The sequence below is a fragment of the Myxocyprinus asiaticus genome, chromosome 11, assembly GCF_019703515.2.
Source record: "Myxocyprinus asiaticus isolate MX2 ecotype Aquarium Trade chromosome 11, UBuf_Myxa_2, whole genome shotgun sequence".
NCBI classification, from domain to species: domain Eukaryota; kingdom Metazoa; phylum Chordata; class Actinopteri; order Cypriniformes; family Catostomidae; genus Myxocyprinus; species Myxocyprinus asiaticus.
The window spans coordinates 33,754,343-33,898,521 of record NC_059354.1 but is presented as its reverse complement, the minus strand read 5'-3'; the positions used below and the strand labels follow the sequence as shown (position 1 = coordinate 33,898,521).

Genomic DNA, 144,179 nt, shown 5'->3' with positions numbered 1-144,179 from the left:
ATAGACATTTTCATGTATGTGCATGTTTGACTAAATTTGATAACTAGAAAGTTTCTAAATACCTTTTGTCTTCATTTCAGTCAATAGCCTACATTATTTTATAATTTAAAACCATACAAACATTTATTAAATATTTTGCTAGTAAGGTGTGCTTGTGCTATATTTCTTTTGTGGATTATAGCATGGTACAGACCCTACTATATCTTGTGATGTTTTAAGGTTTTTGTAAACAAATTTGTAATTGACCCACAATAAAATGCTTTTAAAAACAGATTATTTTTAGTATAAGCCTGAGAAACCCACCACACTACTCTCTTTATGTATGTGTGTGTGTGTGTGTGTGTGTGTGTGTGTGTGTGTGTGTGTTTCGCACAGTGTGAGTGATGCTGTCATGCCCTCTTCCTTCTCCCCTGTGCACTCTGCCACTGATCAGAGACAGGGAAGGGCAAACATGTGTGTATGTGTGAAAAGAGAGACACGAGTGTTTGTGTCATTTATTGACAAGGTCTGGACTTGAGCCACCTTACGAAACATACACACCTTCTCATTTGGGGCACACTGACATCCATTCCAAGGCTCAACACACGCACACACACACATACCCCCTCTGGAAATGTACTGACAGCAGAACTCAGCCAGACGGCGGACAGACGTTGTGCTGACCAGCACAAACCTAAAGACACATCGGCACAAGGGCAGTGGAGGCAAGGAAAGAAAGATGAGGGGAAAGAGGGAGAGAGGGTGGAGAGAGAAGGGTCAGATCCTCTCCTCCCCAGCTTGCTGGAATGGCAAAACCAGCAGGCAAGATCAAAGCGCAATGCTCTGCAGAATTTTTAAATGCTCCAAAATGTGGTCTGTAAATGACTAATCACTAATCAAATTGTGCTTTACCGACATTTCTAAAACTGCATGTAAATACCATTCATCAGTGTTCTGCTACATTGTAAAACAAATCCTGTTAAATTTACAATAAAAAAATAAATAAAAGTTGCGGTTGTGGTTTCCACAAATTCACTATCAAAAATGTGGTGACAATGTTTTAGGCATTACAGGATGACACAGTGAATGTAACTATTTAAATATAAATATGATCAAATGTGACATCTCATGCAGGGACTTTTTTATTTACAAAAATAATTCTAAGAACATTTTATTGTAAAAGTACATGAATTGTCCAGTTAAAAATCAATATAAATGTTCATAATAAATGAAAAGAGCATTCTTAATTTTTTACAGTATTTTTATAGTAAAATTACATTTATTGTCTTATTAAATCTAAACTTTTTCACCATCTTTGCTATGGTAACTTAATAGACATGATTTTACAGTAGCATTTTTTCCATTCTTTTTCCATTACAATTACTAACTTTTTTACTGTTTAGTGTTGTAATTCGGAGGTCATTTTGATTTTGTTTTCACATTTTGAAATTAATGAATAATAATGATTACTACACTACATTTCGAGATTAAGATTTCAGTATGAGTAATGTTATAAATTGGCACGCAAACAAAAAAATGTTTTTTTTGGCAGTTAGTGACTGTTGTGAATTTTTTATAAACTGTACTTAAATTGCCCATTACTCATTTAAGATGAGAAATCTGTGATAATCTGTGATAATATAATAATGCACTTCAGGTTGTCCCAGCTCAGTGGAGTTCAATTCCAGATGCTTTTATTATATTATAAATTTCTCAGAAGCTGATTACAAAGTCATTTCATTCAGTCTGTGTACTAATGTCCTTATGCTTACAGAGGGCAGTAAGAAAAGTGGGCGGTGTATAAAAAGAACTCTGTTAGAAGGGCACGGTCACATACACACACACATAAACACGCACACATACACAGGTCACTACTGGTCTCGACTGGTCAGGTCCGCAGGTGCTGCTTGGCTTGACTGGAGCCTCGTTTGCATATATTTGCATACTGTCAGACAGCGTCAGAGAGTTGGAGTTAACCCAAAACCAGAAAGAGAGAGAGAGAGAGAGAGAGAGAGAGAGAGAGAGAGAGAGAGAGAGAGAGAGAGAGAGAGAGAGAAAGAGAAATGCTGCCAGTTCGAAATCAAAATGAATAGGAAAAACAGGGGAATGAAGAGAAGAAGAGAACATATCCTGTTTTCACTCCCTCCTTTTCTCCTCTCTTTTGTCTCTCAGGTGTATACCTCTTTAAAATATTTAATTGGGTTACTTAAGTTATTAACAACTAATGGTGATGGACAGCGTTTGAAGCATATTGCCCATGTGTTTTCAAGTAAGCATTAGCATCTAGTTAAATTAATTAACACACACACACACACATATATATATATATATATATATATATGTATGTGTGTGTATATATATATATATATATATATATATATATATAGATAGATAAAGATATAGATATATAGATATATACACTTTTGTTCATTCATTTAAAAACTGCTCTGGCATTTTATTTATTTTATTTTTTTTTTACAACTAAAAAAAGAAAATAAATGATAAAAAAGAAAAAAGAAAAAAAAAAAGCCTACAAACTCTTCTTTAACATTTGTGCAAGGGGTTGAGGGCAATATAAGTCTAAATAAAGCATATGCACTTGGAAAATCCACTGGAAATAATGAAACATCTGGACACCTTTGGCATACTATTTTAAACATACTATGATTTGGGATGCACTGATTCCAGTCTTACAAACTATGTAGCATGGACAGTATGCAAATTGTGATGCAGTCTTTGTTTACATGGACGAAACTACACCAGAATAAAATCAGTATTTTATGCATAACCAGTTCATTCGAATAGAAATGTAGTCCAAAACTACTTAAGGGAACCCAGTGGAATGATTGCCAGCTAGGATTTAACTGTAAGTGTATATCTGTAAATGCATCTCCCACTTAGGGATGAATCAAATTATTGTCTGTGGTAATAGACAGAATGCCAAAAATGCTGTCTGTAGACATTAACCTGGAATATTCCTTTAATGTCAGACATGCAGAGCATGTGGAAGAGAAAGAAATTATAGGTTGGTGTGTGACAGAGAGTTAAGACAAGACAACTTTCCAAGCAGATCTATTTAATCTTCCCTCCATTAATCAAAATAAACTAATTTAACATATCCTTGCCTTAAATTAATCTCTCCTCTCTCTCTCTCTCTCTCTCTCTCTCGCTCTCTCTCTCTCTCTCTCTCTCTCTCTCTCTCTCTCTCTCTATCTCTCTCTCTCTCTCTCACACCTCTCTCTCTCTCTGTTTGTCCTCTCCTGCTGAGGGACACTGATGCTTGTTTACTGCCCTGGTGTCTCTGGACAGGGAGGCTTGTAGCACAGCATGGGTCTCACACAGGTGTGAAACACACGCAAAACACTAAATATTACAAAGTGAGGGAAGATTTGTCTCTGTGCAATGAGGGGTTTGATTTGACGAAGATACTTGGAAATCACAGTGAAATGTTCTTTTAAAAATCAAACTGCATAACAGAGTAAAGATGATGAATGAGAGACTGTATGGTTACTGAAGTTTGCTTTTAAGGTGCTTTCAGTATTTTTTGTCTATATTGTGCAGGCCGATATGATGTAGATGCAGCATCACGCAAAAGCTTTCAGTTACTAATGTCATTAATACCATATTTTTATTCAGCTATTATAAATTATTTATTCTGTGAGCGAAAATGTCCAATAAAAGGGTGTTAATGAGATACAGTAAGTGACATTTGGCAGGTCATATGATCTTAATACTGTATGCTGGCCCCCATGAACTGACCCACTCCAAGTGGAATACATTTTTAGGCTAGACTGACTTAAATGGAGTCTTCATCTCATGTGAGTGTGTCACAGTTTATTGGTATTGGTGAGATCTCTTCTGAAAGTCTAGAGGAGACAAATGTGAGATTACCAACATAGTCTCATGACAACTCATAATAATTCGTATGAGATGGCAAAATTGTAAGATTACGTACAACTTGGCTCATACGAAAAGGTACGACTTTTATTCCTATAGAAACCAACTTATTAATAAAATAATTTCAACTCTATTCAATACAGACATCAAATTTTAGCTTGCCTCCTATCCAACACTTAATTGTAAAAAAGGAAATGTCTGTCAATAAATTTGGTTACTCATTCCATATTTATATATTCAAAACAAATGACTGATGTATGTCAATAACCAATTAAAACCATGGTTAGGTTAAGAAAGTTTAAGAAAAGGGTTAGTCTGTATGGCTGGGTTTAGGTTTGGGTTAGGGGTTAAACTAGAATAAACTTTTAATAACATTGTTCATTGGTTTGCTTATTGTTGAGTAAATGGAGGTTTTTGTTCAAGCCAATTCGCATGATTTCTTACGATTTTGCCATCTCGCACTATTATTGTAACTTGTCATAAGACCGAGTTGGAGACTACTGGTATCTTTTTTTCAGGAGAAAAATCTAAGAAGAATGTTTCTTCAGCTGAACGACTGACTTGAAGATTTTAAAACAGTACTCATTGAATGGACTGTACTTCTATCCCTTAAATTCTCATTTTCAGTCGTGAAAAAAATAAATATGGGCCTACCATGACTAAGGTCCACTGGTCTTTCAGAACCAGTATTTGTAATTCACATTGAAATGCCAGCAACAAATCGAAATGAAACTTTGAAAAGAGAACTTGAGTGTTGATGGCTGGAGAGATAGATGAATGGATAGGAAAGTGTTAAAGAATGACAATCGCTCTCTTTCTTTTGATACAAAGACTGGTCTGTCCCACAGCAGCCACGAGTAGCCTGACCATCTGTCAACAAACCCCCACAGTACAAACACTGTGTTTATAGCACGGACTGACTCACATGCACACACACGCCGGCACACGCACACCTGACTGGCCCAAAGCATTACATCTCAGATTGTATTCCTGCCAAGTGTTTATCACAATGGAACTCATCTCTTGCCTGTGCAATGATATCATAGAGAACCTGCTGCGCTCTTCTCTCCTTCTAACTTTTCTCTCTCGCTCTAGCTCTCCCTGTATCTCCCTCTGTCACAAACCCTCTTTCTCAATGTGTGCATCTTAAGCTGACACAATAAGATCTGGTCCCCATACAGCAGGCATGACAGTAGAGTATTGAAATGCTATTGGAGAAGAAAGACGCTACTGTGTGACAGAGGACAGAGAAGAGACAGCATGAGAGAGAAGAAGAGAGAGTGTGTTTGTCAGTCCTTACAGCTTATGGAGCCATCTTTCACTAAGATGCTCATTATTAGTGTTTGTGTGTGTGTCTTTTCCAGCAGGTTCTCTCTCACACACACACAGCTGTGAACAGGGTGAAAAAGGGACAGAAACCCCCAGGCTGCACCAATCATCACCTAGGCAACAAGATACCACCTGCATCTTTCTTTTCTTTCTTTCTTTCTTTCTTTCTTTCTTTCTTTCTTTCTTTCTTTCTCATACACTTTATCTCCACCACAAAAGTTTCTGTTAATAAGTTTAATACTTGCATAAGGGGAAGAGATTTGAAAGATTTCACTTTTTTTTTTCTTTTTTTTTTCTTATTTTTCTGAGTCTTCATGGCATATCATTCAGATGCAGTGTAGAAACTAAAATTATTTTAAACAATATTTTCCTCATTTTTGAATAATTATTATACATTAATGACCTCATGTTAATTAATTATTAATATACATATTTATACTTTTATTTATACACCGCAGGAGCATTTACAATGAACTAGTGGAGGCAAAAAGTAGATTACAAAAACTTTTATATTAGAAATGGTGAGCAGTTACATTTCTCTTACACTGTACATATACTGTAAATAAATATTTTTTAACTTAAAATCAGTTTAATAAAAATTTAATGAACATGTTTACTGTATGTCAACTACCCCTAACAATGTTTCTTGTTCATAATGTATTAGTTTTTCACTTGGAAATAGTGATGGTACATGCATCATAGGAGGCCACAGAATGGCAAATGGGGCAATATTTTGAAAAATTCAGATAATCAGTCAGGGTTGCCACCATGCATGCAAGCAGTAGCAACAATAACAAGGTGAGACAATGAATGCATTGGGGTTAATTTCCCCAGTGACTCTCTTTCACCTCACAAACACGCACACACACACACAGCGTGAGACAAGAGGAGGATGACCTGCAGGAATAAATGTTGTCAGGTCTGTTTTGTTCTTTAACTCTAATTCCAGCTGTTTATCTGCACTAATGAACAACTATGAGTCAGCGCAAGAGGGCTAATTGTGTGTGTGTGAGTGTGTGTATGAATTTGTGGGGAACATGGGTTAATTTAGTAGAAGAACATTGGAGACATAGTGACTCTGACATTTATGGGCAATTAAGGATATAGCAAGGAGGATGATAAAAATATCATTTTGGTCATTGTGAGTGAGATGCTATTCTTTGCACCACAATTGTACAGAGCTGTTATCTGAGTTACTGTGGACTTTGTTAGTTCGAACCAGTCTGGCCATTCTCTGTTGACCTCTCTCATCAACAAGGCATTTTCATCCGCAGAACTACCGCTCACTGGATGTTTTGTTTTTGAGATCAGCAGTTACAGAAATACTCAAACCAGCCCATCTGGCAAATTATATATGTGTATATATATATATATATATATATATATATATATATATATATACAGGTGCATCTCATTAAATTAGAATGTCATGGAAAAGTTCATTTATTTCAGTAATTCAACTCAAATTGTGAAACTCGTGTATTAAATAAATTCAATGCACACAGACTGAAGTAGTTTAAGTCTTTGGTTCTTTTAATTGTGATGATTTTGGCTCACATTTAACAAAAACCCACCAATTCACTATCTCAAAAAATTAGAATATGGTGACATGCCAATCAGCTCATCAACACAAAACACCTGCAAAGGTTTCCTGAGCCTTCAAAATGGTCTCTCAGTTTGGTTCACTAGGCTACACAATCATGGGGAAGACTGCTGATCTGACAGTTGTCCAGAAGACAATCATTGACACCCTTCACAAGGAGGGTAAGCCACAAACATTCATTGCCAAAGAAGCTGGCTGTTCACAGAGTGCTGTATCCAAGCATGTTAACAGAAAGTTGAGTGGAAGGAAAAAGTGTGGAAGAAAAAGATGCACAACCAACCGAGAGAACCGCAGCCTTATGATCATCAAGCAAAATCGATTCAAGAATTTGGGTGAACTTCACAAGAAATGGACTGAGGCTGGGGTCAAGGCATCAAGAGCCACCACACACAGACATGTCAAGGAATTTGGCTACAGTTGTCGTATTCCTCTTGTCAAGCCACTCCTGAACCACAGACAACGTCAGAGGCGTCTTACCTGGGCTAAGGAGAAGAAGAACTGGACTGTTGCCCAGTGTTCCAAAGTCCTCTTTTCAGATGAGAGCAAGTTTTGTATTTCATTTGGAAACCAAGGTCCTAGAGTCTGGAGGAAGGGTGGAGAAGCTCATAGCCCAAGTTGCTTGAAGTCCAGTGTTAAGTTTCCACAGTCTGTGATGATTTGGGGTGCAATGTCATCTGCTGGTGTTGGTCCATTGTGTTTTTTGAAAACCAAAGTCACTGCACCCGTTTACCAAGAAATTTTGGAGCACTTCAGGCTTCCTTCTGCTGACCAGCTTTTTAAAGATGCTGATTTCATTTTCCAGCAGGATTTGGCACCTGCCCACAGTGGCCAGCAAACTCACCAGACCTGAACCCCATAGAGAATCTATGGGGTATTGTCAAGAGGAAAATAAGAAACAAGAGACCAAAAAAATGCAGATGAGCTGAAGGCCACTGTCAAAGAAACCTGGGCTTCCATACCACCTCAGCAGTGCCACAAACTGATCACCTCCATGCCACGCCGAATTGAGGCAGTAATTAAAGCAAAAAGGAGCCCCTACCAAGTATTGAGTACATATAGAGTAAATGAACATACTTTCCAGAAGGCCAACAATTCACTAAAAATGTTTTTTTATTGGTCTTATGATGTATTCTAATTTTTTGAGATAGTGAATTGGTGGGTTTTTGTTAAATGTGAGCCAAAATCATCACAATTAAAAGAACCAAAGACTTAAACTACTTCAGTCTGTGTGCATTGAATTTATTTAATACACGAGTTTCACAATTTGAGTTGAATTACTGAAATAAATGAACTTTTCCACGACATTCTAATTTATTGAGATGCACCTGTATACTCAGCAAAAAAGAAATGTCCACTCAGTTTGAACTGCTTTTATTTTCAGCAAACTTAACATGTGTAAATATTTGCATGAACATAAAAATATTCAACAACTAAGACATAAACTGAAAAGTTTCACAGACATGTGACTAACAGAAATGGAATAATGTGTCCCTGAACAAAGGGGGGTCAAAATCAAAAGTAACAGTCAGTATCTTGTGTGGCCACCAGCTGCATTAAGTATTGCAGTGCATCTCATCTTCATGGACTGCACCAGATTTGCCAGTTCTTGCTGTGAGATGTTACCCCACTCTTCCACCAAGGCACTTGCAAGTTCCAGGACATTTATGGGGGGAATGGCCCTAGCCCTCACCCTCCGATCCAACAGGTCCCAGACGTGCTCAATGGGATTGAGATCCGGGCTCTTCGCTGGCCATGGCAGAACACTGACATTCCTGTTGTGCAGGACATCATGCATAGAACGAGCAGTATGGCTGGTGGCATTGTCATGCTGGAGGGTCATGTCAGGATGAGCCGGCAGGAAGGGTACCACATGAGGGAGGAGGATGTCTTCCCTGTAATGCACAGTGTTGAGATTGCCTGCAATGACAACAAGCTCAGTCCGATGATGCCACCCCAGACCATGAAGGGCCCTCCACCTCCAAATCGATCCCGCTCCAGAGTACAGGGCTCGGTGTAACACTCATTCCTTCGACGATAAACGCGAGTCCGACCATCACCCCTGGTGAGACAAAACTGCAACTCGTCAGTGAAGAGCTTTTTTGCCAGTCCTGTCTGGTCCAGCGAAGGTGGGTTTGTGCCCACAGGCGATGTTGTTGCCGGTGATGTCTGGTAAGGACCTGCCTTACAACAGGCCTACAAACCCTCAGTCCAGCCTCTCTCTGCCTATTGCAGACAGTCTGAGCACTGATGGAGGGATTGTGCGTTCCTGGTGTAACTCAGGCAGTTGTTGTTGCCATCCTGTACCTGTCCCGCAGGTGTGATATTCGGATGTACTGATCCTGTGCAAGTGTTGTTACACGTGGTCTGCCACTGCGAGGATGATCAGCTGTCCTTCCTGTCTCTCTGTAGCACTGTCTTAGGCATCTCACAGTACGGACATTGAAATTTATTGCCCTGGCCACATCTGCAGTCCTCATGCCTCCATGCAGCATGCCTAAAGCACGTTCACACAGATGAGCAGGGACTCTGGGCATCTTTCTTTTGGTGTTTTTCAGAGTCAGTAGAAAGGTCTCTTTAGTGTCCTAAATTTTTATAACTGTGACCTTAATTGCCTACCGTCTGTAAGCTGTTAGTGTCTTAACGACCGTTCCACAGGCGCATGTTCATTAATTGTTTATGGTTCATTGAACAAGCATGGGAAACATTGTTTAAACCCTTTATAATATAGATCTGTAAAGTTATTTGGATTTTTACAAAATTATCTTTAAAATACAGTGTCCTGAAAAAGGGACGTTTCTTGTTTTGCTTGTTTTCTTGTGTATATATATATATATATATATATATATATATATATATATTCATTGAATAGGGAATAGAAAAGTATAAGGTGCACTGTATATGTATGTTGCATGTGTAGTAGTTTGCATCCAAGGTAGGCCTACTCACTACAATGAGAGGATTATTGGTTGCCCCCTACAATCTAAACTGTAGACTGCACTAAGCCCAGAAACATACTATATGCCAGTACACAAGTGCATAAATACAAATGCTTGGCCAACGCGTTTCAAGTGGGCCTGTTGTACAAACATAACTTGTGTACTGTATGGAAACAAACTTATGCTATGTAACATACAAATGCTACTAAAGGGGCCAACAGAGATAACTTCAAATGACTGTACCATTAAACTAGAAGTCTTTTTGTTAGCAATAAACATGTTGACAGTTTGACTTACTTTAACTGACTTGCAAAATTTCGTTCAAACAGATGCTCCTCAATGACAGTACATAATTCTCCTGAAAGAGAAAAATGACTATTGAAAACAGTTTACGTAAATGCCCAAAAAAGCACCCCTTGTGGCAATACTGAAAATGAAACACATACTTGTTTTGCTTTATAAAATGCACAATAATGTATTTTAGAGTGCAACAACAAGCAAATTTGAGCTTGCGTAGCTAGAAGCCACTGCTTTCACATACTTGCGTAGAGTTAAACCATTAGGCCTAAAATTTGAAAATCAGATGAAACCTGCAAATGGTTAACCAGTCTAAACTCACACATACTCATACACACACACTGATTCATAGTGCCTGATGCTCAAACATTACACAATCCAACACGGCTGACAGTCATGCTCGTTTCCAGCGGCAACAGCTGCTGGGAGGCGATGATGTCGTGCCACACAATACGGCATGTGAGCGCTGACAAAGGCGGCACTGTGTTGGCCCAATGCCGTCACGGCCTGCTTCCTAGTTCGGCTGCCATCAACGTTTGCTTGTTTTTGTTGTTATTGTTGCTGCGGTTGTTTAGAGGCCTGTTTTGGAGACTGGGGAGAACCAAAGGGTCTTAACCCCCTGATCTCACAAATAGCCACAAAAGAGGGGTGCATTCAGCAGCCGAAAACACAACAATGCACTACACGAGGGGGGAAGTAGGTCATGGGAAGAGGCCCTGGATCTGGACGGAGAAGCATTGTGGGTCGTGGAGATCATTTAGTCTGTGGTGTTTTCTGAAGGTTATGGAATATCATGTATATTTGAGGCTTGGTGGCTGGTGAGTAAGGGTTCCCTAGATGTTCACATTGATTACTTCTTAAATCCAGTGGGCAGTCTTCTCTCTCTCTGCATCTCTTGAGATTTGATTGCATTCTCATTAGTGGACATTTTTAGTGTTCTTTGTTAATTGTGACCTGGTTCTCTCCACACCTGGCCCCACCTATCTCCCTCATCCACTCTTACCATCCAGTCTTCCCCAAAATTCTATAATGCACATCTTCTAGCATTTATTTATTTTTCTTCATCTAACAAAGTTCCTATCTTCTTACAATACCATATTTTCCCCTCTTTGTCTGTCTTTTACTTTCTGATGGTGGATATTTGACTTCGTGGTTTTGGACGCACCTTTCTATGGTTAATTGTGCTCATAAGGATTTGCTCCCTGTCACAACTGGAGAACAGACCGTACACAGACAGCATACAGCCTGCTACAATCGGCCCCTGGAGGCCCTCAAGACGGCCTGCCAGTCCCGAGGGCCACACACACAAACACAGGTGCACACACGCACACATAGGAACGTATCTTTGCCTCATTTAACCCTACACACTAACCTATCTAATAACTTTTAATAACATTCTAAAAACACAATTTTTTTACATTTTTCCCTTACTCTCTCTTGCTCTCTCAATGTGAACAGACATACACATACACAAGACAGAGCCACCAGGGGCAATGAAACACTGTGCATTGATATTGTAGCTAACAGGCAGTTTTGGGAATAGCTGGTCCCAGGATTAGAGGTTGGGGGTGGTAAGATAGTGTAACGAAGACTGACTGGGAATTCTCATAATATGTGGCACTGGGACATGGGGACCAATGTATTGTAACCTGACTGAGAAAACACTTCATTATGTGTCTATGTGCTAAGAGAAGAGGTTATTAATGTTCTAGACAACAACAGCTCTCTTAACTAGTGTACCTACTGCAATTGGAGACCAATGCCACAGTACATGGTGACAGACAACACTGTAAGACAACAAGAAAATGCAGAGTATTTTTTACTTTGCATGAAGCCAGGATACAATTAGCAAAAGTGAAGTTGTTTAGCTAATGAAGCAGAACTGTAATTACTTCTCATCTACCCACAAATCACACACAAACAATTCACTCACAATGACCAAAAAAGGTGAAATAAATCTACAAAAAGCAAAGGTTTTTGCACTATTCATAGGCTTGTTCAAATGTAAGTGAGCAACATAATCAGATCACAGGGAGCCCTTCCACAAGGCCTTTTACAAAATGTACAGTGGCCAAAACATGAATTTTGTTGCTACATTATCACGGCAATGTTCTCATTCAAAATGAACTAGCAGTGATGCATTTTGTATAGGATTTTTTTTTTGGGTGCACCAAACACACACATAAAGACTGTAATGCCCAGCACCCTTCAAGTTCACTGCCCTCCATAGTGTGTATAGCTAGTGATGCTCACTTGAAATTTAATTTTTAGCAATATATTATGGCACACTATGCTCCCTTCTCGCTATACTTTTCTTCATATCATTTAAATGCATGTATTAAAGCTGAAGTGTGAAACTTCTGTGCTCCAAATGGAATTGCAAAAATATATTTATTTATTTTTCTGACAGCTTTCCCGAAAACTTCCCCCTTCTGCCGTTAATCGAACAAAGAGATAGTTCTGCCCTAAATTAGAGCATTTCTTTTTTTCAAATAACTGACAGTGTTTACAGCGTTACACACTTCAACATAATGCAAAGTTAATCTTTGATCACTCTTGCTCACTACTGTACTCTCAGTGTGGTTATATTAGACCAGAGAGGTGCTAATCAAGTGTGTTTATATTGTGTGTCTGCATTCAGAAATAAAGCTGCATTCAGAAATAAAGCTTCTTTCTGAACCTCATGGCTAAGAGGGTACTTTGGCACATTTGGCACAGGATGGTACATTCAGTGTGCCGCTGAAATGCATATGTTCAAGTTGGGGCTGACTCTGTGTGTACGTATCAGAGAATGTGGTTATTTCAATAAGATATGTGTGCGTATGTGTGTGTTGTGTTTCAGGGCATTTGGTTTCCTCAGTAAGGGGTCTTGCGAGTCCTTCAGTTGGACAGCTGGAGGGCCAATCTGTCCTTTCGCTCGCCCAGCGATGGCAGGGCAGATAAGCGGCCACCACGGACACGACCGTTACCCCTCTGCCCCAACACACGCGCACACACCCACACCAGGAGCCCAGGAGCAGCCCGCAGCCGGGGGCTGACAGCTCGACACAGCCGGCCCAGCATGGGGTTTACGAAGGGAGGGGTGGAAAGACCTGAGGGAGGGGCTAGAGGTCTGGAGGTGGCCGTTATTGCAGCCAAAGCCAGGCTCACTGCCAAAATAGAACACGCTAGAGAGAGTGACAGAAAAAAACTAAAAAAGTGTGCAGATACAGCCGCCAAGTGTTAAAAAAACACTAAACAGCCATCTATTGCATCTGTCCCTTTCCTGTTGCATCTCTACTCACTCGTTTTGGAAAAGAAAATAGAGTATGAAAGAGTGAAAATGAGAGTTGCTGGAAGAATTAAAGGTTCATGAAACCTTTAGCACCGGATAGATCCTGTACTTCTGTTACCTAACATCATGAACTCTACAGTGACATCTGAAAACAGTTCATTTAGGTCTACAGAGATGTGAGATATGACTGGCTGTCATTTTTATTTTAAAAAAACATCTTACATGACAGCAGTGAATCTCATCTTATGATTTCTCAGGGTCAGAAATTAACCAGGGCTTGGTTCAAAAACTGAAAGTGAAAAAATGCCCCAGATATTAAAAAGATGAGGGCAATAAAATTCCTCTGTACCTTTGTTATATATGATCTGTGGTTCTGTTGAATGTGAAGCTAATATTAAACAGTATTTTGATGATCAAATAAATAAATAAAAATCTGGTCTGAAAACACTGAACATAAAGAAAACACTCACATCTAAACCAAAACTTCCATCAAATAAATATTGTGATGGTAGGCAGTAGAGAGCTGCATAATCCAACATAAATACCAGACAGTTATTTAAAATGTATCATTGCAGAGCATTTATTGATTTATGATAAGGTGTTCTTTATTTGTTGGTATTTGATATTAACTGTATAGGCATTGATTGATGGCTTTTATAGGTAACAGCCATAATTACTTAGATTGAGAATTTATTTCAGTTGGTTCAATTGGACTGTTTGACTTTTTAAATGGTTTGATATGCCCTCATAAATGTACACTGCCCCTGAAAATTCATTCCGGGGGGAATTGATTGCCCCTTACAAAAGAAATTAATTTATAACACTGCACTATCGACGTCCACAGACAGATCATTTAGAAGGAATGTTTGCCCTTAAAAAATATAAAGTTGGAGAAGAACACTAAGGTTTGTCCCCTTGTCTCTTATTTGTTGTTCTCAGTTTGTCTACAGTGAAAAACAATGTAAAAAAAAAAATTGTGGAATCCTCCTGAAAACATGGGGAAAAAATTAGAACTTTAGCTGATAATATTATTATAATTTAAATATGCAGACACATATTAAGGTTATGCCCATGGAACAACTAATTGGCTTGACGTCTTTACCTAAAGTCTTTTGCTCCACAGGCTGTAGAAACAGCCTTACCTTAAAACTTTAGCTGTGTGTCCTTGTCACACCTTTGTAACAGTTAACCGGACAAATATTTTAAAGTGATGATGAAAGCTAACATACACGTATGTGTGTGTGTGTGTGTGTGTGTGTGTGTGTGTGTGTGTGTGTGTGTGTGTGTGTGTGTGTGTGTGTGTGTGCTTAGATTCTGCCTTTCAGAATATTATAATATCTGTTCTGTCTCAAACAGTGACTGACATACATTGGTATGTTGCCAGACGTTTGTGTGTGTGTTGTATACGTATATGCATAGCTTCTTTTGGAGGACATGAACATTATATTGAAAATGAAGCTGGCACCATCTGGCTGTGGGACCCACTATGCCAGGGCATGGTGGCAGGATGTCCCGAAACGCCCTCCATATGCATACACACAAACTGGGTTAAATGGACAATACACAGCTGTCTGTCAGACTCTGGGCTTCTTAATTGGACAATCTCAAATATAACACGAACACAGAGAGTACAGCAGAGTAGAGTAGAGTAGAGTAGAGTAGAGTAGATGAGAGGAGAGGTGAGGATATCTTCCTTTGTGGACTACTGGAAAATCAATTCATAAAGCAAATGTTTTTACTTAAAATTATAAAAACGCAATAAGTGTTATTTTATGGGGTAAGGTTTGGGTTTGAGTTAGGGTAATTATACCTATAGGCCTACCGTAGTAATTCTAATTAGCATCATATAATAACAACAGAAGTCTATGGTATGTCCCCATTTAAGTAAATATGTGTGTGCATGCGTGTGCGTGAGGCCATAAAAGGCAAAAGTACCTGCTGTTCTGGTTCTGTGTGATATCAATTCTGTAAATGCAGCCTGAAGTTAATCCGTGTCCACTAAAGAAAATTAATTGTCACATATCAAGAAAAAGAAGAGATAAAACAGAAATTCACAAAACCATATTTGCCCATGATGCTAATGAAATTGCGTGATGTCAGAGCGCATTTCATAAGCACTCCTTCAGTTTCTACCTAATTGTGAAAACAAGTTTTGAATTTAGAACAAGTTGATTACCTAAACAAGTACATTAAACATTGATAGGAATAATGTGATGTTTCACATTGCCATATTCATGTATCATGGTACTCCAAGGGTCAAAACAATTCCACACATGGTAGCTACATATAGTACCGTTACTTTTATTTAGTGCTATATTAGTTATGACGTAAGTTTTAGAACAAACAAAAACCTTTTGCTTAACAGAAAACACCGACGCATGTTTCCACTCCCACTAAATATTTCAGAAAAACCCAGTCATCTGTATGAAATTTATAAACTGTTACTTTGGCGCCATCTATCGGTTAGTAAAAACCCGTTCCTCAGAGTCGATCGATGTTTCTGTGTTCGACACATATGTCTGACACTGTTTGTTTAGCTGCGATGGCGGCAGATGGACCATCATGCACATGTACTGATCATTATTAAATGGAAAAAAATAAATTCAGTATTAATTTGGACGATTCAGCATTCACCAAGGAAAGAAGTCCGGTGGGTATTGTTTAACTATAGCTCCTTCTTAATGTACGTGTATACGGTCTGAGCTGCTTACTCCAAAAATGTACATGAAATATCGCCACTGTGCCTCTACGTCAAGATACTTAACAGTATCCACCAGCTCTGTTCATGTGGCCATAGACTATTCTAACGCTTTATTATGTAATGTGGGGTTTCTGTCACCCGTCTTACAAGAAGTAATTCAAACTAATTGAAATCACAACAAGGTCTTGATGACACAGACTGAGATGCTCGAAAAAAAAAAAAAAAACAACGTTGCCCACCAGAAAAGCAACCACTATCAATAAGTGCAACATTATTGCGAAAATTAACACCTACAAACCGCTTTAAAAAAAAAAAAAAAAAAATTTATTACAAGCTATGTTCACAAACCATACCGTGCTGGCTGCCATTCATTCTGCAGGTTAATGGAAAATGGGAAAAATTGAGCCTTGTAAGATATGTGTTTCTTCCATCATCGATACGCTAGGTTTATTAGGATGTTCTCGTTTAAGACTTTTACTTAAAGGCGACGTTTCACGGAAAACATGATTTCATTTAACTTATTCTTTTGAAAGGGTTGTGCAGACATACCCTTTTACAGCGAAAAGCTGCCTCCCTCCTCACCCAGTCCATAAACTGACTAGCATCGTCGTACAGTATGATGTCGAAAGCATCATTTACACAATCATGTTTCTTCAACTACAGGCACTTTAATGTGCCAGGGGTTGATTTATATTAAAGCTAAATCTAATATAATTCAGTAATCACAAGGAATTAAAACTAGCTTTTTTTGTTTTGTTATATTGAGGTCAAATTAAATCTGTCTTGGAAAGTTTTTTTTTAACCATACCTTCATCATTTATATGTATTTGTTCGTTTTACTCATGGAATGCCTTTATGTATAGATTTAATTGTTTTTGTTTTTCTACCCTTGTCTCAGAGCAAGTATAGTGTATGAAAACCCATCATAAAAATATAAAGCATCATTACATTTTAAAAGCTATGATATCTAAACAAAGAGTAAAATCATAAACCATTTCAATATGTATTGTGTGAAAATGTTTAAATACATTTTCACACATATTTTTTACGACTAAAAATATTTCATTTCTAAATGTCCACAGGGTCAAGAGTGCCCACAGAAGTGATCAGCATTAACATATGACATATAACAACTTGGCTTCCCTGAAGTATGCTTCATGAACAAACATAAGAGGTTAGTTAATCAGAACCATTTACATATATAAACTCAGCAAAAAAAGAAATGTCCCTTTTTCAGGACACTGTATTTTAAAGATAAATTTGTAAAAATCAAAATAACTTTACAGGTCTTTATTGTAAAGGGTTTAAACAATGTTTTCCATGCTTGTTCAATGAACCATAAACAATTAGTGAACATGCACCTGTGGATGTGCTCTCTGAAAAACACCAAAAGAAAGATGTCCAGGGTCCCTGCTCATCTGCGTCAACGTGCCTTAGGCATGCTGCATGGAGGCATGAGGACTGCAGATGTGGCCAGGGCAATAAATTGCAATGTCCGTACTTTGAGATGCCTAAGACAGTGCTACAGGGAGACAGGAAGGACAGCTGATCGTCCTCACAATGGCAGACCATGTGTAACAACTAGAACCCGACCGATATGGGATTTTTGAGACCGATTCCGATTTTAGAGGGGGGAATTCACCGATTACCGATATGGTGGCCGATATAGTTCATTTTTGACCTGGAATGAAAACAGACCTTTTCTATGTGGATTGTTCACCAATTTTGCACTGATATGACAATGCAAAGGTACTCAGAAGGCTGCTTTCTTAAATATTTTTATCAAAGAATATTTGACATTATTATTATAATACATTGTCAACAAATTCTAGAAATGAACACTGAGAAAATAAAGAATAAATAAAAATACAATAAATTGCTTAAAAAACATCAGTACTGTATGTTCAGTATAAGTCAACTGCTGACCATTAAAATAAAGAATAAATAAAAATAAAATAAATAGCTAAATAAACATCAGTACTGTTTAGTATCAGTCAAATGCTGACCATTAAAATAAATAATAAATAAAAATAAAATAAATAGCTAAATAAACATTAGTACTGTTTAGTATCAGTCAAATGCTGACCATTAAAATAGAGTAAATTCAAATAAAATAAATAGCTAAATAAACATCAGTACTGTTTAGTATCAGTCAGTTTCTGACCATTTAAATAAAGAATAAATAAAAAAAAATAAATAGCTAAATAAACATCAGTACTGTTTAGTAACAGTCAAATGCTGACCATTAAATGAAAGAATAAATAAAAATACAATAAATAGCTAAATAAACATCAGTACTGTTTAGTATCAGTCAAATGCTGACTATTTTAATACCGCCTGTCAATTATTGGCAGTTTGTAAAACAAGAAGCATTTACACCTGCCGAGACAAGAGATAAACAGTGGCAGCGATGTTACACCGTATTCTGCTATACAAGTTCAGGGGAAACATTCAACGGTGGAAAACCAGACTTTTAAATATTACATTTTATAAATGCAACGACTTCAACGTGCCATGTGTTGATTTAAAAAATGTAATGCTAAAACCTTTTAACCTGCTTCTCTGTATCCACACAGGTGGCACCTTTGTTCAAGGCCAAAGATGGCCAGGTAGAGGCCTCATCTGCTCAGAGCGCTCCGCCAGCTCCGGGCCAACTACTGTCCTATGCCGAGTTCATCGTTCAGACCAAAAACAGGGGGCAACAGGGTACAGCCCATGGACCAGAAAAACAAACATCTGCTGCTCAAAGCAGGAATTATGCTGCAGTGCAAAGTAGTGGAAACACTGTTGGAATTGGGTCAGTTGGTAATTCCTCCTCAGTCTCGGGGAAACCTGAGAACGAGCAGCAGGAACCATCTGAGGTACCAACAATAGAGCAGTCAAAAGAGGATGGGCAGTGTTCGGAGAGTTGTGTCATTTCTCCTCATGTTATAGGATCAGGAAACAGTATTATAGTCAGTCCTCGACAGGTCTGTATAGTGTATGTTTATATTTATCATTAAAGGTGCACTCAGTAATATTTTCCTATTAATATTTATTTAGACATAAAGACATGATTAGTACTTTTGACAAACGTCTAATGCAAAAGAAATAAAGACTCTAGTCAGTCACCTAGAAAAAGCTATTTAAATTTTTTAGAGTTGAGATCACCAGATCAGCTTGCAGCCACATGCAGCATGCACACTGCAGACAGGGAGAGAGCCTGCAGCAGCCAGCTGTGCACCAGCACAAACCACTAACAATGTGCTAAAATCCAAGAATGTCCATTTTATTGATGTATGAAGTATGAGACTAAAGACACCTTTAAAGCAATCGATAATAATGTAACAAAAGATAAAATGCTCAGTTGTGATCTGGTAGCAGTTAACAAACTTCATGCATTCATACAGATGGGTCATGTAAAATAAGTGCAAGACCACCATAGAGACAGCTAAACATACTTGCATACATAGATACCTATACAATTTACTGTGTGCATCTTTAATATGATTGCCACTGTATAACATGTAAAAAATAAAAAGTATTTTACATTTCTGTGTTTGTGTAGGCGTTGCAATACATGTTTGGTAAATTGCGTTTTCATATCTCTGCAGAGAGGCAACCCCATCCTGAAGTTTGTGAGAAATGTTCCTTGGGAGTTTGGAGAAGTGGTACCAGACTATGTTTTGGGGCGGACAACATGTGCTCTCTTTCTCAGGTTGGTATGTGGGAATGCACCAAGGAGCTCTAAAATACCTGGAAAGAGCTATGCGTCAACATCCTGTTCATCTCTATGGCAGTGCTCAGGTAGCGCAGGGTTACCTGGAAGTACGTAAAATGTCCCATGGCTTTTTTTTTTTTTTTTTGTCAACGAACTTGCAATTACAGGATGACTGGATAGAGCAAATCTTCCACGATCCACCTCCTAGAGGCTGGAAATGTGCCTATAAAATGTGATGTGAAATTGTTGTCCACATCAGTCACAGACACATCAGTGTTGTCTGACATTCTCTTATTATCATTTTCTATGATGTGTATTATTTAATGAAATAAGAAGTGTTGAGTGTACCTCTGTGCACTTTTAACAGATTTAGTAAGTGTGTTTGCGTACGCGCGTGTCTGTGTGTTTTACATAGGAATGGAATTTTCTCATTTAAAGTGTGAAACCACATCATCATCAACCACCAGTCTTTGCTAAGAAAGTGAGTCAGAATTCAAAGCAGCAAACATATTGTGGCTGCCAATCATGATTGTTACAACAATCCAGTCTACACAATGTATTATAATAGAAGTAAGGTAGATTAATAAAGAAAAACATTTTCTAATCAAAATAATTCCCAAATTGACCACAGAGAGCTCGTCTATCTGAAAAAAAAAAAAAAATGAATTTACTTATATGGAAAGATGTTGCTTTGTTTTCAATATATGGTGCTTTGCAGAAGTAGTTGGACCCTTAGACAATAAAATGTACTTGTTTTTATTTACCCAAGCGATGGATGTCAAAATATTTTTTTTGAGAAATACTGTAATTAATAATTTAATTTTTAATGCCATATTTTTAAACATATTGTGTGGCCCCAGAATGTACTAGGAAGGAGTGCATATGATTCCAAATATATGTTAAAAATAAATATGTGGCATTTATTTTAAAGAAAGTTAGCGCAATCACACTTTTTTCAAAAATAAATTTTTGTTTTAAATGCAGTGTAAATAAATATACTGTTATTATGTCCAAAGTATGTGTTTTTTTTTTCACAACACATAAGCACATTAGATAAACCACCAGAACACAAATAAAGGTGTTAAAATGCAGATCAAAATTGGGGTAAAGTGCAAAAGTCTATGTGTGCCGATCGCTTTTGCTTGTTCATGAACTTTCCCCAATAAAACAACAGGGTTAAAGGCATTTACATGACCTTATACATTGTCAGGTTATTAAGCATAATCTGTTTGTGAATGTAAATGTGCTCAATGCGATGAACTCTGTGGTTACTCTAGTAGGGCACCTGTGTGAACTTGAGGGTAACTGACTTTGTAAAGTACATGGAATAAAATCACTTTGGGACCAGTTGGCTTAAATATTTGCAAAAGTGGCTAAGAAAAGTTAGTTCTGAGAAAAAGTATTGCATCATTTGTTGCAGATGCCACTTAGTTTGACATTTTATTATTTAATGCAATGAAATTCATAAAAAAGTGTCCAAATACTCTCTTTGGCTACTGTATGAAGAAAAAGCCCAGCTATGAGCTTTGTGCATAAGAAATCTCCTAACTAATGAACATGTTTTCTGTGTTGGTTTTGTACTTAAAATGATACTATTGGTTTAGGGTATGAATACTGAATCTGTAAATGATTTTTTAGTTTCTCTCTCTCTCTCTCTCTCGCTCTCGCTCTCTCCATGACCTCAGTGTGCGTTACCATAATCTGAACCCAAACTACATCCATGAGCGCCTGAAACAACTGGGACAAAGTTTTGCTCTCCGAGTGTTGCTTGTCCAAGTTGACGTGGTGAGTTTGTCTGTGTTCTTTGTACTATGAAGGGTGACTCTTAGATTTACATTTATGCATTTGGCATACTCTTTTATCCAAAGTGACTTAATGTTTTCAAGGTATACATTTTAATTAGTTTGTGTATTTCCTGGTAATCAAACTCATGATCTTGCTGTTGCTTTGTCTTACCAATCCCTTTAGATCTCTCTGTGTATTATTATTTAAAAAAACAAAAATTCTCCAGAATGTAATACCAAATTAAGATTGACAATCAGTCAATATTGATTTTATTTCCAGTATTTCAACTTTTAAAATTAACTTTATTTAGACTAGAGTCTGTTGTCTGATTTCCCTCTTCCTGGTTCATTAGAAAGACCCTCATCATGCACTGAAAGAGCTCGCTCGAATATGCATCATGGCTGACTGTACCCTTATACTGGCCTGGAGGTGAGGGGAGAGGTCAAGATAATCAAGTGTGAGGGGAATTCCTTTTTTGGGATGTGTAAATGTTAGGTGTTAAAGTCCATTGCCTGTTGGAAACAATGTTTAAACTGTTAAAGTGTACCATATACAGTTTTGTTTAGTGTTTTCATATTTGCATCACTCAGTCCACATTTTGGCTACTTTCACACTACAGCTGAATGTGGCCCTAATCTGAGTTTTCCCTGTTTTTGAACAACGACAAAAATGGATTTGATCAGAAAATCGGAAGTGGGCACTTTGTGTTTGCAGTGTGAACATACCCTTCAATACATCAGTAATACTGTATGTAGGACTTCTGGCATATACACTATATTGCCAAAAGTATTCGCTCACCTGCCTTTAGACGCATATGAATTTAAGTGACATCCCATTCTTAATCCATAGGGTTTAATATGACGTCGGCCCACCCTTTGCAGCTATAACAGCTTCAACTATTATGGGAAGGCTTTCCACAAGGTTTAGGAGTGTGTTTATGGGAATTTTTGACCATTCTTCCAGAAGCGCATTTGTGAGGTCAGACACTGATGTTGGATGAGAAGGCCTGGCTCGCAGTCTTCGCTCTAATTCATCCCAAAGGTGCTCTATCGGGTTGAGGTCAGGACTCTGTGCAGGCCAGTCAAGTTCTTCCACACCAAACTCGCTCATCCATGTCTTTATGGACCTTGCTTTGTGCACTGGTGCGCAGTCATGTTGGAACAGGAAGGGGCCATCCCCAAACTGTTCCCACAAAGTTGGGAGCATGGAATTGTCCAAAATCTCTTGGTATGCTGAAGCATTCAGAGTTCCTTTCACTGGAACTATGGGGCCAAGCCCAGCTCCTGAAAAACAACCCCACACCATAATCCCTCCTCCACCAAACTTCACAGTTGGCACAATGCAGTCAGACAAGTACCGTTCTCCTGGCAACCGCCAAACCCAGACTCGTCCATCAGATTGCCAGATGGAGAAGCGTGATTCATCACTCCAGAGAACGCGTCTCCACTGCTCTAGAGTCCAGTGGCGGCGTGCTTTACACCACTGCATCCGACGCTTTGCATTGCACTTGGTGATGTATGGCTTGGATGCAGCTGCTCGGCCATGGAAACCCATTCCATGAAGCTCTCTACGCACTGTTCTTGAGCTAATCTGAAGGCCACATGAACTTTGGAGGTCTGTAGCGATTGACTCTGCAGAAAGTTGGCGACCTCTGCGCACTATGCGCCTCAGCATCCGCTGACCCCGCTCTGTCATTTTACGTGGCCTGAGTTGCTGTCATTCCCAATCGCTTCCACTTTGTTATAATACCACTGACAGTTGACTGTGGAGTATTTAGTAGCGAGGAAATTTCACGACTGGACTTGTTGCACAGGTGGCATCCTATCACAGTACCACGCTGGAATTCACTGAGCTCCTGAGAGTAGCCCATTCTTTCACAAATGTTTGTAGAAGCAGTCTGCATGCCTAGGTGCTTCATTTTATACACCTGTGGCCATGGAAGTGATTGGAACACCTGAATTCAATTATTTGGATGGGTGAGCGAATACTTTTGGCAATATAGTGTATCTACTTTGTTCAGTTCTTACAGCTACATCTCTCACAACATTTTATTGCAACATTAGCCTTTACCATAGAAGACCATGAGATGACTCATAATCTTAGTCTGGTCCTTAGAAAGGCTTGTTTAGAATTCATTAAAAGAGTTAGTTCTTTACCATAATCTAGATCTGCCTTTAATATAATGTGTGCGTGTGTGTATGTGTGCATGTAAGCCCTGAAGAAGCTGGTCGTTACCTTGAGACATATAAATCCTATGAGAAGAAACCTGCAGACCTCCTGAAAGAACAAGTGGAGAAAAATTACCTGTCCCAGGTTAGAGGACAAATCTTTTATTAAAATTTTGGAATAACCATGTACGGTTCACTTTAGTGTACACCGTTTTGTCTTAAAACTATTCAATCCACTCCTGGGCAGTTTCCATAAAAAAAGGCTTCTTTTTTGTTTGACAGGTTACAGATTGTTTAACCACAGTAAAGTCAGTCAATAAGACAGATTGCATGACCCTCCTGTCTACTTTTTCTGTAAGGAACCCTCGTCTTTTTAATGTTGTGCATTTAAAAGTCTTTGTCCTTGTCTATAAAACTTTTCAAGTTCTTAAGTTGTTGACATTTTATCTCCTTAGTCTCTGGAGGGCATCATCAATGCTTCTAAGGAGGAGCTTGTTTTGTGCCCAGGACTCGGCCCACAGAAGGTGTGTATAGGCTTCCACATAATATCTTCAGCTATTGGCTTTATATGTAACATCTGAAATTAGGTGATTTTTAAGCTGAACAACATGTGCGTTTGACCCTTTTTTTTTTTTTTTTTTAACCTACCCAAGCATTTGTGTTAATTGCCTCTGCTGTTTTTGATGCACTTAGGCAAGAAGGCTTTATGATGCACTGCACCAGGCCTTCATAAAAACCAAGAAGAAGGAAAGCAGATAAAGACAGGTTGCATTTCAAGAAGTCATCAAGTGTTTTAGAACAGAGGGCCTAGTGTAAGATCCAGAGCTACAATAGCACATGGTCCTCTGGAAGCTTAACTTGAGCATTTGGTTTATAATGGTCTCTGCCTGTAAGTGGGGCATAAACAGACTTATACAATACGCAGTGATATAAATTGTGTATTGTGGTTTCTAGGGCTAAATGTTACCTCCTTTTTGTAATTTCAAATGTGTGTTCTGATCAAGATGGATGTAGCGAGATTATTATTATTTTTAATTAAATATAATGTCATAAACTTTCTGGGTGATTCTGTTTTAAACATGTCATATAAGGAAAATGGAAACTTGGACTCAGACAATACAAAGACATTAGACTTAGTACATGGGCACACTGACTGGGTATGAAGGTGAGTGTGAGTTTCAGGCTAATACAAACCCTGCAGGAAATTACATCACACCAGCCATTACTGCCGTCTAGTAACTACTTAATTGGCTGAGCAACTGGCATCAGGGGTCTCAGTCAGAATGTTTCAAAATACGGTGCAATGACAATGAAGAAAAACCAATCCAAGGGTGAAAATTCTGTTTTTATAGACATTTAGAAGCCTTTGGACTCTGTCACTGCAATACCAGCTTGGAATATAAACATATTATAAAAGAGGAAAGTATTGTGCTTGAATGATCACTGATCAATGATATTTTCCTCTATGATAACAACATTCCATTAAAAACATATAATGTGGTCTTTTGGAAAATTTGTAACGTTACTATTTGGACACTTAAGTCAACACTTTTAAACGTATGAATGTCATTGCATTAGATAAGATAATATGGCATTTATTTTAAAAGAAAGATGGTATTCTGGAGTTAAGTGCCATGGCTTATGGCTAGCTCCATATACAGTAGGTTTGAACCTACTTTCTAGTTACTAGCCCTATTCCATAACTACTACACCACCTTAACCCGATATGGTACAGAAAAGCTATGAACCTTCTTAAACATTACGAAAAGGTGAGATCCATTTATTAAGCAGTCAGTCATCTGCTGTTCTCCATAAATGTGGATGTCATACTGTTTACCTTATTCCAAAGTGAAGCATTTTTCATTGCATCTGAGAAGCCAAGTCAGTGTGTTCTTAATACATTTGAAAGTCAGGCTTTCCCCCTCACCTTTCCTGTGCATTAATTTTTTATTTATTTTTTATATGCAAAATGCATTCACATTTTACATTTCAGTAAACAAGGCAAAAGCTTTTGAAAGGGAATGTTTTAATTGGATGTCATTTAGTTATTAGGCTATATCACGGATATTTAGAGAGGTTTGGCAACTCATTACATATCCGGTCTTCTTTCTCAGCATCAGGCCTCCAGGCCTTTAAGGTCTTCAAACTGTATGCTTTTATCTGTTCCCAGGTCCCGCTTAAAATGTAAGGGTGACCATGTATTTTCGTTTGTGGCCCCACACCTTGGGAACAGTCTGCCGGCCCATAATCATAAAGTCTGCTGGCTCAAATCAAATCAAATCCCTTTATTGTCACTCAATCATATACACAAGTGCAACAGTGGGTGAAAGCCTTGGGTGCACTTCCAAGCAACATAGCAGTATGACAATTACAATAAACATATGATTTACACATATCACAGTTTACACATCTGTTACACAACACAATATACACCTAATAATATACAATATACAGTATACATAAAATAAGAAGACTGTATACCAAAAAATAAAAAATAATAATAATATACTATATACAGTATACACAAAATAAGAAGACTGTAAACAATGTATACCAACCAGTGGCGGTGCTGTTGCCATACCAGGCAGTGATGAAGCCAGTCAGGATGCTCTCTACAGTGCTGGTGTAGAACAGTGTGAGGAGGTGGTGGTTCATTCCAAACTTCCTCAGCCATCTCAGGAAGAAGAATCGCTGGTGAGCCTTCTTCACAATGGCCTCAGTGTGGACGGACCATGTGAGTACCTCAGTGATGTGGACACCGTGGAACTTGAAGTTGCTGACTCTCTCCACCAATGCTCCATTGATGGTGATGAGGCTGTGTTCTCTGTCTTTTCTCCTGAAGTCCACCACAAGCTCCTTGGTCTTACTGACATTGAGGGAGAGGTTGTGCTCCTGATACCAGCGTGTCAGAGTGTGCACCTCCTCTCTGTAGGCTGTTTCATCATTGTAAGTGATCAGACCTACCACCGTCATATCATCAGCAAACTTAATGATGGCATTGGAGCTGTGTGTTGCCACACAGTCATGTGTGTACAGGGAATACAGGAGTGGGCTGAGAACACAGCCCTGCGAGGCTACAATGTTGAGGGTCAGTGATGAGGAGATGTTGCTGCCCATTCTAACCACCTGGCATCTGCTTGACAGGAAGTCCAGGATCCAGCTGCACAGCGAGTTGTTTAAGTCCAGAGCCTGGAGTTTCTCATCAAGCTTGGAGGACACTATGGTGTTGAATGCTGAGCTGTAGTCTACAAACAGCATTCTCACATTAGTAAAGAATGGCATATACTATCAATAAAAACTTGAATAGGAGACTTAAACACATTACTGGTTCATAAATGCACCTTGACATATTTTTGATGTTTTAAGCAAACATCTGTGCATGCACAATGTTAACAGCTTGCTAAGAAAAGACTTGTCTTTGAAATTATTGTTAAATTTAAAGATCAACAATTACAATTGTAAATACCCGTATATCAAATTATTAATTTATATCTGAATTTAGATGTCTGGCAACCAACAAATCATAAAATTTAGTTGACATGGTTCATGTTATTAACAAAATAAACTCACCTCTCCTTAAATGATACTATAAAAAGGAAACTATTTTTACAATAGATTACCTTATACCAAAAAGAAACCAGGGTTCATGTCACCTTATGACAAACAGTAAACATCAGAAGGGAAATGAAAGGGTATTCCCAATGAATGATCATTGTGTTGAGCAAGACACCCCAGTTCCAACGATCCTGATATTCCCTAATTATGAATTAGCTTTGTATTATTGACATGAAATACCAGTAGCTGGTGTGTGGTGAGCGTATTGGCGCACTATGGCTGCCGTTGCATCATCCAAGTGGATGTTGCACACTGGTGGTGGTTGAGTTCCCCTATACTATGTAAAGTGCGTTGAGTGTCTAGAAAAGCGCATTATAAATGTAAGGAATTATTCATTTTTAAATATGAGAACACAAATACTGTATATCAGAGCATGATATATCTCATCAAGCCATATATGTCCTTTTTTCATAGTAAACTGAATGAATGTGTAAAAAAGAAAGAAGAAGAATGAGAGAAACAATGACAGCAATGGAGTAATAATCACTGATCTTTGCAAAGGAACATGACAGAATAAAAGTGTTAAGCCTGTTAGACATGATTATGCACTGACATCAGCACATTGTTTAAAGTGAGGATGTCCCTGCCTGCATGTGTATGAGTGTTTATACAGTATGTTGCTTTTTAAAAAGACTGTTTGAAGTCTCAAGATTTGTAGTTCAGCTGTTAGTATACCTGTGTTTTGGTTACTCAAATACTCTAAGACCAAAATTCCCTCATTATTATGCAGTTTTATTTCCACCCGCAGTCGTAGTGATTTCTCTAGTCGGAACTACTTAACAGTTGTTCTGGGAGCACACAAAATCAGCAAACAGGAGGAGAGCCAGCAGAGAATCAAAGTGACTAAATACAATCAACACCCTATGTTTGAACGAAACAACGAGAAAGATTACAGCTATGATATCATGTTACTAAAAGTTTATCACCTTTACCTACTCTGACTTTGACTTATGCTCTTTGCAACTACACTGAGCCAAAACATTATGACCACTCACAGGTTAAGTGAATAACGTTGATTATCTCCTAACAAGGCACACATCAAGGTTTGGGTAGATTAGATTGTAAGCGAACAATCAGTTCTTGTAGTCAACGTGCTGAATGCAGGAGAAATGGGCAGGAGTAAAGACCTAAGCGACTTTGACAAGGGTCAAATTGTTATGGCCAGACGACTGGGTCAGAGCATCTCTTAAACGGCAAGGCTTGTGGGGTGGAAATATGTCGTGATACATGTTATATTAGAGATAAAAGAGAACTCACGTAAGATTAAATGCAAAGGAAAAAAATACAGCAATATATGAAGACAATCCATGTAAGATCAGAGAGCTTTTTAAAAGGAATGCAAGGCAAGGCAATTCGGTGCGTTCATTCCAGTTGTGAAGAGCCTGTTAGGAATCCATTGTTTCTGTACAAATGTTAATCGCGGCGAGAAATCACTTCGAAGGTTCGCGTTTGGTGTGAAAAGGCCTTTACTCCAGACTCTTCATGCAGATATTAATATCTAAAATACCAGGAGAAACCACAGCATATTCCACAGTTAATGTAGCCTACAAATTCATATTCAACTGGTAAGACAAAAATAATAATAAAATAATATTTGTTTAAATAATTATTGTATAATAATAATTATTATTATTATTTTTAGGCTATTATTATGAAAAGGCATTTACAAGGCATATTTTATTAATAGAAACTATAAATGTAAGAATAATACTTAAAAATGGGAGTTTAATTTAGTTTTGATGCACTTCCGTGTTAAGCCCGCCCACATCCGGTTCTATCCGAATACAGAGACAGATAATTTTGCCATATGAACAGATACAGATAGAAATACATCTAATGGCTTCACTGCACACCTCTAGTGTGTGTGTGTGTGTGTGTGTGTGTGTGTGTGTGTGTGCGTGCGTGCGTGCGTGCATGCGTGCTACCTTGTAATCGTGTATGGTTAACTTATATGTATACTGTTGTGTTATAAAACTATAAAATCCACTCCAGGGCAGTTTTCCTTTTTATTTGACAGGTTACAGATTGTTTAACCACAGTAAAGTCAGTCAGTGAGAATGCCATGACTCTCCTGTCTCTTCCATTATATTAAAGTTCTTTCCTATTTAAAGTTCCTAAGTTGTCTCTGGAGGGCATCATCAATGCTTCTAAGGAGGAGCTTGTTTTGTGCCCAGGACTCAGCCCACAGGTGTCTACAGTCTTCCACATCACATTCTGACGAAGTCATCAAGTGTCTTAGGGTGTGTTCACACTTGGCAGGTTTGGTTCGATTAAAACGAATTCTGGTGCGATTTCTCTGTTAGTGCGGTTCATTTGAACAAGTGTGAACGCTGTCACCCGAACCTTGGTGCGCACCAAACAAGCGGACCGAGACCGCCTGAATAGTGGGTCTCGGTCCGCTTCCAAACGAACTCTGGTGTGGTTAGATTGATATATGAATGCAACCTGGACCAAAGACATCTAAACGGACCAAAAACAGGAAGTAATTTGCCTAATACTGACCTCAAGCATACCTGGTTCTTCTCATCATAGGAGCTATGTTGCCCATTACAGTTCGGTACAGGCGTCGGAACCGCTGTCAGCTGTCCTTGCAGCATATCTTCGTTTGTGTGTGCAATGGAGGAATTCCTGGCGCTGTTTTGACTCCTTTACACATTTTATTAGCTCTTCGTTTGTTCTCAGCTGGTAAAAATACCACCATATATACATATATAAATATAATGGGCGCATTTCGCCCAGCAGCCTTCATTGTTTTGGATGATCGTTAAGTTACGTCAAAAAATATACGTCATAAAAGCTGTCCAATCAGGTTGTGACTTTTTCCTGATGCCTTTAGTTTTGTATCGTTAGGTTCCGTGTTAAAAATGCCAGTGTGAACGCTAAGCGAACCAGGACTAAATGTATCAATTTCTTTTTTGGTCTGGACCAAGAGGACCAAGAGAACCGAACTACAAGTGTGAACACACCCTTAAACACACAAAACCCCTAGAGTAAGGATTCAGGGCCACAATTGCAAAAAAAATTTTTTTAAATTGTAAAAAAAATTATTGTGGTTTCTAGGTTTGAATGTTTCCTACTTTTCTCATTTCAAGTGTGATCTGACCAAGCAGGATGTAACACATTTTATTATTATTATTAAAAACAATGCCAAATAATTTTCTTTGGGTATATGTTATGAAAAATACATTAAATTTGTACAATCTTCAGCAATAACTGTATTTAAAGTTGTTATTTGGGGGTGGGAGGTGAGATTCTGTTATAACTTTCACAATGAGACCAAGTTGGAAATATGGTTGGAAACTTGGCTGGTCTAAATCAATACAAAAACGTTACACATGGGTACACTGACTGTGACAAGACTGGGCACACTGACTGTGACTGACACAGTGTGAGTGTGACAAGAGTTTCAGGCCATCACAGACCCCACAGGAAAACTAACCGCTACTGTTACCTTTAGCAACTACTTGATTAGACGAGCTACTGGCATCAGGTGTATCAGACATGTTTTAAAATGCAGAGAGCTATGACAATGATGAATGCCAATCTAAGGTGAAAACACATAAAAACCTATCCGTGATGATGATATATTGTGCTTGGCAGTCAACTTCTGTTTTTCACAGACATATAGAACCTTTCAAACTCTGTCTCTTTAATACAAGCTTTAGCATTACAAACCCTTTAGGGACAGATGAGACACTTAAGGTACTAATATGCACCATTTAGGGTCAGATAAGTTTCAAATACATTTTGATTGACATATCAAAGGATATAGTGGGTATATGGTTCAGTGGGTGAGGATTTAACCTCAGCTGCACTATTATGCTACAATAGCCCGTAAAGTATTTGCACAGTTAAGCCACTCTTAAAAGTGTCTTACATTAGATCAGAAAATATGGCATTTATTTTAAAGGAAAGATAGCTTAAGCAAAACATTTTGCACAATTAATGTAGATGTCTCATATGCCATGAACGATGCCCCTGGAGCAACCTGGGGTTAACTGATTGGATCTCACCTTTTCAGTCAAGTACAATGGCTTATGGCCAGCTCCATGCGGAGCATCCTTTTAGTTAACAGCTCTATGCCATAACTACTACACCACACCAACCAAATATGTTTCTGAAGAGCCATGAACCTTCTTGTGCATTACGAAAAGGTGACATCCTATCAGTAAGCAGTCAGTCTTCTTATACATGTACTCCATCAGTGTGGATGTCATACTGTTCACGTAGTTCTAAAGTGAAGCATTTTCCATTTTACCTGAGAAGCTAAGTCATGCTGTTATAATGCACATGAAAGGTTCAGCTTTTTTTTTTCATATGCAAGGCGTGACAGAGGCAGGTCAGAAAGTATAAAGAGAGCCCAGACTGTTTGGTCTTATATTTTCCCAGCCTTGTCAGATGGCTGGTTTTAGAGGGGTTTTCAAATCCAGTGGAGCACCAGCTTGGACAGGCTGGAAGACCAGCTTTAACCAGTTAAGACCAGTCAAACATCTCAGGCTGGTTTTAGCTGTTTTTTTCAAGCAGGTTAGTTAGGAAGCCATCCCATTCTGGTGGCCAGCAGTGCTGTTCTTTTCAACAGAATAAATAGTATAACAAAGAGTCAATTTGATTTAGTCAAATACACTACAGTATAAAGTCGTTTAAGTGAGAGTGAGTATATACAGTACATACAGTACATACAGTACATACTGTGCATAAGTGCCAACATTTGCTAATTTGTATGGATTTCCAAAGCATATGCTAATGTTTTTTAGTCCTTGTCCTGTTTTTCAGCCTTGCAATGATGTATTGACATGGTGCTCTGCAGGTATCACTGCTTATTCAATGATAGCATTTAATGTATTCACAGTGAGACCTCCATCAACACAGAAGTTGTGCTGGGAGCTCACAATATCAGCCAGAGGGAGGAAAGCCAGCAGATAATCCAAGTAAAGTAGTACATTAAACATCCTAAGTATAACATTAACCACAAAACCTACTACTACGACATCATGTTACTAGAGGTATAGCCTCAATGGAACTTTTTAAATGTAGCTTTTTTGTAATAGTATGTTTAGTCTGTTTAATCACTCTAAAGCACCCTAATGGTATTTGCTGGTTAATATGGTTACAGCTGAAGACCAAAGCCAAGCTGAATGAGTTTGTGGATGTTACTGAACTTCCTAAGAAGAATGAAAAGATTCCAGCCTTTGTGAAATGCTCCATTACTGGCTGGGGCATGAAACAACCATGAGAAACTGCATCAAGTGTTCTGGAGGAGGTTATTCTCAAACTGCAATTCAGCTTTGAATGTAAAAACAAGTGGAAAGACTCTTTCAACTCGGAGAGAATGATCTGTACTGTCTTGGATGGGCAAAGGGTGTTTTGTCAGGTGCTGCAACGTCACTTTAGATAATGTTGCCTAACGCATGTTAAACGTCATCTGATATTTTAGATAGTGGAAGAATACATTTTAGGCAGTACAGTAACTCATTAATCTGTTTCTTTCTAGGGTGATTCTGGCAGTCCTCTTGTTTGTAACTCTAAACTTCTAGGAATGGCTGCATACACATATCCTAATGACTGTAAAAACAAGGAGTACCCTGCGCTTTACATGAAAATATCTACTTTCCTTCTGTGGATTAACAAAAACATTGAGTGACTGAGTCTGATATAAAATGCATGTATGCACCTAAATAATCTACCATTTAACTTTAGTTGTGTCTTTCAAATTGCAGGCTCTGAAGTGGTGAGTGTTATTGTATAGCCATGAAATGCTTGAAATGAACTGTTTCTCATTTTTGGTTACACTCTCTTGCCCCTGCCAGTTCTTTGAGCATTAGCTCAAAGCATTTTGACCATAAGCATTTTGAAGAATAATGTATTTTTAATTTTATTTGTTTGTTTGTATCAGTTCTCTTTCTAATAAATGTTACCTTTTAAACATTCAGTTATGAATGTTTATATGAATGCTATAAATGTTAGGACTGACAGCCTCTGTCACCATTCACTTGTATTGCATTTTTTTTTCTATACAACAAAAGAGAATGATGAATGGACTCCATCAGTCCCTAACATTCTGACTTACATATAATTTTCATTTTTGGGTGAACTATCCCTTGACGTTTTATGCTTGGCCCAGCCACATGTGCCCTTATGAACATGCAGTGTAAGGATTGAAATATATACAATTATTACATTATGCCTGAAAAGAGTCATGTGAACTGGTTTTGCATCATCATCATCAAAACTTTAGCCTTCTACAGTCAACATCCTCTCATTTACTGCCAAAGAATTACTGCGTACACTGATTCATTATGTGATCTTTTTTTTTGTAGGACACCAAAAGTGTAACCCAAGACTAAAAAAATAAAATAAAAAAAAGATATTTGGAACAGTGTTACTTTTACATAAGAAAGAATAATTACTATATATTGTGTAACATAGTTCAGGTTGATTTCTTTGATGAAAAACAAACTTTTGAGTATTTTGTAACTGTTTATTCTTGCAACTCCAGTTTGTTTGTCAGTCCACTGATGTCTGCTTGCTTATGGCTGCTTGTAAATGTGTGCACATTTGTGGTTTGAGGTAAGAAATAGGGGGAGGAGATACAGCTGTTGAAGGTAGAGAGTGGGTTTGAGTATAGTGACATGATATCCACAACTACGGTTTAAATTCAGTCCTTCTCAGTTGAGAGTTGCATCATGTGTCTTTACATTTTTCTTCTATTTTTTGGCATTTATACGGCTGGTAAGATATTATTTAAATCTTTCTTTCTGAATTTTTGAAAATAAAAGTGCATCATTTTCCATGGACCTATACATTTCTAAGAGCATGTGCTTAAACTGTAAACTATTAGTTTAGCTAGAAAATTTAGAAAGATTTTATTATTATTATTATTTTTGTAAAATTTCACGTTCACTCCACTAAATCCCTCATTAAATAGTCTGCTAATATTGTGACTGTGTTTCACAGTTGGGATGGAGAGTGGTATTACAGGAGGAAAAGAGGCTAAACCTCATTCCAGGCCATACATGGCATCTCTTCAGTATAATCGACATCACACATGTGGAGGGATGCTGATTAGACGTGATTATGTACTGACATCAGCGCACTGTTTAAAGTGAGTATGTTCCATTCATTTGTATAATTTGATTATATGTTGCTTTTTAAAAAGACTGTTTGTAGTCTCAAAACTACAACTAGTTTAGCCGTTTGTACATCTATATTTTACAGTTACTCAAATACTCTAAGACCAAAATTATCTCATTATTACAATTTTTAATTCCATCTGCAGTCGTAATGATTTCTCTGGTCGGAACCACTTAGAAGTTGTTCTGGGAGCACATAATATCAACAAACAGGAGGAGAGCCAACAGAGAATCCAAGTAGCGAAATACATTCGACACCCTATGTTTGAACAGAACAACAAGAACAAGAACTACAGCTATGATATCATGTTGCTTAAGGTATTTTTACCTTCAACGATTGTGACTCTAACTTGTACTCTTTGTATGCAACTATATACAGTATGCCATAAAAAAATTCAGTGACTTCTATTATTTGCAGCTGAAGACCAAAGCCAAGCTGAATAAATTTGTAAAAATTATGGATCTTCCTAAAAAAAATGGAAAAACACCAGCAAATGTGAAATGCTCCATTGCAGGCTGGGGCTTGAAAAACCCAAATGAAAAACAGGCAACAAGTCTACTGCGGGAAGTCACTCTCAAACTGCAGGAGAATTCAATATGTGAAGAAAAGTGGCAGTATCACTTTAACTCAGAGAGAATGATCTGTAGTGTTTCAGATGGGAAACACGCTTTTTGTCAGGTATTATATTAATTATACAATATTATACTATTACTTAATGTTTATTATCACTATTGTATTATACTAATATTATATATTGTATACTATATATATATATATATATATATACACACACACTACCGGTCAAAAGTTTTGAAACACTCATTCTTTATTATACATTATATATATATATATATATATATATATATATATATATATATATATATATCCACATTTTAGAATAATAGTAAAGTCAGCAAAACTATGGAATAACATAAATGGAACTATGGGAATTATGTATGTGACTAAACAAAATCCAAAATAAATCAAAACTGTGTTATATTTTAGCATCTTCAGGTATCACCCTGGGATGCTTTTTAAACAGTATTGAAGGAGTTCCCATCTATGTTAGGCACTTATTGGCTGCTTTTCTTTATTATTTGATCCAAGTCATCAAATTCTCAAAAAAAAAATTTTTTTTTTAATTACATTTTAGATTTATAATGAAATAAATGAATATGGTGGCACAATTATATTTTTGTCTACAAAATTAATTTCAAACATTTAAGCATACACCTTCAGATCAAAAGATTTTTAAGATCATGAGAGTGTTTCTAAACTTTTGACCAGTAGTGTGTGTGCATGTGTGTGTGTGTGTGTGTGTGTGTGTGTATACACACACATTATATAATATATATAATACCAATAATAACTGCACACCTTAGAACGTCCGTGAACCAATCAGAATCAAGCATTCAACAGACCCGTGGTATATACCACGGGTCTGTTGAATGATTCTGATTGGCTCACGGACGTTCTAAGGTGCGCAATTATTTTTCAAGGAAACGCACGGCTATAAAGTAGTTCCAGGTCTTGACCGCATAACGGTTCCATATCACTTCGCCAAATTATTTCAGTTACTTCAAAGAGCCCTACAGGCTACTATAACAAAATAACCATATAAACAAAGTCATTGGTTAAAGTAAATCGGTTAAGAACGTCAAACAATATCTGAAATATCCTACATATATTTCAATTTCGGTTAAAAAGAGCCCTCGCCCTCCCTCGTCTCCCCCGCAGTACACACTCTCGCACAAACACACACACACACACACTGAGACTCCAGTCAACTGACGAATAGAGCCGCACCTCCGCGACTTGGTCAATACAACAATTTATATTATCCGAAATAACTTTAAATGTTTCAATATATTTCGCCCTAATCAGCCTCACATAGCTGTAGTGGAAAGCACAGCGCTACCCCCTGCCCCCCGTTTCTAATTAGCAACGAAGGCTTGAGCTGTTTTAAAGCTAGATACTCTTGATCAGTACAACAGTTTCTATATTATCTGAGATATCTGTGGGAAAAAAACACTCTCTCTCTCTCTCTCTCTCTCTCTCTCTCTCTCTCTCTCTCTCTCTCTCTCTCTCACACACACACACACACACACACACACACACACACACACACACACTCGTGGACACACACACACTTAAGGCCCAAACATACTCTTGAGAGAAAAACGGAGTCGTCATGTGATGTCAGCGCACTCCTGCATCTCAGTGGGGATGAAAAAGTGTTAAGGTTTATAACGGGAATATGGCGATTTTGAAGCGATGTTACTTCTGACAAGAGTCGCAACAAAGAAGGTAACCTCAGAAGTGATCTCCCTCATTTTCTGAGTTTCTGTCTTTCGATCCCTCAAATACAAACTCTTCACACATGCACAAACTTGTTACTCCAGTAAGTCCAGTAAAGCAGCGTTCCACTCACAAGAGCGTTTTAGGGACGAAAACCAGACAATGTCTTGAAATAAAACCCTGCAAGATGTTTTAAGGTGTGGTAACCGTGGTATAAGAGGAATAATTGACTCCGGCCCGTTGAATTGTTGAAAAATATTGCACACCCGAGGTGCAATGGTCACAATGTTTCAACAATTCAACGGTCCGTCGTCAATTATTCCTTTATATATATATATATATCTTTGTCTCTCTTTTTCTCCCTTCTTATTCACTATAGGGTGATTCAGGAAGTCCTCTTTTCTGCAATAATAAACCACAAGCAATTGCTTCATATACCTATCAAGACTGTACATTTAAAGAGTATCCTGAAGTCTACGTAAAAATCTCCTTCTTCCTCCCCTGGATTAAAAAGAAGATTGGTAAAAATTAAATATATGATTGAATTGATTTCTTATAAGTAATAAGTACATTTTAACCACTTAAAAATGTTTTAGAACTAAAAGATTCCATTGACATTTCATTTAAAATTATGTACACTCACATGAGACTCCAATTATGTCTCTCTCTTTACATAAGGATGTTTCCTCTCATAGTGGCCTGGCTGCCATGTTGAGATCACATGACTGAATTTTACTCACTTAATCTCAGTAACCCCGCTAAAGGACACTTTAAATTAATCTGTGAACAGGGTATTTCTGCAATAGCATCTTTACTCAAACAGCTTCTGCGTGATGATGAATTCACTTCGAAAGATGTTAGTAGCCAATATATAAGTCCAAGACCACTTTTGTATTGGTTGTTTAGTAAACATTAACAATGAATAAAAAAATTGTTTATGTGCACCTTTAAATATTTGCCTTTGGTGTCCATCCATTTGGATTTAAACATTCACTTTTTCTTGCTTTAAGTGTCAAATTAAGTGTCTCTGTATATGTGGTTAGCCAAAATTAGATTATTAATAAACTGGTATTAATGTGTTGCCCTAGAAAGACAGAAATATTTTGATTAAAATTAATTAATTGCAGTTGATTTAAAAAAAAAAAAAAAAATATATATATATATATATATATATATATATATATATATATATATATATATATATATATATATATTTTTGGCAGTTTATGTTGGTGGTTTAAAAGTGCTTTTAGATTTGCCAAACTGAACAAAATATACTGCTTTCACAGACGGTTTATTATTACTATTATTTTTCATGAATGTACAGTAATTGTTGCTTTGTAGGGATTTGTGCGTGTGTGAGTGTGACTCATTGGTGGTCCTCAAATCAGTCAGTTCCTGCAAAAACCAGTTGCCCAATATGTTTCCACACCTCTTTGCTCCAAGTGTAACTTTGTGAAAAGTCACCCTATGAAGCCCCTGTGTTTGCAACTTTGCATGCAAGTGTGTGGTGAGAGGTATGAAAACAGCTGAAGGCAGGATGTGTGTTTGAGCCAAAGTTTTGAATGTTTTGGTTCACTTCACTGTGGTATGGTGTTGTACCATGCTGCTATGTGGCTCTGTACTCTTCACTGCTTTCTTTCTGGTAGAGATGACAAGAATTCATTGGTGTTTGTACAAAGTAAAATTGGCAAAAGCATTGTATGGACTATGTGCTAATTGGGATGTCAAAATAACTTTTGTACGTGAAATAAAACAAGCATGAATAAAAAATATATCTCTGTGATCATTCTTATTGTGAGACTCAGCTTGTTTTGAGCGTTTTATCAGTTCTAAATCTCAAACATTAAGATCATAAAGAAATATTTGCAGTTTAGTTTTTGTGGCTGCTAGAATATACAGTATAAAGCATATAAGTGTACAGAGAAAAAGGAATGGAAACTCAAAAGCTCACCTTTATTTTTTGTTGATGTTTCAAGTAAATAGCTCTATGTACATGCATAACATGAGCAGCTTGCTAATATAGCAAAGACCTATCTTTTTAAATTATTTTTAAATTACAAAGATCAACAATAAAAAACTATAAATATATGAGTGAGTGTGTTCATCTCTACTTTCAAATGACTGGCAACCGACTAATCACAAAGATGAAGTATAAGTAGGCTCAGGTAATTATTAAAATAAACACATCTCTCTTTAAAGGTGCATTCAGTAATTTTGGGCTAATTTAAAAAGTTTTACACATTAACAAATGAGTTATGTTTTTGTGAAGAGTGATCTGAATGGTGAACACTCACATGAGATGAAGACTGTACTCATAATAGTTTTCTTAAAAAAAGTGTTTTATTATATATGGTGCGGGTCACCCCCCTCAATGTCTGTTGCCATGTTGAATTCGTATGACTCGCGGTGTTTCACTAAACGTTGAAGAAGAGAATCCTTGCGCTCACTGGCTACGTACATAGGCTTGGCTATGCTTAGAGCAGTGTTGTTTGGTGATGTGAAGAGTGAAAAGAACTCAATGGAACATACATATTTACCGTGCTTTAGCAGCGGAGACAATGGGAAATCCGGTAGCTGTACTGCCAAAGAAGCAAAAAAAAAGGTCTGAAGCAAGAAGATAGAAAGACCAGCAAAGGCAAAAAACTAGAGTAACATCGGTACGGTATACACAAGGTGGAAAGATTTGATGACGGAAAAAAACATGAGTAGTGATGCCGATGTTGCTTCTTTTTTTGTTGGACAGGTAAGGAATTATTAGTTGTTTAGACCACTCTCTAAAATAGTATCAGTGAAATTTACAGAAAACTCATACAAGTTTCCCTCAAACTTTTTAAAATGACGTGTGTAGTCAACATATGTTAGTAATGGATAGTTTTCAGCAGTTTACAAATGCAACCAGAAAGCAACATGTAATTTTCTTTTCTTTGTTATCACAGCTATAGTAAGGGTTGCCCATCTACCTCCAGCTCTATGAAATGGAATACGTCTTCATTCGTTTAGTGCAAAGTAGCTTGGCACAATGATTGTTGTGGATTTTGTGTAAACCATGACATTGGTTGCTTTGAAACATAAAAAGTTTGTCAAACACAGTATTCATGGACATGTTAAATTTAATTATCAAAAACAATTCTAATCTTTCCTTTACCATGACATTCTGTATCGCTAGATAATGAGGTTCATTTTACACTGAGCAGTTCTCTAATAAAGGAAATAACTATCTTTAGAAATAATATGAAACATAGACAGTCTCCAAAGATTACTGATATGAGGGACAATAATAATCTGTCCTTAACAGTAGAAGCATGTTCGCTTGATTTCTGATGTTTTTTTTTGTTTTTTTAGGCAAAGCAATTATATTATAGTAGTAATAAATAACTTTAGAAATTACCTCAAACTCTGACATTTTCCAGATGCAAATGATATTCCAGAGCTGATGGGGGCAGCAGAGACGATCATGCTGATTCACGTTGATAGATGGCAGTGCAGGATCTAACACAGCTGTCACATCAGTATTTAAAGTACACGAAGAAGAGCAATGTTAACGCTAGCTGGAGAACTACTGAATGCCCCTTTAAATGATACTATAAAAAGGGATAAATTTATTATCGTTTACTTTTTACCAAAAATATAGTAGGGTCCATGTGTGACCTCATTAGTACAAATGTTATACATCAGAAGGGAAGTGAAAGGGTATTCCCAATGAATGATCACTGTGCTAAGCAAGAAATTTTGGATTAGGTCCATATAATTAAAGTAAAATATGAGAACAAAAATGTATCAGAACATGAGATATCTCATCAAGCCACAAACATCATTCTGTCATGGTAAACTCATCATTTTGTCGTGGTGGACAGGACAAAACCCATCAACATACAAAGTGCATACATTCAGTCACTTTTGAAATTGAAGCGCCTCCTATCTGTGAAAATCTGCATCTAAGGAGAAGAGAGAGAGAGAGAAAAAAGAAAATAATAGGTTGAATTACATTCAAATTATAAATGAATTGCATTACAAATAAATAAATAAAAACATCTACAAGACATCTACTTTATTTTAATTACTATTTTAATTTTAATACATTTCGTTTAAGCATCTGTAAACTTATTTAGTTAAAAAGCACCTCTCCAAAAAAAAAAAAAAAACATTTTAATCCAAATCAGCAGATACAATTATAGAAATCGATATCATGTTTGTGCATTATCCAGGGAATTTGTAAGCACGATATATTATTAGCCTATGACTATTCAAAATTTTGCGTGGCCTAGGTTACTAATCTAGAAGATGAGAAAGATGTAGGCTACTATAACCCACCTTTTTTGTTTTCCTTATGTGAACGCAGAACTTTGTCATTTTTCGGGCCACAAGTCTTTTTATTTCCACAATGAATCTTTGCTTGTGATAGCTAATTATTCCTGTAAGCTACCTCCCCCACTCGCGTTCCTTCTCAACAACTGTAATTTTCTGTATAAGTGATCAGGATGTCTTCTTATAGGCCTATGAGACAAAATCCATCTTTCTTTTTATATGTTATGCTGGTGATGGAGTGGTATTGGAGCAAAAGAAATGCTGATGCCCTAACTTTCCATAAAAAAATAAATAAAAAATAAAAATTAAAACGCTCCTCCGGGCAAATCTCGCAGTTTCACTTCTATTCCGCAACGCTCATCTTCACTGATCGGGACGATTGGAACCACAGTTGGCTATGATGTGTATGGTACAGTCTGACATACTGTTGCACAGTGTGCCATGGCGATCTCAATACGTTCATATCGTACAATCTGACAAGTAACAATCTTAAAGCACTATAAAAATACTACAGTGTATAGCGGGCTTAACCCAGATATTCTCTACATTTGTGGACACATTCTTGCAAGAGGATTGGACTTGTTAAGTGCATAGAGAGATGCACACACTCACCTGCCTAGGGTCTCTTGTGAAGTATCTCTTCTCTATTACCTAAATAGACACACAACAATTGTTTTCTCTTATCTCATATACATACTCATACTCTGGACAGTACATGTTATAAATAAATAAATAAGCAACATCAAGAGGATCATTCAGCTGTGGGAATCCCATGGTCCAATGGAGGCAACATGAGGAGATGACTAATGTGGCATTGTTTGATCAGAACTATAAGTTCACCTCGACTCACCCATTAGATACGATGATCCCAGTAGGCGAGGAGTCTTTGCTCAGTGCCTCCAGTGACCAGCGGTAAAGATTCTGGGAGGATTTCTTATTGGTCAGATCATGAACTAAAACAATACCTGTTGGAAACAATAAGAAGAACAGAGACTTATCATTAAAGCAGAGTCATTACATACAGTATGTTAAACATGTTCCCATATAGCCTATGAGGTATTCCAGCATTTTTCTGGCCATCTTTGCACTTGTAAATACAACTTTATTTGATGAGTCCAAGGGCATAGATTTGGTTTGAACATTGAGTGGGTTGCAGTGTAAAGCATTCATATGTTTCTATTGATCATGGTATAAATATACCTCCCTGCCCCAGTTGAGTCAGCTCTGGAACTTTTTACACTGTTGGCACTGCCAACAGATCCTCCAACATCCTAGAGTTCAATGTAGAAAGTCTTCTCTTCTGGAGTGCCCTTCTGAAGTCATGCGCCTGGGCAAAGAATCAAGACAACAGACTACTACATTACAGATTTATATGAGGAAGCCATAACATAATCACTGTTATTTAATTGCCACTATACCCTGTCGTCCACTGAGCAGCCAACAGTCCATGATGGATTCCCCAAAACTTGATTCTGGCAAAGTAAATGTACAAGAGAGGACTTTCCTACTCCTGCAAAGTAAACAAACATCAAATAACAATTAGCAGAACAGGAAGTCTAGGGTTCACACAATATATTTTAATAAACATAAAAGTACAACATCATATGTGGATGAAACTCCTTTTAATAGCTATCCTCATGATTCATTTAATCATATATTGTAGAAATTCAAGCTAATATGGTAATCTAACACCTCTGGTTTGAGTCGAATATTATAAATCAAACTCACATTTTACATTTAAATCGCTTGATCTTTCAGGAAATGTAAGAAAAAATTAGACATCCTCACATGTTTAACATGCCTCTAAAGCCTAAGAAATGTGATATATAAAAATAAAAATTACCGCTAGACATGCAATATGTGTCTTTACTGCTTAAATGATTAACCCACATACAATTAATAATAATATTCTTACTTCAGTATGATCATATTCCATATCAAAACTTAATAACAGCTGTTTCGATTGAATAATATTATTTACTGCATTCAAAATAAAGGCAAACATCATTTTCGCTGTATTATATTATTTTTATTCACTTATCCTTTCAACAGTCCATGTTCTGCGGTGATGGAGACGGGATCTGTTCCTCTGTTATATGGTGGTCTTGATCAGATAAGATCATTGTTAGATCATATGTGACCTCATATCTGTCACAGCCACAGCACTTAAAAAAATTCTGCAATTTTCCTGATGCAGCGATCTGGTGGAAATTTAAATAAGCCCCACTCTCCAATAATCTGTGGGAAACTGGGTGTTCCAGCCCCACAAACATCACTTTTTGGGCAGTTTCAGCGCAATTTGAATGAAGCGCCGATAGACAGTAGTTATTTTCTAGTACCAAATTAGCAATTTAGCATGATTACTCAAGGATAAGGCGTTGGAATGATGGCTGCTGGAAATGGAGCCTGTCTAGATTTTTATTTATTTATTTATTTATTTTTTTTTTTTTTTTTTTTTCCACATAGTGATGGTGCTGGGTTTTTTTTTTTTTTTTTACATCAGAAATGTCTTGACTATACTTTGTGATCAGTTGAATGCCACGTTGGTGAATTAAAGTACCAATTTCCTTCCGAAACATCAAAATCTGTACATTATTCCAAACTTTTGGCCGCCAGTGTAAATTCATAAATACAAATTGAAATTATCTGTATATTACACAGTATGTAATAGTTCTTGTGTGATAGGTCGTCCGAGTTTTATTCTGCAGTTAAAAAAAAATATATATATATATATATACCATGAATTAATATCAGTGGTATAGTTAGTGCTTACGTTTAAGTTCAACAATATTAAAAGGTGCAAGTGACAGACAGCATATAAAAAATATAACATTGCGATAGGACTTTTATTTCACTTCCGTTTAAAAAAGAGGCGGGACTTGCGAGAGAGCATGAAGAGGTTTTTTGATAGACAACACACAGAAAGCCGGTGTTTTATTGGACTTCTGAAAGAAACAAGGACCCATGGCTGTTAGAGGAATGAAACTGTCAAGTGTGTGTTTTCTGCTTTTATATTTGATATCGACAGTACTGGCCGGGTATGTAGATATCGTGTTATTTTCAGGGTTTTATGTTAGTGCATTATAAACTCAGTTCTCTGGCTGGTACACATGTTTCACTGTGATTGGTCTACGCCACTGTCCATGCATCATGCTAAAGCTTTCCATAAACTACTGCAAATCGCACCTTTTAATCTCTTGTACTTTAACGAATTGAGTTTAAATCGGGAGAAATGCAAAGTGTAATGTATATTGTTCCCAAAAAATAGTCCTGTCTGCTGTTTTACAATCGCTTATAACTGAAGTGGCCAGGCTGATAACTTGTCATTGCTGCTTCATAAGTACTGTTCCGCATGATTATGTAAATGTGGGTTTATCATAAACAGCTAAAGATTTCATATGACAGTCCCATACAAATTTCTCCTGGATGATTTGCTCGTCATGATGATAAATGGTTATTAATTGTAGTTACTTTTACACATCCATACACTGAATTAATTTATCACTGCTCTGTATTTTCAGGAAGGATTTCTACAAAATTCTGGGGGTTAGTAGATCAGCATCAATTAAAGATATAAAGAAAGCCTACAGAAAGTTGGCATTGCAGCTTCATCCAGACAGAAATCAAGATGACCCAAATGCCCAAGACAAATTTGCAGACCTTGGAGCTGCTTACGAGGTATGATTTTAAATTATTTTAAAGTCTTTTCACATGGGCACTTTTTACTCATTTTTACATTTGATATGCTCTACAAATATATATTTACCGGATGTCATAAATATGAAAGTGGTGTGTCTAGGTGTACTGCATGTCTTAGTTATAATTTTGATGCGAAGTTTATGCGTAAATTTAATCCAATAAAAAAATAAATTGGGGACGGTTTGTTTTTTCGCTAAAGCTTCGTATTAAATATTTTCCCATATTTCTGTGCAATCTCAGTACAATGCCATCGGATGTGACAAGCATGAGCGTTGTTGTTAGAAACAAACTGATGGAGTGATTTGATTGGTTGAAAGAAATGTGTGGCCGCCTTTGATTGGTTGAAATATCTGCTTATTGTTATTCATGAGACATATGACGTGGAGCTCCAGCATCTCTTGCGGAGAGTGGTGTACTTATATGTGCACAATGGAATTGTTAAATAATTTAATGATTTCCTGTTTAAATCGTTGGGCAATAATCTTTATTTTGTGAAATAATAAATTAAATTTTATTATATGAAGCTCATATGTTTAAAGCTAAAGTATAATAGAATACATATATTCTAATATATATCTGAATAAAATGATTGTGGGTATATCAAATGATTATGATTTGATATCTGTGAGATGATTTCTCATCAAACCGATAAAAAAAAAATCAAGGAGGGCGGCTTTGCTTGTGGTATTAGCTATATGTATAAAGACTATATAGTTCAGGTACAGATATAAAGACTAATCTCTAATGGTACTTTTTGAATGTAGGTGCTCTCAGATGAGGAGAAAAGGAAACAATATGACACATATGGAGAGGAGGGTTTAAAGGAGGGCCATCATAGTTCACATGGTGATGTATTCTCCAGGTAAACAACCATGTCACTACAAGCCTCACAATATTTACAAAAATAATGCCCAATTAAGAGTTCATTGCTGACATATTTGTGGTCTAGATTTGCAAACCTCTGATTCCTAATTTGTTAATCTAGTTTCAGATGCATATCTAATCGAAACATAAACACTAATTTTGGCACTGCACAATTTAATCTACAGCATGTAACTGATTTTTCAAAGATGTTTATTGTCTTTTCCAGTTTCTTTGGGGATTTTGGATTTATGTTCGGTAGAAATACGCAGCCAGCTGGCCGGGATATTCCAAGGGGTAATGACATAGTACTGGACCTTGAAGTGACCCTAGAAGAGGTGTATTCTGGGAATTTTGTTGAGGTGAGCTTTTTTCGCTGTTGATCTAATTTCCTACCAGATGTAGTGCGCAGACTCTCGGTTTTTTAACCCTTAAATGCATGGGTATTTCACCAAACATTATTACATACGTGGGTCTCCAGAGACCTGGCACATTTATCTATCAATGGATCTACAAAATGCCCAGACAGTGTAAAATTTTCCAAAGCATTTTTAAGACAATTAGAAAATAATAGAATAGAACATATTATCATTTATTCTGATATATTTTGATGTTCTATTTTTGATATATCAAAGAGATGATGCAACAAATCAGAGCAAATCTAGAACAGAGTTCATTAATTTCACACTGAAATTTCATGAGACTCAACTGGCTTTCAAACACACATTGAGTTACACATAACACGTAAGCTACACATGTATTTTCTCAAGCACTTTTTGAGTCTAAATAGACACACAGCTTATATATTGTCAGTAGTTCACCCAAATGTTAATAGCTATATCATACTGTTCAAGTGTTACACTTGTTAAAGTTTACTGTACTGTCTTCATCAAATAGCAAGGTCAAATGTAAATCAAGTCAATCACTGAAACAACAGTGCCACCTTGAGAAAGAAATACTATGTATAATATGTATATGTACACGCATATGAGATACTGATAATTCACCATTTTCACACAGAAACGTGATAGTAAAATAATAAAGATTTTAAATAATTTAAAAAAATATGATTTATGGAAGCGCAAAAAAGCAACACTATTACATACCTATGGTACTTAAACGGATAGTTCACCCAAAAATGAAAATTCTCTCATTATTTACTCACCCTCATGCCACCCCAGATGACATTCTGTATGACTTTCTTTCTTCTGCTGAACACAAACAAAGATTTTTAAAAGAATACCTCAGTTTTGTAGGTCCATACGATGCAAGTGAATGGTGGCCAGAACTTTTAATCTCCAAAAATCACAAAGTCAGCATTAAAGTAATCCATAAGACTCCAGTGGTTTAAACAGTGTCTTCTGAAGCAATATGATAGGTGTGGATGAGAAACAGGTGAATAAATAAATCTCCACCTTTGACCAGTCCTGACCATTAGGTGGCGATATGCATGAAGAATGTGGAAGTGAAAGTGGAGATTTATAGTAAAAAAAAAAAAAAAAAGTAAAATATATCAATACTTAAATATCGATAAGTTTCTCACCCATACCTATCACATTGCTCCTGAAGACATGGATTTAACCACTGGATCTTATGGATTACTTTTATGCTGACTTTGTGATTTTTGAAAATTCAAAGTTTTGTTCAACATTCACTTGCATTGTATGGACCTACAGAGCTGAGATATTCTTCTAAAAATCTTAATTTTTGTTCTGCAGAAGAATGAAAGTCATACACATCTGGGATGGCATTAGGGTGAATAAATGATGGGTGAACTATCCCTTTAAGCAATTATAAAAAATATATATTTATTGCAGTTTTGGCTTCTTTTATATTATTCATGAAAGAAATGTTGAGGAATACTAAAGAGATGGGGGCACAACTGCAAAAAAATTGGATTAGATATAGGGGGTGGAATGAGGTCCCGGGTCACTAAAGACCCGAGGTATGTATTTAAGGGTTAATTGTGTTAGGGGATTTTAATAAACTTTTGCCTGGCGGTGTACGTAATCCATGCGAAAAAGGACACTCTCAAGAGTAATCTCTTTTTCTCAATCCTGTCCTCTTGTTTCCTCTCTTTCAACACGTAGGTGGTACGAAACAAACCTGTTGCAAAAGAAGCACCAGGAAAAAGGAAATGCAATTGCCGTCAGGAAATGAGAACCACACAACTAGGACCAGGTCGCTTCCAGATGACACAGGAAGTAGTGTGTGATGAATGCCCCAATGTCAAGTAAGTTTTACCCAAAAATCACTTCCACTTTGGCTCACCAAAAAGTATATGATTTCCTTTTTAAATGGTTTTATCTTTATTTTCAGGCTTGTAAATGAGGAGAGAACGCTAGAGGTGGAGATCGAGCAGGGTGTGAGAGATGAGATGGAATACCCTTTCATGGGGGAAGGTATGGGAAATAATTCTACTTGAATTTTAATGAATTGGCTTAATGGTGAAACATTGATATTTATAGATTGTGTATATTATGTTTCTGTTACATGTCTTTTTCTACAGGCGAACCTCATATTGATGGTGAGCCAGGAGATCTGCGTTTCCGCATCAAAGTCTTAAAGTAAGAGTAATATATTATTGCAACAATAACAATCAATGGATTGAACCTTTTCTTTTTCAATGTAGATATAATATATCTTTAGTCCATTTGTTATGATACACATCAAAGGTAGTGTATTTGTATTCTGGTAAAGTCTAGTCCTTTACTCAATCTAAAAGAGTGAGGTCATACACAGTTATAGCTTTGGGTTTCCAATTTATCACTTGTACATTTATGTTTGTCCAGGCATCCTGTGTTTGAGCGCAGAGGTGACGACCTTTACACAAATGTCACCATCTCTCTGGTAGAGGCTCTTGTTGGTTTTGAGATGGACATCACTCATCTAGATGGTCACAAGGCATGTCCAGTTTTCTAGCTTGTACTTTCATCTGATTGAATAATTAGTTTTTCTGTTAACACAGTTCATGGATATCTGTTGTACTTGTAATGTAATATTGTCCTATTGTCACATGATCTTTGCAAGCACAGGAACGTGTCTCTTGTTCTCTTGTAGGTGCACATTGTGAGGGATAAAATCACAAAGCCAGGAGCTCGTCTCTGGAAGAAGGGTGAGGGCCTGCCAAATTTTGACAACAACAATATCCGTGGGTCGCTCATAGTCACCTTTGATGTAGACTTCCCCAAAGAGCAGCTTGATGACCAGCAGAAAGACGGTAAGAGGTTTTTATATCTAATAAGTATAATCTCGAATGTGTTGTCTCTTTATCTTTTGCGTATCTGTGAGTAGATTTAATGAATTCAATGAATATTTTTTTTCTCAGGTATAAGGCAGCTTCTGAAACAGACACCATCTCAAAAGATTTATAACGGACTGCAGGGATACTGACAAACAGCCAACTAAATCAGGACTGATTGCCCTGTTCCTGTCTGCCCTTTACACACATACACACATTTAAATACACACTGACGAACAAGCAGTGGGGGTGTATTTATTTTTGTCAGATTCTTCTCAGGATGTGTTAACTTTAATGTTTTTTTTTTCAACCTTAGTTTCTGTTTTTAAAAGCATTGTTTTCTCATGGAATGTTGATGGAAAGTATTTTTATTTGAGTCAATGTGTTTTTGTTCAAATTATTATTATTTTTTCCATATATAGTTCCCAGTTTTATACCTTCACTAAGTAGTTCAAGACATTTTTCATCAGTTTGAGTGACTACACGCTTTTTGCTGTGGCCAGTCAACAATCATCCAATCATGGATCAGCATAATGTTTAGTGGCACTTGTTCTGCGTCAGTTAAGAGACATACTACAAAAACTGCAAATACAGAAGGAGGACTGAGATTTCAAACCAGAGGACAAATTAAATACCTGCCTCAGCACTGTCTTCATGGCCCTCTTTTAAGAAAGAAACAGTTATACTGTATGAATGTGTTTCAAACTGTCTCAACCTAGACCTTTCAGTCTTTTGTGTGCTTGTTTTAAAGAATGGATTTATCACTGTTGTTGCAGTTGTTGTTTTTGTAATGAACAGCTGCTATCCATATATTTTAGTCTGTGCTGCTTCAGTTATTGTCAACTTGGTTCAGTTATGCCTTCAGGTTACAGGTCTGTTTCCTCTGAGGCATTTACTTGGTTTTGAAGTTCAAACAGAAGGCCTCCTCAATTGTACAGTTCAGTTCTGATAATTATTATTATTATTATTATTTTTTGTGACGTACCTCACTTTCTTCTTTCCTTCACAACCCCTCTTGATGTTCAGCCCAATGGGTCTCGTCCCAGTTGCTCGCTTTTCTTTGCATTTTTGTGGACTGCACCAGACAAAAAAGAACAACTTCTTAGAATATCATCTTGTACCCAATTGAAGGAAAATAAGTTTGTAATTTTCAAATGAAAATTAAAAGTTTCTAATTATGGTTCAAAAAGACTTGATATGAAAATAGAATATTTGTATATTTTGGAAGATTTCATGTGGCTTTGGTCCACCTTAACATACTGGTCACACAATTTGATTATTGCTTCAAATCAAACCTTTTAAAACCTTGTTTTTGGCCTGATCCAAATGGATTATGCAAATTCAGCAAAAACAAATATCAAGACACTGATTCTTTGTATCCTCATTCCCTGTGTCATGTCACAATGACTATGTGTCGCAAAGACTAGACCCTTCAACCAGAGAAGGCATTTTGAGACAAAGTTGTGGATACAACTGAAAAATTCCACCAAAGTAAATATAAAAAAGATGGAAGGACCTCTTGTCCTGGAACAATTATATTTTCCTTACACCAAACTTGTTATAATAGTATCATTCAAAGTGCTAGTTCACCAATAAGATACGACTGTAGAGAAAAGGAAACATAATGTACAGTTGTGCTCAAAAGTTTGCATACCCTTGGAGAATTGGTAATATATGTACCATTTTTAAAGAAAACATGAGTGAGCAGGCAAAACACATTTCTTTTATTTCTTATGGGACTCATATTCAACTGTAGGTTATAATAGAATGGCACAATCATAAAACAAAACATGGTAACAAAGTAAAAATGAAATGACCCCTGTTCAAAAGTCTGCATACCCTTAGTTCTTAATACTGTGTATTGCCCCCTTTAGCATCGATGACGGCGTGCAGTCTTTTGTAATAGTTGTCTATGAGGCCCCAAATTCTTGCAGGTGGTATAGCTGCCCATTCGTCTTGGCAAAATGCCTCCAGGTCATGCAATGTCTTTGGTCGTCTTGCAAGAACCGCACGTTTGAGATCTCCCCAGAGTGGCTTGATGATATTAAGGTCTGGAGACTGTGATGGCCACTCCAGAACCTTCACCTTTTTCTGCTGTAACCACTGGAGGGTCAACTTGGCCTTGTGCTTAGGGTCATTGTCATGCTGGAAAGTCCAAGATTGTCCCATGCGCAGCTTTCGCACAGAAGAATGCAAATTGTCTGCCAGTATTTTCTGATAACCTGCTGCATTCATCTTGCCATCAATTTTCACAAGATTCCCCGTGCCTTTAGAGCTCACACACCCCCAAAACATCAGTGAGCCACCACTATGCTTCACAGTGGGGATGGTATTCTTTTCACTATAGGCCTTGTTGATCTCTCTCCAAACATTGCACTTATGGTTGTGACCATAAAGCTCTATTTTGGTCTCGTCACTCCAAAGGCGTGTCAAGGTGTTGTCGGGCATATTGTAACCGGGCTTTTTTGTGGCATTAGCGCAGTAAAGGCTTCTTTCTGGCAACTCGACCATGCGGCTCATTTTTGTTCAAGTATCGTCGTATTGTGCTCCTTGAAACAACCACACCGTCTTTTTCCAGAGCAGCCTGTATTTCTCCTGAGGTTACCTGTGGGTTATTCTTTGTATCCTGAACAATTCTTCTGGCAGTTGTGGCTGAAATCTTTCTTGGTCTACCTGACCGTGGCTTGGTATCAACAGATCCCTGAATTTTCCACTTTTAAATAAGTAATTGAACAGTACTGATTGGCATTTTCAAGGCTTATGGACTTTTCCATCTTTATAAAGTTTCATTACCTTGTTACGCAGGTCTTTTGACAGTTCTTTTCTGCTCCCCATGGCGCAGTATCTAGCCTGCACAGTGCATCCACGTGAGAGCTAACAAACTCCTTGACTATTTATACACAGACACTAATTGCAATTTAAAAAGCCACAGGTGTGGGAAATTTAAATTTAATTGCCATTTAAACCTGTGTGTGTCACCTTGTGTGTCTGTAACAAGGCCAAACATTCAAGGGTATGTAAACTTTTGATCAGGGCCATTTGGGTGATTTCTGTTATCATTATGTTTTAAAAAGGAGCCAGACAACTATGTGATGATAAATGGCTTCATATGATCACTATCCTTAAATAAAAGACAGTCATATTTTCAAAATCAATGCCAAAATTTCACAATTTCTGCCAGGGTATGCAAACTTTTGAGCACAACTGTAAATGGGGACTTTTAAATAATGGGATAAGATAATGGGAAAAAAATATTCAGAAAACTTTGAAGGATTACACTGAGGAGAAATTCCTTCAATGTGCAATACCAGTGAAATATTTGGGACACACTTGACTGAATTAATGTTTCACATGATCTTCAAAACCTTTTAATCTAAAGGCTTATGCTTTATGTAGACAAATATGAATTTATTTATAAAACTAATTAAAAAAATAGAAATTGAGGAGTAGGACTGGATAGTGCTAAAAATTAGAATACCATCCATATTTTTTTAAAAAGCATCCCTGGTGAATGCAATGCATTGCTTGAGAGAATGCAGTTAGTTAATGCTAAAATATAAGGTAGTTTTATATTAACATTTTATGGTCTTTACATAATCCCCCCTACTTTAATTTGTTATATCTCATATATTTTACAACTTTACTATTATTCTAAATCGTGTTAAATATTACAGAATGAGTGTAGTTTGTAAGCACCCTACCGATTTGTGAAAGATAGGCAGTAACTGATTTTTCCAGTAGAGGGCAGCAAATGATAGATGATCTCCGGGATTAGTCCTTGCATGAGGTGAGAATACTGCTCATAGTAGCTGTAGACAAAACACCACAAATTTAGGACCTTGTTCAGCTTGTTGTAAAATGACTAAAAGACACACCACAGAAAGTATGGATAATTTCGATTTCTTTAGATTTGTGGCAGTGAAATGTTTATATAGAGTATATACAGTATAATATTTAATTAAAGGTCTAACCTGCTCATATTTCATCACTTAAAAAAATTAAATTGTTCAGAATGTAAGAATGGTAGTGCTAAGCCAAATCAAGAGCAAGAATTATGACAAAACTCCATTTGTTTCCCATAACTCACATATATTTAGAGCAGAGTTATTAATGCCCACATTATAGGACACATTAATTACAGCTCATTACAGATCAAAGGGCTTTGCTGTCTTTAATCATGCAGTGGAATCCCACCCAGCTTCTATCAGCCCTTTTCATAAGACCTACTGTCTCCATCTGAGTGCTTGTGAATGCTTTGTGTGCATGTGACCTTTCGGGAAGGACAAATCTCCATATTGAAGACTCCATATGGAGAGTGATATATGTAGCCTACTATGTAGTCTGTATGTGTGTGTGTGTGTGTGTGTGTGTGTTTATGAGTGTGTCATAATCACTGTCATGTTTACTGATAATACAGTGTGTGTGGTATCAGCCTGCCCCTCTCGGATGTAGTCAGATTTGAGTATGCTTTCTGTAGCTTGTCTAACACAAGTTCACCCGCCACCGCAGTGGATGTGACCTCTAAGAGCACTGCAGGTGGATTTACTTATACTGTGTTGGAGGCCACAGAGCTGAGGTGGAGGAAGCATTGCTCTGCGTATTCGGACTAAAGGACGGGTGGTCGATCTTCTGAAGGAGGTCGTCTGTCAGGGTGTGGCCTGCTTTGCAAAAGAGCTATTAGAGGCATCTGTTTGTATGACTGTTTTACAGTGTGGTTATACGTGTTGTGAATTTTCCTCTCTGTGTATTTCTCTGTCAGCATGTGTATGAATTCTGTAAATATGCCTGTTAGGTGGAGCAACAAGGATGAAGAAAATCTGTTTGAATCATGTATAATCAAATCAAATGTGTGGAAGCTGTTACAAGCACTGTAATTAAAAGGATGAAACAAGGTCTCTCTTTAGGGGTCTTGTAAGCAGGATAAAATGTATGTGAGTAACTGAGAATAAATAAGGTGCAACAGGGCTAAAGGCACACGTTAAGGAAAAAGCATTTCTGCACACAGTGTATCAAGATTCAAGAAATACATTTCTTTTTATTGAATATTGAAGGAGCAACATAATTTGTGTGAAAAGAAATAAAACTAAAAAAAAATTAAAAAAAATAAAATTAAATTAAAAAAAAGTGGCTAGGGGGCCTTTTACCCCATACTTTTGAGAAAGTAAGTTGCTTTTTTTGAGTAACAAATTAAGATATTTCTTATTTAAAATAACCTATTAAGAAAAGAGTGCATAATTTCTTGTTAATTTCAATCATACTGGGCATTTCAGAACATCTAATATATTCTATAAACAAGTGAATCTTGTCAATGTGTTTTATTGCTGCAACAGGAGGGCTTTTTACCCCTGGACAGTTATTGAAATGTTTTTGATATAATTACACTGAACAAAATTGAAAATGACAAATTAATATTTTGTCTCTAAATAAATGTGATGGATATTCATTAGCTACATAAATTTGGTTATATCAAATGACCTAAAAATCCAACTTTAGACATTTCATGCAATGATCTCATGGAACAGGAACATTTAGCAATTCATAGTGACAAACAGGTGCTTAGGAAAGGCCTGTGGTAGTTTTTGATGCTATTTAGTGTTTTGGGAGAAAATAAAATCAAAGGAGCCTTTTACCTCAGGGAGTCTTTAGCCCCGTTGTACCCTATGTTTGTATGTGTGTGTCTTGGAGTATATGGGAGGTCTCTCTTAAACATCTTCCTAGCATCTGCACTGGAGAGTCATTCCCTCATCCCACAACTCCAAGCCACAGACCTCTCTATTTACCTTGCTACTTACCACTGCTTTATGTTTCCTTCAAATCATTCTCAATCAAGACTTGTCCCTCTTCTTCCTCTTCATTTTGCCTTCTAAATGGCCTACAAAATAGATTTTCAGCATTCCCATTGGCTGATGGCTCCCTTCTATATACTGTACATATGTTTTGAACTCCCACCATGATATTAAAACTGAAGGATGGGGATTTTCTGCTGATGGTCCACCCCATGTCCTCAGAGATTCTCAATTTGGGTTAACATAGGCTGTGTACACACTACAAAGTTTCGAGAGTGATAACCATATTTAAATGCGGGAGTGAATCCCCTAAATTTTCATTCTATGTGTATGAAATACAGAAGCAACCGTATTTAACTGTACTTATCTGACTTGATAAACTCATTGCTAAATAGTTTCCTCATAATAGCAATGTTCTCTGTATAATGGTACTGCAAGAATAATCTGCCACAGTTGGGATGTGTGCCACTGAGTGAGATGAGATTTCTGAAAACTCTTTTGTTTTTTTTTTCTTCACAACTCAGAAGAATCATGTCAGGTCATAAAATTTAATGGCATAATTAGAGAGGCTTCCTGGTGGTACTGAGGCAAAGCTGCCAAGCACTTCGATTTACCCAGATTTTGCAGTGTTAATGTTTTTAAGTAGTTTTAAATGGTTAATTTGGACTCGTTGAACCAGGACCCTTGCCCTGCCTACTAGGCAAAATGTTATCCCAAACTCCATTCACATACATTGGATCTTTTTTTTTTTTTTTCATGTTATGAAACTGAATGGGATTAACATTTTGCTAAAAAAAAAAAAAAACTCCTAAATGATGACAGAATTTCATTTTGGGGTGAAATATTCCTTAATAATGCACATTAGTTGTCTTAAAAAAAAAAATGTTTCAGGTAAAGATAAAATAGAAAATATTTTATTATTATTATTATTAATAATAATAATAATCATCATCATCATCATCATCATCATCATAAATAATCACAATAATAAATTAATTTATAAAAAGCAAAGTACATTAACTCCTCAGACATTATCAATTCTTCACTTACAAAAAAGTACCATGGTATTAGCATGTTTATGTTAATGGTATAATGGAATTGCATGTTTAGACATGTATCATGGTAATGTAATCGTAGCTTAAACTTCTAAATACCTTATGTTATTTTAAGTTACCCATATAAATACTGTGGTATATGAATATGATAATCATTCCATTGGTATATATCAAAGTACCACCATTATTACCAGTTGATACTGTACCGTCCACTGAACCACATGGTACTGTCACAGTACTTTTTTTTTTTTTTTGTAAGTGTTGAACTTTTAGAATAACATTCTCTGTGTTGTGTATTTTAGTTGCATGTGGTTATCAGTGCTACACCAACATATAGAAAGTAGTGGTGGATAAAAAAACTGGACATCCAAAATAACAACATAGGCTGCTTGATGGACAAATCCAGTTATTTTGTGGCTGGCAGACTGAAGCAAACAAAAGGCAGCTCTTGGATAGAATAATGCATGTCAGTTGTCCACAGTATACGGCTGCTTTGAAGGCGGCTGTGGACTGCCAGCACTGTCCCATGGCGCTAGGAGGTTCTGTAAGCCACGTTACTATATAAAAGACTGTCGATTCAAAGGCAAAAAAGCCTCAACTATTTAACAGCGAGTTGTGGGCTCTAATTATGGGAAACGTAGGCAGGAAAGTGGCTTGGGGTTTCTCAATCCAGCATCTAAACTGTCTGTTTGTAAGGACGAGCTGCTGATTATTGAAATATTTTCAGGGCTAAACATAGACGACTGTCATTATGGATGGTCTCCTCAGAATGTCTCATATATACTGTATCCCTACTTCACAGGCTAATGCGCAACTCTATCCGCTGTGGGGGCTGAAACTAAACTTCAGCATCCACATCCTGAGGAAGAGGTGGTAGAGCCATGTAAAGCCAGAGACACAAACAGCGATCAGACCACCGGTCTTGATTAAATGGGCTCTGCATGTATTTCATGCAAGGATAAGCAGAGCATTTGTTGCTTCCAGGCTCATATGGGCTACTGTACAGAAATCCAAAGGGTCACAATGGTACTAAAATATTATATACAATGGTATTAATATTTTGTAGGGCCCTTGGTTGTGCTTGCATGCAGTTGTTGGTGCATTTTTCTCCTGCTTTCAAATAAAAAAAACAAAACACATATCAGCTCAGCAGGAACAGAGATTTTAAAGCTGAAGATTAGAGCCAAAATGTATATGTATAGAAAATACAGTAAGTGTGTATTAGAGATGTTTGGGGACTAGAGTGCAAGGGGGGCATTGAAAGCAGTCTTTGTGTGAGTGTGGAGCCCATCCTATACCCTCCCCACAGTGGCGGTGCCCAGGCCCTGTGGTGGCAAATCACAGTTAATAACTGTGCAGTTGGCTGTCAGGACCACTTAGCCTGATGGTGGCCAGGCCGGACCTACGAACAGAGCTTCCTCTGGCCAAGTGTGTGTGCGAGTAAATATATGCTCATGCACACATCAGTATCATGGCCAGAAGAAAAGAAACTTACACACAAAGGTTTGGAGACTGGGTCTGCCGTAGTTCTGTCTGACTAAGTGGTTCTGCAAATGTGAAAATGTCTTTTTGAGTTTAGGGTTTGATGGGTCTTAGTAATTTAGTATTTGTTATTTTGGGTACACTGAACCAAACGCCCAAGGTAGGCAACATACTGTATGTGTTGTGATGTTAACTTTAAGTAAATATCTGCAGAAAACAAAATGCTTGCTAGATAAGTGAAGTTTATCAAGACTAGACAGACAGACAGACGGACAGACAGATAGACAGATAGATAGATGGATAGATAGATAGATAGATTACATTTATTGTTGCTTTTTTAAGCCAGCATACCTGTTCTGTTGTCCCTCTCTCTAATGAATTGATGAGAGGAGGAAAACTTGACTTGAATGTTTTCTATTTTGTACTCAAACAGCAAAGTTATATGCTGGGATTCAAAGTCCATCTCATCCTCAAGCGAATAGATTAGATAAAGCCACATGAATACACGGATATCTGGCCTTTAGCTGTTTGCTCTGCCCTATTCCTAATAGCATCTGATCCAGATAACAAGGTTCCTACTCTGTATTGAAAGAATGTATTGATGACAATATCTGTACAATTGCAGAGATTTGGGAAGACTTTTGCTTGCTTAATACAATAACACAGCAGCATATTGTTTATTGACAGGCTTAAATATTCATGACTTGCGAGTTACAGGAAGTGGAAATGCTCTGATATTGTGTGACCGAGGCAGTCAGATGATATGTTTTTGGAGCCCTCTTGTTGATGACAACTATAAGTTTAAGTGGAAAAATGAGCAAATATAACAAATTTCACAGGTTTGAGAAATGTTTATTTTTGTCTCATTGATTCAAAGCTCATTGAGCCCCTCTACACCAATTCACAGCCCTCTTTTTTAGATCTGCTTCAGAGGCTGTCAGTCAACATGCTCCAGGACTCCTGTATCAGACTCCCTTGGGTGTAGGCTGGAAAAAGTATCCTCCATTCAAGCCAACAAATTAGATCAGTTAGAGAGCCCCAAACACTGCGTCTAGTCCTCCAAGCCTGCAAACACAAGCCACCTTACAACCCTGATTCCACCAAGAGCTGCACAAAGCAGAGAGTGCTTTGGCCTTGTCCCTGATAGGACCCCTGAGCTCACCACCATCCCCTTCTCCTCACCCCACACACTCTTTCTGCAGACACAATGAGAGAAACCAGGTGCTACAGAGGCTGAAATAGTGTTGGCTGTTCTTCTACCTTCACCCTTGGAACAAGTACACCATTTCCCACTACTTGGATAATTTACACCATGGCCTTTCCACTTGTTTTTTCAATTTCGTGCTTTCCAATTTCATACTGTCAGGTTTAGATCGTACAATGCAAATCACAATGTAGAAACTGTACAAATCAGTTTATCAAGTAGACACTTTATGAGACTACATATTTTATGGAAGCTCCACAAGATTTTAGGGTGCTTAACAGTGCATGATATTTTGTCCATTGTGTAGCTAGCTTAAACACTGTCAGTATATTTAATATTTTTTTCCCAGACTGGCTCTGGTTTGTTTTCTGCAAGCCTTACATTACCCCCAAAATTTGTCACTTGAATTGTTGTATAAGTAATTTATGAAGTGTATGAGGCTTAAAAGTCTTAATAGTTCATATAGACAAATAAACTAATGAACAGTCATCATAAATAATTATGTCAAGTTTCAGCTATCTGAACAATACAGTTCAATTACTGATTATTTGGCAAGTGTCAGTTATTCGTACCATCAACTGATTGTCAACTATATTCTGTATTGTTATTTTGCTTCTGTTGAATTGAGCATGGACAAATAGATCACCAGATATGTGAGTTACCAACTGAGGAAAGGGAATTAACAGCCATATTCAGTGTCAGACTTGTAATTGTTTGCCATTGGCCCAGAAAACTAGAGCCAGGTTCATGATTATTGCTACTGGCCTATTTCATTCTTAGATGATATTAATATAATTTGCTGGCATATAACCACAGTTTTTACACTTCTGTACTGTACAGTAATGTATAGCTTTCATAAGAAACCACTGTATTCTTTTTTGGATGTTATGTCATACTTTTGTTTCAGAACGTGCATTCCAAGTTATTATTTAATACCATCACTCATTTGATTCATTTTCTTTCTTCCATATATCATCCTATAATGAAATCAAGCTGTATGCATAACCATTAATGTACATGCCTGCTTTTGAATCAGATTACCCCACCCTTCATCTGAGAGTCTTTATCCTCTAAATAGCTTGGAGGCTATTAAGTTAATTAATGGCACGTGGAGAATGAGGATCACCCAGAATCTCAGCCTCATACAGTGTTATACCATTGTCTCCCAGTGGCCCTGCAGCTTAATTTGCAAGTATTCTACTTTTTTTTCCCCCCCATGACAAATCAGCAGTTTTCCCCAGTCCAATTCCCTAAATACCTCTGTTCCCAAACCAGCCAGATCCAATGGTCATATACTGTATTACTTATTCAGATATTTCATTCATTTTAAATCCAGCTCTGGCTCCTCCTTCCCTCTTCTCACTGGTGGTATGTGGTCATTGTACAGTACAGTGTCTGCCCCATGTTGAACAAAGTCCAAAAGCTAAGTGTTACATCAAACAAGTGTTGGGAGAGAGAAGGTCATACAGTATATTGGGACAAGCCAATACACAGCACTGCTTTTAGTTAACATAGCCAGTGAGATGGAGTAACAGAGAAGAGGGGGGCTTACATCAGTGAGGGAGGGCGCTAAACTGATCTGGTTTGCGCTCTGATGAATATATCTGTATGTGATTATTTTGACAGCAGTTATAAACCCATAAGGCCTGGCCCCAGTTCCTGCTCTTGTTGATTTAAACCACTGAGCCCCATAAATAATGGCTGATTAAGTGGCCGCGCCAGCTCTCTTAGCCCAATTTACTGCTGCCTGGGTCTGAGCGCTGTGGCCCTCAATGTGTTCTGCATTAGTATTACTGAATAGGACTGGGAATGCAGGGGGACTGGTCCCATGAGCCAGGGGAAGCCCTCAATGAAAGAGGATTTAATAGATTAAAACTTCTTTTGTTACATATTCAAAAAGACCCTAATAGTGGCTTGATTCAGTGGAAACATGGCAGAGATATGCTTATGCTGTGAGCATAAATGTGAACAGGCAATAAACATGCCACACTAAGTAAACTCATTAATTACAGAAGTCTGATATTTATAGATGGTATATTCACTCTAACTGCTCTGTATTTATGTTAGCCACTTTTAACACTGTGCATCCACGGCCCAGCTAGCATTAGTGACATGGTAGCCATTGTTGTTGGAGGATACATTTACATAGGTTGCATAGGTTGACTTTGTATATGTATTTCTCCAAATGAGCTTTTATGGATATTTATGGTTACTTTTACTGACTGTTTAAAATTGAGCAGTTTGTATTCTGTGGAGAGAACGTTTGTAGCGTTGCGTGTCTTGAATGAAGTGGAAAAAGAGTGGAAAAAACTTGCGTTAACAGTGTCCAGACAGAAAGCCCTAATCATTAGCCAGTTAAACAAAGATTTACTGACACATCATTTCATATGAAAATATATGTTGAGATATGTACCCAATCCATAAAATATGAAGACTAATGTGGCATCCATTCATCTGTAAATTAAAATTTAGGTCTATTTTATTTTTTATTAAACTTTTAACTCTTAGTTTCATTCTAATGATTTTACACTGCAGAGTTTATGTACTACAGACTCCCTCTGAAGTGTGAGAGCTCCCTCCAGCTGTCGCTTATCCTGCTGAACAGAGCAACATGCTTGTTTGGCAAGCAGTCTTTCTGACAAGGGGAACGGTGGTAAGTGTTATTTGAAACGTTGAAACGCTTTAGTGGGATAACATTTCACCACTTTAGATTACCCACCCATGTCCCATCAACACATTTAAGAGGGTGACCTCCACCTTCCCCCTCAGCACAGTGAGTCGTATGAGATGACGGCCCTGTGTTAACCTGGCCAAGGGCAGCAAAGCAATAACAAACACATGATCACAGAACCAGTGTGACCCCTGACCTGAGAGCCCTTGCCCAACACCACACAGATTATTATCAAACAGAATGTCTTCAAAGCCCCAAACAAGGCAGTAGGGAAGAGATCAGAGACACACACACACACACACACACACACACACACACACACACACACACAGGGAAAAACAAGAAAAGATTATTCAATTTGAAAAACATGTATTTCTCTGCACAGTTTTATATACTTACAAGAAACATACAATTTTGAAGTGGTTGAGAACATTTGCACAGCCACTTAAACCACATGCTTACAGTGATTCAATCTCAATCACTGAAAAACTATTTAACAGAACTTTACACATAGGTTTCTTTCTTTTTTAGTAACTCTGCAAAATAAAGGATAAAATAAGGATAAATAAAAAAAACTGCACAACTGTGAGAAAATTTTCAAATTTGTGATACCTTGCATTAAAACATGTCTCTGGTGCATGCCACTGAATCTTAATTGTAAACAATCTGAATTATAGACTGCAGACACGTCACAGAGAAAGAAAAGGATCAGATTCAAATTCTGTGGTACTGCTGTGAGCTAAGTCTGACAGTATGCTCTGGTCCAGAGCTCTCAGACCTGATTGAGGTTTTAATAAGTACGAGTAATATGACCTGGCTCCAGTCCCCATTTCTCTCTCCCGCTCTTTGTATTTTCTCCCTCTGTCCTTTCACTCAGTGTTTTAGTGCATCAGACCAACAGAAATCTATTCCAGCTTTAGAAAATGTCACAAAGCCAAAGAATAGAACTAAGAAGGTGGATCAGTGATGTGCAATACTGAACACAGCTCACTGACAATGACTTCCCTTAAAGGAATGTTCCGGGTTCAATACAAGTTAAGCTCAGTTGACAGCATTTGTGGCATAATGTTGATTACCACAAAAATGTATTTTGACTCGTCCCTCCTTTTCTTTAAAAAAAAAGCAAAAATCTTGGTTCCAGTGAGGCACTTACAATGGAAGTGAAAGTGGGCCAATTTTTGAAGGTTAAAATTCTCACATTTTATAGCCACTAGACAAACAATATGTGTGTAAACATGATTTTAGTGTGATAAAATCACTTACCTTTCCTGTGTAAAGTTACAGACACTTTTACTACATCGTCACGAAGTTATGTCAATGACTGTAAAAAATGACAATTTAACAACTTTACATCTCAAATAATACACAAGTTTTAGCAGAAGAATTAATGAAAGGGCTTTTATAAAATTATAAGCTTCACATTTCTGTGTTTAAACCCTCAAAACATTGTCCACATTCACTTTCATTGTCCCCATTCACTTCCATTGTAAGTGCCTCAGTGTAACCTTGATTTTTGCTTTTTTAAAGAAAAGGAGGGATGCGTCAAAATTTAATTTTGTGGTAATCAACATTTTGCCACAAATGCTGTTGATTGAGCTTAACTTGTATTGAACCCGGAACATTCCTTTAACAAGCTCACACAGTACTTTTTGACAGAAATCTTGCCTCCTCTGAGTCTCTGCTCTTCTTTATTAAGAACAAACCTAGTCATTATTTGCTACTGAAAGCACATCATAAATCAAACTCTTTGACAGATGACAAGCCAATCAAATAATAATACCTGCAGTGGCTCAGTTCTTCATTGGTGAGTGGCAGTAAATGATTTATGTGTTGTATTTACACCCATTTGTAAAACCAAACTTGTGCATGCCATTTACTTTTGTTGATTGACAAGGCTGTTCTTGTGCCAAACTGCTGTCTTTTCAGTGAAGGCTGTGAAAGTCAGAAAAGCCAGATGGCCAGTCTCATCCACCCTTGCATTCTTCTGTAACAAGTGAGTAGAATCAGAAAGACCACTTAGTTTCGATATCTGTCTGTCCGAATGTTGTAAATAAAATTCTCAAAATACTTTTCCCATTGCATTACTCTCAACCCCAAATTTACAAGAACTCTCCCGGTGCCTTGGATTTTCCATACTGTGCCATGTTTAGCACTGATAGGTATAACTGGTGTCTGAAGTAATATATTGTTGTTTACTCAGGACTGTGTTTTAGATGTGTATCTGTGATTGCGTTTGTTCTTAATAAAGTCGGCCTCAGTCTTAGGAACTGGTTTATTGTCCTAGTCTTTAAGACAAAAGAAAGTGGACTTCGATCCCTATTAAGTTAGTGACGATGCAAAAGGCATCAGCATCAGTAGCTCTAAACAACTCCCTTACGTCCTTCACCTCACCCAAGTCCCTGTGACGGTCCTTTGATAAAAGCTCAGTTGTTCCCTGTCAGTCTGTTCTGGTGTGTATGTCTGTGTCAATGTAGACACATTGTCTAGACACCTACTGGGTTGCTTGTTTTGAACCCTGTGATGTTTTTTGGGGGGATGAGACCATGAGAGGAAAAATCAGCCTGTTTAAATGGCTGTCAGGTTGAATGTTGGAGTTAGAGACTACTGTCATGGAAGGAAAAGGATGGACCAGTGGATTGCTGCAACAAGATTGTAGAATTCAGGTTCGGTTTTATACTGCCCTGAGATATCAAGTGTGCTGATAACAATGCATATATATATATATATATATATATATATATATATATATATATATATATATATATATATATATATATATATACAGTTGTGCTCAAAAGTTTGTATACCCTGGCAGAAATTGTGAAATTTTGGCACTGATTTTGAAAATATGACTGATCATGCAAAAAAACTGCCTTTCATTTAAGGATAGTGATCATATGAAGCCAATTATTATCACATACTTGTTTGGCTCCTTTTTAAATCATAATGATAACAGAAATCACCCAAATGGCCCTGATCAAAAGTTTACATACCCTTGAATGTTTGGCCTTGTTACAGAAACACAAGGTGACACACACAAGTTTAAATGGCAATTAAAGATTAATTTCCCACACCTGTGGCTTTTAAAATTGCAATTAGTGTCTGTTTATAAATAGTCAATTAGTTGTTAGCTCTCACGTGGATGCACTGAGCAGGCTAGATACTGAGCCTTGGGGAGCAGAAAATAACTGTCAAAAGACCTGCGTAACAAGGTAATGGAACTTTATAAAGATGGAAAAGGATATAAAAAGATATCCAAAGCCTTGAAAATGCCAGTCAATACTGTTCAATCACTTATTAAGAAGTGGAAAATTCGGGAATCTCTTGATACCAAGCCAAGGTCAGGTAGACCAAGAAAGATTTCAGCCACAACTGCCAGAAGAATTGATCAGGATACAAAGAAAAACCCACAGGTAACCTCAGGAGAAATACAGGCTGTTCTGGAAAAAGACGGTGTGGTTGTTTCAAGGAGCACAATACGACGATACTTGAACAAAAATGAGCTGCATGGTCGAGTTGCCAGAAAGAAGCCTTTACTGTGCCAATGCAACAAAAAAGCCCGGTTACAATATGCCCGACAACACCTTGACATGTCTCACAGCTTCTGGCACACTGTAATTTGGAGTGACGAGACCAAAATAGAGCTTTATGGTCACAACCATAAGCGCTATGTTTGGAGAGGGGTCAACAAGGCCTATAGTGAAAAAAATACCATCCCCACTGTAAAGCATTGTGGTGGCTCACTGATGTTTTGGGGGTGTGTGAGCTCTAAAGGCATGGGGAATCTTGTGAAAATTGATGGCAAGATGAATGCAGCATGTTATCAGAAAATACTGGCAGACAATTTGCATTCTTCTGCACGAAAGCTGTGCATGGGACACTCTTGAACTTTCCAGCACGACAATGACACTAAGCACAAGGCCAAGTTGACCCTCCAGTGGTTACAGCAGAAAAAGGTGAAGGTTCTGGAGTGGCCATCACAGTCTCCTGACCTTAATATCATCGAGCCATTCTGGGGAGATCTCAAACGTGCAGTTCATGCAAGACGACCAAAGACTTTGCATGACCTGGAGGCATTTTGCCATGACGAATGGGCAGCTATACCACCTGCCAGAATTTGGGGCCTCGTAGACAGCTATTACAAAAGACTGCACACTGTCATTGATGCTAAAGGGGGCAATACACATTATTAAGAACTAAGGGTATGAAGACTTTTGATCAGGGGTCATTTCATTTTTTTCTTTGTTGCCATGTTTTGTTTTATGATTGTGCCATTCTGTTATAACCTACAGCTGAATATGAATCCCATAAGAAATAAAAGAAATGTGTTTTGCCTGCTCACTCATAACTCAGTTTATATCTCATAAAATGGTACATATATTACCAATTCTCCAAGGGTATGCAAACTTTTGAGCACAACAACTGTATTTAAACAGGCTGATTTTTCCTCTCATGGTCTCATCCCCCCAAAACACACACACACACACACACACACACATATATATATATATATATATATATATATATATATATATATATATATATATATATATATATATATATCAATACAAGCTACAGAAATCAAATTAGGAGGTGCTGGTGTTCAAAAACAGTACATGCATATTTATTATATTAAATATATCAGGATTGGTGGACAAAGTCCCCAACTAGACCCTGCTGTGATAAATACATTGTTGCATTGATTAAGCCTTTGTAATTTTCTAAATCAAAATTGATTATTTTGACATCAAAATTGCAATGACACTCATAAATATGACTGAAGCTTTAGTGCCTTTGTTACTAATAATTGATTTAGTAATAAATACTAACGTCCACTGGAGGGAGACTTGTATATTCTAAATATACTGTATTGCACAAGGGTTCGTTTGCCAAATAAAAAAGATACTCTGTTAACACTTTACAATAAGGTTCCATTTGTTAACATTAGCTAACAAATTTATTTGTTGCATATTTGTTACAAACATATTTGTTAACATTAGTCAATGTACTATGAACTAACATGAAATAACAATGATTTTTTTTTATTAACTAACATTAACAAAGATTAATAAATGCTGTAAAAAATGTATTGTTAATTGTTTGTTCATGATACCTAACGCATTAACTAATGTTAACAAATGGAACCTTGTTGTAAAGTGTTACTAATACTCTGACTGAAGTTGTTTTGACAGAATAAATTGACTGTCCATTGGACTAATCCTTAATTTTCAATTTAATTTAAAGAAATAGTTGAGTGCAACACACGTAGTTTACTCTGAAACCAATAACTGAAGGGCTAAATATTCGACCTATATTGCAGAATACATTTTTTTACATTCTTACATTTTGCAATTTTTAACAAGAGTTGCTAGATCTGAGAAAACCTCTAAATGTACACAAATTATAGATAATTCTCCTTGTGCTGTTCGTTCAGCACGGACCAGCGACAATGTTAGTTAACAACTGAGTTAATAAATTCATTAGCAAAAACCCGTGATCTGTGAGCTTTGTGGTGGGTCAAAACACATCTTGGCTAACTGACTGCCTGGTTTTCATGTTAAGTGGGCAGATCACATTCTTAAGGGCCCCTCCTCCGCTTTCAAACGCTGGATCAATTTATTTTTGCTCTGTTTATGTTATAATTTGTAAATCTAACCAGAAATGGACCATGAGGCACAAGGGGGAACTCATACACAGTCTAATGAAGTATTTACAGATCATTCCAACTGTCAAATACTTTTGAGCACAGACATAGTGCAGAGTGCTCACGCTTAACAACTCGCATTTGCTTTCCAAGCCCCTGCCTGAATGTCTTGGGTCAGGCGGATTTCATTTCAGGTAAAAACCAGTGAGAGGAGCTGAAGAGCTAGGGCCAGACAGACATCCAAATCTGCTGTATTCACCATGTAAATCCATAATTTTTGTTAGGCTATAACAGATCTCGCGGGCTCCAGAGAAGATTACAATTTTGCAAAACATGTTTTATTTCGATGCTTACAGCAGGGGCGTCATGCATCTTTTTTTTTTTTGAGGGGGGACTAAGGTCGCCCGCCCATCTTCTTTTTATACATGCATTAATCAGTTAATTTAATTACCAAAGGTATAAATGGGTTTTTTTTGGAATTTCAAATAATCCATTCAGAATCCATTCAATTGCCCTCTCAGTCTGAATGGGCAAGACACCTCAGCTTACAAATGTTGGCCTAAGTGTGATTTTTTTTCTCTCTCTTAAAATTCCTAAATGAATTTGAAGGACAAACAAATTGTACAGTGTCATTTTTGGAAGTTCTCTTGGCCAGGTATTTCTAACATGTTTTATTATTATTATTATTATTATTATTATTATTATTATTATTATTATTTATTCATTTTTATGGTGCGTGATAATCACCAGCGTTTCCACGTTAATTGCCATGTGTTTTTGTTTACAGTAAAGCTTTTTGATTTGGTTTTATGAACCTCTCATGACAATTTTCCAACAATAGCAGCAGCAGAAGGAAAAAAAACAAACAACAGCAACACCAACATAGGCCTAAACAAATAACGATAATACTACTAATAATACTTTTCTTGTTATTATTTGTAGCAGATATTGACGATTTTTTTTTACTCTTAGTAGATTATGACCTAAAATGCTCTAATGCAGACATCTCACAAAGTGCACCCATTAGAAAGGGAAAATAGCCTAAATGGGGAATTGTGACCACTGAGTAGAAGCATTTTGTGTACACGCACCGGACTCACTATTTGAGTTTCGTTTATAAGGCAAATGGATGCAACATTTATCGGGGCCTTGATTTCTGTTAGAACACTGCCTAATTGTCCAGTGTTATATACGGGGATATATTGAAATGATCATTAAACTATTCAATATTTGTATATTTGCTTATAGGCCAAATAACTAAAAGAAAAAAAGAAAAATAACGTTGCGATTCACAATCTTGAGCTCATCTTAATTTACGTCGTAGCCTACGTGATTTTATGATGGAGCAATGCCTGTTTCCCAAACCAGCATATTGATTGCTCTTTATAGGCTAGGTACACCTTAAAATGAATCGTTATGGGAGCTGTCAGGTCCAAAGGTGCTGATCTGAGGCTAAACTTTCACCAGTGCTGTCTTAAGGAATATGTCTCCCAAACACAAAAATAGTACGAAAATAGAGTGAACTCGCATGTTATTTGACCGAGGTGCTGGCATTAAATATTTGCTACCAATTATCGAAACAAAAATTGTGGTTTAGGTTAGACTAAAAATGTTAATGCTTCATAGCCTACAGCGAGATTAATGGCCAATGTAAGTGGCCAGAATAATAGCATGTAATATGATTACACGCGATGTGGATCATTGTGTGCTATACAGAACACGGTTACAATGATGGTACGGTTGCTTCCGCACCCGCACTGCACTTAACTCCTACAAATCTCCATACAGAGAAACCTTGTGTGTTGATAGATAATCTGGTTTGATGTCTTTGACTGTATATAGTCTGTAATAGACTGTAATAGTTAGGCCTACTTGTTACTGTCATTATGTAACATGCCCATGTGACTATGACACAGACAAGGATACTGAAGATTTGAACCTCATTGAGAAAGAAATTGACGGTGAATCTGAGACAGAGAGAGTGTGATCACACACTCACTTATATGTCCTTTGTTACATTTATATACTAATTACATTTATTTATTTATATAAAAAATAACTTGCAGAGTCACAACTTTTAGAATAGGCCTATATCATATACTGAGTTAGGCTGGGTTTCCCAAAGCATTAGCCTCATTTAAGTAGTCCTTAATATCTAAGTCTCTTTCCCAAAAGCATCGTTATCTAAGTAGTTCGTGAAAACGTTCGTAAATTAACGAGAGCTTTGAACCGCTCTTAAGTCCATTAAGTGCAACTTAAACATATCTTTCTGGCATCTGTCACAGATTATTAAAGACAATGGGACATTTCGTAAATTGTTTTAATATGTTTTGATCATTGGAAAGCCATTGCAAACTATTTCAGAGGATGTTTTTTTTTTTATTTATTTATTTATTTATTTTTTGGAAAAAAAATCAGTATGAAATCAAGCAGTCTGCGCATGCGACGTGATAGGTCTAAATTTACAAGACACGTAATACAGTATAACATTATATTAGCCTTCTTTGATAAGCATAATTGTAATGGCAATAGAAAGACGACATGTTCTTATTAAACAGATTATTTAAGACGACATATTTGAGTAATTTGACCACGCAGTTTAAAACTTAAATATGCCTTAATAAATAATTAAAATATGGTTAACAGAGGAGATTAGAGCGAGAGTGTGCAATGACAGATTCTCACTCACTCACTCTCTCTCTCTCTCTCTCTCACTCTCTCTCTCTCTCACTCCCTCCCTCTCTCTCTCTCTCTCTCTCTCTCTCTCTTCATCCTCCTCCTCTTCTTTCTTCCTCCAATGGCTGGTTCAAATCGGCTCGCCTTTAGTCTTTTTACAAGGCAGTAACAAATCGCATGATGCATAAATGCAGTAAGGCTACAAGTACACAGTACCTTGAACTCTAAGAAGATCTATTAATATTTAGACAGGTCTATGAGTAGTTCAATACTGACGCCCTTCATTTTAATCCTGTTCTGTGTGCAATTGTTCAGTTTCCAGCCTGAGGAGCAAAACTTTAGGTTACGTGAGTGCTCCTTATGATTCACATAGCGTTCACCTTACGTGCATTTATTGCGTCACTTTCATTAGTCTCTATGATTGAGCATCAATACATCTGAAACTCTGTCATACTAAAGCCATAATTATTTCTTTACTTAAATTCTGTAATAGTTAGGTAATAAATTTCGGCCCCTTGACAAGGTTACAAACAACTTCCATGTTTGTCAGTATTTCCACATTATTTTCATTTTGAGAGAAGACGAACACCTGGACATACTGGAGCCTAAGGAGCGATCTGCGTGCTGGTTTGGGAAACAGGCGTTACTTCATTGTAAAATAACGAGCGACGTTAGTTAAGATGATCGTTAAATCTTAAGTTGCATCGTTATTGGGAAACGCAGCCTTAGTTAGTTAAAGTAATTATTGTACCTTATACCTTATTGTCTGCAAAGTTCATGCTTATCACGTGGCATGAGTTTTAAAGACGATTTCCCCCCCAACACTTTTGTGAAAGCAAACAGACAAATCCATTTAAGTTGCACACATAATGTATTTACGGTCCAAGGCTCTCGTTTATTTATCAGCGTTTCACGCACTTCTGCTACTGACATTCTATTTAATGCGAGAAACCCATAATAATTCTATTGTAAAAGAAATAAGTGATGAATATTGTATTATTATGATTATGATTATTATTATTATTATTATTATACTGTTATTATTAATAGTATTAGGCTACTATTTGTTGTACGAAGTCATTAAATAATAGGGTACAACGGGGCTAAAACGAGGGAATGTTGTTTTTTTCTGGTCACAAAATGTATCACAAAATGTATGTATTTTTATTGAAAATTGATGGCGGAACATCATTTGTGTGAAAAGAAATAATGACGGAAAGTTGTGTTGATTAACATTCAGTTTAAAAAAAAAAATGTGGTGAGGTAAAAGGGGTGTAAAGGGGTCACTTGGGGTAAAAGGCCAATAGGGGGTTTAAAGTGATATCGTGTAGATTCCGGGGCAATAGTTATAGGGTACAATTTGTCAACTAATGCTAATTATTTTGAGACAGCAAGATGCTTTTTAAGTAGCAAATTAAGAAGATACTTACACAAAAATGTCAGAAAAACCATTTCCAGAACCATTTCCTGTTAATGTCCAACACATTTGGCATTTTATTGCATCTCAAGTATTCTATAAACAAACTAATCTCCATTATGATTAGATGAGTCAATGTGAACCCACTCTGAACATTTTTCAGAACAAATCTATGTGTTTAATAGGGGCCTTTAACACCTGCAACAATTGGACAGTTATTGAAATATATTTGATTTAGTGACCTTAAACAAAACTGAAAATGATAAATAAATATTTTGTCTCAAAATAAATGTGATAATTTCCAGGATATTAATTAGCTACTGTACATACATTTGCAACATTTAAAAAAATATAAAAATCGAATTACCCCAAAATCAACTTTTAAACATTACAGGCAAATATCTCATGGAAGAGGAAAATTTTGCAGTGCATAGTGACAATCAGGTGTTTAGGAAAGTGCTGTGGTAGTTTTTGATGCTATTTAGTGTTTTGCAAGAAAAGAAAAGAAATGGAGCCTTTTACCCAGCGGAATCTTTAGCCCCGTTGTACCCTTAAATAATAATACACTGATCAGCCACAACATTAAAACCACTGGTGAAGTGAATAACATCGATTATATCGTTATAATGGCACCTGTCAAGGGGTGGGATATATTAGGCAGCAAGTAAACAATCAGTTCTTGAATTTCATGCGTTGGAAGCAGGAAAAATGGGCAAGCGTAAGGATCTGAGCGACTTTGACAAGGGCCAAATAGTGATGGCTAGACGACTGGGTCAAAACATCTCCAAAACGGCAGGACTTGTAGAGTGTTTCCGGTATGCAGTGGTTAGTACCTACTAAAAGTGGTCCAAGGAAGGACAACCGGTGAACCGGCGACAGGGTCATGGGCGCCCAAGGCTCATTGATCCGCGTGGAGAGCGATGGCTATAGCCCGTCTGGTCCGATCCCACAGAAGAGCTACTGTAGCACAAAAAAAAAAAAAAAACCTAATGCTGGCCATGATAGAAAGGTGTCAGAACACACAGTGCTGCGTAGCCGCAGACCGGTCAGAGTGCCCATGCTGACCCATGTCCACCGCCGAAATGGGCACGTGAGCGTCAGAACTGGACCACGGAGCAATGGAAGAAGGTGGCCTGGTCTGATGAATCACGTTTTCTTTTAGATCATGTGGACAGCCGGGTGCGTGTGCATCGTTTACCTGGGGAAGACATGGCAGCAGGATGCACTATGGGAAGAGGGCAGGCCTGCGGAGGCAATGTGATGCTCTGGGCAATGTTCTTTGGGTCCTGGCATTCATGTGAATGTTACTTTGACACGTACCACCTACCTAAAGATTGTTGCACACCACGTACACCCCTTCATGGCAACGGTATTCCCTGATGGCAGTGGCCTCTTTCAGCAGGATAATGCGCCCTGCCACACTGCAAAAATTGTTCAGGAATGGTTTGAGGAACGTGACAAAGAGTGTAAGGTGTTGACTTGGCCTCCAAATTGCCCAGATTTCAATCCGATTGAGCATCTATGGGATGTGCTGGACCAACAAGTCCGATCCATGTAGGCCATTCATCGCAATTTACAGGACTTAAAAGATCTGCTGTTAACGTCTTGGTGCCAGATACCACAGGATACCTTCAGCGGTCTTGTTGAGTCCATGCCTCGACGGGTCAGAGCTGTTTTGGGGGCACCAGTGGGACCTATATGATATTAAGCAGGTGGTTTTAATGTTGTGGCTGATCGGTGTATATCACAAACTATTCTCTAATTCCACAATAAAGATCGGTTTTGTTCGGTTTGAACAAACTTTTTGACTTGTGGATGAAATTTCCGCAGGTAAGAAAGCTCCAGCAGAGCATTAAAACATAAAAGATGGAATAGATGGAATGGCTTTAATGTAAAGCATAGCCTTAGTTCATTGGTCTGCGAAACACAATAGGCGTAGGCCTATTTACTAAATACAGTGTTAATATGTATTTATGTAGTAGTGAAACACAAATAGAATGAGCAAAAATAATTGTAGCCTATTATTTGGGATAATTAATACGCTACTTGAAGTCAACAACCTAACTTGCTCCCAGGTGTCTAGTAAATGTTAGCCTAAAAACAACTGAAGAAAAAAGTTTAGAAGAATGACTCCCGATAATCATATCCAGTTTAATCGCTAACACGCCTCTCTCTCTCTCTCTCTCTCTCTCTCTCTCTCTCTCTCTCTCTCTCTCTCTCTCTCTCTCTCTCTCATCGTAGGACTAACCTTTCAGAATTCAGATGGTTCACTAGGGTTTTTATCTACATTATGCAGGTGGGCTATGTGCTTCATAAAATCTGTATGTGCGAATCCCCCACCCCTCCACTCTATATCTACCCTGAAAATACATTTAAAGAACAAACACAAAGGAAGTTCGATACAACTTTATTTATTAAATCGGGAATGTAAGGTATTGGGTGTAGGCAATGTTTGATTCCGGCCACTAGACGATGCCATTTCCACATTTACTGCACATACGCTAGTCACCATAATCAGTAGTCATCTCAAGGCACTATATATATTTTCAACACATAACACATAATAAAACGATGAACATGTTTGATTCAAACACAGCATGTCGATGTTACCTTTTTTTGTCAGTGAAAATCCTATATCCATAAACAGTAGCTATAAAACATTGAAAGCTGCTCCATTATCGTCTCTTAATTGTTCCAGGCATTTTTTTGCATATAAATGAATTTTCAGTGTCGGTCTGCATAAGATTAAAAAAAAAAAAAAAAAAAAAAAAAAAATTATTCTTTGCATTTCTGGGGCGTTACACGACATTCTGCAAACAACCCTGTCACTTGAATAGACTGCATATTGTTCCACAGAAAAGCAACTCAGTGTCTTTTAATACAGAACCGTAAACACAAACTATAGGCCCTATAGCCTATTCAGATTAGTGGTCGATTGATATGGATATATTAATGACTGATTCTTAAACTTTTACGTTTGGGCTTCCACGTCCCCCTTCTTGAATATTTACACTCTTGATCCAACCTGTTGAAAAGGTCCATTTAATAAACTTCAAACGTGTTCAGATTTACCGCACGCACAGCGCGTTCTAAACTGCCGCGCAATTATTGTCATGTTTTACCAATGCTTCCATGAAATAGCATCTTTTAAATTATTTACTTTATCAGCCTGAATTGTTTTCTTGTTTCTGAAAACTCTGGCATATTTATTTTAATTTAATTTAAACGGTTTGACTCTTTCTGCTTGACTGTTGATTTGACTCTAATTAGTCAGCAAATTTTAAATCACCAGTTATGCAAGAACTGGAAAGGAGAGCGCTTATGGGGACAGTCAGAATGCTCAAGAAAGGTTCCTAAAACCAGAGCTCAATCATTTAAATGTGCTCGAGTCACTAAGCATGCAAAACGTTCACATCAATTAGAGAAACATTCTCCTTGACAAATACTATAATGATCATTTATAATTGGTAAAAGAGTAAAAGTTAATTGTTTTTTCAGGGCAGCATTGCAATTGATTACATTTTTATATATTCATACTGTGCTGTAAATTTAATAAAGTCTCTATTGTTCGTACACCCCAAATAACAAGGTGTCAAATAACAAGGTGTAATAATCTAACCTTGGGCATATGTAATTTCACACAGTTTTCTAGAGTACTCGTTCATAATATATCTGCATGCATTCATGTGACATCTCATTTATTTAATTATTTAATTAATGCTAGTCTGTCTTATATTTTACTCATCTGAAAATCTACGATTGAATGGCACAGGCACTATGAAATATTCATTTTCTCACGGGCGACGTATTTACAGATTAAGTACCTTATTTTGCACACCAGCAGAAACAATTCGTTGAGAAAGACACTGCGCTTTATGGTTCATAAGTTCCTGTAACTTCATGAAAATCTATTGAATCGGCATGAAGGATAACCTGACCAAATAATTTGCGTTCATTTTAACCCAAATATGCTAGTTGATAATTTGGTCGCCTGCGTCTTTCTTTGCCCCCCAAAAAATGTCAAAGTATTTTAAAGAATAGAGAATACAATTATCTCGTTTCTCATATAGAAGTGAACGAGGCACTGACAAGCATAGTGTCATTATTATTATTATTATTATTATTATTATTATTATTATTATTAATAATAATAATAATTATTATTATTAATTATAGCCTACAATAATAGGTCTTTCTTTCTAAGATTTCTATACATATCATTTCTTAATTATTTGTTGGTTGTATAAGTAAAAAATAAATAAATAAATAAATAAAAAGCATGTTTGCTAAAGCAAGCAAAACTTAATTGACCGGAAGCAGTTCTGTCAGTGGCCACAAACGTCTATGCTACTTATTTATGCATAAATAAATGAATAATTGCGCTCACCTATTCAATATTGCACGAGTCCAACAGGTATTAGGAAGCAGCCTGTGTTATTTCATATCATCCCCCCCTACATTTGTCTATGGCTGTCTCACAGGAACACGTTTAAGAACATGCACGTTTACATTTCTGCATTTGGCAGACGCTTTTATCAAAAAGCGGTTTACAGTGCACATATTACAAGGACAGTCCTCCCAGAGCAGCCTGGAGTTAAGTGCCTTGCTCAAGGACACAATGGTTGCAGCTGTGGGGATCGAACCGGCAACCTTCTACTTACCAGTTCTGAACATATTTGCTATGGTTTCATCCAGACCAGGAGGTACCTGCATCGAGGTTGTGTATTAACCCAAGCGCTCTGAACCTTATTGTGCAAATAAAAAATTCACCCTCTCCCTTACTCTCTTACTCGCTCGCTCTTTTCTCTCAGATTTCGACATACAGGGTATTGACCAATTGCAATACCTGGTTCCTATTAGCAGCACAGTTCAGGTAATTTTACCTGTCACTGACACGCAACACTGCATCACATTTTCATAGTCATCGTGGTCATTATCTTATTTAACAATAGTAACGAATGAGGCCGGAGAATCAGCCAAAATTTCGCTCACACATCCTAGAGGGTCTCAAACCAGCTGAGCGGCCAACTGCACACACATTTGAGTTATTAATGATTTCCCGTTCAAGCACTCTTGGGTAAAGCGAAGATACTTTTGTTCAACGACCAAAGAGGTTTCAGAATTTCTGCATGCTTTTTAACCTTTAGATTATGCAACTTTATTTGGCGATAATGTAATTACATCTAGACAGTAAAGCTCAGGCTACTGTTGTGAACAAAAACGTGTAGGCTATACTGTAGTGTTAAGTGTAGACTGTGAAGGATCTGTTGGAACTGCGTTGGTACTGTTTTCGAGTCTGCTACTTTGCTTGTTCGGGTTGAGTGCGTAACTGAGAGCATCAATGGTGATTTGAAAGAGGTTAAAGCAACAATGAAGACAGCGAGACCCTGAAAAACTTAAGCTTCACGTGTCCACGCATTTGATCTTTTTAACCCCTGTGTTCCAGCATTGCCTGTTCCTCTTGGACACCACAGCTCAAATCATCAGCGACTCACAGTCCAGCAAACTTGCTTCAACTTGAGCAGCCTCAACATACATCTAAGCTTACATCTATGATTATTGTTGACACTTGGAGATGGTGTCATTTGTGCTTAGAGTCTCGTCTCAGTCAGGACCACCAAACACGAGTCTGTCACTTCCAATGTGTTTTTAGAAACAAGCCATTAGGTGATTCCGCTTAAAAAAACATATCTATCTACAGAGACAAATTACATTTTAAGTAAGTCTAGTTTGTGTTTACTTGAGAGTGTGTATTTCATTATTTCCTAACAAGATTTGTCCATTTTGCGTTTTAGAATTAACCCTCAAATCCACCCGTGTAGTTTCCCCCACAGGATATCCAAGCAGCCTCAGCTGAAGGTTTTTTGATCACTGTTTAACGTGGGTCGAGCAGTTCAGTGATCATTTCTGTACGGAACTTGCTTCTCAAGACAGACACTGACTTAACTGACTTAATGTATTTGATTTGTGAAAATGCACTAAATAAAATAACCATACTGGCATGCGTTTTTATCTCAAACAGCTTCTCAATACTAATGCAGTTTTTATATTGAACAAAATATAGCTTTTAAAATTTATTTCAGCACAGACAACACCTGTACAAAAAAAATAGCTGTTAAAAGAAGTCCAACTAAAAAGCTAAGATATTTAGGCCTAAGGGAATGGCGTTATTGATAACTTATGGAGTGAATTAATTACTTACCGTGGGCGCCCCTCCCTCCCTGTCACACTTTCTCTCCAGTCGGTTTGTTCTCCAGTCCTCTCCTCCCACTCCCATTCCGCTCACGGCTCCCCCTCTCCGTCAGTCCGCGCGCCGCGCAAGGGAGAGATTGAAAGTGACACTCACATTGTTGCTCTTGAGATTTAACACCGCCGTAGGTTGTGTCCGCATTGCACAAAGCCGATATTTGACGTGTGTTTTTGCTTCATTTCTCTTTTTGTGCATGCAACATAGATGGACATTTTCAGCTTCTAATGCGTTGTCTTTGCTCCCGCTGCAGAGGCTTTCAGTTCTGCCCGGTTTGTGCCACGGACACTCGTAACTCAAACTCGCGGTAAAGCGTGAGCAAGATTGCGTACTACCGGACAGATTGCCGTCGGTCGCTTCTCGGAACTTGTGTCGTTTGCTTTTGGGATCTCTGTGCTGTGATCAATCCCGTGAACTGTCCTCTCTCTCTCTCTCTCTCTCTCTCTCTCTCTCTCTCTCTCTCTCTCTCTCTCTCTCTCTCTCTCTCTCTCTCTCTCTCTCTCTCACCCCAGCACCCCTCTCACTCTTCATGCTGTCTGTTTCCTGCTACCTGTCAGCTCGGAGTCTCTCCGTTCCAGTGGCTCAGTCACAGCGCACAGTGCACGGAGCCCAAGAGTCCAACACCGAACCCACCGAAACCAGCCGTTTTCAGTCCTCCGCAAGGCAGCGGAAAGCCCAGCCCTGGATTCAATACTTTTAATCAATGGACAGAGCCCTCTCAACGGCCAACCGAGGTACCGACACGCCATAAGCAGTAAGTGCAACTGTAGAGAACTTTCGTCTTCTTTCATCCAGTGTTATACGCATTCATGTACACAGTTATTATTTTATTCCTACTGACATCTCAAAAAGATGAACTGCTCTGAATATCTATTAGTAAGTTATCTATAACCTATCTATAACAAATACTTTGCTAGGCTACCTTTAACATTTAGTCCCTTATCCGCTATACAACAAAACAATCATAGGCCCACTAAGCAATTTAGAAGCACATGCATGTTTCACATGGAATATGACTACTGATAAATCTTCTGAAAACTCATTCAGCACCTTCGCCAAGTTCCTTATTTAATAAGCAACTAATCTGGCTGAAAGTGATGCAATTTACCTGTAGTAGTTATTCAGTGATTGATGTTAAAGTGTGTAATCTAGAGTCTGTTATATGAGCACAACTGAGCATTTACATTTTCGATAATTACCAGAATAATAATTGCTATAATAATAATTGCTATAATAATAATAATAATACTAATAATAGTAATTAATCACTCTACCCTACATTACTGAAGATTGTATTTAAATGTATATGTAAATTAATTTTCAAACATGATACACTAATTATTGCGACATCTAACAATTGATCATGTTTTCTTTAGGTAATTTTGTATAAATATGTATATTCGGCTAAATATGTTACCATTTAATTCAGCAGATCATTTTTGCTAGACGAGTGTATCGTCCACGAGTAAGAGCTCTAAAGTCTTTAATATGTATGCTCTGTAATTTAAAAATAAAAGCATTTTTAAATATATTTTAAACATTTCAAAGTAATAGCGCAATTTTTTAAGGCGTTTTTAGGGAAATCCTGTTTTTCTTCCTGAGTTTAGGCCTCAAGTTTACCTTTACACGAGTTTGACTTTTGTCTGCGGTCTCATCGCCCTGATGTGTGTGTGTGTGTGTGTGTGTGTGTGTGTGTTTGGGCTTGTGTATAGCCTATGTTTCTGCATTTCTTACCTTTATTTACGTGTTAGTCTAATTTAACTGTTCAAAGTTTGAGGATTCTGAGGCTTGATATCGAAAATGTGATGTTATGTTCGCCTTCTTATATAATAATACAATGATATTATAAATATACATATGCTATTTAATCTGTTAAATGCCTTCAGAAGCCTGGAAAAATTACACCCTTGAGTTGTTTAATTGCAATACTTAGTATGCCTATATTATTATTATTATTATTATTATTATTATTATTATGTTGCTCTTTTTCATGTTTTAAGAATTAAGGATTTACAATAAAATAGTATTTACATATGCGACAATGCAGGTTCAGAGATAATATTGAACTTTTGATTCATGATTTGTACAAATCTATTGTTTTGTGTTTTAATTGTAAAACAACTACTAATTCAGTTCATTGGGGTAAAATATGAGGAAGTATGAGGAGAAACAGCCTTTTGCAAAAAAAAAAAAAAAAAAAAAAAAAGTAACTGAAGTAATAAAGAGAAACATTGCGGGCCATGTTTAAATCATTAGGTCTGTGATAACTGTATTCAAAGAGCGGAGAATATTGATATATTTCAATAAATTACATTATATTTATCTTATGTTTATTATAGAAATAGCCGATTTAGAAACTTTATCAAGACGGCAATTCTGGAGTAAAACCTAACACACAGAGAAACATGCAACGTAAAATAATTCAGAATAAAACATCGAGAATTAAATCTGGTTGTTTCGAGAGATTTCAGTTCTTATGTCAGACCTAATTTTAACCTTGGGACGAAAGAAATCAAATACGTCGGACTTTCAGAGATGTTTGCATGTAAATAGGTTGTCTGATTCATTTGGTCGCAGTGTTATCAAATTACTCGATAAAAGTAGTTTGCAGTTTATTCTTATAAGAAATGGCACACGCCTTTAACATGAATGAGATTTTCCCTTGCAGAGCACGTTCATTTCTCTTTTACATGAAATGTATGGATGTATGAAGTGAACCAAAATTTTGAAAAAGATTTAACTTGAAGCAAAATAAATAAATAAATAAATAAATAAATAAATAAAAAGACAATAAAAAGAAACTCGGAATTAAGTCATTAAATCACTATCCATCAGTTGTCAAAAACAATGCACATTAAGTGCAAATGGAACCTCAATATAAAAGACAGTTGTATTCTTATTGGACATTGAACTATGAAGTATATAACAAAATAAAATAAAAAGACAAACCGAGTGCACGTGATTTGTTATTATATTAGGCTACATGCGATATTCTCGCATTATTTTCCACTGTCAGTTCAAACTTCGATTTAGGCATAGGCTACACAACTTCAGTAAAATATCTGAAGAGTCACTCACAAAATCATGCCAATGCAAGAGAAAGTATATTTGCTATATAGCTGCCATCAGTGTTTCTTTTAAAAGTTACATTAATGTATGCAATATTCACTTGAACAAATTGGCCCCCACTGCCAGCACAGAATTTATTTATTTATTTTATTTTTTATTTTTTTTTAGTCAAGAGCAAAGGCAAAAACAAAAAGTTAATTAGTCTCTGTAACTTTGCAATAGATGTAATATTTTAAGGATTCGCCTTGTGGAGTAGCTTACATCAGAATGGATGAAATCCTGCATTAATTCGCGGTATGTTTTCTACAGCCCATACCTTCTACAGTAATAGACCATTAGTAAACCGTGACTTTAGAGAGCGTTTTGGTTCAGCTTCAGGACTTCTTTACCTTATTCTAGCTACATGTAAGCCTTAATACTTAATATTTACAGTAGTTGATTTATTATGTAGCCTAATTTTTAATACTTTAGGCCTACACAAGACACCTGTATTTAGACTTTTCTTATTATGACGTAAGAAAATAGTTAAGACAGGTTCAACAACTTTATTTTGGAGTGCCTCGAAATGTCAAGATAAAATGAGTGTTTTAAAAATGTAAATGTCTCGGTCCGGCTTTGACAGTGGCACTTAACGGTTAATTGACGGTTAATTATAGTTTTAGACGCAACCCTTCCTGCAACCCTTTCAACCATGACTACATTGACAATGTAGCATGGCATACCTTAATGCTTTTATAAAAACGATTATTGCATTACACAAAAATTAAGGACACACATTTTAATTTAAACATTAGCCTATTTCATTTTATTATTTTAAGCACAATTCTTCCACTAAAAGATATAGTCCCTAAATGTAAACTAAGATTTGGCCTAACAGTTGGCCACATGCGGATGCTGTAGTGCACAGGGGCTTGTTGAACTGGTGTCATAATGTAACTTTGCAGCACATAGCTGATCAAAGCCTAATAACTGTGTGCCAGTCGTCACTTTTCTGCCACACCACACTTAGTGACAACCGAATATAAAACACATTTTAAAACAAATCTCAGCTCCTTACTAACAAAAAGATTGCTGATTGAATTAGATTTTTTAAAGAGGTATTATGCCATAAAAATGAAGATCTTTGTTTTATTAAGATGTTATTAAAATGTTACATTAATATGGCTTCATATATATATATATATATATATATATATATATATATATATATATATAAAGATGTGTGGGACCATGGAATGTGGAGTTTGTTGTGCCTGCTTTTGTAAAATGGAACACACACATATGATACACACACACACACACACACACACATATTATATACATATTACACTACTGCATTATAGGTTCAGTGTGTGTGTGTGTGTTCATTGTTTATAGCCCTGCTTAGTGTTGTCTACCATGTGTGATTTTTGTCAATGTCAATGTGTGGTCCCTGGAAGTGTCAGAGCTGCATGCCTGCTCTGTGGTTTGTGTGTGAGTGTTTGTGTACACTTGTGTTTTTGTGCTTTTGTCTATTTATGAGACAGAGAGCAAGAGATTGAGGGAGAACATAATTGCTACTAAATCTTTATCTTTTAACTGTCTAAGATGTTTATTAGCCAACTAAGTGTCTCACCCTTTCTTTGTATCTAAATCTACACCTTTTCCACCACATTTCCTAAACATTTAAACACTCACTCACATATTGGCGACTGTATTTGTTTCATCAGTCTGTTCGGCAATGCAGTCTCTCTCTGTCCCACATTAATCAGTTAAATGATATCCAATTAACACTTATTCTTACTGCTTATGTATACCACAATTTGATGGTTTTATTGTGCCCTAACTACGTATTCAGACCAGATGTACTCCGCTAGACATATGTATGATAAATATGTCCAAGGAAGTCCAAGTATTGAGCTTTTCCTTATAATGTGTATTCCCTCTGTCCTGTAATCATCTGTCTTGGTTACAGTTTGATCTGCCATCAAATTCATGAGTGATAAGGTACTATCTATCTATCCTTCCTTTCCCAACGCACACACCTGTGCTGAAGAGAGACAATATGGGGGCCTTTAATATGTATCCCTCGACCATCTTCACCAGCTTTATCTGTACCCTCACTGAGCCGATGCTTTAATAACCCTGCAATAAATGAGTATCACAGCCCTATTCCCTGGTCAATAAGGTGAACGCCTTAGCACGTTGTCAACACAGAGATACCACCCTATTTCTGTATCACGACACAACTTTATCTCATCGCTCATTTGTGTTATGTGTCCATTAGTTGTTATTAACTGTACCTGGGTAAAGGGTTACATTTATTACCAGACTAGGAGACAAGCAAAAAATTGGGCAAGTCGAGTTTATTTTTTGTCCCTTCTCACTTTAATATTCACCCATTTTGTCTTGACAGCAGTTTTCTTTTTATGTCATTTGCTATTTTCTCGGTGTATTGGGTTTTTGCATCTTGATAGGCAGCATTTCTCTCTCTTTTTTTTACCAGCCTTCTGCCTTTTTTTCTCAGTGTCTCTTTATCGTTCTCCTTGGTGTATACTGACTGACAGTGTGAGCATAGTCAGATAGTCAGTAGTGTTTCGTTTACTGCCCTCAGTTTCCTGTGTGTGGTAGAACTGGCAGAGGCCACTCTCAGTGCCAAAGAAAAGAGTGAAATGTGGAGAAAAGAAGAAGGTTAGTGAGGGAAAGAGCAGAAAATGTATATTGCATGCTTAAGAGAGAGTCTCTGCAGTGTGGTCATTATAGTTTGGAAATTTGAGTCTCATGGGATCTGAGTTCTGTTCCACTCCCTCGTCTGGCTTCTCTCATCTACCACTAAACATAACAGTCATTAGTTATGTTTGTAATGTGTGGCTGCAAGAATTACAAATAAAAATGGAACCATGTATTTGGTAGTAAATATCTATAGGCACAACACTGAAATTGTAGGAATTGTGGAAGCTGTCAAGAGGGTGAATTAGTAAATTTGTTTTTTAATAACACAGAAAAAATGTAAGTGTATTTGTAAGTGCTTTGCTATATGAGATATTATAATGACTTAGTTCAACGCATCCCTTAGATTCCAAATATTTATCATTTTATTATAAGCAATTTCTTAATCTCACTATATGAATCAAAATCTTGCATTCACTTTCAGTTATCTTCACAATCTATGTAGATTATTCCTGATAATTTGCACTGATTAGACATTTATCTCTTTTGTACAATCTTTCTGTTGGAGGGATAGCACTTAAACATGACTATTAACACTGTTATGATTCATTCAATTCAACAACGTACCGTAACTCCCCTGATGAATACAAAGATGAAATTACAATGGCAGCATTCAAATATTAACCACTGCCTACCATTTATGCATTGTGGTATTTTTATGGTTTATACACTTTTTATGTGAACACAAACAATTATTTTTTTCCAGTCAGTTTTCTTCCAATGAAATAGACGACTACGTTCTCTTTTAAAAAGACATGAAGTAGTTACAACAGTTTTTTTAGAGCAACAAAATCCAGGTGAATTTAAAATCTTGTGGCGCTGAATTACATAGCTTTGCCCCGAAAGTGCAAAGCAGCATGTATAATCACACGCACAATACTAATTTCTCAACATTTAATGACATCAGTGTATTGCAGAAGTGTCTGAAACAGTGCATCACACCTAGTGCAATTCTTCATCAGGCTTGTATTAGGTGTCAAAAGAAGCAAGTTCACCAAAAGAAACTTTCACCTTTTTTTGCATAGACAGTGCCATCTTCATTTGTAACTAAGTGATGAGCAGACACACTGGAGCTGGTTTTATCTCCTCATCAAATATTTGGAGTTGGGGTGGAGGAGGATCAGATAGGAAGAAAGAGAGGGAGAGTTTGGCACAGAGATGGAAGAGGAGATTCAGACAAACTCTTGATTGGGATCGAAGGACTCATTAGAATTAGGCAGGTTTGGACCTGTGAAGCCCAGTGAAGGGAGGAACAAAGACACCCCACCGGTGCTAGATGAACTGAGTCAGATAAAAGACTTTAAGGGTTGATAATACAGCAAAGAAATGGAGGGGAGCTTGGAGGGTGAAGAGAGGCAAGCTAATGAAAAACTCTTATAATCACTGATGGCAGTTAGAAACTTCAAGCATAATGGTCATTGTGTCCTTTTGCGGTTACAGGCTTTAGATTTTTTCCCCCTCAGCTTCATGCAAGACACTTTTTGTGAAGAGATTTTATTTTGCCCCTGGGACTGTAAGTCTAATGGGCAAGCCCACATCGTAGACGAGCTGTTAATTAAAAACAGATCTGTTCGCCTCATAGAGTTGAAGTGGATCTCAGTGATCCTACACCCAGCAGTGGGTTTTATCTATTGTGCTTTAGGACTTTATCCTCTATTGTTTGTGAGGTGCAGTATTTTCAAACTTTGTGCCATTAAGCTTTCTAATAGGACATGAACATGGGCATGAGCACAACAGAAATGCAAGGTAATACTTTTTAACTGCTGCATGCACACTGGGGAAATGGCAGTTTTAACTGGAATACTATATTTAATGGGTGCTATTAATTTTAAACACGTTCTCACTCAGTGATGGGCAGTGTTGGGTAACATTACTTTTAAAAGTAACTCGTTAGAATATTGCGTTACTGTATAAAAAGTTACTTTTTATGGAAAGTAAAGTGTTACGTGACTTTTGTGTTACTTCACCACCACTCTTTCTTCTGCTGTACATTCAATACAAATACAAGAGATATGTAGAGACATTACAGGTCATGCTAGCTACTGTACAATACTCATGTCAAAACAACACACTAAACAAACAGATATTTAGAAAGTCTACAATCAGTAGGTCTTCACGTCATATATATATTTTTTCAAATTTTCTCCCCAATTTGGAGTGCCCAATTCCCAGTGCGCTCTGAGTCCTCGTGGTGGCGTAGTGACTTGCCTCAATCCGGGTGGAGGAGGATGTATCTCAGATGCCTCTGCGTCTGAGACCGTCAATCCACACATCTTATCATGTGGCTTTTTGAGCACGTTACCTTGGAGACATTGCGCTTGTGGAGGCTCACGCTATTCTCCACGACATCCACACACAACTCACCACGTGCCCACCGAGAGCGAGAACCACATTATAGTGACCACGAGGAGGTTAACCCAATGTGACTCTACCCACCCTAGCAACCAGCCAATTGGTTGGTTAGAAAGCCTGAATGGAGTCACTCAGCACGCCCTGGATTCGAACTTGCGACTCCAGGTGTGGTAGTCAAATAAATTACATCATATTTATAATAAAGACTCAATAACTGGAATATGCATGATTTGTTTTTCCATTGACATGGCAGCCAACTTTAATAATGAAGAATAACCACTGTCTTACCTAAAGCAGCAAAGTCCAACACTTGAACCTGCATCATATATGTCATCATATGTGGTGCCCATCGACAATGCCAGTCAACTTGAGATGTTTTTCAGAAGTCAGGATTATATTCAGTGGGGAATGCCAACCTAACATGTTCAAGGAATTAGTCTGATGAATAAATTAATATTTTTCACTTAAGTCATCTCAGTGCACACTTGTTTTGAGCTGATCCATGGTGCGTTCAGACGCCACTGGTTGATTGTATACAACTGCAAATGCGCATGTTGATACAACTTGAATGGAATAGTTTTTATTGCTACCAAAATGTCTTCAAACTTTATGTTTCATGAATCAAATTTCTTGTTTATTATAGAACAAAAATTCTGGATATTTTAAGAAATTAAGACATTTTGTCTGCGTACACAAACCATACGTTGCTCGCAACTGCTGATCCAGAGTCAGTTTTTCTCATCTCATTCTCCTAGTTAAGGGGAGCTGTATCACGGAGCAGTTCAGCTGCATATGTCAGTGAATTGAGCGAGAATTTCACCCTGTATATCATGCCATGGCTAGTGGAAGACTAGTCTTATAGAGAAGTAGTTACGGGCAGCTTTAAAACAAAGAAATTCGGATGCACAAACAGGCAGCGATCATTCCAAGTTGTATGTATCTGTATAATCATGTCGTGGCCACGGGAAGACTTCTCTGGCTTATGACTTTGCTATATTATACCACGAAAATGTGTGTTTACTTTTAAATGCAGCCTACTTGAATCAGCTGTGAGAATCAAAGTATCACTTACCCGAATGTTACATTTTTGACAAAATGTTGCCTTTTGAGAACACATTTCTCTTCACTTGCTGTGATTGTCATGACAATGGCAAAGTTTATGATGGCTGCTCATTTAAGCTTCAGTGCACAAAAAAAATCCACAGCTGCAGATGATGAGTACAACTCGATTCCACTGAAGCGTTCAGATTTACATTCCTTTACCAGCAATATTTTGCCATTTTTAAAACATAAATTCTCTGCCCTTCGCTGATAAGCATGGCTCATACTCTCTAGAACTACAATACCATCATGCACACACATTCTACAACTTCACTGAATATCTCTAGTAAACCTCCCACTCTCTAGAACTACAATGCCCATAATGCCCCTTCAAGAAGTTTGCACTCTTTTACTCCTGATTTATCACAATACGGGGAATGGAGAGGTGTACAAAAGCAACGCGTTACTTATTTTACAAAAATAACTCATATAATAGTGTCTAAAATAAAAAAGATTGCATTACTTTACTCGTTACACGAAAAAGTAATCTGATTACGTAAAGCACGTTACTTTTATCGCATTACCCCCAACACTGGTGATGGGCAGTAGCTTCGCTACAAACAGCGAAGCTATTAGCTTAACTACATTTCTGAGTAGCGAGGTGGTAGCTTTGCTAGTTTTTAAATCAAGTAGCTTTTCAGTAGCGAAGCTATATTTTTGACTAGGTAGCGGCATAGCATTGAGAAAAGCTACACCGCTTCATCATGCCTTGTACCCGGTGTTTACTATCCCCAGTTTTTAATCAAAACTAAAAGATGTCCGAACACAAATTAATCATTCATCTGAATCGGTTCTTTAAAATAAATTGGTCACACATGATAGGAAAGCAGTCTGAATCAGTTCACGATTCCATCTGAATGCCTCAGAAAGTGTGCACTGCTGAATAATTTTGCGCGCTCTCACTTACTAATAAGCTCATGGAGTAATTTATAATGCTGGTTGCAGTTGATCTACAATCAATGGAAACAAAACCTGCAAATTTGTCCTGTCGTTTGCCAGTGATGAAGAAGGTCTTTACAAAGTTCAGCCAGTTTGCAGCTTGTAAATGACTTCTGCAGGTAAATACATTTTCCAACCAAAAGAGTATCAAAACACGTATTAGCCTACACGAAAACACATAAAAAAGTACCATGGCATTACCATGTTTTTTGGACATGTACCATTACCTGGACGCACTATGTTAAAACAATGGTAGGCTATATGAATATGGTAATCATATAGCAAAGTACCATGGTATTTTTTAATTACCTTGAAGTGTCATATAAGTATATGAATATGGTAATCATATCAATTTACCATGGTAGTAATATGGTATTCTTTGAAGTACTTTGAAGCACCATGTGAATACAGAATGGTACATAAATATGGTAATTTTATATCAAAGTACCATGGTATTACCATCTGATACCATCAGAAATCACATTGTTATTGCCCAGATGTGTGCGCTCTCTCTCTCTCTCTCTCTCTCTCTCTCTCTCTCTCTCACTCTCTCTCTCACGTACACACACACACACACACACACACACACAAGACATTTGGCCTCTGATGATATAACCTGTAATTCTGTGTCTAGCTGCTGTATTTGTGTATTGTATAGATGAATATATAGATGAATAGTATACTGTATGTACGCAGAGTTTTTGTACAGGAATGTGTAAATGAAATTATGTTTAAATGGGTATGTGTAGAGGTAGTAGTCTAAATCTGAAAAATAAAATGTAAAAATAGTGATTTTTCATATTGAACACGTGCTTGTAGAGGCAGTAGTATAAATATGAAAAATAACATGTAAAAATAGTGACTTTAAATGTTGAACACATGGGTTTGTATAAGAAGCATGTCTAAATATTAATTTATGTTTTTTTTATTTTTTTTATGTGCACATACCAGTACGTATTGCACCATACTGTATATTGCACTAAACTGTAATATACTGTACCAAGGCTTTGATAAACATCATGTGAATATGTCTTTTAGGTGCTTTGTCTATGACAGTATGCTCAGTGCATCTGCAGCTGAAAAAAAATAAGAACTAGCTTAAATGTAGCAAGCTACTTTTGGCATGTAGCTTGTAGTGTAACTTGCTACTTTCTCTGAAGTGTAGCTTTTAGCTTAGCTTAACTAATTTTTCTGTTGAGTATTTTGTAGCTTAGCTTGCTATATTTTTTTTGAGTAGCTTGCCAACACTGTTCTCACTCCCAGCGTGTCAACCTACAGATGGCAAAATTTCCGACACAACCGGCAAGTGTGTTCTTTTCAACGAGAAACCTTTGACATCAACTGACTGACAGGAAGAGCATCAGAATTTTAGCATCGTTTAATTATAAGTTGGGGTTTAATTTTGTCATGGTGACATCTTTTGGGAGAATGATTTTAATTTAATTTCAAATCAGCAACATCAGTATTCACAGTGCTTAATATTTAATCTGTTGTTTATCTGTTTATTTAATCTGTCTGTACACATACTGCATTGCTGGAGTTACCTGTTTCATTCCGGGTGTATTCCGAGTCTTACAATCATTTTATGTGAAGAACAAACCTAAATGTAAGTTTTTAGTCACCGATCACAGTCACCTGGAGTCCACCGTAACACATCGTGCACAAGTTTCATTCTAACACACTAGGCTCGTTTGAGATGAGCAAGTTCTTCGCAGAACTGATCACCAGAGATCAGCGGTAGGTGCATGCTGGTTAGAAATCTGTATGACATGCTGTAATGTCATGATGACGTATGTCAAAAATACTCCTGCGAGAGCGAGGTGGCCGCAGTTGTAGAAGTCAGGAGGTGCAGTTGCTTTTTCGAGCTGTGCGAACTGCAAGCACGATGGGAAATGACTTGCTGCTAACCACACAGCTATTAAGGTAAAATAGTGCCTAAATGATTTGCATGCCCAGAGTAAGATTTGTAAAAGCGTAAATGAAGTTATAAGCGTGATATAAAAATTTGAATGCACAGAGTAAGATTTGTGAAAGCGTAAATCAAATTGCAAGCGTAAAAATAAATTGCATGCACACAGAACGTTTTTTACAGATGTAAATCTGTAGTTTGTAATTTGTAAATCTGTAAGTTCCAAATGTAAGAAAAAATATTAGCAATACTTTAATGCTTTACATAAGTGTAATTCATGTGTTGTGAATCTGTAATTGCATATTAACACAAAGTAAATTTGGTGTGTATTCTTCTGACTTCCTTTTTTTCACGCTTACACTTCTGGCACTGTTTTTGCACCTAAACATGGCCAAAAACATTTCGAACCTGCAATCAGCGATATGCAAGCAAAGAAAGGGTGTCATGAACACCAAAATGGATTGACCGCGTAGAATCAGTCTGTATGTGTAAAATAAACTACTGCAAATGTGTAAATGACTTGTGTTTGTGGCATAAATATTTTCCAGAAATAATCCGATATACCCTATTCCGTCTTTCCTTTTGTTGCGCTCACACTTTTGGCACAAATTTCTCACTGAAAATATGATCACGTGGCTCGCTGTGCATGACAACACAGAGACTCACAGCATGTGGAGGCTCATGCTAATCTCCACGATCCATGCAGAACTTACCACGCGCCCCATTGAGAGCGAGAACCCCTAATCGCGACCACGAGGAGGTTACCCCATGTGACTCTACCCTCCCTAGCAACCGGGCCAATTTGGCTAATTAGGAGGCCTAGCTGGAGTCACTCAGCACGCCCTGGATTCGAACTCACGACTCCAGGGGTTGTAGTCAGCATCAATACTCGCTGAGCTACCCAGGCCCCCTAAACTGAAATATTAATAATACATACACGATTTAATTATATTTAATATGAATTATCATTGGCAAGTCATTTTGGTGAATAGATGGAATTAGCTGGTATCACAGAAATCATGCTAGAAAACAAATTAATAAAGTAAGCCATATAAAACCAAACTCTGTAAACAAATATATAAATAGGTGACTTATATCATTTAGTTTTTTTAGAATGAGTTCAATGATACCAGCAAGTTCCATCCATCCATTCATCCATTTACCATGCCGATGATAATCGAAAGTAATTTAAATATAATTAAAATAATGAACAGCAACAAGAAGAAATATTTGAACACCAGATTGAGATTTATATCAATAAATGGTGTCAGCACAACTTTACACTCACAATAAAAGAACGTGTATGTATTACTATTTCAGTTTAATATTTAAGAGAGGAGAGATACCCAGAAGAATGATGTGGAGCCATATGAAGAAGAAGCTGTCTGTCACCTTATTAAACCAAACAGATCAGAATAAACTGGTCAAGGAAAACCTCATTTGATTGGTTACTAGAAGCAGGTAGACCCGCCTTCCTTCTCAAAATTGTAAGTGCGAAAAAAGGAAGTCAGAATACACACAAAATTTACTTTGTGTTAATACGCAATTACAGGTTCACAACACACAAATTAGACTTATGCAAAGATTTAAAGTATTGCTAATATTTTTTCTTACGCTTGCAACTTGATGTACACCTTTACAAAACATTCTGTGCGCATGTAATTTATTTTTACACTTGCAATTTGATTTACGCTTTCACAGATCTTACTCTGTGCATTCAAATTTTTCTGTCATGCTTGTAACTTCATTTATGCTTTCACAGATCTTACTCTGTGCATTCAAATTTTTCTATCACGCTTGTAACTTCATTTACGCTTTTACAAGTCAGACTCTGCGCATGCAAATCATTTAGGCACTATTTTACCTTCATACACAGCTTAATGCTCATTGGCTTAAACAACCGTGATGTTTCGTTCTCTTCTAAAATGTTTGATTTTCTTATATATATATATATATATATATATATATATATATATATATATATATATATATATATATATATATATATATATAATATCATATTTTTATATGTATAAATTATATGTGAATATTCCCGACACTCTGACAGTGCAATCTCCGAATGGAATAAGTGATTAGTATTGTATTTCTGAAATATCTAAAATATGTGTCTTTATTAAACTAAAACTGGATGGGAAGACACGTTTTATGGAGGGAGTTAAATAACAGATACAAAATAGAGTGTTTTGTTCATCATATTTATTTTCATTTAAAAGCAACAGAATTTAAATTGCATCTACTTTATTAACAACAAAGAGCATGAATGTGAATCCCGCGATATCTGCCTTTGAGCTCATTGGTGTCTAATCCACTACGAGAAGTGACGAATTGTCTGACTTGACAGCGCTTATTTCACTCCTCCCCTGACTGCAGCTGCCTGCTCTCGTCTACATTTAAGGCGAGGCGGTTGGCTTTTCAAACGAGCCTATTCAAAAATTGCCGCCTCAGGCGTTATGACACGGGCTTGATGTCAGAGACTCAATCGATTTTACCATTGGCTCTCGCGTGTCTTGAGACCGGTTGTGACAAGCTCATGTTCGGTTGTATTCATTTTTGAATGAGACGTGTCAGTAGAATCAGGATGACAGTTCCTTCACAAAGTGGAATATTTTCACCGATTAAACTGTACTTTATCTGCTTGTTATGTCTTTTCTATTGTAGAGTACTGGTTAGGTTTAAGCATAAATGTGTGGTTTGGTGCTTAAAAATATCTATAAATAGTGTAATGTATATCAAATTATGTATATCAAAGTGTCTCATGTTTTATATTGTTGATTATCGGTTAGGTTTAGAAATGGGGTTGGGTTAGGGGATCTAAAATATTATATATGATTGTATGATATAATGTCACACTAATATATTCATAAATATCATAAAACATTGAGGTTTAGCACATAAAGTAATATTCAAACTTTGATTACTGACAACAAAGTTTTCTCGTTGAAAACAACTGGGTTTCTCACCACGTCAATGAGAGGACCAGGGGGCACCTTTGGCGTCATCATGCAGATGCTGATGGCTTCTGCACAAGCGTCAAAATTGAGAATGAGACGGAATGAGAACGAGCTGTAATTTTGTATATACTGGATATGTGATGTGTGTTTTCACAAGCATGTATGTCTATTTGTTGTAGTGTGTTGTTCACACTTGAAGTCTATTAAATTGTCTTAAAGGCTCTGTAAATCTAAAAAGTGTGTGTGTGTGTGTGTGTGTGTGTGTGTGTGTACAGTTTGGATCATCAGTTTGTGTCCCCTAGGCAGCACTCTAACACATTTCCTTCCATCAAAATGCCCTTAAAGTGTTTTTCCTCCCATCCGCTTATTAAACTCTCAAGGATTCATATACTTGCTTTTTGGACCCGCGTTATTTTTTTAATCACACAGAGGCTAATGTTTTTAATTTATTGTTCATTTTGAAAATTTAGCCTCAGCTTGTAATCCTCTTTGGACTTTTTTGTTCTGTGATGGTGTTTTTGTCGTCAAGGCCTGAGAAAGGAGGTGTGATGTTTTCTGTGTAACCACAGGGAGGAGAATCTATGTTTTAGACCCATCACAGTCCCTCTTTGTTTAGTGATATGCAAATCAAAACGTTCCTTTTGGCCGGTGGGGAGCATGTTCACACTCTTTAACATTTGGCATGGACTGGATACTGCCTGGCACTGACTCTGATGGACATAACCAATATTAAAGGTTTGGCTGGAAAACAAAGACCTCTGGAAACTGTCCCCACGGAGCACCCTGGCTCTGATAAAAATGCACCGTCATCCATATGCATTTTACGTTATTATATTTGCATACAAATGCATACAGATAAAATTAGGATCACTTTCTTAGTGACTTAATAATTAAATAAAATTAATAAAAAATATTTAGCATTTTTGCCTTCATATAGTATTTGTTTTTGCAGAGAGGTCTGGCATTTTGGCTACCCATGCTGCACACTAACACATAACAGTACACACAATAGTATATACAATAAAATTATATTGCTTTTTTATAAAGCTAATTATAATTAACCCTAATCGAAAACTTTTAGCATTTTACATTTTTGCATCCTCGCCAAATGAGGACATCCCCAAATGCCCATAAGTTTTGTTATGTTTAGCTCAATTCTGGGGACAAATATGTCCCCATACTATAGCTAAGTAAATCTACACACACACTCACACCAGTTTACATTCCCCACAGACACTGGAGCAGAACAAGACACAGGGCCTCAGCTTCTCTGTTTGCTGATAGAGGTGATAAGATGCTAGCATCCTCTTAAACAATGACTTGTATTTTAGGACACAGCCTTGAGTTTGATGTCTGTTTGTTGTCTGCTAGACACAGCTGTTCAATTGTGTTTAAGCATCAAGCGATGTGGAATCCTCTGACTCAGGAGCGAAGAGTTCTATTCAAAAAACTCCTCAAGGAATGCCACTGGAATTTCTATTGAAGTCAGGAAGCAATCAGAAAAGGATCAAATCAGAACCCTCTAAGAATCAAATAAGATCCCACTGAATAAACAAAGGCCATGTCAACACTAATACCTCTTTTGTTTGAAAACACTACACTGGAATGACATTTCATCCACTGAAAACAGAGACATTTGAAAATGCTCTCCATGACTGTCTTTGGAAAATGATTATGTTAAGAATCTGAAAATGATTTAGTGTGGACATTTCAAACATTTTGAATTATTATTCTATTCTAATAAAGAAATTCCATTAACAATCCATTAGCATTCCTAATGGAAGGCATGTAGATCAGACTTGGATTATTTGAGTTTTGCACCTATATTTAGGGTTTTTGACAATTTAGCCTCACAGGGTGACAGATCTGGGTTAATATACAACTGGATAATTCTTTTTTTACATTTTTTATACTATGTTTTCATTTTATTTTACTGTGCTATTTGACTTGGAAACCAGTTCTGTTATTCACCATTTCTTTTCACATTTTTCCATCTCTCTCTTGAGTGACAGAAAGTTTCTTTCTGTCACTCTTTCCCTCCCTCTCTTGGTCATTCCACTTTCTTTTTATTTTTTTATTGTTGTATACACAGTTTGTGAGGTTCAACAGAAAAGCATGTATTTTGATTTTGACTGTTTTTGATTGCTTTCTCCCTCTCTGTGTCTCAGGTCCTTATCCTCTGGCTGGTGTTCCCCCTGTGGTGTGGAGGGAGATGGAGCGAGGTGGAGGAGAGAGCCCTCATTTGCGGGAGAGCCCAGAGCGACGTGGGAGCAGCAGTCCTGATATTGGCGGTCCGCCACAAAAGGTGGGCCGTCTGGAACTTAACGGCAGTCCCACCGGACACTGCAGTCGCCATAATGGGGCCCCTCAAAGACCTCTCGGAGGTAAGACACTCATAACCCCCTTCTGCCCCTTTATTTATAAATATATATATATATATATATATATATATATGTATAGATATATATATATATATATATATTTGTTTTTTTATTTATTTTATTTTTTTTAATTATTTTTATTATTATTATTATTATATTATTGTGCTTTTGAATTTTTTGTTAGTTATGGTGGAGAAAGACCGATATTATGGGGAGAGAGATAGGATCAAGACATGTTGCAAGCCAGGCTCAAACCTGCATCACTTGCATAGGCACCACTGCTCAATGTCTGGGGCACAGATGTTAACTACTACATCACAGCTCCAACAAATATAATAATTGTTTCAACTACTGATTTAAAGTCTTCAGCTGAAAAAGAAGCATTTTTGTTCAAAGCAATGGATTGATTTACAGGAATTAGCCACACGTTTAGCAAGATAAATCCAGAAGGACAAGCAATCCTCATGAGCCTTTATATTATCAGTAATTATTATAATTATTATTTTTTTTGTTATTATTATTAACCTCAAATCCCATTTCTGGCTGTACATGCACCCTGTTTCTCTACTCTGTCTGACTTTTTAAAAGAACCAACCATAGTGCAAAGCAGATCAGTTTATTTTCATACACCACTGTAGTTCAGACTACAGGAGTGTTGTGGGCATTATTAGCTTATTGTATTAAGTACAGTTATATAGATCTGGTTTATTCCCCTTGGTCAGTTAACAACTGCAACAGTAGCCTACCGTGTGTGTGGGTTTGTAATGTTGATTACAGTGACCCTAATTAACTGACACATGTACAGTGGTGTGGTCACAGCTGTGCCAACTGAATGGCTTTAAATATGTTTTTTAACATGGTGATTAACACATAACATTACAAAATATATATTTTATTTTATTCATTTATTCATTTTATTTTCACAATTTTTAATCACATTTTAGCTTATTTGCCATTCACTTTAATAGTCCTGTGTGACATTTTTTTAAAAGTACAAATATATCATATAGTCTCTCAATTAATATGAGATAATATTAATTGCATGTTAGATAATTAAACAAGAATAGGAAAACAAAGATGTTTAAATAGATTTAGATGAAGTATACACTGCAGGACACTGCTGACTTTGCTTAAAATTGCATATTAACTACCCACATACTGTTACACATGAACCATCATGGGGACCTGACTGTAAAGCCAATACACATTTTCCTCAAAAGAGACATACAGTACAGCCTGTATCCAGAAACACACAGCTTCAAAACAAGTATATACTCTGTCATCACTTACACTGTGCAATCCCTGAATTTATGCATTGGGCCAAAAAGTCATCAAGGTTAATGTAATTTACCTAGACAGCGAGCAATGTGTGTAGCCAATCATAAAGATACATATCAGAGAGAGATTAGATATGTTTAAGAGGCTAAGACCTTAACAACACATATTGTTTGTTTGTATTTGTGCATGTGTGCTTTTCAGTTGCTTGCTATACACCTCTGGAGCAGATGTGATTTGACACAATATCTGTCAACAAACAGTAAACAGAAGATTGATTTCTCAAACTTCACGGGAATGGCACTAAAGACGGAGATGAACTTTGGGCTGACGATTGGGACTTTTTAGACAGAAGAGAGTGGAGGCACTAGATAGAGAGACCAGATAAAGGTGACATGGTAGAAGAGGAAAGTGGTGGAAAAGGCTGCATACACATTGCTATTATCTTATGATGAAACTGTGCTTATACAGGGTACACGGATGAATCCATGGGAGCTAACCAGTGAGAGAGAGAGAGAGAGAGAGAGAGAGAGAGAGCAAGAGAAAAGGACTGTTGGGAGCTGCTGTGTGTTGACAGTTATATTTCCCTGTTGGGGGAAATTCACTTACTTGGATTGGCACTGGCCCCTGGCCTGTAATTCACTCCATAAGAGCATTCTGAATTGCAAGCCAGGGTGATTAATGGAAAGGAAATAGAAATATAGGAATTGACTGATTAAACCAAGGGGCTCTGGGAGCATTCAGTAAATGTGTATGTATTTGGAAGTGTGTGTGTGTGTAAATTAGGAGAGAGAGAGTATTGCTTTGCATTTATTAGCAAAACTGAGTTTTTGCTTAATGCTTTCAGTCTATGATATCTGCGGAGAGCATTAATTAATAGTCAGTGGATAGAAGGCTGTAAATTTCAAAGCACTTGAGGAAAATTGGAAAAAAATAAATCAAATGGGGACAGGTTAAGCCCGGATTAACCAGAGGAAACTTGGGTGGGATGTGTGTTTTTCAGGCATCATTAAGTGCTACATACTATTTCTCAACAAGCCGTGGATGACTATGCATCCCAACATCCCATTAAAAGATGGGACTCTGTACCCACCGATATACTTGCCAACATATTTTCTGAGTTAATCATAAACGTTTTCGACTAAAATGTTAACAAAGCCAACACTTCTAAAATAATGTGTTAAATTGCAGAGCTATGAGCCGTAATTCAAACACAGAAGGCACAAAGGTTTGCATATCCGTTGAAGTCTCATGAAACTAATTTTATTAAATGACACTGCCATTAGTGCATAGTTGGTTGACATGAGGAGATATCAACTCAGCTGCCCTGACAAAGTGTAGGGAGGTACCATAAAGTATGATAGCTTTAATGGAGTATAAAAGAGCTGGTTTGATGGTTGGTTTGATACAGAATCTGTACGGTTTTTCCACGATGACTATTTGCATGAGCCAGGAAAGCTAGGACAAACAATTGAACCTGGTCTTCTTATTCAAATGCAAATGATTAACCTATTAATCATTAATGGTTTCTAATGAAAAGAATGTTCTTGCAAACAGCACATGGTGCCTATTCAAATTAACGCTGTGCTTGATTTAGAAATGGAGTCATAAATAGAATTTGGATGGAAATGCTTAAAACATTGTAGGAAAATGAGGTTGAGCCAAATTTCCATTTGTAAAATATCAACTCAGTTACTGGGATGTGTTTTCAACAGATGACTGTGGTGTTACATACTGTAGTTCTGATTCTAAATTCTTATTCGATATGCCGAAGCCATTATAAAATGACTATAAACACATCTGTGAGCACAGATTTTATATTAAAGGTGCTGTAAGCCTTTTTTCATGGAAAAGTATGCAAAAAAATGTCCTACTCACTTTTGGCTTCTGTTTCTGTAATGATTTTAGTGCCATTTTCCTCTCCTATATTGCAGGACTGATGATTCCAGTCTTCTGTGTGGTGGAGCAGGTGGATGGAGGGATGATATCAGAACGAGAGAGCCGTGAGGAACATGCAGAGTTTGTGCTGGTCAGGAAGGACATCCTTTTCACTCAGCTGGTTGAGACGGCGCTTCTAGCCCTGGGCTACTCTCACAGTTCTGCAGCCCAAGCACATGGTGAGTTCATTACTGTTCCGTGATCATGTAAGACTTGTTATGGATGAATTTTGATGAATTTACACTTACAATTTTAGTTTAAAAACCTGCACTGATGAATAGAAGTCAATGGTTTCACTTCAGTTTTAGGCTAATTAAAAAAAATACAAAATAAAAAAACCTTTGGGTGGGCAGATGCCGAAGGTCTGAAATAAGGTTTGGTTAAATTACCTTGACAGCGTGCTGAAATTGTTTGTATCAGACAGTTTGTTTCAGGTAGTCATAGGGTATGTTCGGAGGGGCATACTACCTATTTTTGAAAGAAAGTGTTATGCAGTATGTGTACTGTTCACAGTTTGCAAGTTTCCTATACACATAAAACACCCAAGTGACCTAATACGTTAATTTGATCTTCCATTTCATTAAAAACAAACCAGAAGAAAAATGTTCGACCTGATTTAATATTTAATTGGACTACCAAAAGATTTATTTTTTTTCACAAAACTAGGTTAAAAATAGCCATATATATTTCTAATATTATAAATGGATGCCAGAATTAAACATGCAATATATTGAGCTAATGTGACAGCAATGTATCATCCTTCTGTTTGAAATGCTTTTTATTGCATAATGCATACTGTTTTACATTATATACAGTATATATATATATTTTTAATAGTAGTATACAGTACAATACTGCATAGTATGCAATAAGCAGTACACTAGTATACCATTCCATTACAGTTCAGACCTATTAGAGTGACAGTGAGGACTAGGAGGAGGTTTGGCTGTTGAGATGTTGACAGGAGGATATACTGTTTTGTGCTTGTGCGTCTGAGAATTCTGAGGATGAAGGGCATTTGATCAACATAACCAAATTAAAAACAGTCTTAAAATCCCATTAAAAAGGAACAAAGGAGATGGAGAGGCAACAAATCTGGTACATTCACGTCACAAAAAGAGGTGTGTGAACTGTTTTGTGTGTGTGTGTGTGTGTGTGTGTGTGTGTGTGTGAGAGTGTGTGTGTGGTATGTGGAAATGCAAGTGTACGTGTGCTTAAGGTCTTTGTACTCACATAATATGTGTCTACTTTACTGTGTGTGTGTTTGTGTATGTATGTAGAGAATGTTTATGTGGGCCAAAAGAAGGAATATAATGCTTTACTTTATTGCTGTACACATGCTTGTCATCTCCCAGAAGACTGTGAAGTTTACTGGTATTGTATGTAGAAAATGTAAAACAGCCAGTACTTCATGTGGATGCATGGTAACATAATACATCACATTTTACGTAATAGGTTCAGCATTTGGCATCTGTACATTTATTTTCATGTTGCTTTTTTTGTACGTTTTATTCACAGTTCTCACACTAAGTCTGTCTAGACCAAAGTTTGTTGTGTGATGAGATGATGTGCATTTTACTGATGTATTTTCAAAAGTTTTGCCAGCAGTTTGATAAGTTTGATACAGACAGAAAAGAGAGAGCGAAAACTGAAGGCTACATTTCAAACTTTAATTAAACTATCCTTCAGGCCAGGCTGATGAAATGTTTGCTACTTATTTGTTGTGCCGAGACATGTATGTGTCTGTTCATGTATGTGTGTGACTGCAACTTGTTTATTCATCTGAAAATAATTCTAAAATAAGCATCCTTTTATTTTTTTGATAAATAAATATTAGGGCTGTCAATTCATTAAAATTTGTAATCAAATTCATTACATGATATGCTGATTAATTAATCAAATTGCAATTAATTGAACATATAAATATTTGCTCAGAAAGGCCCTCAAATAACAGTAATTCAATTTACTGCATATTGATTAAATAATGATAAATAGTTATATTTAAATAACTGCAAATACAAAGTAATATATACACAGTATATATATATATATATATATATATATATATATATATATATATATATATATATATATATATATATATATATATTAGGGATGGGCACGAGTACGAGTACTCAGGTATTCGGACGTGGCAGCAATGATCAATCATGAAAACGTTGATCGATGGTGATCAAGTATGTGACTTTTTGAAATTCGAAATCCAGTGACAATTACCTGACAACTGAACACAAAGGTGTCAAAGCTTATTTTTAATTTTGAGATTGATTACATTGTGGTTTTGTGGGGTACATTGATTGTCAGAGATGTCTCATAGCAGCCAAACTGATATACGATGCTGAATTGCTATCGTTACGATAATCAAAACAAAGAGAGTGTAATTAACCGTGTTTTGAATACCTGTCTCTGCAAAACGTTTGCTAAACACATTTTATTATCATTTAATGTAAGAACTTTGACTCGTTAATGAATATTATTTAATAAAAGTGAATGTTTGTTAGTGACTGTAAACCTCCCTGCCCTGCATGACGTAACACACCTGCATCTCTTTGAAATGAATGAAGATATCCGCACGAGTTTCCAATTTAGATGTCCGATATACAGTGTCATTCCGTTGCACTTTCCCCAGTTGAAAGGTGGAAATTCAGACTCTCAGAGTTGAATGGAACGCTTCGTGAATCATTACAGCAACAATGTGGAGCATCGCGGCTTTCCTCACAAGAGCGAACATTTGTGGACACACACACACACACACACACACACGCGGCACTGGACTCAACGCGCTGATGCAGCGCGTATACAGCAGGCGAGTGTTTCAAACGGCTAGACAGAGCACAGTTAAATGGAACACAATGCAGCGTCTTCAGAACAGAACTTCAACTTAACATTATTAAAAACGCGAAGGTTTTGGTGTCTCCTGTTAAGCCAACCGTGATTTGAAAATAGACAGTTCAGACAGTCACTAAAAAAACTGGTGCGTATATATGTATATATATATATATATATATATATATATATATATATATATATATATATATATATATAGGGTTGGGGAGTAAGGGAATACATGTAACGGGAATATGTATTTAAAATACAAAATAATAAGTAACTGAATTCCACTTCAGTTACAGTTTGCATCATTGGTAATTAGAATACAGTTACATTCAAAAAGTATTTTGATTACTGAAGAGATTACTTTGCATTTTATTGTCATTTGTTTCATTTAATATTTAGTCCTTTCAGATGGAAAACATTTATACATATAAATGATGTGATCCAAAGTGCATTTGAACAGCAGTGAAACACTTTCTCATGATGTGTTACATTCATACGAGCAGACAGAGAAGTAAGTTTGAAGTAAGTGTGGAGCAGAAGAAATATAAATAAACCTTGTGTAAATTGTCAACTTTACGCTAAGCTAAAATGCTATTTCTAGCCATTTTACATGCACATGTTACCAGGCACGATCATATTTTCTTATCAAGAAAATTCACGTTGGATCATAATTTCCTTTTTCTAGTAAGACCTTTGATATTAGGGCAAAAATCATATTCTTGATGATAATGTTTGTATTGTTTTCCCGTAAAAATATCTAAAAATCCTTAAAACAAGATCAGTTTGATTGATCTTGTTTTAGAAACCACACTGCATAAGATATTTAGGTTTTTCAGAGAATGTATTTTTAATATGTGTATTTTGTCTTACTGTACTGGCAGAGTTTTTATAGTCAAAACAAGTGAAAAAAAAATCTACCAGTGCTGAAGAAGTAATCCAAAGTATATAATACAAGAATACGTTACTGACCTTGAGTAATCTAACAGAATACGTTGCAAGTTACATTTTACAGCATGTATTCTGTAATCTGTAGTGGAATACATTTCAAAAGTAACCTTCCCAACCCTGTATGTATATATAGAAATTGAGAAATTTTGGCATTGATTTTGAAAATAGGACTGATCATGCGAAAAAGATTTCAGCCACAACTGCCAGAAGAATTGTTCAGGATACAAGGAAAAACCCACAGGTAACCTCAGGAAAAATACAGGCTGCTCTGGAAAAAGACGGTGTGGTTGTTTCAAGGAGCACAATACGACAATACTTGAACAAAAATGAGCTGCATGGTCGAGTTGCCAGAAAGAATCCAATGCCACAAAAAAGCCTGGTTACAGTATACCCGACAACACCTTGACATGCCTCACAGCTTCTGGCACACTGTAATTTGGAGTGAAGAGACCAAAATAGAGCTTTATGGTCACAACCATAAGCGCTATGTTTGGAGAGGGGTCAACAAGTATTGTGCTCCTTGAAACAACCACACCGTCTTTTTCCAGAGCAGCCTGTATTTCTTCTGAGGTTACCTGTGGGTTTTAACTAGTATCCGAACAATTCTTCTGGCAGTTGTGGCTGAAATCTTTCTTGGTCTACCTGACCTTGGCTTGTTATCAAGAGATCCCCGAATTTTCCACTTCTTAATAAGTGATTGAACAGTATTGACTGGCATTTTCAAGGCTTTGGATATCTTTTCATATCCTTTTCCATCGTTATAAAGTTCCATTACCTTGTTACACAGGTCTTTTGACAGTTCTTTTCTGCTCCCCATGGCTCAGTATCTAGCCTGCTCAGTGCATCCACATGAGAGCTAACAAACTCAATGACTATTTATAAACAGACACTAATTGCAATTTTAAAAGCCACAGGTGTGGGAAATTAACCTTTAATTGCCATTTAAACCTGTGTGTGTCACCTTGTGTGTCTGTAACAAGGCCAAACATTCAAGGGTATGTAAACTTTTGATCAGGGCCATTTGGGTGATTTCTGTTATCATTATGATTTAAAAAGGAGCCAAACAACTATGTGATAATAAATAGCTTCATATGATCACTATCCTTAAATAAAAGAAATTTTTTGCATGATCAGTCATATTTTCAAAGTCAATGCCAAAATTTCACAATTTCTGCCAGGGTATGCAAACTTTTGCAAACTGTATATATTGAAAGGCAATATATTGTTTCTTTCCATATTACTGAATATAAACCTATCATTGGCCTGCAGTCCACATCAATCCATTTTGCAATTTAATTCGTCAATCTGTTCGAGATAGATTTATTATAAGAGCTTTTCTAAGAACGCGTCAATGTATAGGCCTACATGAGAAAGAAGGATGCTTTTGGAGGTTCTCACTTTGGTTGCGTAATAAACAGCATTTTTAGGTCGCTGGGACAAATGAATCTTAGTTTGAAACTGAGAAAAACAAGTCTCGAGATCCCTGCATTCACAATTGTGCTCTGTTTAGCTGTGTTTTAACACAAGAACGTGTCCTCATCTTGTGCTGTCGCTGGTGCCAAGCAAACCTGAGTGTGGTTTGTTGTCTGTACACAAGTGTGTGTTGCCTATACAGCAGGAGTTTCTCTAACTGCCCCCTGCTGAAAAACTCATGAAGATCTATTAGAATAGATCGAAACGTTGCTGATGTTTTTAATCAATAAAAGGGGATAGTATAACAGAGTGCGAATCTACTTCTTCGGTTATAGTATTATGGTCTGGTGACATGATTAATTGTGTTAATTTTGTTGCGTGTTATTTTTTATATAATTCATAATTAATTATATGCATTAATGCATTTAATCAACAGCTTTTATAAATATAAAAATTCACAGCGACAAAAACAGAAAGAAGTACAATACAAAAATATGTACATCACTCAAAAGGCAACAGCTTGTCTTTAAATTCACTCGACGTGCCTTTTAGAGATTCCTTTGAATAACCTGAAACAGGATCCCACACAGTAACTCCTTAAGCCATTTGTGTAACTTCCAGAAATACCTTTCTGTACTTTAAAATAAAATTTAAAAACTATGCAAATTGATAGAAGCGGCATTATGATTGGAAAGGCCAAATAGCCCTGTCTGGCCCACACAATGGCGCCACATCTGTGAGGAAGTCCCAGACGTTACTCCGAAAAAAAAAAGAGAGGTCACTTCTGCACATCAGAGCAGCCCATCACAAAACAATATCAAAAGGACACGGAGGAGGACAGGGCAGCGGTGAAAAAAAAAACAGTTTGGACACAATATAATCAACACTCCCTCACTGTCATCAGTTCAGCCCAGATAAAAGAGAAGGAGAGGGATATGGCTAAACGAACTATCCCATACTCACTCACACATCCTAACAAGATTCATCCCATTATGGGGAAGTACACTGACTTTAGTTTATTCCTTAGACCTCACTGAAAATGAGATGGAGAGAGAGAGAGAGCTCTCCTCTCAAATGAATACTTTTTGTTTTTTAAAGCAAGCGTTTATGTTAAATGAATAATTTCTGGCTTAAATTATACATTTTTTCCTCTGCGGTTCACAACCAAAATTACACAGTCCCATCTATTTTCTCCCTGCTTGAATTGTGTCCTGCATAGCTCTCTCGTAGTGGTATATTTAAGCTCCTCTCCCAGCCTTTCTTTAATTAGCCTGGCCAGTAATTAACTGGGAGATATTGTTTATTTCAATTATAAGGGTCTGAGTACTTTTATAGAATTGTATGGACAGACCTGTATTTTAAGGCTTCAGACAATTAACAGTGGTGAGAGATTACAGCACGAGCGCATTGTTGCGCTGCCACATTTGACATGCAGCCACCATGGGTCAGTTTTATTAAAATACACTCTGTTGCCTGAATCCCGATAGGGCCAAAGAGTCATTGCACATACTTTGCACAATGGCAAATGAAAACTAAACTAGATATTATACACCGATCAGCCACAATATTAAAACCACCTGCCTAATTGTGTAGGTCCCCCTCGTACCACCAAAACAGTGCCAGCCCGTGTTCTTCTCACCAAAACTGCACAGAGCGGTTATCTGAGTTACCGTAGACTTTGTCAGTTCGAACCAGTCTGGCCATTCTCTGTTGACTTCTCTCATCAACAAGGCATTTCAGTCCACAGAACTGCCCCTCACTGAATGTTTTTTGTTTTTGGCACCATTCTGAGTAAATTCTAGAGACTGTTGTGTGTTAGAATCCCAGGAGATCAGCAGTTACAGAAATACTCAAACCAGCCCATCTGGCACCAACAATCTTCCATGCGATTATCTAATCAGCCAATCGTGTGGCAGCAGTGCAGTTTATAAAATCATTCAGATACGGGTCAGGAGCTTCAGTTAATGTTCACATCAACCATCAGAATGGGGAAACATTTTTATCTCATTGATTTGGACTGTGGCATGATTGTTGGTGCCAGATGGGCTGGTTTGAGTATTTCTGTAACTGCTGATCTCCTGGGATTTTCATGCACAACAGTCTCTAGAATTTATTCAGATGGTGCCAAAAACAAAAAACATCTAGTGAGTGGCAGTTCTGTGGATGGAAATGCCTTGTTGATGAGAGAGGTCAACAGAGAGGGCAGTGGTAGCTCAGCGTGGGGCAGTGGTAGCTCAGCGGTTAAGGCTCTGGGTTACTGATCAGAAGGTCGGGGGTTCAAGCCCCAGCACTGCCAAGATGCCACTGTTGGGCCCTTGAGCAAGGCCCTTAACTCTATCTGCTCCAGGGGCGCTGTATCATGGCTGACCCTGCACTCTGACCCCAGCCTAGCTGGGATATGTGAAAAAAATAAGAATTTCACTGTATATGTGCAAATGTATAATGTGTGATAAATAAAGAAAATTATAATTATTATAGAGAATGGCCAGACTGGTTCAAACTGATAAAGTCTACGGTAAGTCAGATAACTGCTCTGTACAACTGTAGTGAGAAGAATAGCATCTCAGAATGCTATTCTGAGATATGGGTAGGTGCTGTTTTGGCAGCACGAAGGGGACCTACACAATATTAGGCAGGTGGTTTTAATGTTGTGGCTGATCAGTGTATGTCTAAAAGTGTGTTTTCGACAATTCTGGAAAAAAAAAAAAAAAAAAAAAACATTCACATTACCTGTCTTAGTTGACCTTGTGAATTCAGAGGACCACATTGTTTTCAGTTAAAAGTACGTTTTTAAAGGAATAGTTCACCCAAAAATTAAATTCTCTCATTATTCACTTACCTTGATGCCATCCCAGATGTGTATGACTGTCTTTCTTCAACAGAACACAAATTAAGATTATTAGGAATATGTTTAAACTCTGTAGGACCTTATTATGTAGTAAACTGGTGCCATCAGGCTGCTGGCTATTTGACGGTCCAAAGGGCATATTTAGGCAGCATAAAAGTAATCCACAACTCCAATCGATCAATCAATGTCTTCTGAAGCAAATCAATAGGTTGGTGTAAGAAACAAATCGATAATTAAAATGTTTTTAACTTTAAATCGTTGCTTCTGCCAAGTGCAATTTCAGTTTGTAATGAACTAACTCTCGCATGACGTTCATTCCTCTGTTGTATACAAAGCACGTGCTTCCGACTTCTCACGTGAACGCGCCATAGCATTTACGTCACTGATGTGTCGACTGCTGGAAGGAAGCAATTTTTGTAAGTTAATAAAGTTTTAATTTTACATGTATTTTTTACACAAACCTATTGATTTGCTTCAGAAGACATTAATTGATCAACTAGAGGTGTGTGAATTACTTTTATGCTGCCTAAATATGCCTTTTGGACCGTCAAATAGCCAGCAGCCTGATGGCACCCGTTTACTTACATTATAAGGACCTACAGAGTTTCAATATCTTCTAAATATCTTAATTTGTGTTCTGCTGAAGAAAGACACTCATACACATCTGGGATGGCATCAAGGTAAGTGAATAATTTGAGAATTTTCATTTTTGGGTGAACAATTCCTTTAAGGCCTGTCTCAGTTCTCAACTGAATATTGAAAACACATAATCCAGCTTGCAATCTGACACAACTGGGAGCCAGTTAGAAACAAATCAGTTCACCGCTGTATCCAGGGATCTTTACCACGTAATCTGATTGGTCATTTTTGACAGCCACATCTAGCAGTTTCCCAGACAAGCTTTCACATTAACAGTTAACTCTTTTCAAAACTGCCATAGTTCTTGCGTAGTAACGATAGTTTAACTTCTGTGTTTGTAGTTACACATAGTAAACCATACAGATGGCTCCTCATTACCATGGTTTAATCACTTCAACTATGGTTTCTAAAAAACTAACTATGGTATTGTGTATGGTATAGAGTAGCCTAAACATTTAGAAATTATAACTACAACTGCCATAATTGTAATAAAAATGATGTACAAAGTAATAATGTTACTATAGTAAAACTATAGTATTTTCTTGGGAGACAGCATTTCTCAGGCCTGCCTTTCAAATTTGATTTATTCTCCTATGTAGATTGATTATTGTTTATATTGATTGAGTACTGTTTTAACGATGATTCATTGTAACAGTATAGTAATCTGTGGCAGTATAGTAAGACTGGGGCATCCCTTCAACACAGCCAAGTCGTTCGGAACACCAAGTTCAGTGTATCCAAACTCGCTCTTCTGTGTATGAATATGTGTGTTAGGGATCATTTTCAGACTGTGTGAGGTTGCGTTTGTGTGTGTGTGAATGGATAAGTACACACTTCTGAGTATTAATATGTGTGTTAGGGAACATTTTCAGACTGTGTGAGGTTGCGTTTGTGTGTGTGAGTGTGTATGGATGAGTACACATAAGCTTCAGCCAAGCCTCCAGCTGACCACATGAAAGGCCAGTAATGGGAGGAGGAATTTTAATGTGGCAATGGGAACAATGGTTTGTACAGGGGGCAAAAAATGACAAGGAAAAGAGCCTTTCCAAGTTAAAAATTATTAATTAATAACATTACCACAGTCTCTGTATGATGTTATACTTCATACTGTAAATAGGAGTTTAACTGCCGTTTACTGGAATAGGGTACATGTCCTTTTTTGCAAATTGGTTCCAGTGGGCTGTCTGTTCAACATCGAACATGTGAATATGAATCAGTCGATTAAATTGCATGTTTGGGAAGTGGGGTGTTCGAAGTCTAAACTCAATGACACTCAAATCTTACAGCAATTTCAAAGAACCTCAGCTGAATGTGGACTTTCCGTTGTACACTGAGAACAATCCCAGCTTAATCTGATGCTGCCTCTGATAGCGGAAATCATGGGTTCCATACATTCTTGAGGCTCAGGACGTTTGTGGTCGGCATTAATACATTCAGCACTGAACAATGTGACACTCAGAAATCAAAGGAAACCCAGTAAAATAAACATACACTTACACGGGGGCCTGGGTAGCTCAGTGGTAGAATACGCTGGCTGCCACCCCTGGAGTTCCCTAGCTCGCTAGTTCAAATCCCAGGGCATGCTGAGTGACTCCAGCCAGGTCTCCTAAGCAACCAAATTGGCCTGGTTGCTAGGGAGGGTTGAGTCACATGGGGTAAACTCCTCGTGGTCGCTATAATGTGGTTTGTTCTCGGTGGGGTGTGTGGTGAGTTGAGCGTGGTTGCCGCGGTGGATGGCGTGAAGCCTCCACACGTGCTATGTCTCTGTGGCAACATGCTCAACAAGCCATGTGATAAGATGCGCAGGCTGATGGTCGCAGACGTGGAGGCAACTGGGATTCGTCCTCCGCCACCCGGACTGAGGCGAATCACTACGCAACCATGAGGACTTAAAAGGCATTCCAAATTGGGAGAAAAAGGGGAAAAATCCCCCCCCTCCCCCAAAAAAAACACTTGCAGTGATCAAGAGGGGAGTGGCACAAGCTCACAAGTTGTTTTCATCTGTCTAACTTGCCTCTCATCTTTAATTCACTGTCTGGGGAATTTATCTCCACAAATACCTCTGAAACAGTTGACCAAAGATGAGACGCCCCCATTTTCGAGGCCTGTGTATAATATAATAGAAGTACAGTGTAGTTATAAGGCTCACTAGTAGGACTGCTCCCTGTAAGCTGCGCATGTGCGGCCACGCTCTTCTGAATTTGCTTCCGTGTAGATGGAAAAAACATCCGCGCAGATGTGGACTTAAGTGTTTGGGAAAACCAAGAGGTGTTCTTGAATCAGAGCTAAAGGCATGCTCTGTGTTTCAACTGAAATTGTAATTTTTTCCAGTATAGAGCAGAAGCTTTGAGTAAAAACTTTTGTGTTGACAAGGTGGAAATGCACATTATTGAGTCGTGAAACAACACATACCCTGGGTCCGAAACCGCGTACTGTCACAGTATGTATTGTATTTGATGAGAAACACACTTCTTGGCCAGTAAAATGGTACGCTCTTTAGATATGCGAGAAGCAGTATGAATAGAAGTTGGACATGCTAACATACAGGAACGTACGCATGGTCCCGTGACCAGACTATATGACATGACAACAACAACCATGAAAAGAATCCACTCAAGTTTGGTTAAATAAGCATCATTTAAGAACAATGAGCAACATTCTTTGTGTATACAGCACTTACTGTTGAAAACAGCCTTCCGCCCTTCGGTTCTCTGCCATTTGTTTTAAATCCAGCATTTGCATGTGACATCTCCTCAGCACCTGATGCATTGTGGGATAGGAAAGTGTTCAACCGATCCACACTTCAGATTCCTGCCGGAAGTAGTAGGTCATCTGGGCATTTCTTGCTTACTGTCTTATAAATACTGTGGATTTGGACATACTACTCCACTGGCATACTGTTTTTGGCATACTACAGTATATAGTAAGAAATTATGGATATTCGGACACAGGGATATACATAACCTCATTTACCGCGTGGCCCGAGCGCTATTGATGAATGCGGAAAGGCTGCGTGCGGTCAGGCTGCGTGCCTGAACGGGTAAATGTGCTTCATGGTCCATGCTCGTCCCCCGTGTGATTAACATAAACATTAACTTATGTCTTATGAGAATGCAAACAGGTGCAACAAATCAGGCATGTGTCAAAATATCGGATCTATTATGACGTTAATATTAATCAAACAACAATATTGAAAAGAAATACACTGACTGCTCTTTATTTGTTTATTATTAGCCTACAAGTATTTTTGTTTACTTACTAATTAGGCTACTTCTTATTATTCTCTATTATTATTTACAATTTACCTGAATAATTAACATGAAGCAGTGTTTACTTAATTGAGAAACACTAAGGCAAAATGCCATTGTTTTATTTATAATATTTATAAAACTTTTAAAATAAAGGAGTGTGTTCAATATCATAATAACATATTATAAATTTTTACTGTGGTATACTCCGTGACCACTTTAAAAGGTACACCTGTACACCTACAGTACTTATTCATGATTTTTGGTGCCAGATGGGCTGGTTTGAGTAATTATATAACTGCTGACAACTGTCTCTAGAGTTTACTCAGAATGGTGCCAAAAACTAAAAAAACATCCAGTGACCGGCAGTTCTGCGGATGGAATTGCCTTGTTGATGAGAGAAGTCAATGGAGAATGGCCAGACTTGTTCGAGCTGACAGAAAGGTAACTCAGATAACCCCTCTGTACAATTGTAATAAGCAGACTAGCATCTCAGAATGCACAACATGTCAAACCTTGAGGTGAATGGGCTACAACAGTAGAAGACCCCGTCGGGTTCCACTTCTATCAGCCAAGAACAGAAAGCTGAGGCTTATAAAGATTCAGATGAGGCTGTATAAAAGTGTATATACAGTATATTATATAATATTCTGCTCAGGTTGCCGAAGGTTCTGCCCAATAGAAATAGGATTGGCCTGTCCTATAGGCAAAATAGGCGGTCGTTTAGGGCCCTGATGTGCTAGGGGAGATCCTGTAAGATACATAATAAGCAAGTAGATCATAAAGTCTGGCATGAAGATGCTTAGCACCCAATAAACACTGGAAGCAGGTGGCATGCCGTGACAACTATAACTATATCTGTTCCCATATGATCAATGATCATACCGATTTAATTCTGATGAGCAGCTCACTCACAGTGTAGAATATATTTAATGCTTTTCTTAGGACAGAAACATACTTTAAGCAAAACACACATTGCAAGTGCACATTTTATTTAATTTTTTATTTAGCTTATTTATGCATTATTTTAATTTTACTTTGCTCTGTATAGCTGTACCCAATTTTCACTGCAATCTTTTGTTTGTTTGCACCAAATCTGTTTTAATTTATAGGCCTATTTACTTTTGTACATAGTTCTGCCCCAATTGTTTGTTTACACTGAGTCTGTTGAACTAAATAAACATTTATGCTCATAGTTGTGTACAGTTTGAATATTTATATTGTTTTCTCTTAAAAAAAGAAACTACTTATCATGTTGCAGTGATTCTATAGAATTTTATATATTATGTACTGTATATTATATTTTACACCAGCGAGGCATATTTTCATAATGTTGGCTAGGGCACCACAAACCCAAAGGCCAGCCCTGGTCACCAGATTTGGTGACACTGATATGCTTCCAAAGAAGGAGCCATCAGCCAATAGGGAAAAGAAACAGTGGAGCAGGTCACATAAAATGTCTCGTTAGCTTCTCTTTAGTCAAAACACAAACACTGAGCTGAGAGAAAACAATGGAGCTTTTGCTAATTTGTGAAAGCAGTATCTGTCCAAAGCTAACTCGTTCAATTAGGCATTAGTGGCAATGGCAGTGCTGTGTTATAATGTAGGTAAGTCATCCACTGGCATGTCTGTGTGTGATTGAGCAGCTGGAGCTCTTCAGATGACACAAACAGTCTAAAGCACCCAAATATGACAAAAGAGAGAGAAAAAGGGAGAGAGAAGCTGGGCAGTGTCTGGGTCTAATTTAGCGGATAGTAATGTGATTACCATTGTTTAGTTTTCACAGCTTCAGCCAGTCCCTATAAGACCATGGGAAATATGTTTGTGTGTGTGAGAGAGTGTGTGTGTGCATGGATGTGTTTTGTATCTATTCATGGCATGCCCTTGGTTTTTGGTCATCTCTATTCTCTTCCTGTTGTCGGATATGTTGTATATATACATTCACACAAGGGATATACATTGGGTGCACATTTACATAAGCAGTGCGTGTTAAAAAGTGTTTACGGATGTGTGCTGTGTTTGGAAAACAGTTAATAATGCAATGAGCAGAGGGTCCAGTTTACATATAAAGCGCATCTTGACAGTGATTGCGACATCTGGAAATAAATAGAGCGGAGGGCATAATAGATTCAGCTAATTCATTTTTAATAGCACAGCGTGGTTTTTGGAAAAAAACTATGGCACCCTCAGTTGATGCCACAGTGGAATAGATTTTGTCCTGGCCCTAACTCAAATTATGAACACGGGTTCATCTGTAAGCCTGTTCAGCTTCGGTGTAATTTAAAGAGATGTACTTTAAATACTGTTTAAAAATGGATATATTTCTGCATACTGTTGTGCACATTGTTACATGAATGTAGCCTTTGAAACGGGAGGTAAATACACTGTAAGTGCCTGAGGCCCTATAAAGACGCTTGAGTAGTTTCTAAAAGTTTAAGTAGATGAGTCTCACTGCTATATTGCTTGGCTGTTTTCTGTCTTTTAAAAGTAATCAGTAATAGTTCAAACCTATTACACATTTCTCATTAACCTTCACAAAACAGAAGATGAAGCATTGCACGTCTTTTCACCCAATTCAGTCTGGGATGGTCTTAGTTACCTGCCGTATTTACAAAACATTCAGATGGCATTGTTCAGTAAAATGGCTTTGTCTCACTGTGACACCCCGATTACAGATTACTCCTCAGCCATAAATACTCGTCTCATCCTTTGCACAACGAGAGGCATTTATAACAGTCAATTTGGGTTAATCATACAATCATTGACCTGTGTTTATGACGGCCCATTAATGGAGGGGGGGTTGACGTAATTGTCAGAGGCTGCGATGCTCTAGATGAGCAGCTGCTTCCTACATGTCTTGCCTGGTTGTAAAAGAGCCAGAGGCGCCCCTGGGGCCCACGCTTAATGGTCCGATCCTCAGCCTGTGTGTTAGGTGCTTCTTCCTGACCCGATAAGTGTTTAATAGATAAAGCCTTATCGTTAGTATTGTTCCTTGCTGTCTGCTTTTATAGAATGGGATGAACCACTGCTGAAAATGATATATATATATATATATATATATATATACCAGCACCAAATTACCATAAAAAAATACATTAAAAAAATTAATATATATTTTGTATTTTATTTATTTAGTTTTTAATGTAAGTTGGTGCTGGTATGATGGTGTAATGTGCTGTATTCAGACTTTAGTTCTGGTTTAGTGGAGCTACTTACTGAATAGAATGGTGCCCCTCCTCACTTTTCTTTAGATTTCATTACAGCCATCATTGACTTGAGGCCATTCTTGATGATGCCATGGAATGATGCTACACAAATCTGTGGCACAATGAGATCAAGTGGGGTTAATCAACTCTCCCTGTCTCTCTGCTTTCTTTCCAAAGGCATAATAAAGGTAGGCCTTTGGAACCCATTGCCCATCCATTGCCTAACAGATGCTCCAGAGGCAACGGTCGCTGATATGTTGCTGGATGTTTACCACATGGTCACGCTCCGCATCCAACTACAGAGGTAAGAGCACAACCCCATGGGATCCAACACTCCTAAATATATATATATATATATATATATATATATATATATATATATATATATATATATATATATATATATATATATATATATATTCTTTTTTTTTTTTTTTTCTCAGAAGTACTTTGTTTCAGGCTCAGCAGAGAAACCTCTTCTTATCAAAAACCATTTCTCACTGGGTTTATTAACTCTGTATAATCATATTAGGTTCTTCAATTCAGTATGTTGGTTTCTTGGTTCTTTAAAGCACTAGTCCATGGATGGTTTTCTGAAGAATTATTGAATAAAAAGTTATCTGTGGAACTTAAAAAGGTTCTCCAATAGTAAAACATTTTTTTTTTCTAAAATAAATAAATAAAATAAAATATTGGTTGACTAAATTATATACAGTATATATTTCCTACACTGTAAGGAAGTATTCAGATAATTAAGGAATTCTTTTGCCTATCAGTGATAGGTTATAAATGATAGACAGCCTCTAAATTTGTGAAATTTAAAGGACTGTTAAGGAAGGCTTGTGGATATGTAAAAAAAGCAGCAAACAGGCCAGGCTAAACTTTTATCAGAACTGCTCAATGAGCCCTTTCATGCCCACTGATTGCAGTTTACCCCTGAATGCTGGAGAGATAAACATAGGCTCCAGATGAGAGGATTGATATAGTCATTGTGTAGTCATGTACCATCCAGGTTTGTTTTCTTGGGTTTCCATGGTGATGGTACTGTTGACCTGGCACCATGCCAGCTGCAGTGTTTATTGATTAGGAACTGAAGATGATTACTGTTGAGCTATGGGGGACAAGTAATGATGATTTTATGGAAACAGCTTTGCCAAGCTGGAGGACCTCCCATCAGAGCAATGGAACCACGCAACAGTGCGCAACGCCCTCAAAGAACTGCTGAAAGAGATGAACCAGAGCACCCTGGCAAAAGAATGTCCACTCTCTCAGGTACAGTCGCTACCCACTTACAGTCAGATTTTCTGCTATCAAACATACTTAGATTTGGCCAATTAAATAGTTTTGTAAAAAAAAATATACAGTTGTACCACTGGTAAAACTATGTGCTAAAGCTAACAACATGTCCTTGCAGATGTTCTAATCAATGCAGTCAGTTCATGCTTAATGTAGCCTAAATCTTCTTGGCTGTGTTTCATTCTCCAATTCAAAATTTCCTCCAAAATTCCATGCATTCATGGGCCATTTCTAAAACCCAGAAATTACTTTAACATGAGAGAGTGTGAGACATAGATTATGTGTTTGTGTGTCTAGGTGGGTGTATATCCATGATCCTCGTTGAGCTCATTTCCAAGCAAACAAGCAATCTTTGAGATTTATGTATCTGTGCATGCTGTGTTTAAGTGGAACTCTGTGTGGTTGTTGATTCTCATATCAATTGTTTGCATATGTGTGTGGCTCTTCATTTCTACTTGTGTCACTGTGGCTCAGAGCTTGTTGTGGTGTTCACTATCTGCCTTTCCTGGGTGGCTTTCTGCAGTAATGTGTTTTATAGGCCATTTATCATCGCAATTTTATGTTTTATGAATTTGACCATGTGTGTTAATTTCTGTTATCCCACCTCTGTAGTTATCCTTATTTTACCCTTTTTTTCCGACCTCTCTCGTTTCTTTTGCTTTTTCCAGAGTATGATCTCCTCTATTGTGAATAGTTCCTACTATGCTAATGTTTCAACTGCCAAGTGCCAAGAGTTTGGTCGCTGGTACAAGAAGTACAAAAAGATTAAAGGTAAGCCTTGTGCTGATGCTCACCAACACTGCATTGCTTCTAATATGATTTTCACTCTGACCAACCAAAATCTACCATATAAGTTTTTTCCTCTTCTGTTAATTGGTGTCATCCTGAATTGAGTGAGAAAAGCTAAAGAGCTAACCTGACACCCGCACTGTAGTCTGGCCAGGAAATCATCTGTTTTTCTGAGATGACACCTTTCTGGCATATGGTGAGGTGTTCAGAGTCATGAAGGTTAAAAGTCCTATGCTCCTTGCTGCGTTATATTGTGCATTATCTCTTAAGGACTCCTCTTACACAGGATGGGGAAACCCAAGCCACCTCGTGGCCTAATAGATACCAGCACTCCTTCCCCCAGAATGCTGCAGGGGGTCTCCCAGCATCAGGTCTAACAGAGGGTTGTCCCACAGCTACATTGTTTAAGCCTCTTAGCATCCAAATGTCTGCGAAAATTTTCCTCCTCTCCATGTCCCTGCAAAAAGTAAAATAATTATACAGCAGGACAAAAAGTGGGGGCCAGACCCCAAATGCAGCGAGAGAGAGAGCCGAAAGAGAATAAAGAGATCCTCGGCATGCTGACAGAATAAGTGGTGTTGAGTTACACCGAGCCCCCTCCATTAGTTCTGCTCCTTGCCTCCCAGAGCTAAACACTCAGCCCGCGTTGCCAGATGTGTATGCCACTGCCGAGAGACCCCATTGGATGATTCATATATCATCGTGAAAGTTGTGAAACCTTTCTATTACTGAAAGAATGGTGTTGTTTTAACCCCCAGTGTCAGTGTTTGCATGACTAGGTTAGTAAGTAATTGTATTTGTCACTTACCATGATTCTCAATGTTATGTCGTCCTTTTTCAGGGGATTATTTGTGGCAAGGCCGAGAAAGTTCTGAAATCAAGGGTGAGTATCTACAGTATGCTTTGATGTTTCTTTTGGTGTAGGGCTGTCTTTGAAATGTCTCTCTCACTCCCTGAGGGTAGGCAACTTATCTACCCTATCTAGAAGACTATAGAGTCTATTCTAGTGCCTCATATGCTACTCTTTTTCTCCATCCCTTCACAGTTGAAAGGGACAGTCTCGCTGACTTCTGTATATCAGCACAGCGTCCACCCCCTCACCTGGCTGGACTTGTACAACTTGGTCCATTAAACAGTGCCGGCTCTCTGTTAAAAGGCAGTTCTGGAGAACCTCAAAATTCAGCCCAGTCTCAGCCTCCAGCCCAAGGGCAGCCACAAACCCCATCATCTCACGGACAGCTCCATCACAGTCCACCACTACGAGCACAGGTGCCTCCTCCACCTCCGCCTGCTGCCCTGCAGCCTCTTCTGGCACCAGGGGGACTTCTCTCACCCCAACTCAGCCCACAGCTGGTGAGACAGCAGTTAGCCATGGCTCATCTTATCAACCAGCAGCTGGCCGTAAGCCGACTCCTGCATCAGCACCCGCAGGCTCTTAACCAGCAGTTTCTCAATCACCCACCCATCCCTCGGCCTAGTAAGTCCGGTGGCCCTGGAGAGCCTGGATCCAACCCCTCAGCAGCAGAAGTATCCTCTGAAATCTACCAGCAGGTGCGAGATGAGCTGAAAAGGGCCAGTGTCTCACAGGCAGTGTTCGCCCGAGTTGCCTTCAACCGTACACAGGTACAGTGACACAGACTGCATGATAATTAAATGGAACAAATGTTTACAGAATGGCCAAGATTCAAACAGAAACCTCTTCAGAATGTATTCCAAGAGGAAGGAGCCTTTAAGACACTGGGCCATATACTTACTGATGTCATACAGAAGAATAGAGCTTCTTGAAAACATCCAACATACTAGTCACTACCTCAGTTTACCCAACCCCATACGTCCAGACCAAGTCAAGGTTCATATAAATAAAGGACTAGACAAGTTAATTTTGCACTGAACCAAATGCAGGGGCGTAATCAAGGTGTCAGAGCAGAGAGTTCTATTGGAAGTTTAAGGTCTGTGGGCTTCTGCTTTGAGCATGCCAGCATGACTGCTCTAGTCTACAAGCTGGATCCAGAGGTTGGATCCTCTCTCATACACCCTCTCAGCAGCAAATGCACCTGGTGAATTGAGTCACTGCAGGCCTAAATTATGCCCAATTACAGTCAACATAGTTCTCATCTTAAGAGTGGGTGGAGGCTTAAATGGCGCAGGTGAAGAACGACTGACATTAGTTGTGTAACTGCATGGATGTGTTCCAAAAATGGGCCTTCCTCATAGTAATGGCTCTGCGTGTTTATGTGTGAACACCAGGGCCTGTTGTCAGAGATCTTGCGGAAAGAGGAGGACCCACGCTCAGCCTCTCAGTCCTTGCTGGTGAACCTCAAAGCTATGCAAAACTTTCTCAACTTACCTGAGAGCGAGAGGGACCGAATTTACCAGGAAGAGCGAGAACGCAGCATGAACCCTCCTGTGAGTCTGCCCCCAAGCACAAACCCCAGCCCTGGTGGCCCCCGCCTCTCTCAGGTACCCTACTTTCCCACAAATCACCAGGTTCAGCCCATCATAATTCCTTCTTCCCTTGCAGCGCCGCTGTGTTTGTATGTTTGTATGGCTGGGTGTAGAAATACCTGAAAGCTTGTGTTGTGTCTATTTCTGAATTGTCTGTATGCATGTTAGATTGCTTTGGTTTCTGTCTGGATTAATGTGATCTGTTTACTTGTCTTGTTGTCTTACACATCGTTGTCTTTGCAATCTATATCAGGCTATTGCAGAGCTAGATTAAAAAAAATGCAAGATCTGGGTTTAGTAATGAAATAGAACCAATGTCATATGTTTAGTTCCTTTGAAACTTTGACAGCTTTAGTTAAAATATCTGGCACAGATTGTTATGCTAGCATGCTAGTATTATGTAATAAACGTAGCATATTTTGTCAAAATTTTTCATAAAATGTTAATTCTTGATAGACGTTTTGACAAAAACACTGTGGATATTTTTACTGAAACTACAGTGAATGGTCAATGACCATTTATTTGCTAACCTCACATTATACCACCCAATGCAGAAAGTGTGGGAGCGCAGCATTGATGAACAATTAACCCCTGACGCGTGGGCATCTATTTGGAAGAACAAGACAAAAATCACAAACTCGGTAAGGATTACAGCCACACTCTCTGCTTTCCTTTTAGAATTTACCTGATTCCGAGACCTCTGAGATCTGTTCTACATGTAGCAATCATTTTGCAAATAAATGCTATTGGCGAAGGTCATATTTATTTATTTATATTATTGTTAAAGATTTATAACCATATAAGAATGTTTGTAAGAGATTACTGGATTATACCCATTAAAAGTTGGGTCCACAAGCTATTGTCCTTAATCCTCTAAAGTGCGACAAAAGTAGGATAGCACTGCTCTGCTCCTGTCAAGGCACGTTTATATTAAATGACCTGGAACTTGGTGTGTGGACTTTCTAGAATGCTTGTTTGAGCCATATGAATGGACGTGCTTTCCACCCAAGACCATTGTTAATGAAAACATGCAGATAATAAAATCCTTCTGATACGAGAACAAAGTTCTCATTCTTCAGTTTAGGGGAATGTGGTTTTGTATTATCATTACTATTATGTCTGTATATGTTTATCTTATGATCGTTTTTACTGGGGAATGTGAGATTACTTGCCTGTGCCTGCAGGACAACTTCAAACACTGCATAAGAAAACATCACACTCTAAAATCAATACACCATACTTCAAACATGTACTACAAAGCATTTAGAGGAAGCCATAATGACTTAAATGCTAAAATCTCAAAACATTGCAGGTACAAGGAGGGATCTGAAATATAATGGATGTACCTCAGATTGTGCTATCTCTGGCAATTATGAATATTTATCTCATAAAAATGTATTTTCTGTTTCCTTAACTTCACGTTTGACTGCTGGACCCTCATAGTCCAAGGCTTCTGGTCCTAACCCTGACCTTCCCCTGAAACTGGAGCCACTGGTTAACATCACCTCAGGCATCTATGACGAAATCCAGCAGGAGATGAAACGGGCAAAAGTATCTCAGGCACTGTTTGCCAAGGTTGCAGCCAACAAGAGCCAAGTAAGAGCTGATACTGTTAACTCTATTAAGATTTTCTCTTTATAGGGCTCATCAACCTAACACTTTTCCACCCTTTCATATAACATAATGCTAAAGCTAAACTTTGCACTGAAGAGAATCCATAAGTTCCTGCAAGAACTTTAAAGATTGCCGATGGTTCCACCAGTGACCAATGAAATGTAAAATGTTTTTGCGGCACTTGAAATTTTGAAGTTTCGCAATAGAATATTTGAGGCACCTGTATTTATTTTTTATTTTTTATTTTTTTACTGTAATATGTTTTATTCAGGAAATGCTAAGATTATGCTTAGTGTATATTTCCTTCCTCAGTCAGTGTAGGGGAAGAAATGGTGTCTGTCTATGCAGGTGTCTATATCTGATCCTGCTGCGTCTCTGCAGCTGATAAACAACAACAACAACAGTAGATATCCCGATAAATGCCTTTCATTTATTCATCTATGGCTAACCATCCTCGATGCTGCCAAAGGATCTCTCTCTCTCTTTCTCTCTGTCTTTATCAATCTCTCTTTCCCATTCCATGAGTCTTGGCTTAAGCTGTGATACAGATATGCATCGGTACTGCTAAATTTGTCCAATGTATTTTCAGTGCCACTGAGATGTGATAACTGTCCACATACCTTATATTGACACTTGTTCCCAAACAGCTATATACTGTATAAAAAACTCAAAAGATAATGAGTAAGATATATAAAGGGCTACGTTATGGCAGAGCTATAGTCAATGTTTTTGAGGCTTTGAAAAACAAGTATACAGTCATAGTGACAATTATGAAGAACACATCACACTGGAGGAATCTTCAGAACTTCTTAGTCTTTGATATGTTCCGCTTAGGCTTTCTTGACTGCATGTACAGTATTTAAGATTGCATGAATTCCACAAGTTTAATCCATTTTATCCCAGCATGATTTGAAAATGTTCCAAAGAGAATTTTGTGTGCTTTAATGGAAGCAAACAAATCTTCTGTACAAAGAAGTTAATATGATAAATGTCAAATTTTCATAGTGAACTAGAAATAGTGCAGAATCATAAATACCGTTTCCTCATTTTCCTCATAACTTTGTTTTGTTTTGTTTACCATTTATCGAAATTCTAAAACATTGTTTATAATGTTTAAATGGAAAAAAAATGTGGTTTGAGACTGTCAATGTGGTCTAGTCTCAGACTATATTTATATTTATATATTTGAAAGAAATTACATTTAAAATTGCATTTTCATTACTGGTAAAAAAGAAATATATGGATGGTATATTTTTTCAGTTCACCCACCAGGTGAATGACAGGAATGGCAAAAAGTTCATTTTGGACCAAAAGGTTGGACGCATTGTCCTAGCACAAAGGACAACAGCGATCCATTTCTTTATTGTAAGCTGGAAAAGCATGGCATTCATTTCTGAGTGTTGATTAAGAAATTTTTGGAAAAGCTATTGGCCAGTTTGTTCTCTTCTTTCTCATTTTATACCAAAAAGAGATCACTGATTTAGTCAGATATGATCCCGCTTGCAGCTGCACCTAATTATTACCATTTAATAGCCTGAGAGAGACTTGGTCTCTGCTGCTTGGTTTACAGAGGAACTCTGCATTATTAGGGCATGACTTTGCAGGTGTGACAACCTCATATAGAGGTAAGTGTTAGGGGCAGTGTCTTTGCATGTTTGCGTGTATGAGATATGTCAGCAAAGTGGTGCTCTGTTGGTGTTTGTATTTATGTATGGTGCAACCGTTCCTGTTCGACCCACTCCAAACGGGATTCGAACCGGCATCTCCGGCGTGGGAGGCGGGCGCACTAATGAGGAGGCTAAAGGCTACAGCCCCTAGCATCAGTCGCTAGTGCGCCTCTTGAGGTCAGGAGAGTGAGGTTTTACACACTGCACAGCTACCTACCAGCTCGCTACCGTTACACTCACCCCCTAAGCCTCACTCCCATCCGGGTCACGGCACCAATGCAACCGGTCCTGCTCGACCCGCTCTGAACGGGATTTGAACCAGCGTGGAAGGCGGGCACGCTAACGAGGAGGCTAAAGGCTACAGCCCCTAGCGTCAGTCGCTAGTGCACCTCTTAAGGCCAGGGGAATGAGGTTTTACACACTGCACAGCTACCTACCAGCTCGCTACCGTTACAATAGCATGAATGTGTGTGTAACAGATGTGGTTAGGACTCACAGGTCTGGGGTCGGGTGGGGGGGTAACAGCTGAACGCGCCCATCTGCTGCAGCGGGCCAGGAGGAGCCGAGGGAGAAGGAGAGGAAGAGGGAGAGAGAGATGCTCAGGTCATTAACAATGTGTGCTGGAAGAGGTTGGCTGCACACAACAGCTGGTGTCAAAGACTGGCCCAATCTAGCAGAGATAATCAAATCTTTCTAAACTCACCATTTCACTCTCTTTTTAACACAGTCTCTTCTCTACCTCTCTCAGTTCTCTCAATGCACTTGTGATGCTTTGTTGTGGTAATTGTGTACTGTAAAGTAAAAAGATGGTTTGGAACATCGAAGTAAACTATTGCGGGGTAAACTTCTATAGCAGTGAATGGGAGACCACAGCAAATGTTCTGTCTAGAATTAACAGTCTTTTTTATTTTTTTAGGGATGGCTGTGTGAGTTGCTCCGCTGGAAAGAGAGTCCCAGCCCAGAGAATAGGACTCTCTGGGAAAACCTTTGTACTATCCGGAGGTTTCTGAGCCTACCACAGGGTGACAGGGACCTGGTGTATGAGGAAGAGTCTCGCCATCACCACAGCGAACGCCTGCACACTGTACTACACTTGCCCTCTGACCCTCATGTAAGTTTTTGCCAAAAATTCAATTGAACACTTCAAATATGAAGAGCAAAAAAGAAAATGATTTAATGTTTAAGAATTTTGCATGAAAAGGTTCATATTATGAGAAATTGAAGAAACTGGACTGGACCCAACAGCAAACCTGCAGCTTGGGAGTACGCGGTGCTGCAAAGTGCTCTTGCTCATTTCAAATGCAAAGCGGGTATTTACATAAAAGTCTTAAAAGTGCACTTGGTATTTTTGTTTTATGCTGGGCTAGTCAATATGGCAGTTGTCTTGGACTTGTACTAACACCTAGGGGAATGGATGCAGCATTATTCAAACGCAATATTTTTCAGTTACTGATGCCATTGTAACAATTCAATATTCACAACCATGATTAAATGAATCCATGAGTTAAAATGGCCAATTACAGAGTAGGTACAAAGATTAAGTGAGTATTATTAGGCTGTTCATGTGATCCTAACATGGCAGCCCCCATGAGGAGACCCCCTCCATGTACAATAAAACTGCTTTTTTACGGATTACTTTATACTGGTTACTGATATGACTGGAGTCTTAATTTCATGTGAGTGGTCATAATTGTATACATATGTTTCAAAATTACTATTTGTAATTTTTAAATGAGAAAACATAAAATTCTGAGTACACCTTTAAAGGAATGTTCCACATTCAGTACAAGTGAAGCTCAATTAACAGAATTTATGGTATAATTTTATCATTGTATGTTAAATTGTACTTTTAATGTTAATAATTGACTAGTTCTTCCTTTATTTAAAAAAGCAAAAATTGTGGTTGTAGTACAGAACTTGGAATTGAATGGGGCCAGTCCATAAACACTACAAAACACTTTTGAAACTATGTGTATTTTAGTATTTATTAAACACATTCAGTGTCTAAATAATTCTTTGTGGTAATCAAAAGAATTACAACAAAGACCTTTATACTAAAAGTTTATGGAAAATGATTTTTTTCTTATACACAAATGTTTTAAGCACAATTCTCTTTGCATAACATGGCTGCATGTTCATTGTGTGAATGTGCACTTCTTTCTGGTTTTAGTTTTAATGTCAGCATCATTTATGCAGCATTCCTGCCAACATCTAATAATCCAGCACACCCCAACCAATCACACACACACATGCGCGCGCACACAAAGAACTGCAAATAACACACTACTGATTAAATGGACTTTCCCCTATGCCAGCCAGGGTCATTACAGTATGGACTGTGGCCACACACACACACATACACACACAAATACTTATATGTAAATATATGCGCACACAAGACACATACACATAAATCTAGGAACACTTGGATCAATGTGTTCCACCTTCTTTTCTGTTTTTAACCTACAGTTCTTTATCACCCTTCCAGCAAAGCATTGTGGTTTAATTCACTCTTAATGATTGCTGTTTATTAACATTTATTAACTTTAGTTAAGCACTCGTATTAAGATTAAGTACTAACAAATGGAGACAGAGTGACTCTATGTTACTGTCTTAGACCATTTATTTTTCTCTCTCGCTTTCTTTTATGTCAGTGGAATAAACAGACTGTTGGCAGCATGTGTGTGTGTGTAAATACTCTCATTTATGTGTTTGGGGCACAGAAGGAAATGCCCCATTAGGACACACCCTGACAGAGTGCCACCACAGCCCTGATATTAATAATTACGGGAAAAGACTGAACACACACACACATGCACACACATACTGTATATGCAAATACAAACACATACACATGAAATGACTCATGGGATTTAACTACAGTAGGTCTCTTTGGTAACTCCACAGTGGTTTTGGCCATGAACTCTTGCACATCATTGATCATAAAGACATATGTTTTGGATGCTAAAGCAGCATTTGACATTTATATTGTATTTGTAATCACATTATTATTTATTTTTAGGACTTTTGCAGCTTGTATTGCCAGTGAAAGTACATGTAATGACATTTTTAAACCTGCATCTCCTGCATGAGCTCCAAGGCTCAATGTGTCTGGAGCACATGCACAAACCACTAAGCCATAGCTCCAACAATAGCCATACTTTTTTACATATATCAGGACATTCCTGACACAGAGCTCAGACAAGATAGGCAAAGGAGGCTAAAAATAGGCACGCACACACACACACACACACAAAATACTCAAGGTACTCTTTTCAGTAGTTGTAACTCCTGATCTGAGAACACATAAATCTTAACAAATTGCACTTTGTCAAATGTATCACCCATCTTTGTGTATGGGGCATTCTTTTGAAAAAATAAAATGAAGGAATTGCAGGACTTGATGGGATAGAAAGGGTTGCCTATGTGTAGGTTTCCCAATTGTGTGTTGTGTCATCACATGAAAATACTATAAATTAGAATGTATGTGGGTATGTATCCTCATTACTGTTTTTTTTATTTTATTTTATTTTTTTTAATGTAGTAATGAGTTACCCTCCTCAGATCAAAATACCCAGAATATACCTCCTCGGCTCCAGCCTGCCTTCCACCACAGTCTGCAAAAGCTGCTTGTATAAACATGGACACATTAATTAATGAACACACAGCACATAGTTTATTTAGCAGATATCAAATGAATGTGACTGACAGTCTCCGTAGATATATTTACTTCATTTTTACATGATCATCAAATATAAGTCAAACATCCAGCACATAATCACATCCTCCCCCATTTCAGTCATGAAATCCTGTAACATTCACATGTCAAACCAAATAAAGTGCATGATTGATATGCTCATTAGACAAAGAATGGCATCTTCATGGATACACATAGGACAGACAAATCACCACAAATCATCTTAATGGTTTCTCCTATTCTCCTATTGACCTGTTTCATGTGACGTCACGGTATCACCACTCTGCCATATTGTGAGCAATATTCCATATACCTTTATTGTGCTGCTCTGTGAGATGCAATAAAAACCTTCTTCAAGAGTTAAAAGCAGCTCCTACATTCATACAGGCAGGGTAATCACAAAGGTTTTTAATAATGTGACTAATTCAGACCAGAAAACAACACAAAAACATTTGTGATTTCTGAATGAGAGATGTTTACGGTGATGTGCCAGTGGGCGTGTGTACTCGCACGGTCACACATCAGACTCGCCGGCGTACGGAGATGAATAGTGGATAAAATATTTTAAATGTCAGTGAAAGTTCAATTTGCCAATATCTGTGCTGTCTTCAGACCTGTATGAACTTTTCCTGGGACTTGGCATGGATCAAAAGCAATTTTTTATGTTTTTCTTGATATCGTATTTTGGGTATTTTGGGTGTGACCGCTGATGGTCACAAACATGGTGGCTGCAGGCAAAAGTGACGTCACTGAAACAGGTCAATACAGCAATGAGATAATGAAAAAAATAAAATACAATAGAGCCCATGTAGATTATTTGCATACTATACTGTAGGTCCCAAATTTTTCATAAGAGAAAGACCCTAGTAACATTGCATGTGTTTCCTGACAGTTTCAGAAGAGATCTCAACAATGTCACAAATTTTGCTCAGATTTGCAATCAGTAGTTAAAGATTTCATAAACTCAAACATTTTTCATCAAATCCTCAGCTCTATTCTCTTACTATATGTTAAAGGAATAGTTCACCCAAAAATGAAAATGTGCTGATAATTTACTCACCCTCAGGCCATTCAAGATGTATCTGAGTTTCTTTCTTCATCAAAACAGAATTTAAGGCTTTTAGGATTTCATTTCAGGCCTCCTCCTTTAAACAATGTAAGTGAATGTACTCAATTTTTTGACGGTCCAAAATGCATATTTAGGGTGCACCAAAATAATCCACATGACTCTAGTCAACAAATAAAGTTCTTCTGAACGCAAACGATTGATTCTTTTGAGAAACAAAACAATACTTATATACTTTTTAACTACAAATGTTCGCTCCGTACATCTCTGTGACGTGTGTTCATGAGAGGGATGACGTAAGCTCATTGGTAAGGTCACGGTCACGTAGAGTCAGGAAGCGCGTCATTGTTGACAATCGAAACTTGCACAGACCAAGCGCCGTTCACAAACCAAAACAGTCCAAAACAATTTCAAAACAATATAAAATAAAATAAAAAATCATTTCCAAATAATAATAAAAAAAAAACAAAAAAAACAATGTAAACAATGACGCGCTTCCTGACTCCTCCTCCACATGACGCGTGACCTTACCAACGAGCTTATGTCATCCCTCTCATGAGGGCACGTCACAGAGATGTACGGAGCGAACATTTGTAGTTAAAAAGTATACAAGTATTGTTTTGCTTCTCAAAATAATCAATCGTTTGCATTCAGAAGAACTTTATTTGTCGACTGGAGTCGCGTGGATTATTTTGATACACCCTAAATATGCATTTTGGACTGTCAAAAAATGGGGTACATTCACTTGCATTGTTTAGAGGAGGAGGCCTGAAATGAAATCCTAAAAGTCTTAAATTCTGTTTTGTTGAAGAAAGAAACTCAGATACATCTTGGATGGCCTGAGGGTGAGTAAATTATCAGCACATTTTCATTTTTGGGTGAACTATTCCTTTAATGACTGTCTTTTTTTTTTTCGAGTATAATTTCTTCTAGGAATTTTAGGAGAAAAATCTGAGACATCATTGATACTTAAATGAAACATAGCTAAGAACTTCATTATGTCTCCTGAGCTGTGAAAGAGCAAATATTGAGCAATAAGCCTTTACTCTGGGTAGCACCAACATGAACTACACCACCACCAATGTGGGAGTGCTGTCATTGTTTTTGCATGTATGTTTGTTTATGTCCTGTGCATGGTATTGTAGCGTAACCGTTTCATGCACTCCAGGACAGGTCAGAAGTCATCATGTAAGTGAGCTCTGTGTGAGCCCCTGGGTGCAAGTCGCCTCAACTGAGGGACACACAAACACACTCTGGATGACTAACCTGGTCCCATGTCGTCTCCATGTTGCTTCTGCAGTGTGCTCATGCGCTTGGTCATAAGTGCCTCCCTCTGCTCATTTGACAGGACATTGCTTATGAATAATTTCTCCTTTGTTTTTGCTAAATTGGTTGCTGCAATGTGCACTGAAGTGCCCCCTAGACCCTGCCATGTGGATTGGGACCCCAACTGAGTGCTTGGGTAGGAAGAGAGCACTCAGCGTGGCAAATATTTAACTGACATCACTGGCTCACTAATATATGGCTATCAGTGCCTTGTTAGGAGTCCAATTCTCAAGTTTTAATACCAAATTACCAAACTGCTTGTTTCGTTTAGTCTTATTTTTTAATATACTATTTTATTTTAAGGTATTTTAGTGCCTTAATGTAGTGCCTAGGGTGAGTGTGCATTGCGTGCTATGTTGATAAATAAGGTTTAGTCATATTAGGTTGTACTTAGTTTCTCTGTTATTTTTATGGACTGACTAAACTCTAAACATTCTTAAATGAACATCAGGACACACTCACACACATACTGACTCACCCATTCCCGAGGTATTGCATTGTGGCAAAAATTATGATGCACATGATAATTGGGGAAGGTGAAGTCATGCACAAGCAAACCAACAGGAAAGTGTCTTTCTCATCATTACATATTTATATGTCACCCACCCTGGTCCTGTCTCCGTCCCCACGAGGAACAGTCCTCATTAAGAATCAACTGAATCTTTTATGTTCTATAATTCTTTCATACTTCTTCAACATACACTACCATTAAAAAGTTTGGGGTCACTTGCCTGAAATGTTTCTCATGATCTTAAAAATCTTTTGATCTGAAGGCGTATGCTTAAATGTTTGAAATTAGTTTTGTAGACAAAAATATAATTGTGCCAACATATTAATTTATTTAATTACAAAACTAAAATTTTATAAAAAAAAAAAAAAAAGTTTTTGAAATGGATGACTTGGACTGAATAATAAAGAAGAGCAGTCAATAAGTGCCCATCATAGATGGGAACTCCTTCAATACTGTTTAAAAAGCATCCCAGGGTGATACCTCAAGAAGTTGGTTGAGAAAATGCCAAGAGTACATTTCTGAAAAATCTAGGCAAAGTGTGGCCACTTTGAAGATGCTAAAATATAACACAGTTTTGATTTATTTTGGGGATTTTTTAAGTCACAACATAATTCCCATAGTTCCATTTAAATTATTCCATATTTGTGATGACTTTACTATTATTCTAAAATGTGAAAAAAATAAAAAATAAAGAAAAAGTGACCCTAAACTTTTGAACGGTAGTGTAATTTGCCTTGATTTGAGTTAAAAAAATAAATAAAATAAAATAAATAAAAAAAAATTGTCTTAATGCAATGAACTCACAAACCAATCCCTGCTCGGAATTAGAAAATGAGAAGACAAGGGGTTTGAATACTGAATTATACAGCAAAAAAAAAAAAAAAAGAAAAAAAAAAAAAGAGGGGAGGCAGGGTAAAATGTTCAAATGTCACTTGTGTGGTTGAAAAAATGTTGTTTGAGAACTGAGTTGGTGAATTGGATTTTGAGGAAATCGGATGCAAACCTAATTGCTAAAGTGGGATTGGGATTGATTTTAAAATAGATTCACTCCTCTGGCTTAGCAAAAAAGCTCTTTATTAATGTTCTCTATTAGAGCACAGGGATTATGCTGAAAAGACCAACTTAGGCCAGTTAGTGCTGATTTAGTGCTGGTCTATCTGGTTAACCAGTACAGCCATGTTATATTTAGTTGGTGAAGATAATCAACCAGCATGGTCTTTCTGATGAAGCTAGTTGACCAAGGAAGTCTTGCTGGTTAAGCTAGTTAAGAAGCCTGATGGACACCATATTAGCATATTGTCAGAAAGGATGAGACAAGAGATTCAAGTGCGGAGGCAAGGAACAGTTTATTTATTTAACACAGCAAGAGCTGGTGAAGCAGGCTTGTGGGCATAGTGGAAGTGTAGAGCACAGATGCACGAGAAATCCTCGGGAGAGTAGTGTGTTCATAGGTCTGTGTGTGTCGTGGTAGTGTGAGAAGCAGATCTAGTGCAGAGAGGTAACCGCTGAGGGAAACTCAGGAGAAGCATCGAGGAAAGCAAAGCAACAGGCTGGAATGTAACCACAATCCAGGAACAAACAGCGAAGACTGGCAACCAATACAGAGAACATGATACAGAACTGACTAGGGCAGAGGGAGAGAGTGGTAAGTAACAACACTCAAACAACAATCAAGCAACAAACAGAAAACAAAGTGAGGTAAATTCAGGCAGGGAACTAATAGCGATCAGGTATCGCTCACTCGCTGAAAGTTGGAATGATCAGCGTTCCCATGGAAACAATCAGGGTTCCCATGGCAACGCTGATTACGCGAACCAGCATCACCAGAATCATCAGAGGAAAAATGTAAACACAAACTGGAACAAACCAGCAGACTCACCAAGGCCGTGACAGTACACCCCCACCCCAGAGATGCCTCTTGGCGTACCCAGAAGAGTTACCATGATGAAGATGGAACCGATCAATGAGGGCGCAGTCCAGAATGTCCCGAGCTGGGTCAGACCCAGCATCTCTCCTCAGGACTATAACCCTCCCAGTCTACCAGGTACTGAATCCTTCTGCCACTGCCTCTGACATCAAGTAACAGTTTAACGGAATAAGCCGGGGTGCCATCCATGAGGTGGAGGCGGAATGGGTGCGGAGAGATGAAAATTAGACTGGATGATGGGCTTGACTTGGAAAACAGGGTGGACATGACTGAGGAAGGGAGGCAATTTGAGATGGACCACCACCGGGCTAATGACCTTCGTGAGGGGAAAAGGCTCAATGAATTTGGGCCCCAGCTTACGAGAGGGGAGTCAGAGAGGAATGTCTATAGCAGACAACCAGACCTTCTGCTCACAGACATAAGCTGGAGGTTTAGACCGGTGACGGCCCGCCGACTTCTTAACACATGTGCCAGTCCGGAGGAGGGCTTCTCTGGCACCGTTGAATAAAGGCGTGCGTGGAAGGGACCTGGGCGTTGGGTTCTTGGGCAGGGAACAGAGGCAGCTGGTAACCTATGCAACACTGGAAAGGTGATAGCCCCGTAGATCACGACAGAAAGGAATTCTGGGCATACTCAACCCAGGCTAAATAAGAGCTCCAAGAAGACGGATTACGGGAAGCGACGCAACGCAGGGTCTTTTCAAGCTCTTGATTCGCCCACTCCACCTGGCCATTAGTCTGGGGATGGAACCAGAAGACAGACTTATGGTAGCCCCCAGCTGTCAGCAGAATTCTGCCCAAAAGAATTGGGGTCCCCTGTCAGAAACCACATCGACTGGGAGGCCATAAATGCGGAAGAAGTGATTAGTGACTTCAACTGCTGTCTCCCTCGCTGTAGGTAATTTGGGGAGGGGGATGAAGTGAGCCACCTTCGAGAACCGGTCAACCATGGTCATGATGACTGTGTTGCCATGGGATGGGGGAAGACCGGTGACAAAATCTATGGCAGTGTGGACAGGAAGTATTGTTAGATGCACAGACAGGGCAAGCGGACATGTACCGCGAACATTCTTCGATAGCAACGGCCACCAGAGACACTGTCTAATGAGGTCCTGACTTCAAAATATCATGACAGGGCATCGGGCTTGGTGGTTTTAGAGCAGGATGATATGACAAAACTAAATCAAAATGAGTGAAAAATAGTGCCCAACGAGCCTGTCTGGAATTTAGACGCTTAGCTCCGCGGATATATTCCAAACTCTTATGGTCAGTCCAGACCACAAAAGGTACCCCCAAACCCTCTAACCAGTGGTGCCACTCCCCCAAGGCCAACCTGACAGCCAACAATTATCTATTACCGATGTAGTAATTCCATTCAGCTGGGGAAAGGTGGTGCGAATAAAGGCACACAGGTGCATCTTCCCATCTGAGGAAAAGCACTGTGACAAAAAAGCACCGACACCGACCTCTGACGCATCCACCTCCACCACAAACTGATGTGAAGGGTCGGGAGAATTTAGAATGGGAGCAGTGGTAAATTTTTCCTTCAATTTAGAAAACATGGCTTCTGCCCGCGAGGACCAACAAAACTTGGTACGGGTGGAGGTGAGATCCGTCAGGGGCGAGCTGTAGTTTCTAATGATACAATGGTAAAAATTTGCGAACCCCAGAAACCATTGTAAGGATTTGCGGGAATCTGGGGTTGGCCAACTGGAAACTGCTCTGACCTTAATCGGATCCATGCGCACTCCCTCGGACAAGACGATGAACCCCAGGAACGGAACCGACTGCACATGAAAAGCACATTTCTCCACCTTAACGAACAGTCGGTTCACTAGCAGTCACTGAAGCACCTGCCTGACGTGCTGGACATGGTCCTTGATATTCTGGGGGAAGATCAAAATATTGCCTAGGTAAACAAAAACAAATCGATCGACCATGTCCCGAAGCACGTCATTCACAAACCCCTGGAAGACAGCGGGGGCACTGACCAATCCGAATGGCATGACTGAATATTCAAAGTACCCCCTATGGGTGTTAAAAGCTATCTTCCACTCATCCCCCTTCCTGATCCGAACCAGGTGATAAGCGTTGTGTAGGTCCAACTTCGTAAAGACGGACGCTCCCTGCAAGATTTAGAAAGCTGAAGACATCAATGGCAAAGGATAGTGGTTCTCCACCATGATGTCATTCAGCCCCCGATAATCTATACAGGGTCTTAGCGAGCTGTCCTTCTTCTCCACAAAGAAGAACCCCACCCCTGCAGGGGAAGTGGAAGATTGGCTGCCAGAGAATCATTATTTTATTTATCCATGGCCTCCCTCTCAGGAGCAGAGAGCGAATATAACTGACCTCATGGAGGAGAAGTACCAGGGAGCAGATCGATTGCACAGTCGTATGGGCAATGAGGAGGAAGGGTCGTGGCATGGGACCGACTGAACACCACCCTCAGATCATAGTATGCTGGTTCATCCTAAAAAGACACACAAGACTGGACAGGGGAAACAGCAGAGTTAAGACAATGGGAAAGACAATAAGGACTCCAGGCAAGAACAGAGTTTTTGAAGAACAGAGGGATTGTGCATTACCAACCATGGATGCCCTAGTACCACCGGGGGAGTGGACAAGCAGAAAGGACAGCTGTTCAGAGCCATTGCCCATGATGAGGGTAAGCAGCTTAGTAGAATGGTTACTAGTGACGATGGCCAGGGGCGTGCCGCTGATGGAATAAGCCGTGATCGGCCACCACCGGAATCCGCCATCTGGAAGCCATGGCGGCATCCAGGAAATTTCCCTCCGCTCCCTAGTCCACCAAGGCAGGAACAGAGTGACTGGTTGTTCTGTGCTGCAGCCGGGCTGGGAGAAGAGGTCGTTGTGTGGGGCTTTTGCTCAGAGGAGTTGCGCTCACCAGTAACCCCTTTCCTACAGACGAGTGTGGGCTTTTACTGGGCAATTGGACCAGGACCAGCACAATAGAGACAAAGACCCTTGGACATGTGATGCTGTCTCACTTCAGGTGACAAGCGTGTCCTCCCGATCTGCATGGGTTCCACCTCGGACTGCTGTTCCGATGCTCTGGCCGCAGGAGTGGGAGGAAGGTAACAGTCAGCCGACCTAGGGAGTGAAGAGTGGCATTGGCTGCGTCGAAGCATGAGGCGCTGGCCAGATCGACCAGGTCGTCAAAACGGGGAGGCAAGTCCAGGGCGTAAATATTATCCTGGATCATATCTGACAAGCCATCCAGGAACCGACTCCAATGAGCTCTATCATTCCAGTCACCGGATGCAGCGAGGGTGCGGAACTCAATGGCATAGTCCACACTATGGCACAGTGGCAAAGAACGGTTACCCTGAGACAAACCAGACAGAATCCTAGTAGCTTCATGCCATGGGCAGATCCATCAAACACTCGAAGAAGCTCCACCGAGAACTCCTGGAAAGATGAGCAACAAGGGTGGTGATTCTCCCACATAGCGGTTCCCCACTGGCCGGCCCTCCCAGTCAGGAGTGTGATAACAAACGTTACCTTAACTGCCTCTGTGGAGTATGTGGAGGGCTGCATCGAGAAACAGAGTGAGCACTGTGTGAGGAATGTGCGGCATGACCCCGCCTCACCTGAGTATGGAGGCGGGAGGTTGATATGGGGCTCTGAGCATCCGGTGCTGGGGAAATCGCTGGGGCCAAAGTGAAAACATCCACAGTGGAGTCGGTATCAGGATGCTGATGGAGTTGTGGGAGTTGTTGGACCAATGATGTGAGCTCCGCTAGCTGGGACGGTATCATCTCTGTGGCGTGGTTGGAGGTGGAGATCTGGTCCTGCTGGTGACTCAAAAACACTCTCTGCTGAGCGAGCGCGGATCGCAGGTCAGTGTCCTCCGCTGAATCCATTCTGGCTCGATTGTTCTGTCAGAAAGGATAAGACAAAATATACAAGTGCGGAGGCAAGGAACAGTTTATTTATTTAACACAGCAAGAGCTGGTGAAGCGTCAAGGGTTCCAGGCACCGACTGCAGCGTGGAGATGGAGAGTGTGTTCGTAGGCTTGTGTGCCTAGTGGAAGTGTAGAGCACAGATCCGTGAGGAATCCTCTGGAGAGTAGTGTGTTCATAAGTCTGTGTGTGTCGTGGTAGTGTGAGAAGCAGATCCAGTGCAAAGAGGTAACCGCTGAGGGAAACAAAGGAAAAGCGCCGAGGAAAGCAAAGCAACAGGCTGGAAGATAACCACAATCCAGGCACAAACAGTGAAGACTAGCAACCAATACAGAGAACACGATATAGGACTGACTAGGGCAAAGAGACAGAGTGGTAAGTAACAACATTCAAACAACAATCAAGCAATGAACACAAAACAGAGTGAGGTAAATATAGGTAGAGAACTAATAGCGATCAGGTGCCGCTCGCTCGCTGAAAGTTGGAATGATCAGCATTCCCATGGAAACAATCAGGGTTCCCATGGCAATGCTGATTACGTGAGACAGCAGCACCTGTGTCATCAGAGGAAAAATGTAAACACAAACTGGAACAAACCAGTGGACTCACCGAGATCATGACACATATACTGGTGACCAGCAAGGCTGGTCTTTTCAGCAGAGTACTCTGGATGAGCTCTTGGAGGACTCACTCTCCATCTTAGATAAGACACATGGATGTAATCATTAGTCTGAGAACCAGACCTGGCATACTTGAGAAAGTGTGTGTGCATGAGTGCAGATGTGTGTGAGGTACATAATTTTAAAATGAGTTACAGTATATACTGTCAGCTCTACAACAAGGTTGCCAAAACAATGATACACAAGAACATGAACAAGATATGTGCTGTACATATGTAGCAAATATATACAGGATGAATGGGTTGTGAATGTGTGTGTGTGGTCTCTTTAGCTGGGGTAATTGGTATTTTGCAGTGTTATTCTTTCTGTTCAATCTAATTATTCACCATCTTCAAAATACTTTGACATTTGTTTTTCTCATCCTTTTTTGTGGCCCCTGTTTGTTTCTCCTAGACATGGAAAGTAATACATTATGAAGAAATATAAAAGAAAAAAGGACAAACCTAGACACTTCCTATAAAGCGCCAGCCCAAAACAGCCCCCACAAGTGAAACCAAAGCAATTTCATGGTCTGGCCTGCCCTCAATATTATTTAAAAAAATACCCTGTTATTATTGAGGGAATAGAGAGAGAGCATGAGAGAGACAGAGAGAGAGAGGCACATGACTATTATCTTTATGTTGGTCCTTTAATTTTAATGCACCGCAGATTTATAGCTTAGCATTCCAGTGTGGAGGCACTGGGCGCCCCACCCTGGTCATAAACTCAGCAGGACAGCGCCACAGACTTCGATAGTTCAGCTGTGACACACTGCACCTTCCCTTGTGTCAGAGCTCGTCAGACTCCCCCCCCAATTCCCACTTCCCCTCTTTTGACGCCCACACTAACTGTAGAAGAAAATGGCTGATTTATTGAGACAGGCATGTGGAGGCTCTCGGGACCTCTGTAAAATCAATAGCATTGCTCTGTAAGCCTGCAAAATAATTTAAAAATGGGAATGGTTTGTATAAGCCAACAGCCTATGCTCATCTCATGTAAGAGTCAAAAGTGTCAACATCTGGCTGTCTGTATTTTCGTGTTTGGTTGCATTTTCTGTTAAACTTAGCAGTCAATGAAAAGTAAAAATACTCTGCCCTGCTTACAGGGATGGAATTCATTTCTGAAGAAAACCAAATTGTTACTTTATGTCAAGAACCATTTCAAAACATATTTCCTAATAACAGATTCTTTTGATGTAATTTGGAGTACTTCGGTTTTGTGTGTATTTGTTCAGCCTCATGTGGCTTCTCTTAATGCTGCGTATGGATATGTCAATTCAGATGCAGTTAGTTGTCTTGATGGCCTCAATGCATGAAGGAATGACAAAACATTTTGTATTGTGGAATATGTGTACAATATACAATTAAAACAATCATAGCCTGGGGCAGTTTGGTTGGATTTTTACCAGAGGCAATAACATACTCAAGTGCACTGAGGACATTAAATCCAAAGGACATTCATTGAAGGGACACTTTGAACTTTTATGCAGTTCTTCACTTATTCGTTACTGATGACCCTTGAGTACCACTTTAGGTAAGAGATCACTGTGCCCTACTAATAAAAACCTTTCATCTTTCTCATCAGACACTTCACAGACAACCTGTGCAGCCACTGAAGGACCACTCTCCAATCCGAGAAGACCCCGTGCCCAGTTCTGGAGCAGAAGAGAACCCTCAGTCTAGTGCAGGTTCAGGCAACAGTGGAGGGGTTAGCAGTGTCACCAAGAAGCCTCGCTCCCGCACCAAGATCTCACTGGAGGCTCTAGGCATCTTACAGAGCTTTATCCAAGATGTGGGCCTCTACCCTGACCAGGAAGCAATCCACACACTTTCAGCCCAGTTGGATCTTCCCAAACACACCATTGTGAAGTTCTTCCAGAACCAGCGCTATCATGTCAAGCATCATGGTCGGCTGAAGGAGCTGGGAGCTGAAGGAAGTGGCGTAGATGTGGCAGAATATCGTGACGAAGAGCTGCTCTCCAGTTCAGAGGATGCAGAGTCCAGTGAAGATGGTCATGAGGAGATCTACACTGGGCATGAGAGTGCATCAGCCGGAGCAGCCAACCCTGCCTCAACTCCAGCTCCTTCTTCTGGCCAAGATGAGAGTAAAGACAAAGGGCTACCTCTGGGGATAACCAGGCCCAACTCCCTGTCCCCATGTGGTTCATCTGCCAGTCCCCGAGATCAAGTAGAATATCAGAGATAAAAGAGCCTCAGCAGAGACAATAGGTGGTGAAGGGTAGGAGTGAGCACTTACAATTATTCTGTAGAGGAGGAGAGTGAGTAGCGGACAGCTTAGAAACTTACTGACAAAGAGACACAGTGTTCTTTGAGGACCTGTCTACCAAACCAGACAAGATCTGAATATTGTTTAAGGTGGCACACACATTGTTGCTGTAGAAAAATGAGCTGTGAGGTATGAGCCAAGTATGCCAGGAGTAGATCACAAGTTACTAATGGGAATGAGATGGTCCAAAAGAAGTCCATATAGCATACTACAAGGAAATAATTTGGTTTGTTTGAAAATGTTCATTTCTTAGTTAAAAGAAACTCAAATTTACAGTGAAGGCAGGTTATTAATATCAAGTTTTAGGAAAGCAATCAAACTAGCATGATAAAACTGCCAATGTGGCCAGTCTTTTAATAAGTTCTTAATGAAATAAGTTCTTAGAACAAGTCACACATTTTTTTATACTCTGACATGGAGACCTGAGGGGCTCTTTTTCAAGATACCACTATCCATACTTCCTTTTCGCCTCTACAAGGTTAAAGACAGGGACAGAGCTTTAGAAGAGACATGGTTTTCCATTACACCAACATCTTCACTGTTGCCTGATCAGGGAGCTAAATGGGTGGCTGTGGCTATCCTCATCTTCCCCTCCATGATGGGGCATTCTGGCTGTCGCCAACTCGGAACTGTGTTTGACTGCTAAAGTGGTTGGTTGGGTTGGAGGTACAGATGAGATCTTGGGTGAAACACATAAACCCAGCCCATGAACCCTACTGTAAACACATGCGGTGTGCTGAAATGTCCACAGTTAGCCCAGTATCACTTTTGAAGATTGCACCATCCCTCCCACAACCAGCCACATCATTCCAAGCAGTCCCACATTAAATAAATAATTCCCTTTACCCCGCCACCCATGCACACCCAACTCAGACTCCTTGCAACCTCCCGATCTGTCACTCCTGTCCAATGGCTGAGAACTTGCTTTATGCAAATACATTTAGATCATAGAGTTTTGTCCCAGTTGTGCTCTCTCAGCACTTAAAAAGACAGCGAGAAGAAAACATAACACATATTGGCAGGAGGACAGACTGCTATGGACAGAGTAAAGGACAATGGTGAAGATGCAGTCTAACTGCATCAGCCTATCTCTGATCTAGTGGAACATGCAAACAATTTCCAGCAACTGTCAACAATCAGGCGCTTGTGTGGAAGTGTTGTAGTCCTTCTCTCTTCTGTCACCTCCCACATTTCTCTTTCGTACAGACTGGTGCCCACAATGTCCTGACCTCCAGCACTATTTATTGCTATCTTCACCCACAATTATTATTGTTGTTATTTTTATTATTGTTATTATGTTTGTCCTTGCTGTTATTTTTAGTTCTATGTTCATGGTCTAATATCAGCTTTTAGCTTGCAGCAGTTGTTTTGGTAATGAGAGACGTTTTTGAAAAAAAGGAACACTACCAAAATAGAGCGGAAAGAATTGGAAGCAGTTACTGAAGTTACTGAGTGAATCATGTGATATATGCTGCCAATTCTATCAACATTATGTACTTTTCCAAAGAGAACAGCACTTATTTTAATATATGAATATTAAAATGAGAGAGAAAAATTATCAATGGAATTTATGATCTTTTTGTGCATAAAATGACAATCCTTCTATTGAGCCAATCAGAACTCAGCAAGCATGAACTCCGTATTCTGATTGAAATGATAATGAACTTAATATGACATGGCGCAACATGGCCACCTGTTGCAAAATGTCCATGACACCAAGGCAACACTTAGATCCAGGGTTCTGATTTTGCTTTTGAGAATCAGCTGCTACCTGCTCTTTCACAGATAATAGAAAAATATTGTTGTTAATGCTATCCCTTAAACTATTTTTATTTCAGACAAGTGATATTGTGGTCTATGTTCATATTTTGTCTATTACAAAAGGAAATGTTTTATTTAGAGTCTTTAATGTGCAAAATGATGTGGTTCTTAAAATTACTTTGAGCATCCTGAATCCTTCAAATAGACATTGTCCACACCTGTACATGTCTATAAATATCAATACATTCCAGCAGAGTATTACTTTAAAATGGGTATCCACATATTTCTATCAGACAGTAATAGAAGATGGCATCCAAATTACAATGACAAATTCCTCTCTCTGTTGTCTATGTGGTTTCTGTTGTCTATGTGGTTGTTTTGTAAGCATAAAATCTTAACATGTCATCCTCCATAGCATGGATCATTTGTACATTAATACAAATTCTCTGGCACTCAGCAGAGGCCAAGCTGTGTGGCTGTGGCCAGGCTGCCTCCCTCACTTCTAATTAATTAAAGGCTAGTGTAAAGTCTCAAGGACTGGAGTTCTCTTACAAGGCATGCAGGAGTGACAATAATTCACATGGAAGTGCTCGTGCTAACAGAGCAGTCAAGCTGTTGCACAAAAGCCTGCTGCGTTTCAAACTCAGAAAGCACTGACTCCTTGCAAACCTCAGATTATGTGGTTCTTTGCTGCTCACCTCTCCAGAGAGATTGAATTTTCCCAGTCATTTTCTGTCCAATTCACCCATCTGCATCAAGTAGCTTTCTTATGTCAATATAACGTTAAGTGAGTTGCTTAAATGTCCTCCCTTCCCCCTCTTTTACCCTGATCAATCGAAGCAAACTTTATGCTCAATCATTGGTGATTTTACACCCTATGACCTTCATCTCATCTTTCATCTTCATTTCAGCCTCCCTAAAATCGGTGAATATGTGTCTCATTTCATGTTTTCAGGTTATTTAAATCTGAATACCCCTATTACCAGTCATTAAAAACCTGTAATCTAATCAGAAATCAGAGTAAAATGCAAACGAATGTGCCAAATGTAAAATAGACCTCTAGTGTGAAAGTGACATCAGTTTCTAGCCTGAAGCTGGCATCTTAGAGATGGTTGAGAGTAAATATTTGTGACCAAGTGTGGAGAATGTGTTTTCTAGAATATCATACCAAAACAACAGTCACAGGGAAATTTATTTTGGCCCAACATATTCATCATATATTGGGCACATAGTTGAAATTCTCAGATTTCAAACAGTCACAAAAACACCTCCATAGCTCTTCTTTGTTTTTAAATGGAACAAATGCTGAACTAATCTGACACATGGTCTCTTATTGCTTTTGATACTGGAGTCATGAAATGTTGGATACCTGCAGGTTTTGCAAAAGGTTTTTAGTAACATGGTAGTGATTGCCTGCTTGATCTACACCTTACTTAAAGCTGTCAATCTTCTGTCACTTTTCAAGGCCTGCCCCACACCTTTCATAACTCTCCAAGCATCTTCTCAGATCCTGTCACCCTGCCAAGCCCATATCAGCTGGAGCATTTTTGATGAGTCCATCCCTGTATACTTCTCAAATAACCCTCATAAATGATGAGAGCATATACAGGGACGTGTCTGTGTGTCCTAGACTGGTGTTTAACCTGCCGTGGGGGTGGCATCCCACTCAGCATGAGTGAACACCACGCAGTTCTCTCCTCCATCACCTCCTCCTCTCTGCCTTTTTAGAGATAGAGAAGCTGAGGAGAAAACAAAGAAGATTCCAAGAGTCCCTGATGAGCACTCGGTCAAGGTCACTTCCCAATTATCCATGTCTTTCAATTTCATTCTGTCTTTTCAGTTCTCTATACCATCTCTCTGTTCCCTCATTTTCTCATTCTCTAGGTGGGAATGTAATCATTCTCTCCCATGCTGTGGTGTCGAGGTTAAGTGGAGGTGATCATGTCTCCTTGTGGAGTAGTTCCTTAAGAGACAGCCAACTCCCAGATTGGCATGTCTGAGAAGTGGAATTGAAGACAAAGGCTTGGTTAGAATCTTGTAGCCCGATTTCAGTCATTTGCTCTGTATCTGATCGTCTACAAAGCCATTCTACCATTAGGATGATTTTCAATGATTTGGGTAGAAAATTCAAAAGCTGAAGGCCTCCCTGTATTTGCTTTAACGAACACTTTCCCATTATTTAGACATTAATACTGTAAAAACAATTAGATATAAATGTATGACTTGGAAATTAAATGTACATGTACACAAGAAAAAGACAAAATCTGACAGAAACATATTATAAGCAAAAGCCTGCTTTATCACATTTCCCCTACCCCACAGATTTCTGAGAAAGGATATTCTTGCTCTTGTATCTAGGCCTAAACCTTCAGTTTATCTAACAGTGCCTCTGAACTAAGCACAATGCTCCTGTTATTTGCTTTGGAGATGACAAAATTTGATGATCTCATAATTTTCATCATTGTTTTCATTGTTTTTGTACTCGTTAACGCCTACAATGTGAATCAGGATTGCCACTCCTGAATTGGTACTTTCCTTGTCAATTGAATGCATTGTCATTATCACTAAGTGATAATTAACTTATGTGCATCATTTGGCTCCTTTGTTTGTATGACAATGTTTTTTTTTTTTTTTTTTTTTTTTTTTTTTCAAATGCTGTTGTTTAAATAAAGTACATTTAAGGAAAATTGAACTATTGTCTGTGTGTTTGATCTTCCAGCAAAATGATGGTTGCATATTGACTAAATACTAAGACTGGACCAGGCAGAACCAAAAGTTGGTGGCTCAAGTCACTTTATCCTCTTGTCAAGAAATACAGTTCCAGATGTTCAAAGAAATCAGTGGGTGACTATTTCACAAAGCTATGATGTTTTTAGCGAGGGATTAGACATGGAGACACATGAGTGATGTGTCCAAAGGAACACAATACAGTTTCATTCATTACATAAAAGCAATCAAAAAAAACCATGATAGCAAGACTGTTAATGGAAATGACAATGTAGCTTTCCATACTTATCCAATTACGAAGATTTGAATAAATCACTTTACTGCGATCTAGTGCGTAATGAACTATTTTCTTTTGTCAGAAGTGTCTCTATAAATCACACTCACAGAAGTAAATTCTTTAGAATCAACCGTTTTTCAAAATTGCCATTTTGTCCCTACTGAAAACAGAAACCTGACTTTCATCTCAACACAATAAACAAGATCTACATTAAGAAAGACTTCCCTGCATCGATAATCCAATGCCTTATTGCATTTTACAACCTGATATTGCTGCAGTCTATGCATTAATTCTGTTGAGTGCTCTCTTGGGCTTATTGTGGGTTATGAAAGGTGCATTTGCATACAAGCGATAAAAAACTTTCACTGGCGTTAACTCCATTGAATTGCCACAGCACATGACAATTTTTTTCGTGATTATTTATTATTCTGTCCAACTGGAATTATCTAAATCTATTTTCCATTTGCCCTCAATAAACTGAATGAGTTCCCTTACAAAAAGTACTGGTAACATTTTAAATTTTTCTTAGTGTTAATACAATACAAAATGTTCCATCAGCTCACCTTCAGTTCCTTGACCTCACGTAGTCCTCCAGCCAGAGACATTGGTACATCTGTTAGAGCATAATTTTCTGTAAAGCTGCTTTGAAATGATGTGTGTTGTGAAAAGCGCTGTACAAATTAAAATTATTTGACCTCACATCACTAAAGCCACCCCACAACTCCTGTCTCTGGCCACCTGCCAGGCCTCCCTCCTTTCCATGGTTCCCTTGTCTCCAATAACAGCTTGCAGTGGTGTCCTCTGGTTTTCATTCCACACCAGCCCTCCAATCTCCTAATTGAACTTATTATTCGCTCAATTGGCATGCTTTAACCCTTTCTCCCCCTCCAGGTCCAAGGCTGGATGTCATTAGCCAAAGGATTTTTCAGTCACAGAGCATCAGGAGCTGGAGGGGTGTAGCAATAAAATCGTGGTCCCTGGCAGGATTTGCTGCTGCATCTGCTGGAAGAGAGTCAATGCTCATTCTATGAGAGCAGCAAAGCCAGACCACCCAGAGAGGGATGTGTGGCTCAGTTTGTTTTCTGGCTGAGTTGTAGTCCCAGCTGATAACTTTGGTGATCTGGATCCCTCTCTGTTTGTTCATTCTCTGTCTCTTCCCCTCTGATATGAACTAAAATCTTTATAAAACATTTTAACAGCCATTTGTGTGGTTCTCTTATTCACATATCAGTATGACGTGGTTGTTCCGTAAACATATGGATATATCGTTCAAACCAAATATTAAGCCAAATGATAAGAATACAACTGCCAGGGTAGAGGTGAAAGTGTGGCATTGTAAGTGGCATTGAAGTTTCAGAAAGCGCAGTCAAAGACCAGCACCTGCTGTTTGAGATAATTTTCTGGAACATATTCTAGGAGTCATAAAAACACTACATCACCCAGTGGAAAGAATGTAAAACATCTTAAAGTCCAGTGAAAAGGAAGACAAGCCTGAGAAGTAAACCTTGAAAACATACAGATACCGTGAATGGGCCTTCCATTGCAGTTTGTAATGAGGTAGTCTCAACCTCAGTCAGATGTCATGCTCACAGAAAGCCCACAGAGTCCATTCACTGACTGATGTGATTGGCTGGCTTACTCAACTTTCAGGAGTAAGGGCACACAGGTTTGTTTTATCAGACCGCCTGGAAACAAAAGGCACTTTAACACCATCGTGCAGAACAGTTTTGGTGAGTAACAGTTCCAATAGCATTTCCACTTAAGTACTGTTCTGTTCGGTATGATTACAAACTGTTCTTGGCCCAGAATTCTCAACAGGGTTATTTAACCATACTCAGAGCAGAGAACCATGCTGGTGGAATGCCTGAAGTGATCAACTCGCGATTGGTCATGTGCTTAGTCAGTCCATTCTAATCTTGATTTCACAGCACCACAGTGGAAAAAGAAACCGTAATTGTGTCAACGAGCCCGGATCGGAATGGCCTGTTCCGCAACAAGTACCATTCAGCCCAATGCTGGAAAAGCAACTAAAGACGTGTTTACAAGGTACCGAGCTGATATAACAAGAGCTTTTGAGGAAAAACAAATCATTGGATTTGTCAAAGTTTGTCAGGTTAATGGCATAATGGCAAGTAATGTTTATTTATTAATTTTTTTGGGAAAACAGAAATTACAAACAAAAAGCCTATACACAATTTCCATTATTTTTTCAGTGTTTTCTGTACAACTGTTCGCAGAGACTGCGGCACAATTATTTGAATACGCTTTTTTCCACTGTGGTCTGTTATTTTGGTATAGTTTATTTTAGATAAACCCACTTGTAAACAACATATAAAAAAACATAACAAACTGTCGTGCTGTCTAAGATGACAGTTCTTGCCCAGAATAAAATACAATTTTGACCAGATTCTATGCCATAGTCAGGACCATCCTACAACTGATAAAGCCACTTGAGTGACTGACAGACTGGCTTGAACAAATGAAATGCACGTCCAGAGGCTCTTGAATACATTTCTACATAACCTGTAATCTGCTGTAAACTCTATATGCTCAAATTAGCACTTTTTAGAGGGGATGATAGCAATGTCTTCAGTTTGATAGATAGGTTTGTAAATGAGGTCAGGGCCTCTGAGTAAGCGGGCATTACTTGGGCATGAGCGAAGCACACACCCCTGAATAAATATTGGCCCACCAAAGCACAACCCAAACTTTCTAACACTGTGCTGTCTGTTTGTAATTATCAAACCACAGAAAAGTGCATGCAAGGAAGCTCAAGGGGCCCATGTGGCCAAGGGCTTTAAGCGGACACAATAAAAGGCATCATTGTTTCTGTGGGAAAGGTTTAGATGTAGCACTGTGTGTGACAGAGGCTGTGTCTTGTTTGGAAGGCTGCATCCTCCGGAGGTCGCATTTGTCGGCTCAGAAAAGCCATTTCAGAAAAGCGTTTCAGAAAAGCAAGTAGGACACTCCGAATGCGACCTTTGAATGTGACCTTCTTTCACGGGAATTCGGAGGATGCATGAGGTGTATCCTTCATGGACACTCACAACCCACAATTCTTTGCTTCAACGGAAATGTCTAAAAAAATTACGCCAATTTGCCTGTAAATATGATGTTAATTCCCAAGTTGAAGTACCTCAGTAGATGTGTGCAGAGTATATGATATGTATAATTATATTAATATATAATTAAAAGAAAGTATTAGACTAAAACTACACCTGTAAAATCTATTTTCTTTTCTCTCTACATCATTATAATTCTCCTAGATTTTACCTCATATATTCCCTTCCAAAGGGTCTTTGTTCCCTTCTCACTCAAAGCACTCGCGCTTGTTAAAGTGTGGTGTGCTCTCATAGCAATCATGATATGTTCCTTTTCCGTTTGTCCTACGAAGGCCATCT

At 38.1% G+C, this 144,179-nt stretch overlaps 4 protein-coding genes, 1 long non-coding RNA gene and 1 pseudogene across 6 annotated transcripts; 5 read left to right on the top strand and 1 right to left on the bottom strand.

Moving 5' to 3' along the window:
• The first annotated feature begins 15,832 nt into the window (after positions 1-15,832).
• Positions 15,833-24,724, top strand: LOC127447835 (DNA excision repair protein ERCC-1-like). Of its 2 annotated transcripts, XM_051709923.1 has the most exons (9): positions 15,833-15,965; positions 18,593-18,985; positions 19,610-19,713; positions 21,402-21,501; positions 21,854-21,930; positions 23,715-23,814; positions 23,952-24,023; positions 24,125-24,193; positions 24,363-24,724. In XM_051709923.1, the coding sequence occupies exons 1-9, from the start codon at positions 15,903-15,905 to the stop codon at positions 24,426-24,428; spliced, it is 1,044 nt and encodes a 347-aa protein (XP_051565883.1). In that variant the 5' UTR covers positions 15,833-15,902; the 3' UTR covers positions 24,429-24,724. The 2 variants fall into 2 exon arrangements, with proteins under 2 accessions (XP_051565883.1, XP_051565884.1); XM_051709924.1 differs by lacking the exon at positions 23,952-24,023.
• Positions 24,725-24,828: 104 nt separating this feature from the next.
• On the top strand, positions 24,829-32,925 carry LOC127448017 (granzyme B(G,H)-like; annotated as a pseudogene).
• Positions 32,926-33,907: 982 nt separating this feature from the next.
• On the top strand, positions 33,908-38,474 carry LOC127447836 (granzyme B-like). Its single transcript, XM_051709926.1, has 5 exons — positions 33,908-34,013; positions 34,239-34,386; positions 34,561-34,732; positions 34,833-35,093; positions 37,093-38,474. Exons 1-5 carry the CDS (start codon positions 33,968-33,970, stop codon positions 37,243-37,245), a joined length of 780 nt encoding a protein of 259 aa, XP_051565886.1. The 5' UTR covers positions 33,908-33,967; the 3' UTR covers positions 37,246-38,474.
• Positions 38,475-38,670: 196 nt separating this feature from the next.
• LOC127447838 (uncharacterized) lies at positions 38,671-43,406 on the bottom strand. The gene is made up of 5 exons (XR_007898419.1): positions 42,440-43,406; positions 42,222-42,348; positions 41,872-41,986; positions 41,634-41,672; positions 38,671-40,651 (listed from the first exon to the last, which is right to left on the bottom strand). It is a non-coding gene; the product is annotated as an uncharacterized LOC127447838 (long non-coding RNA).
• A 487-nt stretch (positions 43,407-43,893) lies between these two features.
• On the top strand, positions 43,894-50,013 carry LOC127447834 (dnaJ homolog subfamily B member 11-like). The gene is made up of 10 exons (XM_051709922.1): positions 43,894-44,059; positions 44,543-44,699; positions 45,485-45,582; positions 45,811-45,943; positions 47,672-47,814; positions 47,901-47,983; positions 48,091-48,148; positions 48,374-48,485; positions 48,642-48,801; positions 48,910-50,013. The coding sequence occupies exons 1-10, from the start codon at positions 43,986-43,988 to the stop codon at positions 48,972-48,974; spliced, it is 1,083 nt and encodes a 360-aa protein (XP_051565882.1). The 5' UTR covers positions 43,894-43,985; the 3' UTR covers positions 48,975-50,013.
• Positions 50,014-77,430: 27,417 nt separating this feature from the next.
• On the top strand, positions 77,431-140,385 carry satb2 (SATB homeobox 2). The gene is made up of 13 exons (XM_051709920.1): positions 77,431-77,758; positions 94,224-94,439; positions 97,646-97,828; positions 112,982-113,108; positions 113,953-114,076; positions 114,769-114,871; positions 115,731-115,772; positions 115,935-116,512; positions 117,137-117,349; positions 117,889-117,975; positions 118,778-118,930; positions 121,532-121,726; positions 135,312-140,385. The coding sequence occupies exons 2-13, from the start codon at positions 94,268-94,270 to the stop codon at positions 135,930-135,932; spliced, it is 2,598 nt and encodes an 865-aa protein (XP_051565880.1). The 5' UTR covers positions 77,431-77,758; positions 94,224-94,267; the 3' UTR covers positions 135,933-140,385.
• The last annotated feature ends 3,794 nt before the right edge of the window (positions 140,386-144,179 follow it).

Bases quoted from the DNA above. Each gene is read 5' to 3' on its own strand.
- LOC127447835 (XM_051709923.1), top strand. From the start codon at position 15,903: ATGGAAAAAAATAAATTCAGTATTAATTTGGACGATTCAGCATTCACC. The intron at 18,986-19,609 runs GTCTGTATAGTG...ATATCTCTGCAG, and splicing joins TTATAGTCAGTCCTCGACAG to AGAGGCAACCCCATCCTGAA. The intron at 21,931-23,714 runs GTGAGGGGAGAG...TGTGCATGTAAG, and splicing joins ACCCTTATACTGGCCTGGAG to CCCTGAAGAAGCTGGTCGTT.
- LOC127447836 (XM_051709926.1), top strand. From the start codon at position 33,968: ATGTGTCTTTACATTTTTCTTCTATTTTTTGGCATTTATACGGCTG. The intron at 34,387-34,560 runs GTGAGTATGTTC...TTCCATCTGCAG, and splicing joins ACATCAGCGCACTGTTTAAA to TCGTAATGATTTCTCTGGTC. The intron at 34,733-34,832 runs GTATTTTTACCT...TATTATTTGCAG, and splicing joins ATGATATCATGTTGCTTAAG to CTGAAGACCAAAGCCAAGCT.
- LOC127447834 (XM_051709922.1), top strand. From the start codon at position 43,986: ATGGCTGTTAGAGGAATGAAACTGTCAAGTGTGTGTTTTCTGCTTTTA. The intron at 45,583-45,810 runs GTAAACAACCAT...TGTCTTTTCCAG, and splicing joins CATGGTGATGTATTCTCCAG to TTTCTTTGGGGATTTTGGAT. The intron at 45,944-47,671 runs GTGAGCTTTTTT...TTCAACACGTAG, and splicing joins ATTCTGGGAATTTTGTTGAG to GTGGTACGAAACAAACCTGT.
- satb2 (XM_051709920.1), top strand. From the start codon at position 94,268: ATGGAGCGAGGTGGAGGAGAGAGCCCTCATTTGCGGGAGAGCCCAGAG. The intron at 97,829-112,981 runs GTGAGTTCATTA...TTCTTTCCAAAG, and splicing joins TTCTGCAGCCCAAGCACATG to GCATAATAAAGGTAGGCCTT. The intron at 114,872-115,730 runs GTAAGCCTTGTG...GTCCTTTTTCAG, and splicing joins GAAGTACAAAAAGATTAAAG to GGGATTATTTGTGGCAAGGC.